Below are 144,179 nucleotides of genomic sequence, written 5' to 3' on the forward strand. Positions count from 1 at the left end.
TCAAGGGTTGTCTTCCTTGTTTGGTTGAGAGTTGAGAGTGCGCGACCACATATGTCAATGTCATGGGTGCCAGGTGTATATCAACGATATGTTAACATAGTCTGTTTTCTTTGTCTTCTCCAGAACAATCACAGATTCTTTGACACAGTTTTGAAGCAGAACGCTTTCCTGACTGAAGCTGGAGATCTTTGATCAGTCCGAGGGTCCAAGTCCAAGTGAATGTAGCCAATGAGAAAACTTTTCTTTTCTGATTGGTCGATACCGGCGAGACTTTGACCAATCACTGCGTCACCGGTTTTTTTTATGCAAAGTAACTCTGTGCGATCAGGTTACTGGTGTGGGTCTAGTTTGCACAAAGCGTCAGACAGGCGTCGTCTTGCCGAGAGGGGACGTCGCACTCTGAAATAGTTACACAAAAAGTAAACTCATGCATGACACTGATGATTAATATTTCTGAAACATATTTTGATATTGGTTGATACTGAAGATGATAGTGGTTGTGGCGACGACGATGGTGGTGGTGAAGATGATGATGATGATGGAGGTGAGGTGAGTTGAGGTGAAATGGGGTTTAACGTCGCGTCCAAGATTATTGCACTTATATAGCGACGTGCATGCACGTGTGTGTATGGCTGCTAATACTAGTCCGGACTGATGCCGATTTATAGTGCTAGCCCACTGAGATACCACGCCGCAGTTTAACATGAATACCCCACTCAGACACAGTATACTGACTCCGAGCCGACCAGTCCTTGTTTTAGCCCCTTAATGCCGAGCACCAGACAGGGTAACAACAAGTACCATCTTTTAACGTCTTTTAGTATGACGCGGCCGGGGATGGAACCCCGGACATTCCGCTCTCCGGACGGATGCTCTACCTCTAGACCACGGAGGCGGTCGATGATGATGATGATGATGATGATGATGATGATGATGATGATGATGATGACGACGACGACGACGACCACCTGCTGCTCATTAGTCGACTCTTACAAGCATGGTATACGAGGTATATTTGGACCAGGAATCCACACGAGACGCTGATGACGATGTCGATAACAACGCGGATAACGAGGTCGTCTTCCACTAAGAGACTCAGGACATTCTCCATAAAATGAAGCTATGTGAAACTTAGAGGAATCGAAACAAGATTATTTGATTTTTCGATCAGGGATTAAATGCTTATGTGGAGTTAATCCGTACCACATGCTTATGTAGGGTTAATCCAAATTGCACGGTTATGTCGATTTAATCCGAATGACAAGCTTATGTCGAGTCACCTCATATTATATGCTTGTAGAGTTATCTTCAATCACAGGCTTATGTCATATCTTAGTTATCTCGAATTATCTTCAAATCAAAATATGTTTTTTTTCTAAAACTGAAACTATCGTTCTGAACCGTTATCTCAGATACTGGCACTCAATCAACTGCGGAAGTACCATTGGGAAGTAATGGTTCATCCGCTGAAACAATATCAACGTCAGACATTTTGGATGTGACTTCCCCGAAGCTTTATCCAAGCTAGATATAATTCATTATTGACTAGTTATATTTTCCTTAGTCTGAAATAACTACCCAAAATAATTGTTAAAAAAATCGGTGAAAAGGAGGAGGTTGTTTCGAAAACAAGTCATCATTGTGTGTAAACATCATCAACACACTCCACAACCCGAGTATCATGCGAAAGTGGTGTTTGGGTCCTGTGCCCCGTGAACCACAGTGACTTCATCATTACATTGTCTTAACAATAACATGTGTTTCCTTCAAACTGAAATAAATATACCCCTAGAGAACTTAACTGTATTATGTAAGTAGAAACAAAATACTTGACAAGACAAAATGACATTGTTTTGAATCTATTTTCCCGTTCCATCTTAAATTTGAAGAGGCCTTGTCATTTTCCCGGCCCCTTGTGTGTTCCCTCCAGTGTTTGGCCAGCTTTGAACGACAGCCCGAGTCATGAAACCTCTTTCAATCCGACCTCGAGTAAACACTCCAGCTGGCTCCACAATGCCAGACCATGACGGGGCCCTTGAGATCCATACGTATTACTTAGGAAAACTAACGATTATACACCTTCTAGTGCCAGTCTCTCGTGCCTCGTTTAATTTCCTCTTTGTACAACAGTTTAAAGAGTAAATAAACTGAAGTTGGGGGAGTCTCAAGTGGATAGTTGATCTGTCGAGAGGAGTTGCGGTCGGAAATAGACGGCCGCCATTTGCAACAAATTTCATCAATACATATTCGATTATAAACTCCGGTCATAAGTACGTGTTGGTTTCGGTTGCCAACCCGTATTGTCTTTCCGTTAGTCTCCCGCTGGATAATGTAAGAGAAATATGGATCAATACAATTGTGGGTGTCAGAAGGCAAGGAACGTCCATATGATAACGATTTCACACGAGGCCGAGAATTGTGTTTCGTGTTATGATTCCTTGAAAGGTTTATGTGTATAATGTCTTGTTAGTCCACGTGGTATTTGGCGGGTTTTCATCTGATGAAGATCAGCTCTCATCATGTAAGATGTTGGATTCTAACACGATCATATACTAGTCAAAAGAAATTAAGGACCAACCGATTCTTTCATATTACTATAGTTAATCTGTCATGGCAGATGTTAATTACAGATTATCTATAGCAATTTTGATAAGTATACATTAGTATACTCTAACCACGAGTTTTTTTAGAACGTTGATGAGAAGGTCTTTTTGCCCTAGGGGTAATTGTTAAAACAATATAACCATTTGTGCAATATAATCAGATCGCCTCCAAGAGTTTTTTTTAATTCTCTTCTATTTAAAAACAACCCATGGCTGCAAATGTCGATGGACCGTTATATTAAGCTCGGATGATGTCACTAGTTTAGTTACCGTGTAAATGGTAAATGTAGATGTATAAGATTGACAGTTTACATACGCCAGATGGGAAGCTGTTCTGTTTTCGATCATTTTGGCTGGCTTAACAGTAGCATTCAACATTTCAATATAACACGAAGAGTATCGACTGTATGGAAATGACTCGATGAAAAATGAAAATATATCACATATTACGCACATAACGTTTTCAGTCTCCAAGCACCGCTACTGTATTCTGTGAATTAAGACATTTTCGGAAACCGATAAGACAAAAAACTGACGATGAAAGCAGGAGACCCCTGAGAGACCTAAAAGCCACATGCGTAATTAGGATTATCGTGCAGATACATTTTCCATTTTTTAATAAAACACATATTGTATTCTTCCCTGTTTTGTAAAAAATAAAAAACTAATCAGAAGAAAAACGAAATATGATTGAGATAAATGTGGTATGTAGAGATAAGTACAAAGGTTCTTTTATATGCTGAATGACACGTCACAGACTATCTATATACTTCGGTTATATAGCTTTTTGAATGTGATTAATATATTGAAGGTTGTTGATAAACTCTAGGCTGCCTTAATGGTGACAAAGGAACGAGCATCCTTACGTAGTTGTGTACTCATATCTTCATGGATGACTTCCGGTGTCAGCCTGTTAAGTACTTAATCACTGCAGGTTCCAAAGTTTGTCAATTCTTCAAGGATCAAAGACCCCTACTTATTTTACTGATTTGTCACAGCGAAACAATTTGCTCAATTGACTCAAGTGTTTGTGGATATACCTCTGTAACGTCTACAATGTCCACGACCAAAGGTTTCACTTTTACGCAAGTCCTACAGTGAGACTCAGCGCTTATCAATCAAAGTTCGTATGTCACCATGAGAGCAAGGAGAGAGGGTGATAACGTTTTTCAATTCCTTTTCACGTGAATAAATAACAAAAGAAAATAATAATAACAATACAACAACGAGGATGCCAAACCAATGTATAGAACAGAAGGGGTGCTACCTTTCAGATGAGATCTTTTCTAAAAGGGTTGTTGAACACAGCTGCCATTCCAAAGGAACGAGGAAGTGTGGTTTGACGTCGCTTTTAGCATACACCCAGAAATGTCTCCAAGAACGGGTTCCACAGATTATTTATACTGACTATACGACGTGACGTGCAAACACTTTTATAACTAGACTACTCCAACTGCCCTTTTCACCTCCACGCTGAGCGAGACTTCTTGGACGTATACCTCACCTAGGCACCACCATATTCGGTTTTGTACACCGAGTTTCAATGTACACTTATGTGTTACATGCTAAATGTTACACCAAAGCTTATTACAGTAAACTACGGTTATAACAAACTCGAAGGGACCACTAATTTTAGTTCGTAATAACCGTAGTTCGTTATAAGCATACATACAGCATATATACAACAAATGGTTGGGATAAAAAATAAGTTCGTTATATCCGTCAGTTCGTTATAAGCGTGTTCGTTATAAACGTAGTTAATTGTGCTACGAACTCATTACTAATCCACCAAATGGAATTTTAGCAATCATACTTCAGTTCTGAAATACAGTTCAACGAACTATTGTTTTTGGTAACTTTAAAGTATTTGAACACATTAACGTTAAACTGTACTACTCCACTTTTGATTGGGATATTTATCTATTCCATGATACAAAGATTGAGTCTCAAAATATGTCAAGTGTGTATGTCTGACATAATAAGTTGTCAACCGATCCCTCTGGGTATATGGTGTGACGTACCCCGTGTGTGAGCCTATGTACCCCAGGCCGTCAGGCTCACACACAGGGTACATCACAACATATACCCCCAGGGATCGATGGACAACGAATGTATCTCACCGACATTCGTTCATACAGACCTGGAATATATGTCCGAAGTTTCGCTGAATAAAAAGGTTTGATTCAGCCATTTTGACAGCTAGCAGACGACACAAACAAACGAGTTACTTCCCTTTACCCAATGCATTCGGATAAACATGGGTTCATTTGAGCTCAGCGATAATTATGCAAGAGAAGCAAGTAACCTCAGGTTTGTTCCGATTGATTTCTCAGCGGGGTACATGAGCGGGCTCCATGGAAAATAATTGCCCGCTCGTTAACCAATCAGATGTTAGTATTTTAATGTAAAGGGAGATAAATCTCTTTATCTCTATCAAACTTTCAGTAGTATATACAAAACGGTCAATTATACAGTATCGTGGCAGGGGAAAAACGAGCCCATCCTCGACTATCCAGGGCAATATATTTCCATTCTCTTGTGTTAAACACCCTGGACCCATTGCTATCATAGCTTCGTCTTGGAAGTTACATCGCTCCTATCGCTAACTCAGCACAGAATTTCCCTCTCTTGTGAGACTAATTAGATTGGATGCAATTTTTAGCGTCTGCTATTGGAATCAAAACGAATCTATGTTAGGGAATTGGTCAAGGGTGCTTATCGTCATAGAATGTACATAACACCTTGGATAACCGAAGATGTATATATACCAAAGAAAGTTAGGAATCATGAATAGTTTTTGAAATATTTGTTTCAAATTGCGTGCTCAGTTTTCACTACAAAGAAATGTCCCCCAAAATGTTCATGATCCCTAACTATTTGTGTAAAGTATATATCGGAGAAATAGGAAGACGTCTACACGGAAGCGGAAGGAGAGAAGCCAGTAGTTGGTTTTGTAAGTGCGCAAAGCAGTCTTTCACAGGCTCATTCCAGCTTGAAGTAGCGTAACTCAGACACGTTAATGTACACCGGGAGTGTCGTAGCGCCCAGGTCGCTCTGTGGTTCGGACTCTGTACATCCTGAGATTGATTCGTGATCATCTTGTTTCTTCCTGATACTGAATCTTGAATCTGTACGATTCAACCGTGTCGTGTATTCTATTTGTCATTCCATACATGTGCACGGTGTATTGTGAAGCTGGTATAACTAAGGCCTGAGACTCAGTTTCTCACATGCAGTGGATCTAATTTGAATTGTTCAATGCCAAAAGCATGCATTTCATATGTCGAATTTAGTAACGATATATGAACGGATACATCTGTTTGGAAGAGGAGACATGCGTTCGGTGACTTGGCAAGTTTCTTTTAGTAATCGAGCTAATTTGTTGAACATATAACACCAAACAGACCCATAGTACGTTTACTTTTAGATCATCTTTAAACCCCCGAATGTATGAATGCTTCGTATGTTACGAAAAATGAGGGGTATGGGGTTGAGTGTGGGGTTGAGTGTGAGGTGGTGTGGGGTGGTGGTGTGTGAATGATTCGAAAGGATGTGAATGTCGTGGTGTGGGGTTGAGAGTGGTGGTGTGTGTTGTTGTGTGGTGTGGTGGTGTGTGGTGTTTTGTGGTAGTGTGTGGTGTTGTGTAGTGGTGTATGGGGTGTTGTGTGGTGTGGGGTGTTGTGTGATGCTATGTGGTGGTGTGTGGTGGCGTGTGTAGGCGTGTGGTGGGGTGGCGTGTGTAGGCGTGTGGTGGTGTGTGGTAGCGTGTGGGGGTGTGGGCAGGTGTGTGGTGGTGTGGGGTGGTTGGGAAAGGGTGTGAGTGTGGTGGTGTCCACTCCACATGGGGAATCGGCGTATGCGATACGACTCAGTATGATTTGTCAGTTTACCAACCTCAAAATAACACCTGACCTATTAACAAAAATGTCCAACTTTAGAGAGTCTTTACCCTTCCAAAATCAGCTTTTCTAGAATATATCCTTGGTGTCTCATTGAAGTTTTACAAGAGTAAACAGATATCAAAGAAATACAAAAGAATTATCAAAATAAGATATCACGTGGTATCAGTAAATAAATTCAGTGTGACAGTGTTAGTGTGGTCAAAGACAGGCACATTCACATATTCACAGCCAAAACGAGTTTATTAAAATACTGTTCAGCCCCAAAACACAAGAATCAGCACAAAACCTATAAAATATAAGACGTACTTCGTCAGCTGCACACACAGTCATCCCTACAGTGGCAGGTCCACAAGCAGGATGGCAAGAAAGAGAGAGAGAGAGAGAGAGGGGAAGAGTCCAATATGCAGTCCACATAGGGTGTGTATCTACAGGATCTACACGAAGCAACAGAGTTAATATAAGCCTGCGTGTTTCATTAGTCAAACTGGTGCTTTTTCGAGCAATCAGAGCAGTCACACTCCTCACACAAGCACGTGCATCGCATGCTGTTGCTGTTATCAGCCTCTGTGATCGTGTAATCACGTGCTGCAGGTGCGCGCTTGTTCCAGATCTTTTTATTCCGGAAGGAGACCATGAACACTACCTCGCTTTGAGACAGGAAGAACGACGATGTCCGGGAGTTGCGTCTACGTGCGCGCACATTCATCGATCGGCTCAACCGGAAACGGTACCACTTCTTCTTTATCACACCACGAACCTGAAAGACAGAGTGCTCATGTGTACTGTGATCAACATGCAGCTAATCTTTTCTAAGCAAGCATTCTAAAGATCTGGCTGTTGGTACAACTTTGATTTCAATTATTTTGAAACCGGAAGTCTAAATTAAACAACTGGGCGACCATGATTTTTTCCCCCCCGGATTGAACTTTTTCAGGTGAACAATTGACTTGGCTTTGCAGGTGTTTGTGACGGGTGCCACCGCTGGGCATCGTGGACATCTGTATCATCACGATTTGATAGTGGTTCACAAACATGGTTATGTCGCCTTCATTTATTAGCAACGTGCCGGAGAAGCCATAGTTTGGTCTATAGTTTAGTCTTACTGCTTCTTAGCCCACAGAGATAACACACCACAGCTTAACATGGCACTCGCGAGGTCTCCGGGTTAGAATAGGTCTTCAGCAACCTATGCTGATCGTAGGCGACCACATGGAAGGTCTGACCAGCCTCAGTGACTTGGTTGATTGCGTGTGTTACCCCGACGGCGTGTATCGTTGCTTACAGTATCATTGGTTGTGTGTTCCTGACTCATCATCATCAAAGAAATTGCAGGGAAGGCATGGAATAGCATCTTACTTCAGAAACAATGGATTAAGACACTTACCTCACTGTTCATGAAGCAGTAGAGGAGAGATATAAAAATACCCTGCAAGAGAAAATTAACAAATTAGTCCAAGTACGTGCATTTTAGGGAATATAATTGTTGATATTAATAAATATGTTGTCAAGAATCTGCTTGCATTTTAGCAAATGAATCCATGTAAATAGACAATTTGACTTCAATATCATCCGATTCAATCAATGGTGAAGGAACACCTCATTCCTCGACCGTAAACCCCGCTTTAAATGCCCTCTGATTTAATCCCTGGTGAGAGAACACCTCATTCCTCGACCGTAAACCCCTGTTTAAATGCCCTCTGATTTAATCCCTGGTGAAGGAACACCTCATTCCTCGACCGTAAACCCCGCTTTAAATGCCCTCTGATTTAATCCCTGGTGAGGGAACACCTCATTCCTCGACCGTTAACCCCTGTTTAAATGCCCTCTGATTTAATCCCTGGTGAAGGAACACCTCATTCCTCAACCGTAAACCCCGCTTTAAATGCACTCTGATTTAATCCCTGGTGAGAGAACACCTCATTCCTCGACCGTAAACCCCTCTTTAAATGCCCTCTGATTTAATCCCTGGTGAAGAAACACCTCATTCCTCGACCGTAAACCCCGCTTTAAATGCCCTCTGATTTAATCCCTGGTGAGGGAACACCTCATTCCTCGACCGTAAACCCCTCTTTAAATGCCCACTGATTTAATCCCTGGTGAAGGAACACCTCATTCCTCGACCGTGAACCTCGCTTTAAATGTCCTCTGATTTAATCCCTATTGAGGGAACACCTCATTCCTCGACCGTTAACCCCTGTTTAAATGCCCTCTGATTTAATCCCTGGTGAAGGAACACCTCATTCCTCAACCGTTAACCCCGCTTTAAATGCCCTCTAATTTAATCCCTGGTGAAGGAACACCTCATTCCTCGACCGTTAACCCCGCTTTAAATGCCCTCTGATTTAATCCCTGGTGAAGGAACACCTATTTCCTCAACCGTAAACCCCTCTTTAAATGCCCACTGATTTAATCCCTGGGGAAGGAACACCTCATTCCTCGACCGTTAACCCCGCTTTAAATGCCCTCTGATTTAATCCCTGGTGAGAGAACACCTCATTCCTCGACCGTTAACCCCGCCTTAAATGCCCCCTAATGTTTCCCTGGTGAAAGAACACCTCATTCCTCGACCATAAACCACTTTTAACTTCAGTTACCAATTTTGGGCGAGCAAGCAGCATGGGACAAGGGGAGTAACTCTTACCTGACAAGCTGGTAGAACGGCGTTTATAACACGATAGGCTTTAGTGAGGGACCCGTTTTCCTCCGGTTTCAGGAGAAATAAAATATTAATGATACCCAACAGGGGGAGGAGCACGGCTGTGGCCTTAATTGCTTTTCTGAAATTAAAAAACAAAACGGTACGTTAAAAATAGGCGTGAGTAGCAGCTGACAAGGTTGTAGTTTTAAAAAAAATCTATAATTGAAGAAGCCCTTTTTTGAGCATGAAAGCTTGTTTTGATTCTCGGGGGCACATGTGCGAGGAATTAGAGTAGCCATATGCGGAAGATAATAAAGAGGTGTGAGGTAACACAACAAAATATTGAGCCTTTCTTCATGTTTTCTACTCCAAGAAAGTTAAGGACCATCCGATTCTTTCATATTAGTATAGCTATTGGAGTGAGTGAGTGAGTGAGTTATGTTTAACGCCGCTTTTAACAGTATTCCAGTTACATCACAGCGTGTCAGCTTAATGTCAGAGGAAAGCACGAAGTGATGAGGGTCCCAGACGTTTACCACTTCCACGAAACCCACGAGCACGGGTATGGTGCTGACAAACTAGAAACATAATCGGGTCGAACCGGGATTCGAACCCACAATCATAGGTGTCTGGCGTGAACAAGGGACGCAACTCTGCACAGCAACCCAGACACAGTATACTGACTCCGAGCCGACCAGTCTTTGTTTTAGCCCCTTAATGCCGAGCGCCAGGGTAACAACAAGTACCATCTTTAACGTCTTTTGGTATGACGCGGCCGGGGATCGAACCCCGGACCTTCCTCTCTCTCCGGGCGGACGCTCTACCTCTAGACCACGGAGGCGGTCCTTTATTACGTGTGTATTTTATACGTGTGAAGTAAATAATTAACATGGGCTGCTGGTTGTTATTGATTAGTAGGGACATACACGTTGGTACTCACATCTAGGCATTTACACACAATCATGAATCATGAACTTCGTTATGAAACAGACCGCCTCCGTGGTCTAGTGGAAGAGCGTCCGCCCGGAGAGCGGAAGGTCCGGGGTTCGATCCCCCGCCGCGTCATACCAAAAGACGTTAAAAGATGGTACTTGTTGTTACCCTGTCTGGCGCTCGGCATTAAGGGGCTAAAACAAGGACTGGTCGGCTCGGAGTCAGTATTCTGTGTGTCTGAGTGGGGTATTCATGTTAAACTGCGGCATGGTATCTCAGTCGGCATCAGTCCGGACTAGTACAAGCAGCCACACACACACAAACACACACACGTACATGCACGTCGCTATATAAGTGCAATAATCTTGGACGCGACGTTAAACCCCATTTCACCTCACCTCGTTATGAAACATCATTAGACTTTGACACGTGAAGACGTGAGGAATTCAGGAGATTTGAGAGAAGTGTTCTTACCTTATCCTAACAGTTTCTATCGTGTTGTTTGCCCGTAGTTTTGTGATGAGGATACGAATGATATTGACAAGGAACGCGCAGTTAATCTGAAAGAAAGCAATTAGGATTTATATAGAAGATCACGAGCCAACAGTACAACATTGCTGCAGAGGTCAAGTGTATTTGGTGCCAGACGTCTAGATGTGATACGTCTACAGCAGGTGCTTTCACAGATGACATTCACGCGGGCCCTATGTGGTGCTCATACTATCGCCCACTGATTTGCTTGCCGCTCGACAGATTATTCCCTGTTGGTAGTTAGGGGTAGAATCGGTCATATGAACCTTTTTATGTGGCCAGGTGCTTGCCGTGTATAGATGTTGGTTTGCCTGACTTGATTGTTAACCGGCTGGGTGATGTGTCTGGAAAATTGCTGACGCTGCGATAGACAACATTTCCCCACTTTTGGTTTAATTGCTACCGTTATAGTGAGTGAGTGAGTGAGTGAGTGAGTGAGTGAGTGGGTGTGTGTGGGTGTGTGGGTGGTTGAGTGAGTGGTTGAGTGAGTGATTTCGCCGCATTTAACAGTATTCCAACACCACGGCGCGGACACCAGAAATGGGATTCACACATTGTATTAACACATTGGAGTGAGTGAGTGAGTTGGGTTTAACGTGGGAGGAAAGCACGAAGTGATGCAGTTCTCAGACGTTTACCACTTCGGTGAAACCCACGAGCACGGGTATGGTGCTGACAAACCTAGAAACATAATCGGGGCGAACTGGGATTCGAACCCACAAAAATAGGTTTCTGGCGTGCCCAAGGGACGCAACTCTGCACAGCGAATCGCGGCGCCTTAGACAACTGGGCCACCCGTGCCCCCTTCACACATTGGAACGGAGCCCGGACGGTAAGCAAAACGATATAATCATTAAGATATGAAATATGATAAACATGGTTGGGTAAAACTGGTCTTTTGACGCCACGCATAGATTTACCCTTCTGTCTTAACTGACGCAACGCATATCTGTACCCTTCTTTCTCAACTGCAAACGCAAAGTCATATATGTGACTTTCCTCTCTTCATCACGACTCGCACTTTAATCTCCCTACGACAATAAAATCCATACAGTTGAGACCTGACTCTCTCCTTTTAATTGGATACAGTAATATGAAGTAGACAGCGCACTAAGATTAATGGAGCGACCAACGATGACCAGTTCAGCATCCAACGGGGAGACTTGTAGTCATCCTGCAGTAATTGATGCCAAGCATGTATCTGTGCAATTACTGCAGAGACTACAAGACCAGGAGCGTGGATGTGAACTTACACCGAGGGTCACCTTAACAGGGGCGTCATGTCTGACTACAGGGTCACTGGAATAGGGACATAGGTGGTCAGTTGTTACTCCAAGGGTCACTAGAGTAGGGGCAGAGCTTGTCAATAATCTCTAAGGGTAACTAAAATAGGCGCGTAGATGATCAATACTAGCCTTGCTCCAAGGTGTACTGAAAGAATAGTCCATGGATTTGTAGTAATTCTATCCTCCTAAAAGGGAATTCTAGATATGTGGACAGTACAAGGACTCCATTCTCTTATAGGGACAACTAGATCTTATTTTTTACATAATCTAGAACTTGGGGACAACTTGGGGTATCTCTGGTCAGTACTTACTACAAGGGTCACTAGAGCTGGGGGGGGGGGGGGCAACTTGGGGTCTCACGGGTCAGTACTTACTACAAGGGTCACTAGAGCTGGGGGGGGGGGCATCTTGGGGTATCTCGGGTCAGTACTTACTACAAGGGTCACTAGATAGAGCTTGGGGGGGGGGGGGGGGGGCAACTTGGGGTATCTCCGGTCAGTACTTACTACAAGGGTCACTAGAATAGGGGCGTAGATGATGAAGATGAGCGTGGACTGGTTGTGGTTGTCCCAGCAGCTGTCGTGGTTGTTGAAGTGCATCAGCAACGCCCACACCAGGGTGATCACCCCCGGGATACCTGTGGATGGAGGACAGGTACTATAGTCACACCTATCCGACATATCGTTTTAATGCACATGTATTACCGTGGTGCTCTATAACGTCTTAGATTGGTCAACTATATTATCATGTATTATCAAGCGGCGGCATGTATTTAGGGATAAAACGTTCGCTCGTTAAGCCGAAGGTCCGGGTTCGAACCCGCCCATACGTACAATGTTAAAAGCTCATCTTTGACGTAAGACTGAACTCATCCATATACGCTTCTATAAGGTACACATTATATTCAGGATATGTTTACTGTGGCCACTGTGTGTAACGTGGTATATTTTCTTGAACAATTGATCACACTACGCTGTGTGATGTAGAAAATAGACACCATTGCAACTTGCCCCATCATATGACGTAGAAGACTGACTCTAGTGCAACTCCCCATCCTGTGACGTGACGTCTGACACAAGCGAAACACAAGGCTTTACACATTGTACCCATTTTAGGAATCAGACCCGGGGCTTCGGCGTGACGAGAGAACGCCTTAACCACTAGGCTACCCCACCACCCCTATTACAGAAGACTGACACCAGTGCAACTCACCCCACCCTATGACGTAGAAGACTGACACCAGTGCAACTCACCCCACCCTATGACGTAGAAGACTGACACCAGTGCAACTCACCCCACCCTATGATGTAGAAGACTGACACCAGTGCAACTCACCCCACCCTATGACGTAGAAGACTGACACCAGTGCAACTCACCCCACCCTATGATGTAGAAGACTGACACAAGTGCAACTCACCCCATCCTATGACGTAGAAGACTGACACCAGTGCAACTCATCCCACCCAATATGTAGAAGACTGACACCAGTGCAACTCACGCCACCCTATGATGTAGAAGACTGACACCAGTGCAACTCACCCCATCCTATGACGTAGAAGAGCGTGAAGGGGGCCTCCGTACTGAAGACAGACACCGCCAGCCTGTTGTGTAGAAACAAGCCCTCCACAAACATCCAGAAGAAATTGGACACGATGGTGTACTTCCTCAACGCCGTGAGCGTCTTACATAGCCAGTCCTGTAACAGTGTAACATTCAGTTAACATATAGTGTCACATACAGTTAACATCTAGTGTAACAGGGTGATATGCAGTTAATATATAGTGTAACAGTGTAACATACAGTTAACATCAAGTGTAACAGGGTGATATACAATTAACATATTGTGTAACACTGTAACATACAGTTAACATCTAGTGTAACAGGGTGATACACAGTTAACATATAGTGTGACACTGTAACATACAGTTAACATCTAGTGTAACGCTGTGATACACAGTTAACATATAGTGTAACACTGTAACGTACAGTTAACACCTAGTGTAACGCTGTGATACACAGTTAGCATGTAGTGTAACAATGTAACATACAGTTAATATATAGTGTAATGCTGTGATAAACAGTTAACATATAGTGTAACAGTGTGACATACAGTTAACATCTAGTGTAACACTGTAACATACAGTTCACATATAGTGTAACACTGTAACATAAGTTAACATATAGTGTAACAGTGTAACATACAGTTAACAATATAGTGTTACATACAGTAAACATTGTAACATACAGTTAACATCTAGTGTAACAGGGTGATATACAGTTCACATATAGTGTAACACTGTAACATAAGTTAACATATAGTGTAACAGTGTAACATACAGTTAACTTATAGTGTAACACTGTAACATAAGTTAACAATATATAGTGTAACATACAGTTAACATTGAAACATACAGTAAACATCTAGGGTAACAGGGTGATATACAGTTAACATATAGTGTAACACTGTAACATACAGTTAACATGTAGTGTAACACTGTAACATACAATTCACATATAGTGTAACACTGTAACATACAGTTCACATATAGTGTAACACTGTAACGTACAGTTAACATATAGTGTAATAGTGTGACATACAATTAACGCACGCGTGTGTGTGTGTGCGTGTGTGCGCGTGAGTGAGTGAGGTATAATGTGGTTTTTAGCATTAGCAAAAAAACAGGGGTCGATAACAGGAACAATCAACGCTGTTTAAACAAGGACACGCGTGGTATCAAGTCGATACCGTTTTCAGTCGGCTCTTTCGAGGTATGACGTACTAATTACCTTGTACTGCCCCTCCCCATCCTCGACCTATAATTGAGGTATACTGCCGAACAACAATGCATACATGAGAGAAATTGCGTATGTTTTTGCTGTTTCAGACAGGTTCTGACTTCGTGTGGTGTATTTTAGGTTTATATAAACATTCGAACGTGTAGAACGTTTTTTTCTGGATTATCTTCTGTTTTTTCTAGATTTTTATCTTGGCGTTTTCGTCAATCATTCCCACTTCAACAGAGAGTTTATTTAGGTATTTCCTCATACGACTGAGATTTGTAACATAAGAACTTAAGAAAGCTGGTTATTTTCACAAAATCCTTTGTATGTGATATCCATTTTTTCAAATTGTAGGGACAAGGTACAAATTGAAACGAGTGAAAAAACTGTTTAATTACTTCAATGGGGTATTGAGAGGATGCCGGGGATGTTGACAGGGATGACTTTAACATAAAGAACTGCTTCAGCATGAGGACACATCGATACAGCGCTCCTCCTATTGTTGACATCTCTCCCACTCTACATAGATTGTATAGTGAGTTTATCTAAATGAAAGTTTTGTAAATTGCGTTACCAGAAATCTGTCCAACCCTGAAGCAGTAAAGTTTGAAACAGTTACTAGCTTTTTTCAGTAAATACAATCTTTACTTCATTCGGGACACAGGAGCGCTGCAATAGTACTGTAAATATTAGCTAACTATGATTATATTCTTGACCGGTCAAAACTATCTCTGCTGAAACTAAAGGAACACCCTTTTTTATATTTTTTGCCAAGCTTTTGCTTGAAGTACTTTCACTAATAACATATGTGTTACAAGTGGAACTATTTTCATGGTGAGTGAGTCGGTGCGGGAGTAGTCCGCCCTGTAGTTTTACGCAGTGATATGGCTTGAATATTGCTATAAGCGGCGTAAATACCTCGTTTCCCGGAACGAGGTTTTGTCATATTGCTATAAGCGGCGTTAATACCTGGTTTCCCTGAACGAGGTTTTGTCATATTGCTATAAGCGGCGTTAATACCTGGTTTCCCTGAACGAGGTTTTGCCATATTGCTATAAGCGACGTAAATATGTTTTTATCCAGAACGAGGTTTTGTAATATTGCTATAAGTGTCGTTAAGAATTAGTTCCCAGAACCAGATTTTGCCACATTGCTGTAAGCGACGTAAATACGTTTTTATCCAGAACGAGGTTTTGAACATTGACCAGCTGTCTTGAAATTAAACAAAAGGGCGCCTACACCACTTACAAAATCCCTGTAGGACGTGTCCCTCTTGGAAATGTAAGGCTCCATCATGATGATGATGAGGATGAACCGGAATATGAAAGACATGACGAGATTCTTGTGGATTGAGATGCGACTACACTGAAGAGACCTGCAAGATAACAGTAAAATATGATTTTTGTTTGTTTGTTTAATGCCGCACTCAGCAATATTCTAGCTATATGGCGGCGGTCTGTAATAATCGAGTCTGGACCAGACAATCCAGAGATAGATATTATGAGCATCGATCCACGCAATTGGGATCGATGACATGCATCAACCAAGTAAGCGAGCCTGACAACCGATCACGTTAGTCGCCTCTTCCGACAAGCATAGTCGCCTTTTAAGGCAAGCATGGGTTGCTGAAGACCTATTCTACCCCGAATCTTACGGGTCAGTAAACTGAACCCCATTTAAATAGAATGGTTCCATAGGAAACCTGCACCTGTCTGCTGATGCATGGGACTGACAATTTGATATTCAGATCAGGGCTTGGATTGTATCGAAAAAACAAACAAACTTATCCCAGAAACTGTTTGAAAAAAATTATTAATAATATGTTTCAGACTTTGAAAAAAAAGAAATTGTCTGCGTAATTTTTTTTGATTTTACTTAGATGTTTTAAAATAAATAAATATTTAGGCTCATAGTTTTAATTGTAAATATATGTGTTGGCAAATGTAGACCCTCCCCTGGCAGAGGGAGACACTTACTTGAAGTAGGAGAATATGAAGAGCGTGAGGATGAGGAAAGCAAGGGAGATAATGCTGGCCACAAAGTAGATGTCCCTCAGGATCTCAGCCAGCCGCACCTGTAACAAGGAGTGAGGGGTTTAACGCAGCTTGGGCCAGTATGTCAGTTATAACACGGTGTGTCAGCTTCACGAGGAGGGAAACCGTAAACTGATGCAGGATTCGAAGCCTTCCACTTTGGTGAAAGCCACACGATGAATAAAAACCAAGGGTCATAATCGGGACAATCCGAGATTCGAACCAGCGGATCCGGATCGGGTGCTCAAAGAGAAGGCAAGCTTCAATTCGTGTCAAGGCAGCTGGGTCACCGGGCTTCAAAGTGATGCGTATATCACATACGAGTGACTGGGCGACTGCAGCCCACGTGGGGAACGAATCCGGTTTTTCAGCATTAGGTCGAACGCTTTATCCATAAGACCACCTTACCGCCCTCGTATTCGGATCTTGGTTTTACTGAATAACACGCACTAGTCTTTTGACTCAGGGACAAGGGGCGGTGGGGTAGCCCGGCAGTCAAACCGTTTAATCGTCACGCCGATGACCGGGCTCCAACATGGGTACAATGTGTGAAGCCTTGTCTGAAGTCCCCCGCTGTGATATTGCTGGAATATTGCTAACAGCGGCGTAAAATTATACTCACTCACTCGCTGTTAGGGTATGATATATATTTATCCAATTACTTGCTATGAACAGATTGCCGAAAGTCCTTCAACACTCGGGGGGACAACCCGACGAAAAAGAAGTCAATCAGTCATAAATTGCTGTCATTCCCAAATCTGTGTGATTATTGGTTTTCCAGGGGGAAAAAGACTTGAGATTGTGATAATTATCTCCACACCAATTTCCAACGCGAGTGACAGACATAGACATATCAGTATATCACACAATACGTCTCTGCAGCTCGCCTAGCACATCGTGAAGGGGACGGGTCTGTGGCTTTGGAGAAATTTTAGAACTGGAAATTCATTTTATTTTTTCTCATTTTTTAAATTCTGCACGTGAATACAGTACCCGATAAAAAAAGACTAGGTGTTGTTGTTATTGATTGTTGATGCCTACCTCCTGGGTGGTCGGTTGGGGGACCTGAAACCGCCCAGCCGACCACCCTGGTTCGAGTCATCATGAGGGTATAATCACTGAGGCCTATCTATGGTGTCCACCCCAGGGTAATGACTGAAATCTTGGGCGGAATCAAGACTGACTCCCGCACTTTACTAATATGTAAACAGTCATAGAGGGAAAACTTTTGAAAAACGAAGTTGCTTAGAGAGATAAATATTAATTCGTCCTCAGGAAAACATTTCCTATTGCTTGGGATGTTGTTTAAAACGGTAGCTCTTGATATGTTGTTCACAGTCACATCTGCCTTTCTGTGAGTGTGTGTGTGAGTGAGTGTGTGTGTGTGTGTGTGTGAGTGTGTGTGTGAGTGTGAGTGTGTGTAAGAGAGAGAGAGAGAGAGAGAGAGAGAGAGTGTGTGTGTGAGAGAGAGAGTGTGTGAGTGTGAGTGTGTGAGAGAGAGAGTGTGTGTGAGTGTGTGTGTGTGTGTGTGTGTGTGTGTGTGTGTGTGTGTGTGTGTGTGTGTGTGAGTATGTTTGTTGATTGACGCCGCACTCGGCACTATTGCAGCTATATGACGGCGGACTGTAAATAATCGAGCCTGGACCAAACAATCCAGTGATCGATAGTGGACAACGATCCACGCCATCGGGGTACGATGACAAGCATCAACCAAGTCACCGCACCTGACCCCCCGATCTTTTAAGTCGCCTTCTTACGACCAGCTCTACCCCGGCATCCCCATGGGCCGGCCCATCAACTAAGGTTTATCCCCGGAGAAGGTGGGACACCAACACCAACAACTATCAACGTGGACTGACCACGGTGCCAATGACGGCGTTGTCGTCTTCCCTGCGCGTGGACTGCCACAGCTCGATACACCCACCATAGTCCGTCCAGTTCCCTTTATCCCATGTGCCATTCTCAGAGCATTTCCGGTGCGCCAAATGAACTGGAAAAAACAGAAACCGTTTTACACTTGGTACAAGTCAAAACAAACGTCGTCGTAATGAGTTGCCGTATTAAGATGCAAAATAATTGGGGATGACAGGTATTTTCCGACTGAACGAACTAACCGAGCCTGAAAAAGTATACACACATGTTTAATAGTGGCTAAAACTGATACAAACAAGAAATGGTTATTCGATGGTGATGTATTTGATACGGGTATCATAGTTGTGTTTTGACCTTAAGATTCGACGGCTTCCTTTTTATAACGTTTGTAATGTTTTGGTCAAATCCAGTTTTCCCGGCAAAAACTTGTTCGCGGGGAACAGAGAGTGAGTGAGTATGGTTTTACGCCGCTTTTAGCAATAATTCAGCAATATCACGGCGGAAATGAGCTTCACACATTGTACCCATGTCGGGAATCGAACCCGGGTTTTCGGCGTGACGAGCGAACGCTTTAACCACTAGGCTACCTGAGCCCCCTTCGCGGGGAACAGTATAGTGGTGAATGAAGAACGAATGTTCTTGAGGCTGACTGTTCATTGTCGACTTTAAGGTCGTATTTTATTTGCTTTAGAATAAACGCAGCACCTGAAAAGAAAACCGTCAACATTTTTCTGTTATAATTTGTCAGTTTAAATTGTTTGATTTTTTATTACTTGTTATTGTTAAATTATTTTTAGGGATAGATGAGTTTAGCAAAATAATGACACAGGCACATTTAACTACTTTTCTTTCAGGGTAGGAATTGTGGCTCAACGTGTGTCATGTCATTCAGTCTGAATAAAGGACTTTGAATAATCATCTTATTTTGCGTTGAATAAAACAGATTATTTTTGCTGTTTTGTTCCGATTTCAAAAACAAAAGCATGCTAATACGGCGCGCAGCAACCAAGCAACGCCTACATTCTACATGCAATGTCATCTGACAAATCATTCATACATCAAGAGCAGTTAGTGTCCTATGAAACCTCGTTGATCAAAACACAACATACAAGTACCGCCTGTCTTCCTTTTAAATTTAAACATATGAAATTAACACTTCTGACACACTTGTCTTCAAACGAAAAATAACTATGGAATTGTTATCATGATATAAAAATACCGCATATGAAATTAATACATTTGATATACACTTTCTCCCCGCGGTGTTTCACCATCGCTTGTTGTTGCTACTGTTAAACGTTGATCATAATTATCCCAGAGTACGCGTGGAGAGAGGGAAGAATGTCTAAACTCGGAAATCATGAATTCATCAAGAAACGCATCACTTATGAGGCACTCCAACTGTGGGTGTTTGTTTCTACAGGGCAACTGATCTGATGGGAAAAGTGTTATGTCTTGCGATCTGTCTGTCTCTTGATAACCCTAAAAATATATGTGTCATCTGAGTTGATATGTGGGTGTGATGTCTCGGGGATACCCATCTGGCGCTCGCAGTGTATCTGGGATGCTGAGGAATGCGCCGATACGGTGTTCTGCCCTGATGCTGCGTGATACGGCATTATAGACAGCCATGCGCACTTTCGGGGGGAGCTCTGTTCTTAGGTGGGTGAGGTGAAATGGGGTTTAACGTCGCGTCCCAGATTATTACACTTATGCATCGACGGGCGTGCATACACGTGTGTGTGTGTGTGTGTGTGTGTGTGTGTGTGTGTGTGTGTGTGTGTGTGTGTGTGTGTGCCTGCTTGTACTATTTCGGACTAATGCCGGTTTTATAGTGCTAGTCCACTGAGATACCATGCCGCAGTTTAACATGAATATCCCTCTCACACACAGCATACTGACTCCGAGCGGACCAGTCTTTATTTTAGCCCCTTAATGCCGAGTACCAGGCAGGGTAACAACAAGCACCATATTTTAAAGTTTTTTGGTATGACGCGGTAGGGGATCGAACCTCGGACCTTCCTCTCTCCGGGTGGACGCTCTACCGCCAGGCCACGGAGGCTGTCTATGTTCTTAAAGAGACTCTCGGTATGAAACACACAGCTTGGCAGGCATATGGAAAATAATACAGTTCTGGTACTCAGGAGAGTTAAAGGGGCATATGGTCCAAGTACCAATTCTCGTCTCCACTATAGGATTCCAGTGCAGGAAACGTCACCAGTAACCTATGGTTGTCTCCCTTTGAATATTCTAAGTCAGGACAGGTCCCCAGTACGACATGCCGGTCTCTTTCTTTTTATTTGTTTGTTTGTTGTTTAACGTCGCACTCATTAATATACCAGCTATATAACGGCGGTCTGTAAATAATCGAGTCTGGACCAGACAATCCAGTGATTGACATCATGAGCATCGATCCACGCAATTGGGATACGATGACGTACATCAACTAAGCCAGGGAGCCTGACCGACGGATCCCGTTAGTCGCCTCTTCCGACAAACATACTCGCCTTTTACGGCAAGCAATGGTTGCTGAAGACCAATTCTACCCCAGATCCTCACGGATGTTACTTCAGAGGGACTCATTACCTGGCCCACTTTGTCGGTAAAATAATTATCCCTTTATTTCGAATCCGACTGAGTGAGTATGGTTTTACGCAGCTTTTAACAATATTCCAGCACCATCACAGCGGGGTCACCAGAAATTGGCTTCATACATTTTAGCCATGTCGGGAATCGAACCCGGGTCTCGGTGTGACGAGCGAACGCTTTACCATTAGGCTACCCGACCGCTCCTAATTCGAATCTCAAGAAAGCTTGGATCATCAGACATCTTTCTTTCAGTGAAACATTCTCCAAGTCAACTATACAATTGGCATACGTTACAATTTCCTGAATTTTTGCCAAATTTTAAAAATCCAGTTGGCCACAAATGAATTGTAACTCTTGACCTTCCTCAAAATGTCACTTTCGTAATTTTGCATCAAGTAAAACACTTTTGTTCTTTATAATTATCAGAAAGTTCTGTGAGGTTTTTAAATGTTTGACAACAGTTCACTTAAATCTCAAAATTCTTTGTTTGTGTGAATTAAATCTTATATTCCCGTGTGACAAAAGTATATATGACGGACAACAGATGGCCTCATTGCGTGTATGAACCCTGTGTTGGACATGTGAGAGTTGATGCTATTTATCTACTTTCTCTCTCTCACCGTTAGGTGGCGGTGGGGTAGCCTAGTGGTTAACGTGTTGGCTCGTCACGTCGACGGCCCGGGTTAGAGTCCCCACATTGGTACGTGTAAAGCCCATTTTCCGGTCTCCCCCGCCTTGATATTGCTGATATATTGCTAAAAGCGGCGTAAAACCATACTCACTCACTCACTCTTACCCCAGGCCAAATAAGCCTTGTGATTCACAGCATTTGGCACGTTTGTACTCTCAGCATGATCTAGGCTTGAGTTTTATTACACACATGGGTAAACTGTCTGATTGACTTACCAGTTGCTTAAGGCAACGTCCACCTATTAATTACCCCACAATACCCCTCCTTCACCCACCCCTACCCTCAACATAGAGGCTGAGGGTGTGACAGATGATGGCAGCCCTCGTGACCGGAAGTGGGACACTGAGACTCTGATGAGCTCTGAATGAGAGTGACTGGCACGTTTGAAATCCCATCCCTGATCTCGGCCTTCGTTGGATGAAGCTTGCCGATTAACTTACTAGTTAGCGGTCCTTAGTGGAAGATACTGACTTAACCTGTCAATCGTGGATAACTAATATCAGGCAACGTATTCGTGTGATTTGCTGAGAAAAAGTGTTTATTACATGGAGTAAAGTGATATCTTATCTCCGACATCTGACGGCTGCTGCCTTTTTGGAAACCGGTACTATCGGACGGGGTATTACTTACTGCTCGTATCGTTCCAGGATATCTTTCTTAGTAAACATATGCATTGCCTTAACTCGCCCCGAAATGAGAACGAATGAAGAAGTATGTAGTATCACATTTTTGTCGAAGTATTGTGACGTCTCGAACCTTTGTTGCGATTTTAGTTTTGAAGAAAGTCATTGAAGCCATATTGTGATGGGCTACATACTTGTTTCATTGAAGCCATATTGTGATGGACAATACACCTGTCATTGAAGTTACATTGTGAAGGGTAACCTACCTGTTTCATTGAAGCCATATTGTGATGGACAACATACCTTTGTTATTGAAGCCATATTGTGATGGGCAACATACCTGTGGTATTGATGCCATATTGTGATGGAGAACATACCAATATCATTGAAGCCATATTGTGATGGACAACAAAACTGTGTCATTGAAGCCATATTGTGATGGACAACATACCTATGTTCTTGAAGCCATATTATGATGGACAACATACTTATGTTCTTGAAGCCATATTGTGATGGACAACAAATCTGTGTCATTGAAGCCATATTGTGATGGACAACATACCTGTGGTATTGAAGCCATACTGTGATGGGCAACTTACCTGTGTCATTGAAACCATTTTGTGATGGAGAACATACCTATGTTCTTGAAGCCATATTGTGATGGACAACATAACTGTGTCATTGAAGCCATATTGTGATGGACAACATACCTATGTAATTGAAGCCATATTGTGATGGGCAACTTACCTGTGTCATTGAAGCCATATTGAGATGGGCAGGGTCCGTATATGGTGGTATTGGCTCTGGTGGCTGGCCAGCACTGGTATCGGTCCCATGTGGGAGGACAGTATTGTGTGCCTGGGAATAAATAATAGGTACATCTTAATTGCCATCTGCATTAAAAGCGGACATTTCAGAACGCGGTGATTGTATACGCAAATCTATGAATAATAACATATCGCAATTGACATATCATTATATCTACGTACGTATATTAACATGAATTGTTCGTATGAAAATATTTCCAAATGAAATAAGATCGTATCTTCACAATCAGTTCAGTAACATTGCGGCTGGATATTTTTTAACATTTTACTAATGAAACAGACCGAGATTGTATCACTACAACCTGTGTGGCAGTAAAGCGATTGAATACAAATGTCTGATATCTCACTTGCAAAAATATGACGCACGACTTTCGGGGTTTGTGCACGTTCCCTTCAGTGGGAAATATAAACGTCCTTTCAAACCAGTTATACATAATGATTATTCCCGTGTTTGCAAGAATGGTGACCCACATTTAATGATAAATTATCCATATGTCTTCAGTTGATGAAGACACTAATAAACGCTAGTCGGGAACCCACAGAGAGCAAAGGATGGTGTTCATGTTTGTGACAACTCTCAAAGTATTATATTCTTTTCTCCTCGAGAAGCATGAAGCCCATTTCAAATGTTCCCCGCTTTAAAATATATTGCTGGAATATCACTCACTCACTCATCCTCACACACTCACTCACACTGGACGGTCGGGTAGCCTAGTAGTTAAAGCGTTCGTTCGTCACGCCCAAGACCCGGGTTCGATTCCCGACATGGGAGCAATGTGTGAAGCCCAATTCTGGTGTCCCCCGTCGTGATCCTGCTGTAATACCATACTCACTCACTCACTCAGCCATTCATCCTTTGCAGCTAACGCTACACTAACATCGATCAGAACGAAATATTTGAGTGATTACGAGTTGTTATTTTGTTTCAGTTTAACGCACGCGATTAGCTTCTGTTGCGCTGCTTCTCACAAGGATAATACAGATTGTTTGTCAAAAAAACAGTGTTAACTAGACAGGTGGCATTGGGCCCATCCCCCATACACTAGCAACGTGTCTTGGTATTCAGAATGCCGGCAACGCTCACGGTATTGTCGCACACTTTGCACTTTCCAGAATAGCAACTGACAACAACACATCACCGACCTGTGTACATAGCATTGTTTCCGGCTGGTGGATATTTCTGAGAGAGGGAGAGAGATAAGAAAGGAAGCGCTGAACCATTATAACCCCGGTAAATGTATCAGTGTGCCCTCGGTTTTCATTCTCAGCTCCCTGGGGAGTATACAACCCAAGGAGCCTGTGAGGCGCTCGGGGGTTAACAGTCACATTACCATCTCATCCTACCGGGTACCCATTCACTGCTGGGTGAACAAAGTACCTTTACTAAGCAGACACCACACGTAACATGCTTTTCAGTAAGGTGGCAAGAACGAAGCTCTAGAAACTCATGAGTCAAGCGCCCGAAAACAGCCACCCATCCACCTGCACCCCACCGCCATGCTGGTACTCGAGGGTAGCCAACAGTTTTGAGGCTAGCATACAACGAACTAAAATATATCGTAGCGCTGAGGTGATCGTTACTCCCATACCTTAACATAGACTTACGACAGTCGTAACGCTAAGGTGATGGTAACTCCCATACCTTAACATGGACTTACGACAGTCGTAACGCCAAGGTGATCGTTACTCCCATACCTTAACATGGACTTACGACAGTCGAAGATAAAGGTTGTTTTGTCCAACGTCACCCAGGTCAAGTGAATAAGATGGACGGTGACGATGCTCGTATCCACATTCCTGTGCAGCAGCCACTGCAACATGACTGGTGTGAGCTAAGGCAGTGTTCTGAAGGAGAACAACAGATCCACGCTTCCCTTTGACAGACTCAAACATTTCAAACTATTATGCATTATGTGTCCCAAAAGAAGGTGTCCATGACCTTTAGTGGATCAGCCTAGGTTAAATTTCTTCATCTTCCCGAGTCAAGGGCGTTAACTGACTATAACAGTCCAGCCGAACTAGGCTGGAATTCCGGAGTTACATTTTGGCTGGACAAACGAGTCTATGCATAATCCAATCAAAATCACTTAACGAAATAGACATCCGGTTCGTTAACAACATGGAGTTCAACGTGCAGATTTCGGTCGACTGCAGGATTTTCAAAGCATGTGTACCGTCAATAAGTCGTCGACAGATATTTTGCAAATCTTTTCATGTTTTAAATCAAGGTGCTCAATTGATTTGATGCACTTCGCGCGGTAAAACCCGTTTTATTACAATATTGATCTTGATGATCTATCAGATCGTCTTGAGAGGGCTCGGCCACTTTGTTTAAAGCCAATGCAAGTGAAATGAGAGATGGAATCTGATTGGTCAATAGGAGGGACATAGAAGGGACATAATTTGTAATAGCCACTGGTGGCGCTACGATCGATCCTGGAATGTCCAGCCTAGTTCGGCAAGGGAACTGGACTTTTATAGTCAGTTAACGCCCGTGCCTCGGGAAGATGACTTTCTTGGGTTTTGGGAGACCCTAAGCGTTTCCACTCCATAGTTTCTTGTTCGCTCTCGGGATCATAGTGATGGATCCAGGTCTCATCACTGTCACAAGCCCAGAAGGAACATCTTCAGAGTTGCGATCACATCTGGTTAACTCGTGTATCAGAGTGAGTGAGTGAGTGAGTTGGGTTTAACGCCACTTTTAACATTATTCCAGTTATATCACGGCGTGTCAGCTTAATGTGGGAGAAAAGCCCGAAGTGATGCAGGTCTTGGACGTTTACCACTTCGGTGAAACCAACGAGCACGGGTATGGTGCTGACAAACCTAGAAACATAATCGGGGCGAACCGGGATTCGAACCCACAATCATAGGTTTCTGGCATGCCAAAGGGACGCAACTCTGCACAGCGAATCGCGGCGTCTTAGATGACTGGGCCACCCGTTTTAATCACAAATCATTCTAGGAACCCACCGTCCATAAACCTTTGGCATGTGTAGATACTCATGAAGGATTGTTTCTGTAGACCCGTGCGAGAAGCTTGTGGTCTCCTCTGAGTCATGGAGTGAAAAGCGCCTATTGTTCAGAGCCAGGTTGTGGATGGCATCAATGTTTTCTTTCGTGGTGCTGGTGGTGGGTCGACCCGAACGGGGCTATCTTCCAAACTATCTCTCCTTCGCCGAACACCCTTTGCCAAACGTTAAATTGTGGCATATGCTGTGTCAGCCTCCCAATAAACAGCATGCATTTGCTCACAGCTTTCGTTGATAATTGGCCCCCTAGGGTAAATAATTCGATGACAATACTCAATTTTGCCCATTTCGATGCGAAAGAGCAGGGTTCCTCAGCGTCGAAGTCATTTATCAACAAGTCACTGGACTGAAGCACTCCAAATTGGGAAAGATGACAAACAAACACGGTCAATACTACCATCTGTCCCATGTAAACATAAGGTGAGGTGAGGTGAAATGGGGTTTAACGTCGCGTCCAAGATTATGCACTTATATAGCGACGTGCATGTACGTGTGTATGTTTGTGTGGCTGCTTGTACTAGTCCGGACAGATGCCGATTTATAGTGCTAGCCCACTGAGATACCATGCCGCAGTTTAACATGAATACCCCACTCAGATACAGTATACTTGTTTTAGCCCCTTAATGCCGAGCGCCAGACAGGGTAACAACAAGTACAATCTTTTAACGTCTTTTGGTATGACGCGGCCGGGGATCGAACCCCGGACCTTCCGCTCTCCGGGCGGGCGGACGTTCTACCACTAGACCACGAAGGCGGTCTGTAAACATAACAACCTTGAAATGCCAAGCTAGGCACCTTCTGATATCCTCCACCTCGTCTAGGGTGAGGTGAGGTGAATTGGCGTTCACCTCGTATGGGGTCCCTCCACAATCTGCAGTCGAATTCGACATCCATAAAATTACATAAAACTTGACACATTTACGTCAGTTACACATATTCGTGAGTGACTTATACCTTTATTGAAGGACATTCTTTTTCGATTATCTAGCAAAATCATTTATACAACATCGCGTTCGTATATACTGGAGGCAATGAGACCTACGCTTACTAGGACGCCATCTCGGACTATTGACGTCATTCTTTAACTTCTTTTCGTGATTAAACGTTTTTGGCAATATATCTTTGTTGACATGATACTGCTCGGTTTATGACTTAACACTTGACCTCAATCAAGAAGCCGGCACTTCCTTTGCTTGCAGCCATTGGTGTTTCATAATCCGACCGATAGACATGCGCAATCACCCGGAAAACAAACCACGGATGAAAGAATGATACACATTTGTTTCATAATTCATAGGTTACCATGACAATCTGAACTATAACGTAGTTCGCTTCACGTGTGAAATAGGATCTTCTACATCCAGTTTCTTATTGCGTTCAATCGACCTACTTTTCAAGATGGCGGATTTCGCGGAAGGTTAGCGTGAATACCTATCATATGTTTCTCCTGCCCTAGAGATACGCACACTATGTAAGCAAATGTCGTCTATAAACAACTCCCCGCTTTGTAAAATGCCCTCGTAGGCTTACATTATGAAGCGATCAGGGATCTGCCACAGCTAATCAACCAGCTCATTGTTGCAGCATTGGCCTGATTCTCGGACGCCCCAACGCCCGTATCCAATCACGATGTTTATCTGTTTTTTCAAAAGTTAACTTTCATGGTCATTGCGACCAGTTCCCTTGATTTGAATAGTATGAGTGAGTGAGTGTGTGAGTGAGTGAATGAGTGTGTGGGTGTGTGGGTGTGTGGGTGTGTGGGTGTGTGGGTGAGTGAGTGCGTGCGTGCGTGCGTGCGTGAGTGAGTGAGTGAGTGAGTGAGTGAGTGAGTAACCGAGTGAGTGAGTGAGTGAATGAGTGAGTTGAAAGGCCCTTTGAACAGTATGAACTTGTTGTGGAAGAAAGCTCGAAGTGATGCATTTCCTTGACGTTTACTATTTTGGTGGATACATCATCAAGGCGAACCGGGACTCGAACCCACGATCATAGGTGTCTGGCATGCCCAAAGGAACGTACCTTTGCAGAGTCCCCTTAGATAATGAGAGAGAGAAAACAGAAGAAGTTTTATTGTACCTGCACTTTGTCGGCCATTTTGATTGATGTTTGCATTGAAAGAGAGTACTGTATATCTTGACCTCAGTATAACTTATTATGAAGGCGGCAATTAACACAAGACAGAATTGATCCGATTCATTATCTTCATCATTGTTATTATCCCCAACGTCCTTGGCCAACGTCATCGGTGGCGTTGTGGTGCCAACGTTCTTCCGTCACGTCGATTCTCCATGTATGCAATATCACTACTCGTCACCGTCACCGTCAGGCTGTCTGTCCCCATCAACGCAGTGTTATCATTGTTATCGTATCAGCAAAGTTAAACAACATTCATTTACCCCCTGTAACTATTCTCATAACGGCGACGCGCCTTTGCACTATAAGGCATTATGGCGGATGACGATCATTCAAACACGTTAAGAACAACCAAATGTTGAAATTTCAAGACGAATGCACCGGCGTCAGTAAACACAACACCTAGAGCAATTCCCGTTGAGACCTGACCTTGAAAGTTCAAGGCCGTAAACAACATGGCTGAAATAATAAATCATGCTTTCACATCCTATTTTGGCTAATTAATTTGCCACCAGCCCGCGGCAGGGTGGGAGGAAAGTACAGGGGGACTAACTCTGGGGATAGGAAACTGCACCCAGAGGAAGCGATGGGCGCCCCGCTATCATTTCCATCTGCATACTGAAACGACATAAACCGACTCTGGTCATCCTCAGACAGGAATCTTCAGAACGTCGACCGAGACATTTCAGTTCTGTCTGCTCCGTTCTGTGTTTGGTCGATGCATGTAACTGAAAGGTTAAATGTACTGCTGGTGTATATCAACGTCATCTGATATACAGTATGTTATGAATATATTACCAACCATTCTATTAGTGAGTGAGTTGAGTTTAACGCCGCTTTGAACAGTATTCCAGCTATATCACGGCGTGTCAACTTAATGTAGGGGAAAGCACGAAGTGATGCAGGTCTCAGACGTTTACCACTTCGGTGAAACCCACGAGCACGGGTATGGTGCTGACAAACCTACAAACATTATCGGGGCGAACTGGGATTCGAACCCACAATCATAGGTTTAAGGCTTGCCCAAGGGACGCAACTCTCCACAGTTGCACTGGTCCCTTCTTTTCTGGTTAAAGCATTTGCCCGTCACGCTGAATGACATAGTTCGATATCGCACGTGGGTACAATGCGAGAAGCCAATTTCTGGCGTCCCCCCAAGTGATATAACTTTAAAGGGATATTGTTTGAAGCGTCGTAAATCCATAATCACTCAGCGACTCCAACTGTGACAGTGACCCCAATTTGTGTGAGACGTGATCCCAACTTGTGTGAGACAGTGACCCCAACTTGTGTGAGACAGTGACCCCAACATGTGTGAGACAGTGATCCCAACTTGTGTGAGACAGTGATCCCAACTTGTGTGAGACATTGGCCCCAACTTGTGTGAGACAGTGACCCCAACTTGTGTGAGACAGTGACCCCCAACTTGTGTGAGACAGTGATCCCAACTTGAGTGAGACAGTGACCCCCAACTTGTGTGAGACAGTGACCCCAACTTGTGTGAGACAGTGATCCCAACTTGTCTGAGACAGTGACCCCAACTTGTGTGAGACAGTGATCCCAACTTGTGTGAGACAGTGGCCCCAATTTGTCTGAGACAGTGATCCCTACTTGTGTGAGACAGTGACCCCAACTTGTGTGAGACAGTGATCCCAACTTGTGTGAGACAGTGACCCCAATTTGTCTGAGACAGTGATCCCAACTTGTGTGAGACAGTGGCCCCAATTTGTATGAGACAGTGATCCCAATTTGTGTGAGACAGTGACCCCAACTTGTCTGAGACAGTGATCCCATCTTGTGTGAGACAGTGATCCCAACTTTTGTGAGACAGTGATCCCAACTTGTGTGAGACAGTGACCCCAACTTGTGTGAGACAGTGATCCCAACTTGTGTGAGACAGTGACCCCAATTTGTCTGAGACAGTGATCCCAACTTGTGTGAGACAGTGGCCCCAATTTGTATGAGACAGTGATCCCAATTTGTGTGAGACAGTGACCCCAACTTGTCTGAGACAGTGATCCCATCTTGTGTGAGACGGTGACCCCAACTTGTGTGAGACAGTGACCCCAACTTGTTTAAGATAGTGACCCCAACTTGTCTGAAACTGTGTCTGTAATCTGTCCACAGTGGCTTTCATTCTTACCTACATGATTATTTAGAGGACATATTTAACAAAGATTTGCCTGCCCGTAGTCAGATTTTTGCCTATCACAATTCACTCCCACGTTAACCGTGCACTTGTATAGAACTGCGCCCAGATGAGGAATAAGATGTTAACTTAATCAGATCAGAGACCGATGGAGCACTGCAGAGCAAAAACAAGATAACGATAAAAAATAATCTGTCTGCGATTGAGATGAAGAAATCTAGATACGTCCGGGGAGCCAAGAGTATTCAATTAATAACCACTGTTACGAAACCAAGCTTAAAATATAACACAAAGGTACAGGGGAAAAAGCTTATCGGTTACAAGGGAGCAATAAACACAACCATGTTCAACACGTTGTAGTGGTGGTGTGTTGCCCCAGATTGCCGCTACAACATTGCCCCTATCCTCTCCTCAATGAAGCCCCCTCCCGTCTCAGCGTTCCATCTGTGTAAACACACAGAATGGGATGGCCAACATATGCCTCGGAAGAGAATTAGTTATTCCGTAAGTAGTCCGCCGCACTTGCTTCACGCGTAGTAACACGAAATGGCATATCAACCGAACATTTGACCGGAAATGGCGAAAAAACGACCACACTCGGGATTATTGAAACAATATACTGAGAGAGCAGTTAATAAAAATGCACACGTGTACTCAATTAATATTGGGGTTAAAAGTGAAGCCTAACATATCCGCTATTTAGAAAACATTTACAAAAAACATTACATTATTACAAAGCAAATGGTGTTTGTTTGGTTGAGTTTTGTTGATCGCAATGGTTTCAGTCTGTGCACGGCCTTTCATCATACAAGGCGTGAAATAAGGTGCAGACTGAAATTGTATGTGAGAGGCGGTGGAATTGGGTATTGACGTCGCGTTAGAGATAATTGCACTTGTGTGTGTGTGTATGCTTGCACTAGGTTGGACTATTGCAGGTTGTATAGCGCAAGCCCAACGAGATAGTACGTCGCAGTTTAACATAGGTACTAGGGCTGGGACGAGTCCAAATTTACTACCCGGGTACCCGACCCCCTATTACCCAAACCTACCCAGGTATCCACTGCAAGTTTCAAAAGTTGGGAAAAAATGTCTGATTGGTAATTGTTTTGCCGCAGCCCTGGCTAAAACTATTTAGATACATGTATCAAACAATCAGATGATGCGTTCACTGAAGTTGACTGAAGCTTTATTTTTACTCAAATATATACAAGTCAAAAGGTATGTGTGCATGGTCAGAAAGAAATGCGAACATTAGCTACTTGTAGTGTAACCACTGCGCTATAGTGAGTTTTTGTCATTAAACAATATATCACGTGACTAACCACGGCTCCGGGTAGTCCTGTGGGTAACGGGTCTTACTCAGGACCCACCCGACCCGGTTACCCGAGTTACCCGTCCCGGCCTTAATGGGTACCCCAATCAGACACTGTATACTGACTCCGAGTCGACCGGCCTATGTTTAGCGCCAGGCAGGGTAACAACAGGTACCATCTTTAACATCTTTTGGTATGACGCGGCCGGGGATCGAACCCCAGACCTTTCGCTCTCCGGGCAGACGCTTTACCCACTACGATCTAGCTGATGATACTGTAATGACAATCCCATGGCCAGGTCCCGTTAGGTGAGGTGGGGTGAAATGCGGTTGAGGTGAGGTGAGGTGAAATGGGGTTTAACGCCGCGTCAAAGATTATTGCACTTATTTAGCGACGTACATGCGCGTGTTTGTACGTGCGTCCGGACTATATCGGTTTAATAGTGCTAACCAGCTGAGATATACTACGGCAGATTAACACGAATACTACATTGAGACAAAGAACAACGACCAATCCTTCTTTTATCCCCTTAATCCCGCCAGTCAGGGTAACAACAAGTACTTAACGTCATTTGGTATGACGCGGCGGGGATCGCACCACCGACCTTCCTCCCCCGGAAGGATGAAAACATATAACTGGCGCGTTATTAATCGGGTACATCTTCGATATTTCACTTCACTTCGAGAAATATAAGTTCTTGCTTAAAACTGAGTAAACTTAAAACTGTTGATCTATTTAGATTTCCGCAGATCACGGCAAGGCAGCCTTGTCCCTAATCGATATTTTCCCCTTCAGTCTGATTTAGAAGCCTCACAATTGCTATTGAAACCAATTGCGCAAACATTGTGTCTAGGTGAAACAAATGGCGGAATGTAAAATCAAGGCCAATTCAAACACACACAACTCTTATGAGGAATAACAGGGTATATGAAACTCGGTAATTCCATGTTGGTGTTTGTGCATGACATCCTTTCCCCGAAACCTTCTTCTCGAACCTGAAGTCTCACTGATCAACACGCACATCTACATCGTCCACTGGTAACTGCAGTTCGGGTCGGGTTGATCAGTAAATTATTGATCAACTTACAGTGCACTGCAGCGGATTCTTCGTAACCCAATCAAACATTATAATCAAGTTTGGTGACGTCATAACCGTCCAAGTTTTACCGGTCTGGCTTTGAACCAGTATTACACCCAAATTGTTATAAACTTTTGGGTTGACTCAAAGATTTAAGAAGTGCTGATACGATATACTTCTAGCGGGACTTATACCGAGGACTGGTGCCCCGTCTAGCGGGATTTATACCGAGTATTGGTATCCCGTCTAGCGGGACTTATACCGAGTACTGGTGCCCCGTCTAGTGGTATTTATACTGAGTACTGGTGCCCCGTCTAGTGGTATTTATACTGAGTACTGGTGCCCCGTCTAGTGGTATTTATACTGAGTATTGGTGCCCCGTCAAGCGGAACTTATACCGAGTATTGGTATCCCGTCTAGAGGGACTTATACCGAGTACTGGTGCCCCGTCTAGCGGAACTTATACCAAGTACGGGTGCCCCGTCTAGCGGAACTTATACCGAGTATTGGTATCCCGTCTAGCGGGACTTATACCGAGTACTGGTGCCCCGTCTAGCGGAACTTATACCGAGTACTGGTGACCCGTCTAGCGGAACTTATACCGAGTATTGGTATGCCGTCTAGCGGGACTTATACCGAGTACTGGTGCCCCGTCTAGTGGAACTTATACCGAGTACTGGTGCCCCGTCTAGCGGAACTTATACCGAGTATTGGTATCCCGTCTAGCGGGACTTATACCGAGTACTGGTGCCCCGTTTAGCGGGACTTATACCGAGTATTGGTGCCCCGTCTAGCGGAACTTATACCGAGTATTGGTATCCCGTCTAGCGGGACTTATACCGAGTACTGGTGCCCCGTCTAGCGGAATTTATACCGAGTACTGGTGCCCCGTCTAGCGGGACTTATACCGAGTACTGGTGCCCCGTCTAGCGGAACTTATACTGAGTATTGGTATCCCGTCTAGCGGGACTTGTGCCGAGTATTGGTATCCCGTCTAGCGGGACTTATACCGAGTACTCTTGCCCCGCCTAGCGGGACTTATACTGAGTACTAGTGCCCTGTCTAGCGGTATTTATACTGAGTACTAGTTCACCGTCTAGCGGTATTTATACTGAGTACTAGTTCACCGTCTAGCGGTATTTATACTGAGTACTAGTTCACCGTCTAGCGGGATTATACCGAGTACTGGTGCCCCGTCTAGAGGGACTTATACTGAGTACTGGTGCCCTGTCTAGCGGTACTTATACTGAGTACTGGTGCTCCGTCTAGCGGTATTTATACTGAGTACTGGTGCCCCGTCTAGAGGGACTTATACCGAGTATTGGAATCCCGTCTAGCGGGACTTCTACTGAGTACTGGTATCCCGTCTAGCGGTATTAATACTGAGTACTAGTTCACCGTCTAGCGGTATTTATACTGAGTACTAGTTCACCGTCTAGCGGGACTTATACCGAGTACTGGCACCTTCACCAACGTCTCACCTGACACATACAGTCACATCAGAATAGACAGATGCTGGGTCGGGTCCATATATGAAATTAAAATGCACATTTAAATGCATGTCAAAGAAACAAATCCTCTGTCGCGGCACAACCGGACCTAAAGTACAACCGACTGAATATAACTCATTTTACGTATTGCAAATCAATAACGAAACCCCCAAGCCAGGATGTAACTGTATTACTGCTGTGATATTTTTGTCAAAATGGAAAAATACAAATAATATCTTTTCTGAGAAATTAGATTATTATCTGTCATAACCGACGAACATGTCTAATAAAACTGGTCGTTCAGTCAGTCTCTTGGGGCATCCGATCGGACATTAGAAATGATGTAACGAAGAGCCATGGCATATACATGTATTACAGAGATTTGTAAAATAAGTGTAAAAAATAATAATTTGTAAAAAAAGTGTCTCGGGAAAAATAGGCCCGAATCGTGGAGAAAAAAGAAGACATTTTCGAAGTATAATCTTGAGGGTAGTGTTGCCTGGTAATTCAAGCGGTAACTCGTGGCCGTGGTCACGCTAAAATCCGGGTGCTGTTCCCGACACAGGTGCAGTGTGTGAATAAAAGCAACCAAACCCTTTACACAGTCAGAACAAATGTCTGCTAAAACCAGTGTCGACTGTACGAAACCAACATTATCATGGGCATGTTCTTTTGTATCACTATCAAAGCGCCGCCGCGATATTGCTAGACTGCTATTTCTAAATGCGGCGTAAAACCCTATTCACTGATGAGTTAAAACTATAATTAACGGTGATAATAACTTAATGAGGATGATTCCAGTGAGACCAAATCATTCAAAATATTTTTGTCGGCTCGTTTAAGAGTAGAATATCTGTCATTTTGATTGCTGTTTAAACGTCTAACTAATTTATCATCAGCAGCTAAATGGATGGTGTAAATCCAGCTGGGGTGCCATCTACCTAGCAGAAGTACCTCAAGTCTCTATGGTCCCCTGTTCACACCGCTTTTTATAAACTGAGAAGCACAAGAAACTATACCTCTCAGTTGATTTTATTATATATTCGATATTCAATTGAAATTGAGTTAGCGATATTATTTCCCCCCAAAAAATAACAGTACTGGCGCTTTGTCAGCATTCAAAGAATACTTCTACACGGTTTTATTTTTTAAAATATATTTTTATTTGAAACTTAAAAATTAAAAAAAAGTTTTTTTTCCGCACATAAAATCGACATTTCAAACTTGATCCCAGTACTCGATGAACCAATTTAATTTTACACAAAATTACCGAGCCACGGATTACTTTTTTCAATAGGTTGCAGGAATGAGTGATGGACATAATCAAGTTTAAGAATAGTTCTTTCAATTTCCAATTACATACAAAACAAACTCGGTATACTTTCTTTAACCCCTCAGTTTAGTCATCACTTGTGTAAGGCTCCACGTTTAGGTCTAAATACAAATCTTTGATAATCTGGTGACATTGTCAAAGGTCGGCAGGCTTTTATATAGTATCACTGGTTAACCAGGGCTAGTCAATATGGCCGATTCCCTATGTTTGTGTTCCCAGAGTGGTGATGGGGAGGGGGGGGGGGGGGGGGGGGGGGGGGGGGGGGGGGTGAGGCAATTGCTGGTGTACATCACACCCATCAATGGTTCGTCGTAAAACCCAGAATCAAACCTGAACCAACTACGATTTGAGTATGAGTGAGTGAGTGAGTGAGTGAGTGAGTGAGTGAGTGAGTGGGTGGTTTGGTCTTTTAGGGTGCGGGTGGCCAGGTAGGTGGTTGAGTGAGTGGTTGAGTGGTTGAGTGAATGAGTGAGTCAGTTTTATGTACTTTTTCAAAAATTTGTAATTTTTCATGGTCATTACGGCCAGTCGGATTTGAATATTGAGAGTGAGTGAGCGAGTGAATTAAAGGGCGCTTTGAACAGTGTTCTAGTTATACGGCGTATCAGCTTGCTATTGGAGGAAAACCCGAAGTGTTAGTGAGTGAGTTGGGTTTTAACGCCGTTTTTAACAGTATTCCAGTTATATCACGGCGTGTCAGCTTAATTTGGGAGGAAATCCCGAAGTGATGCAGGTCTCAGACGTTTACCACTTCGGTGAAACCCACTAGCACGGTTATGGTGCTGACATGGGGCGAACCGGGATTCGAACCCACAATCATAGGTATCTGGCGCGTCCAGGGGACGCAACTCTGCACAGCGAATAGCGGCGCCTTAGACGACTGGTCCACCCGTGCCCCCCTAAAACCTGAAGTGAAGCCAATCTTGGACATTTACCCCGTTGATGCAACCCACGAGATTCTACGTTATGGACCTATCTCTGACCCGCCAACTATACCAATGATGAGACTGTATACACCATGTGTCACACTTGATCAATAACGAACACTACACATCTTCAATACTTTAAACAGTGAGACGAAGCTCCTGACAGCAGCGATTCAAAGTAGTGACCACTTGAACAAACTGACCAATCAAACACTCACAGACTCAAAATAGCATCTCCTTGTCTACAACGCTCTGAACAGGGATTAGCAATCTCCGTCACATGATTAATCACCTCGAGGGTCAGCCTGTTCAATGTCGGATATGAATGTAACCGGTAATTGAATCGATCTGTGGTCCGGACCCCACCCTCCATAATCAGCGGGGGCACGGGTGGCCCAGTCGTCTAAGGCGCTAAGGCACTTCAGTGAAACCCACGAGCACGGGCAGTGTGCTAACAAACCTACAAACATAATCGGGACGAACCGGGATTCAAACCCACAATCATAGGTTTCTGGCGTGCCCAAGGGACGCAACTCTGCACAGCGAATCGCGGCGCCGAAGACGACTGGGAATCCCCGTGTCGTCAGTAGTACTACTACAAGTACTAGTAGTGGTAGTTGTTGTGGTTGTGGTAGTAGTAGTATCAGCAGCTGTAGTAGAAGCATTAGTTAAAGCAGCAGTTGGTCAGCTCTATCACGTCGGTCTAGAAACTGGACCAGACAAACCAGTGATTGTTTCTACTGGTAGCAGAGCGGATTGCCAGACGGGCACACAGACCATGCATCTGAGCAGGCAGGCAGATGCCACCGTGTGTTTAGGACTTGGCAGCTGTCTACACCCATCCCTGGGCAGCACGTGCAGCACGTGCTCTGGTAAATGTGGACCACACCCATGTATGTTGAGGTCAAGAAACCTACAGACGTAATGTTTTTCGTATTTTGGTTTCAGGTAAATATTTCAGTTTATCGTGTAGTCTATTTAGGGATGAGGCTAGGGCTGGGACAGGTAAATCGGTTACTCGGGTTGGGTGGGTCCTGAGTAAATACCCGGGTACCCACAGGACTACCCGGACCCGTGGTTAGTCACGTGATATATTGTTTAATGACAAAAACTCACTATAGCTCAGTGGTTACACTACAAGTCGCTTATGTTCGCATTTCTTTCTGACGATGCACACATTCCTTTTGACTTGTATATGTTTTAGTAAAGAAAAAGCTTCAGTCAACTTCAGTGAACGCATGATCTGATTGTTTGATACATGTATCTAAATAGTTTTAGCCAGGGCTGCGGTAAAACAATTACCAATCAGACATTTTGTTCCCAACTCTTGGGACTTACAGCAGGTACCCGGGTAAGTTCGGGTAATAGGGGGTCGGGTACCCGGGTAGTAAATTTGGACTCATCCCAGCTCTAGATGAGGCACTGTCTGTCTGAAAATTGAAATCGATATCTCATTACAGTGTAATAAGACTTTATGCTGGAATTACTTTCCGACTGACTCAATGACTCTTTGGTTCACACTCCGTCTGGTTGCATTGAACTCTGGGTATTGGTGATTATGGTTTTCAGAGAAAGATCGTGAAGATCGGATAGAAAAACACATTATGATAAATACACCATGTTTATATCCTCCACGAGGGTTCGTAAAATATACCCAATAACATGCGTAATAACCGTATCCAATAACTGATGACGTGAACAATAGTAATGACGTCATAAGAGGATGACGTCACATTTTTAGGGTCTCTACATGGTGTTCAATATAGAAAAACCTTCTTATTCGAAAAAGCTTTTCAAGTGTGGATAGTAAATATAGTCCTTCGTGTCTTTATCCTACTGATTATATATAAATATTTTTCAGAATTCATGAATTTTCATCCCTCTCAAGCTCGAGAAACACAATCATTGATACACACGTTTCGTAAGATCAGTATATGACACGTGTATGTACAAATCTCGTTACACGTGTATTCCCCCTTTACTGTTCCCGACAACACTTGGCACAGGGGAGATGGAAATAGAATGCGAGAAAAAATAGAATAGAAAACCTAACATTGGTCCCCAGCTACCTATGATTGTTGTAATGAGGCCACTAAATGGATCGGGTGGGCAGGCTCGTTGACCTGGTTGATGCATGTCAACGTATCACAATTGTATGGATGATCGACTTGGATCGAAATTGTTTGGTCCAGGATCGATTGATCACTTAATTATTATCATGATTATTATTGCTGAATGCACGCGGCATTAAAACAAAAGCCATCAAAAAGAAAAAGTGATCCCCTTGATCAGATTCGCAGGTCTACCTATAGTGGCGTTTCAGAATGAGTTGAATTTTTAGCCGGTGGCACTGTCTCTTTAAGGCAAACATACGGGGTCGGGAGAATCCTGCCTCGAGTTATGTATCCTAGCACTCATCTTGTAAACTCTTGCTCTGACATTTCAACACACTGGCAACAAACTCCCCATCCCAAAGTTCACAATGAAAAAAAAGTGCATTGAAAATAATGAGATAAAACCGATACCGCTTTGAGACGAAACACGGCGATGGGATTGTCGGCGTAGACGTAGGTTAAACACACCGGAGTCGATCATTGTTCCTTCTTAAATTACGCCGTAGGAAAATAGAAGATTTGTAGATTGCCTGTATCCGCGGAGCTTCCTGATAAATCAGCGTTAGCGATTACTGTTCCAGTCGTAAACTTTTTGTTTTAAAGGGCGGTGGGGTAGCCTGGTGGTTAAAGTGTTCGCTCGTCACGCCGGAAACACAGGTTTGGTTCCAATGTGTGATGCCTGGTGTCCTACGTTGTGTTTGTTTGTTTTTGTTGTTGTTGTTTAACGCAGCACTCAGTAATATTCCAGCTATAAGACGGCGGTCTGTAAATAATCGAGTCTGGACCAGACAATCCAGTGATTGACATCTTGATCATCGATCCACACAGTTTGGATCGATGACATACATCAACCAAGTCAGCGAGCTTGACCTCCCGATCCCGTTAGTCGCCTCTTACGACAAGCATAGTCACCTTTTACGGCAAGCATGGGTTGTTGAAGACCTATTCTACCCCGGATATTCACGGGTCTCCTCCGTTGGGATTTTGCTGGTATATTACTAAAAGCAGCATAAACAAAATTCAGTTATAGTTTTCTTAAATTTAATTCCATCAGCTAAATATTTTTATAGGCTTGCCATTTACTGTGGACCGCGTTTAATAGGAAAATACGTCATCACACATAAAGATATGAGAATTTTATTTTCGTGAATTCAAACCAACCGTCTTCTTTAATTCACACACAGTACCTTAGTTGCCTTCCCCAACACTAGTATTATAAAGACCTGTCGCACTACATGAGCAGCATGGACCATCAATAAGCACTCATTTTTACAGACCGCCTCCGTGGTCTAGTGGTAGAGAGTCCACCCGGAGAGCGGAAGGTCCGGGGTTCCATCCCCGGCCGCGTCATACCCAAAGACGTTAAAAGATGGTACATGTTGTTACCCTGTCTGTCAGCATTAAGGGGCTCAAACAAGGACTGGTCGGCACGGAGTCAGTATACTGTGTATGAGTGGGGTATTTATGTTAAACTGCGGCATGGTATCTCAGTGTGCTAGCACTATAAATCGGCATCAGTCCGTAAAACAAACACACACGTGCATGGACGTCGCCATATAAGTTCAATAATCTTGGACGCGACGTTAAACCCAATTTCAGCTCACCTCATTTCTATAGAGCTGAGAGCTGAAGATTGTATGTCAGGCGTTCTGGCAAATAAAGGTACGGATTGTCTTGCAACTGTAACTCCACACAGCGCCAGTGCGATCCCCTTTAGGGTCTAACTCTATACACCTGCTATTTATTCACTGTTGTGATCTTTCACCTGTTGGATGTCGGAATTCCTCATTTCGGGTTCCGGATTCTATCAAGGCTGCGTTTTCGCGAGCATGTCCGAAATCTACGTTTGTGGATATACGTTTGCGTTTCTTTTCTTCATTTGTTAACAATTCTCCGCTTCAACCCTAGAAGGGATGTTTAATTAGGATACAGTTTTTACTAAGATAATATTTAAAATAATTATTACTGAATGTATTTGAGAGATGGGAAACTCGGAACCTTTTCTGAAACGCCCAGATTATTTGATCTCCAAAACGCAACCAGAGCACTGATCGAAAGATGCTGAAGACAAGGAGTTTTCATCAACACAGAAACGCATAGTTGACCAAACATGTCAGACCTGGAGCTTCGATGTTCTGTGATAATGCCCCTAGTACATCTAGATGTAGGGATGGGTTGATAAATAAATAGAATGCTAAACTGTTCCTAATTGATGCTTCAGTTTGCTTGAAAAGCACTCAAAGACCCTGGTACAGTTGAACTTCACCTGATTAAGGAGTAAGCATGTACTCCGAAACGTTGTGTTTCCTCATAATAAAAAAGTTGTCATCCATAAATTCGCTTCCTTAATGAAAATTATGGCAGCTTTTATTTCATTTAGTCGCATGATATTGTTTACGTTGATTTTGAGTTATTATACGTAACATTACGTCATACAATAAAAGCGACAAAACCTTTCCATATTCATAAGAGTCCAAAGTACGATATGGACATGGAGCTAAACAGGTTCCACTCTTTGTCTGCGCAGCAATCTTAGCGCTTTTAGCTTTTATTCGTTTTCAGTAGACAGGAGCCCAGTCAAACACAGATAACTATTTCAGTTGGGGGCAAGCCTCGTTCCGGAAATGTACGAAGATGACCGAAGTATTCTCGGCGTTCGATGGAGTCTTCAATCAGAGGGACAAAGCAAACACACCATGAACGTTTTAGCAGGGTTATTTCGTCAAGAGTATGAACGATTTCTGATTGACGTGTTCAGGTTAAACTGTCGGCATTGCCTTGTCAATAAAACCTAATTATGGGCCGAGGTTTTGCGCCCCTTATTGAATTATACTGAAGGAAAAGACCAAAAAATAGATCGATTGTTGCAATTAAGTCAATCACAGAAATACTCGTCCTTAGACGGAACGAGCTGCCGTCGGTGAAAGAAATCAAGTACGACGAACCATAAAGGGCCGTGCATTGTGTTGTGCGCATGTCATGAAGGGAGCTGTCTGTTTTGCGTCTCAATATATAAAAATCGCGTCATTGACTGTTCGTCAATACTGACTATCTTAGCTCTCCACACGGTCCACTGGACGTGGAGTTGACAGCAACGTCTTGTACAGTGTATCAGTGCTGGAACTTGAGGGAAATCAATGATGCAGTTGTACATCGTCGAGAAAGAATTAGAAGAAAATTGTTTGGTTAATCGTGATGACTTAAGATAAGTGCCATTAACTGGATATTGATGACTGGGATCAATGTGTGGACGTGTTTCGTTGGGCCGCATATTTTCGCACTGGGCTGAACTTGCGCTAGTCTTGGTAGGTTTCGGCTGGCGCTGGCGTATTTGAGTGTACGACCTATACTACCACGTGAGAATAATATTCCAATACGTAGAGTCTTATGTGAGAATACTATTCCAATACGTAAAGGTTTAGGTAAAAATAATATTCCTATACGTAACGTATGATGTAAGAATAATATTCCTATATGTAAAGTCTTATGTGAGAATAATGTTCCTATACGTAAAGTCTTTTAATTTCATTTTGGGAACTGTATATTCCCAAATGGCGTAATGCTGTAAAATTTATATTCCCCAGACCTTGGGTTAATCACATTCGTATCTCTCACAATCACAAACGTAAGAAATGTAATGAAAAGCGAGCGGAGCTTAAACGTGCAATTAACAGTTTATTATATATAACTTAAGACATACACTCTAACACATATGAATACGCTCCTGGGCGTAAAAGTATATTCTAGTAGACACAAAAACTGTGTATTTGACTGTATAAAACCATTACGTTTTCCCCGATTTTCTGTCTATTCTATCCCACTCTCAAATTTGGTTCCACATGAAAACGACCAAAATCACTGCACTCGCGGTGTTGGGAGTAAGTGATCCACTACTTCAGAGAACAGTCAATACAGCACACTAAAAGTTCCTTGCAGGGTATTGACACTTCCCGTTTCGAGGGAGGCTTCCCTATGTTGCATACTCGAACATACTGCTAGACCGAGAGGAATATTGACACAAACGGAAAAGAATGTATTTGTGAGAAAAGGTTATTGTTGTATGATTTCAGGGTTCCAGATGGCAGTTTACCGAGGGCGTTGAGATGAACCAACAACATGGGAAATGTATTAGATGTTACTCATGAAAGTATAAATATCTTCTCTGTACGGCTGAGGTGCTATTCCGTTCTATATTCGAGTATTTGCAGGCTGTGATCGAACTAGACTCACGCTCAGTCGCTGAAAATATATAATTTTGATAGAAACAAGCAGTTGCATTTAAATTGAGAAGGAGCCTCAGTCAGTTGGTAGAACCCAGGACAATCTAGACTTGCTTCATTTAGGACTAGAATTACAATAAGGGCTGGGTTGAAGGGAAATACCGGTTCAGGGAATACTGACACAAACTATGATCGGCGGAGGTTGATGGTATGGTTTCTACCATTATTGTAAGTTGGTAATAGAGGTTTGCCTTAATCAGCAATATATATGTGGCAACAACGTATGGCGATGGGTTTCGAGTCTGCTCGAATCTGGAGCAGAAAAAAACAGTTGGTCGATGACACTTAATTAGTCAGGCAATCACAGTTAGTAGTCACTGAGAGGTTGGTGCGTATCCTATCAATGACGTCAAGACCACCTCCTTGGTTTAGTGGTTGACGGTCCGCCCGGAGAGCGGAAGGTCGGGATTCGATCCCCGGCTGCGTCATACCAAGAGACGTTAAAAGATGGTACTTGTTGTTACCCTGTCTGGCGCTCGGCATTAAGGTGCTAAAACAAGGACTGGTCGGCTCGGAGTCAGTATACTGTGTATGAGTGGGGTATTTATGTTAAATTGCGGCATAGTATCTCAGTGATAGTACAAGCAGCCTCTCTCTCTCTCTCTCTTACACACACACACACACACAAACACGCAGGCACGCACGCACGAACGCACGCACACACACACGTCGCTATACAAGTGAACGCGACGTTAAACCCCATTTGCCCTAACCTAACCTCACCTAATTTCTGCCAATGGACATTCGTCTATCGAATTTGGGTTAGAAAAAAATTGTTCAGGGTAGAATAGATTTCCGTTGAATGTGATATGGGTGGATCTGGGTTGCTATGGGTAGAATGGGTTTGAAATGAGAGTGATAGGAGTGGAACTGGATTTTTAAGGGTGAAATGGGTTTTAGTTGGACTGTATGAGTGAGTGAGTATTGTTTTACGCCGCTTTTAGCAATATTCCAGCAATACCACGGCGGGGCACACCAGAAATGGGCTTCACACAATGTACCCATGAGGGGAATCGAACCCGGGTCTTCGGCGTGACGAGCGACCACTTTAACCACTTGGCTACCCGACCCCTGGACTGTATGAGAAGAACTGAACCGTAATTGAATGTTCATTATAATTTTGCGTGAGTTAATCACCTTTGAGCGGACCTTGCGATGACGTAGTGGATGCTATCCGACAGACTGGGCCAGACGGAACATTACCAGATGATGACTGACACTTATACCACCACATTAACACCTTACATAGCACACCTGTGTCATTCCTGGAAGAGGCATTTAAGAAAACATCAGGTTATTATGTGATATTCTGTTTGAAAAACCAGAACTGCTTACTGATTGACTTTGAAAGGGCATTTGAAAAGTTTCAAAACAGTTCATTTCACCAGTCTAAGAAAACGTTTGGCTAAATATGATATAAAGTAAATAAATTACAAACTATATAACGTGAACGCTAGAGAATAACCATTCTCGAGGCAAAACAATGGTGAAAAGTATATGAATGGATCACTGAATCAGGTGTTCGGGTCATAACTGGGGCGTATCTGTGCTTAGAACCAACGACCAGCGGATCCCGAGACGACTAAGGGACGCAACTGTGAGAGGTGACATACCTAGATGCATAAAAACAAGATCAGATACAGTAACAATTGGAGATATCAACATCTATATCGCAATAAATACTTTGTTTTAATAAATATTCGAGTTGAATTCGTTCAGATTCATCTGTGAGATAATTAAAAGGTTCACCCAGTTCGAGGCCGTCTCGAGTACAGTGTTACCTGGCGTAACGGGGATAAGGTGTGGTTGTATCTCTCTCATTACCACGTCGCCATCGGCCCCGTCACGCCTTGTGTCTCACCTGCTGAATACCCAGGCTCAAATCACGGAACTTCAAAGCAAGCCGACAGGTGCGAGGGCTTTACACCTGAATGTAATGCCCGGATGCAAATACTTAGCTCACGTGACAGGTTATACAAGGTCATAACACGGACATAACGTAAACCTATGGCGGCCACAGTTGACGTTCGATTGCGTTTTGTTTAAGTCTTACAAGCAGCTTGGGGTAGCCTCGTGGTTAAAGCGTTCGCTCGTCACGCCGAAGACCCGGGTTCGATTCCCGACATGCGTACAATGTGTGAAGCCCATTTCCGGTGTCCTCCGCCGTGATATTGCTTGGATGTTGCTAAAAACGGCGTAAAACCATACTCACTCACTTAAAAGCAACATATAAATGGATTTGAAGACACATTTTCTAAATGATCATTTAGCAAATACAGGTGGTCATTCTGTGAGATTTTCGGTTATCTGAATAAAGGAAAAATAGGAACAATTTATAAATACCGTCAATATAACATTTCAGGCACAGACCAGAAAAAAAAGATGTTCTGATAATTTGCTACACGCATGCTAGAACTCGTTTGAAACTAACAATCATTGACGCAGTATCATATTTAACTTCTGAATGCTTTGCATAGAGATTAAGTTAAAGAACCTTTTGTTAGAACAGCTGGAAAATATCAAACATGTCAAACAACTTGTTTTAATTGTCATGTCGAGAACCAGCGTTTGAAAGATAAACAATGCTCTTTGCTAAACAGGAAGTCAATTATATATTTTAATAACACATTCTGGCAATGTTATTGATATCAAGGTAGACAATCAGCTGTGGTTATTAACGTTATCGTGATGACAAAGATATACCATTCTATATGGTAATAGAAAAATTGTCATTCAGAAGAATGGACAAACATTTAATGACAAAGTGAAACCTGCCTCAGACAATTGAATAATTTCGGGACTGTTTATGGAGCTGATAAATATTTTGTAAACTATAATATGAGTATGCGCAAGTTATGTTTAATATCGGACTTTTGGTTTGTTTGTTGTTCAAGGGCGCACTCAGCGATATTCCAGCTATATAACGGCGACCTGTCAATAATCAAGTTTGAACCGGACAATCCAGTGACTGATAACATGAGCATCGATCCACGCAACTGAGACGCGATTACATGCACCAACCAAGTCAGTGAGCCTGACCATCCGATCCCGTTAGTCGCCCCTTACGACAAGCATAGTCGCCTTGTACGACAAGCAGTCAAAACACATATAAAGCTTTCTGACCCTAAACCTTTCGATTTCCTCTTCAATATTTTTATTGCTGGGACTGCCAGATTCGCGTGTTGGGTAGTGAGCTGTGTTTTACGCCGCAGTAATTCAGCTGTAGCACAACATGTCAGGGGATGTAGGGGGAATCCTTAAGTAGGGATAAACCCGCCCAATGGTGTTGAAGAAGACAAACCAAGGATCGTAATCAGTGCAAAACTAGGAATCGAACCAGACCTTTCCGTATTCTGACAGTGACCATCGTGACCACCGACGCCCATATTAGTTGGCATCCAATAATGTGTCGCAGTTTTCGACAGTTTCGTTCAACTGAGTGAGTGAGTGTGTGAGTTGGTTTTAACGCTGCTTTTAACAGTATTCCAGTCATATCATGGCGAGTCAGCTAATGTGGGAGGGAAGCCTGAAGTGATGCAGGTCTCAGACGCTTACCACTTCGGTGAAACCCACGAGCACGGGTATGGTGCTGACAAACCTAGAAACTAAAGGGGGACGAAGCGGGATTCGAACCCAAAATCATAGGTTTCTGGCGTGCCCAAGGGACGCAACTCTACACAGCGAATCGCGGCGCCTTAGACGACTGGGCCCCCCCTCGTTCAACTGAGATCTTTAACCCCGATATGACACCTCTTTGCATGAACACCTGACAACCCCTTCATGGGTGGTTTCGTCATGTGAACTTTCTAATCAGGAAATCGAAAACGAACATAACCCGGGGGTTCCGAATGCATAATACTAAAGGCAAAGCTGACGATATCATATACGGGAGGAAAAGATGTACGTTTCAATGAGATTGCCATCGTGACGACATAATTCCAGTTTCAGTCGGTTTAAGCACCTGATAATGAAGACCACAGTGATGATTGGATGGCTGAACTGTTCGTTATTGAATTGAGAGGGTATCCTTGCGTAATTTCTCCATTTATAAAAGAAACACATCTGTGCCTGTCACACCATTTACTCCAACCTAGGCTAGGCGGCCGGGGTAGCCAAGTAGTAGAATCACCTGCTCGTCACGCCGAAGGCCCAGGTTCTATTCCCCACATTGGTGCAATATATGAAGCATATTTCTGCTGATATTACTGCAAACACATGCCACACGTTAGTTGTTCCAACGTAGGATCCTGTGCCTTCTCAGACCTCATTTTGAGGGCACGAGTTGCGTCCCTTGGCTTTACCAGGATCCTATAATCGTGGGTACGAATCCCAGATTCTCTCTGATTATGAATCTTGGTTTGTCAGAGCAAACATGGTCGGGCTCATTGGTTTCACCAAAATTTGTAAACGTCTAAGACCTGCATCATGATCACTTCGGGTTTTCCTCCCACATGAAACAGACACGCTGTGATACAATCTAAATATAGCGCCGGAATCACCAGATCACTTGCTCCACGTGCAGGCATGTTGGCAGAAGTATTATCATACTTCAGGATCCCCGATTATGTTTCCAGGTTTTTCAGCACTTTACTCGTGGGTATTTACCTGCACTAAGTCAGGCTTCCCTCCCACATCAAGCTGACAAGCCGCGCTGAAACTGTAATGCTGTCCAAAGCGGCGTCAAACCCAACCCACTCATGCTTCAAGCCCGTGCTTCACGTGTGTCACGTTATTGCCTGTGCGTGAAGCTATTGCGCAGGGAATCGACATGAGTTCGGAATAATGGCCTTGTTGAATCATATACGCTGGATTCAGCCTATGCTGGACTCCATATCGAAATAATTGTAATCAAACGAACATAAAAATTCTTTCTCGTACAATTACTTTCTGCTGAGTACTACCAGTTTAGAACCTTTCATCACGACGCGTGACACATTCTTAACTGTTTACTTGTAGTTGAAAGTTTGTAACAGTTAAACCGCTGACTCTGTTCCTAAGAAAATAATTAACTTCTAAAAGAGGCCCTAACTGCCTGTCCCTGACATTTCCAAAGTTTAAGTACAATAAAACAACCTCCTCTCTCAATCTAGCTATTACATGCGTAGGCATGCCTTTTATCTTCACACGCCCCCTCTAGCCGTTCAGAAAATAGCATGTGAAATGTTTCCTAATAAAGTAAGAGTAGTCGCTTTAGGGGTGGTCTCAACATTTTCTAGGTTGCTTTTCCCACTCTGAGACGTTGTGGCCTAGTTTCAGCCTTAATTGAATTAGTAGAAATAGATAATCTGACCTGCGTGTATTGTGATATCAAATATATCAACACACCGTTAAAAGTTTAAAAACTCCGAATCTTGCGAGTTTTTAATTTTTTTTTTATTGACATGTGTTGATCATATATTTGATATCAAACGAGATGAGGGTATTTATCATCCAAAATCAATCTTCAAATTTTTCAGTTTGTCAACGTTATTGAGTAGTGATGAGTCACGGTAAAAGTTACGAAATGTATAATCTAAAATGGGAACTGGCTATGTGTGGGATAATCAGTGTATTGGTAGTATTCAATCATTTTTATCAGAATTTAATGAACATAACACTCAAGAACATAATGTATTTATCAGCAAGAATGGCATGCATCCTTGTCACATTCAATAACTCTATGTATAAATTTGTCGTGTGGCAAGAGTATTATATTAAGTATATTTCTATCCATAATTTCGTGTAGCTTTAGCCAAGGTTAGATGTAGTTCTGACCAACTAAAACTTGAGACTGACAGATATGCACATGTTGAGGATAAGTATCATTTCTTGTTTGCACGCACGATGTATGCCGAACTGCGTGAACAGTATAGTCTTTGTAACGCCTTTGCATTTCCCACATTACATAAATTCAATGTCTTGATGTAAAGTAATAAAATTAAATATCATAAGAAATTTGGCTATGTATATTTATAAGTCTGTGAAATTAAGGACCAAACTGCTGAATTTAACTGTAAATTTCAATTACAGTAAACTACGGTTATAACGAACTCAAAGGGACTACTAATTTTAGTTCGTTATAACCGTAGTTCGTTATAAGTACATATACAGCATGACTACAGCAAGTAGTCGGGACCAAAAAGTAAGTTCGTTATATCCGTCAGTTCGTTATAAGCGTGTTCGTTATAACCGTAGTTTACTGTACAATAATGGCTGCTGTACAACTGATGTAACATGGGTCGATGTCCTTCGTAATCTTGCTGAAAAAACAACAACAACAACAACAACAGCCACTGTCGCCGCTAGTTGAATATGTAGTATCATCACTGACTTTTCCTATCACCACTGTATTTCTGTATTTGATACTGACCACTGCCATCATATTATTTATTGCCATTGAAAATTGAACCACCTGTTTACTGAGTGAGTGAGTTGGGTTTAACGCCGCTTTTAACATTATTCCAGTTATATCGCGGCGTGTCAGCTTAATGTGGGAGGAAAGCCCGAAGTGATGCAGGTCTCAGACGTTTACCACTTCGGTGAAACCCACGGGCACAGGAATGGTGCTGACAAACCTAGAAACATTATCGGGTTGAACCGGGATTCGAACCTACAATCATAGGTTTCTGGCGTGTCCAGGGGACGCAACTCTGCACAGCGAATCAGACGACTGGGCCACCCGTGCCCCCACCTGCCATTGTAATTGCTGTGCAGTAATTTGTAATGGTTTGCATGCTTAGTGAATATTTGTAATACATTTGTTGATTGTATACCCCATGTTGGTTGTTTGTTGGTTTCACGCTAAATTCCTTTACGTACAGATTTCTAACATATTTTTTCAATATGGGAATCGACACGTAACACAAACGTGACCATAATCATGAAATATAACGTCAACGACAGAGAATTACCAGTCTCGGTTATTCGTCGATTCCTTTTGGCGTTAAAGGCAAATTCTAAATGGAATTGGTAAATACTCTATTAGGATTGGTCAGTCAGAGGTATCAAATTACATCAAACCCCCTCTGATTGAGACAGCCAAGTAAATGGCCGCATCACCGGGAAAGCTAATATGTTTAGAACAGTACTTCTTTCACAGTCATTGTCGGAAGGCATATTTAAAACAATTATATCTACATTTATAGGCTACAAAAAGTTGCGATATTCAATATTCAAACGGTGTGGGGCAATACATTTCGTGCAGAAAACACAATAGAAATAGGCAAAGAGAATGTATTTCAAAATTCGAGGACAACTGGGAGCTTCCTAATTAGCGCTTATCGATATACGACTGTGACGTCATATCTTTCGCGTCACAATGAGCGATATGACGTCATAATTGTGACATACGGTGTAGAATGAAACCTCTGCAAGGCTTGCTTTGTTTACTTTAGGGGTGCCCACCTCATGATATCTTACCAAGTTGCCGTGCTGCATGCTTTCGGTGCCTGACATACGTTCGAGTAAAGTATTACGATGTGAACAAACTGATTGAGTATATACAGCGCCATATTTTGTTTTAAGGCTGTCCGTAAATTCAGATCTATAACCCACTCAAAACACTGGACTCAACCCATGCCGCTTCACTTACTGTATTTGCCAACACCAAAGTGTTCGCGTTTTATTCAGTCATGGTAGATTGGAGATAAACATACTGTGTTTTCAGTGTAGGTTCAATAGATCAGTGAAAATAAGCCATGACTCAGCGTAAAGGGACAAGCATGTCCTGCCCTACCCGTTAGAACCCACTGCTAACGTTTTCAATGAAAAGGTACACGTGTGTGCCAGAAAACGCCAGTTTAAAATCATTGAAACGATTTGCCAAGAGTTACCAACGATGCCAAAAATGGCTGGCAAACCAACAAAATGCAATGGGACAACATCGATTCTATAATCATTAAAAATATATGTTAGATACAGAGACCATAGTACGATTCTGACTATATCATAAGCACGAGCAAGGACCCACTTGCACAAAGCGATCTTAGCCCTAAGATGATCGTAACGCCCATATTTTAACATAGGCTTACAATAGTCTTAGCGCTAAGATCGTTTTGTGCAAGTGAGCCCTGGTGAGCATAGCCTGCCCCATGGGTTGCAACCGTCACAAACACCTGCAAAGGCAAGTCAATTGTTCCCCTACAAATACACGGAAACATATGGTTCAAGTCAAAATGGAGAATCACTCTGACATCATTTTGTCGCTGATGCCAAAATGCCGGATGAAATGCTTGGGTGCGGTGGCGTGAAATTTGGTTTAACGTCGCGTCCAAGATTATTGCTCTTATATAGCGACGTGCATGCACGTGTGTGTGTGTGTGTGTGTGTGTGTGTGTGGCTGCTTGTACTAGTCCGGACTGATGCCGATTTATAATGCTAGCACACTGAGATACCATGCCGCAGTTTAACATGAATGCCCCACTCAGACATAGGATACTGACTCCGAGCCGACCAGTTCTTGTTTTAGCCCCTCAATACCGAGCGCCAGACAGGGTAACGACATGTACCATCTTTTAGCGTCTTTTGGTATGACGCGGCCGGGGATGGAACCCCGGACCTTCCGCTCTCCGGGCGGACGCTCTACCACTAGACCACGGAGGCGGTCTTGAAATGTTTGGGAATTGTGGTTATAGATGCGATAGATGAGATATAGAAATAAAAAGAAAACAACGTCAAGGAACACCCGAGTCTTCCATAAGTCTATGGTTAGTCAGTCATAGATAATTTGAAGGTAGGTACACCCTACATCAAGAAAGCTGCCCGTCTAAAGGTATATATGTTTTAACGATGTTTTCACCGTGTTCAATAACTTATATTTCAAGAATTATGTTTTCGTTGCTGACCCGAGACCATCCTTAATGTAACTAAAGCCTTGTTTCCACGTGACGTCAGAAAACACTGCAAAAATAGTATAGAGTTTCCCCGAGCATTGCCAGAAATAACGTTATTGCATGTAGATTGGCGCTGGTATTGTTTTGTCGCTTACCGAGACACGTTCCCACAACACCCTATACTTCCGGTGTCAAGGACATTGTGGCAGGCTCGGTGACGGCGTCAGGAGGAATAATCAACGCACTTTCACTCGCCTGGATGATGGCAGATCAATAATTGTTGACACAGACTTAACATCATCAGGTGAAGGTGGTTTGAGTTACATGAGATACAAGACTGTCACAAATTTAGTGTCGGTTATCGACACAAGGTGAGAACACAACAGATTGTGTTCGCACAAAGCTTTTATTGTTTCACAACAACCCAGCCAATCGTTGAGGCGCGCACACATATTCATGGATTAATTTGATGTTTTATATTATTGTTGCACGCGCGTAGTCATTGATAATGTTATACATTTATTAGGTTTGATGGTAGAAATGACTATTAAAAACTAAAAGATGATCAATATGATATAAAAGAGAAATCGGCATTGTCAGATTTCACTGGTACAATACCTAGGTTGTTGGCAAAATGCGTATACATACACGTCCGTAAAAAATAAGAGTAAGCAAACAATAGGCTTTTAAGACCTAATGTAAAACCACTCTTCGTCAGGAAAAACTCCTTGAGTATGAAGGCAGTCATTGATGAAACCTCAATTATGAAACCTTATCAATACTAATACAGACAACGCCATTCAGAACGTGATTGAAAGGTATTGTTTGTTACATTTAGGATCACACTTTCTTACTTAAGTACAAATTCTAGTACTTACTGGGTGGAGTCTCACACTGTTATATATGAATAAAGCTTTCATTCACAAAATGAACATCAGTCGTTAAAACCAGATTTACTTTGGCCGCCATTTCGATTTCTGAGGTACGCCCCACCAGATAGAGGATGCCTCCAAGGCTAAGAGGAAATGTGATTTAACGTGAACCTGCTAGGATAAAAAATAAACAAATAAGATATTCATTGCAAATGTCGTCTCAGAGCCCTTTTATAATATCTACTAATTACGTACTTCAGAAATACCTAAGCTTCACATTCACGGTGAGTTTTCATAATTTCTTCATTCATATAGGAAACACGTCTTCGACTCTCTCGCCATTCCCTTCCACGGGGCCTAGGGTGGTTGGGAATCCGAGTGGGTAAAGTAAACTGCCGGACAAAAGAAAGTATACACCTGAAAATGGGTTTGAACCAAAAAGTTACAAACGTTATGAAAAGTAACGTTATTAGGCTGAAAACAGTCGGCTGAAAACATTAGGTCCAAAGCACAACTGTGATAGCCGTATCAAATACACCACCGTCGATAACCATTTCTTGTTTAAGGAAGACAATTTATGGATGTCAACTTCTTTATTATGAGGAACACAACATTTCGGAGTATTTACTTTCGTCAGGTGGATGTTGTCTTCCTCATAATAAAGAAGTTGACATCTATTGAAATTCTCTTTCTTACGCCAGGTTCACACAGTGTCGATTATGGCTCCCGTTTGAGATCAGACACAGCGCTATGACACGAAAAGTGAAAAAGTCGGAGTACTATCCTCAATGATCTGGAATGTCCTATCACTGTCTGAACGCAGTCGTATACGTTCGTTACAGAGTCCTACGGATCGGGAAAGGTCCAGAGAGGTCGGCCTAGCACTCCCGTCAGTATGGTGCGTCCCGAAACATTCAGGAAACTCATCCGATTTTGTCTAGTCGGATTACAATCGTGACCATTTCATAACAGATTCTGCTGTATCGGATCAAAATCGTAACAAAGTCCTGTGTTGCCTGGACGGTGTCTTGTGGATCAGGACGCTGTCGTGTTGAACGGGCATGAATTGCCGTTTCTTGTCGAGTGAGTCCAGGTTGCGTCCAGATCTTGCCGAATGCGAACCGTCTTTGTCGGTTCACTGTCCGGTCACTGTCTGATCCCTGTCGGATCGCATTCGGGAGAATCGGGATGCTGTCGGACAGATTCGGTCTTTTTTTACCATGCAGAAGACACAAATCGGATCAGATTCGGACTGAGAAGGGCAGAATCGGGCCGAATTCGGCTGGAATCTGGACGCTTCCTGAACAATATATGTTTGTTTGTGAATTTCCCGCCACGAATCACAGGATCTTGATCACCGACAGACTTTTGACAAATTTTAATCGGGAATGGTCCTATCAAGGACGGCAATAAAAAATCCTGAATGTGTGACTGAGCCCTTTCATTCTAAATACCATTCAAAGACGTCATTTCCAGTTTGTGTAATTTTAAGCCGCCATCAAACATTAATGTATACTTTCCTTTACTGGCAGTTTATTTATAGACTCTGTGCTTGTAAAATTTAAGAAATATACATTTTATCACTTTTGTTAGGTACTAAATAATTCTATAAACGTATACCCCGTGACAAGTCGCCTGTTAACCTAAGTGTCATACGTTTCCGTTTTGTTCATCCATGTGAAACATTGAGAAGTGCAGTTTTTGCCTGAATTCATATGAGCTATTGACCCAAGGAAGCCGCTATCAGATAGCGCTACCAAACCGTGCTCAAATTTAATCATATCATCGACAACGGGGAGAAAGTGTGCCCGCCGGCTATAACCACAAACTGTATGCTGTGATTGTTTCATTTTATGCTCGACTTGAAACAAAGACTGTTAGCTGTTCGCGTAATCTAATCTAATCGTCTTATCCCTTACCCATCATCTTGAACATGAATAACATCGGTGGTCCTCGAAGCCTGAGCGCCACCTATCGGGGGTTAAGGGGGCTCAATGGGCTTCCATAACGGGATAATGGGGAGATAATTGCGGCATAATCGACCAACGGTTACTGTTGAGAACTGGCGCGTGGAAGATTGTGGGGGAGATGTTGACTTGACTGATGTACGGCGTACTTGCCCACAGGGCGTATACTGACGACTCTTTCATCTGTCACATTGCTATACTTGTCGGCCCTCTCAACACATTTAAAGAGCTCAATGCTCCAATTGGGTATTGATGTGGGCCAATTTGCCGGCCGATGAACCTTTGTTTGTATGGAGTGATTGAGAGAGAACATGGTTATACGTTGAATTTGGAATGTACAATACTCCTAAAACGTCAAGGCCAGACAGTAACCAGACTCGATTATCCCGATTCCATTGGGCGTAACAAACAAAATAGAGGTAACACGTCCCAGTTTAATTCTGGAAACCCAATAGTCCAGAAACTCTACGGTCTTTGTCCAGTCTCGGTCAAAGGTATTTACAAAATTAAACATGCTGTTTTCATGGGATTATACCAAGGAAGAAAATATGAAACAAAATTGTTCAAGAACTCAATATTTACACTATGTCGCCCATGGGCCTGTCCATGGGTGAAGTGTGGCCCATGGGTGAGAATATGTTCCTTTACTTAAAACTCATAATACAAAATTGTATTTCTTTCAAGTATCATGACACAAAATGTAACTCATCTGAATATAATTCAACGATTTTGTAGCGTTATTGAAATATTTCGCCCATAGGCGAGAATTTGGTATAAATATATGAAGGAATTAGTGAAAATAGGTAATGGCACAAGTGTTCGCGAAAAAAACATTAAAGCAATGGGTTCCACACATTCAGGGTTTTACCAGACACAAACTATTGCGTTCTGTACACATAAACATTCATAACTGGCGCAAATTTGAAATGCGAGGTCCTCGAAATGCAAAAAACGTTTGTTTGTTTGAATAAATAAAACTCACAAATAGAAAGGATGGAACCAAGTCTTCAGCGTGACGAGAAAGCACCTTACCCACTGGGCTACCCCTGTCTGTGTTTGTATTGGAGTTACAGCTGACCAGGGGGCACGGGTGGCCCAGTCGTCTAAGGCGCCGCGATTCGCTGTGCAGAGTTGCGTCCCTTGGTCGCGCCAGAAACCTATGATTGTGGGTTCGAATCCCGGTTCGCCCCGATTATGCTTCTAGGTTTGTCAGCACCATACCCGTGCTCGTGGGTTTCACCGAAGTGGTAAACATCTGAGACCTGCATCACTTCGGGCTTTCCTCCCACATTAAGCTGACACGCCGTGATATAACTGGAATACTGTTAAAAGCGGCGTTAAACCCAACTCACTCACTCACTACAGCTGACCAACACATGCTTCCTTATCAAACTTAGAGAAACTTATACTGGCAGTAATCAAGAGCCGCGGTATCCATAATGAGAGGGTTGTGTTGTGCGACGGTCTGAACGTTATTTCAGTTATACTACCTGATACAGGTCTTAACGTGAAATCAACGAGCAAGGGTACATGCCGAGAGAACAAGGATCACAATCAGGGCGAATTTGGGATTCGAAACAACAAGACGCGCACCCAAGCCGACACGGGACTCGAACCTGGGCGCCTTGGACCGCTGTGCCACTCGTGTCCCATGTTATTTAACGGTTAGGCTCAGGCTGAGTTGCAGTACTGGGTAGTTTGAATTGGATCTTCCACAACACTGACCGAAATTAATTAATTGATAACTGATATTTAAGGCCGCACTCACATATTCTAGCTATAAGACGGCGGTCTGGAAATGATCGATCCTGGACCAGGCAATCCAGTGATTGACATCATGAGTATCGATACGATGCCATCCAATCAACCAAGACAGGAAGACTGAGCACCGGCTCCTTCACGTTGCCACTGTGACAAGCATGGGTTGCTGGGGACCGAAGTATGTCTGAGGGACTGACTCGGGAACTAGGCGTTATGACCACTATACTACCACGCCACAAATCACGGGGCTGTAATGAAATTTCAAAAGCTGTTCGACCCGTGAAGATCTTGTCGTAAGAGGGGACTAACGAGATCGGGTGGTCAGGCTCGCTGACTTGGTTGATGCATGTCATCGTATCCAAATTGCGTGAAACGATGCTCATGATGTCAATCACTGGATTGTCTGGTCCAGACTCCATTATTTACAGACCGCCGCCATATAGCTGGAATATTTCTGAGTGCGGCGTTAAACAACAAACAAAAAACAAACAAACAGAAGCTGTTCGAGGCGCTGCTCCAGCTCGGTTGTTAAAAAAGGACTGTCGCCCGATCTGTATCCCATGACAACAGCAGAACATTTCTTTGCAAGTACCACATCACTGGTCTGAGTATGTATTAGTAGCTGGTAAAGCAAATGCGATAAATCATCTCAAATGGACCTCGGACGTTTTTGGAAGCATCACAAGAAGGACAACTCCAGAGGGATTTGTTTTGGCAGTCAGAACACATCGACAATTTCCGAACATTTCCGGAATGTGTTTTCGAAATGAATAATCTTTAGGTTTAGAATGATAATGATCTGCTATTGTAAAACCAACATTACAGTTATTGGGGGTGTATAGGCAGTGTGGGCACGTTCCATTTCTAGATCGTGGTAAAAAATAGAATCGGTTCAGTGCAATACACCTAAAACACAGGCTTTTTTTGTGGTTTTCTGTACAATCGATATCCGTCACACACTTATAAATCAATCTCGGGTGAATGTAATAAGATTATTACAATAAAAACGAAATAAGAATCAGTTTAACTCTGATGTTATGCTGGAGATAATATTGTTTGGGCAGACAACATGAATCCGTAATTAGCGATGTCAAAAAAGGAAACACAGAAAAGACGGATTGAGACAACAAAATTAGAACGATCCAGGAGTATCCGAAACGAAAAAATGGGAATAGAGATGAGGAATATAAAAGAGGAGATCTAATCATGTTTGGGGTCGGTTTTTCCAGAATTCTGCGCTTATGCCGATATAAGCACGTATTCAAACGTTGGCACAAGTGATTTATCACACAAAAGTAGACTAAATAACCACCAACTACGCCGGGTTTAATCGCCAGCAACAGCCGTATTTGTTTAGACAGATAAATGTGGCATCAAAACCAATTTTATGGAAAGATGAACTTAATGTGTTGCATGTCTCAAAACGTTGCCGATACAATCTGGATCAAATTTGCCAGTTTTAATTCCGTCGGTAAAAACAATCCCACGTATCCTATGCCTCTCGAAAAAAGGCGCCATACTTTGGAACTGGTCAGTCACAAGATTCTGAGTGACTATAGGCGGTCAACATGTTGGCTCATCTAGTGATGTATAGTGTCTTCTGACAGATCATGGTGAACACAGAGTGCAATATTTTGAATTAGTTTAGCCGCCTCCGAGGTCTAGTTGTAGAGCGTCCGCCCGGAGAGCGGAAGGTCCGGGGTTCGATCCCCGCCGCGTCATACCAAAAGACGTTAAAAGATGGTACTTGTTGTTAACCTGACTGGCGTTCGACATTAAGGGGCTAAAACAAGGACTGGTCGGCTCGAAGTCAGTATACTGTGTCTGAGTGGGGTATTCATGTTAAACTGCGGCATGGTATCTCAGTGAGCTAGCACTATAAATCGGCATCAGTCCGGACTAGTACAAGCAGCCACACACACACACACACACACACGTGCATGCACGTCGCTATATAAGTGCAATAATCTTGGACGCGACGTTAAACCCAATTTCACCTCACCTTGGAGTAGTTTACAATTTCTTGTAGCGTATAAATTGTGGAATAAGGACGTGAGACTTTTGCGGATAAAATTTCCATATTTTTAATATACATAAGTTGTTATCCCAAAAAAGATTCATGTCTCCCTATCCTTCCAAGTTTTAAATGTGTATCAATGACCTGAATATTGATGTTCGGTGGGTAATCCCAAGGAAAAATATACTTTTCTCAAATCACAGTATTGTTTCATCAAGGCATGAAGTGAATTTAATCTTCAAACAATACGACCGCCTCCGTAGAGCGTCCACCTGTAGAGCGGTTCGGTTGGAGGTTCGATCTCCGGCCGCGTCATAGAAAAGGCTGTACTTGTTGTTACCCTGCCTGCCGTTCGGTTTAAGGGGTTAAATTGTTTGTTCGTTTGTTTCTCTGTTGTTTAACGCTTCACTCATCAATATTCTAGCTATATGACGGCGGTCTGTACATAATCGAGACAATCATAATCCAGTGATTGACATCATGAGCATCGATCCACGCAATTGGGATCGATGACATGCATCAACCAAATCAGCGAGCCTGACCGCCCGATCCCTTTAGTCGCCTCTTACGACAAGCATCGTCGCCTCTTACGACAATCTTATGTCAATCACTGGATTGTTTGGTCTAGACTAAGGTATTTACAGACCGCTGTCATATAGCTGGAATATTGCTGAGTGCGGCGTTAAACAATACACAAACAAACAAACAAGCAAACAAACAGTTCGAGGCGCTGCTCCAGCTCGGTTGTTAAAGAAGGACTGTCGGGCGATCTGTATCCCATGACAACAGGAGAACATTTCTTTGCAAGTACCACATCACTGGTATGAATATGACTGTGTTAGTAGCTGGTAAACAAAATGCAATATATTTGAAATCAAATTGACGTTTTTGAAAGCATCACAAGAATGACAACGCCAGAGGGATTTCCGTAAATTTCCGGAATGTTTTCCGAAATGAATAATCTTTAGGTTTAGAATGAAGTTGCGCGTGAAGTTATATTCCCACAAGTGCATATACGATTGTTCATTTCTAACCAATAACTATATTGTATGTTGGAATTACGTCAGTCATACGGCGAATGGACTCAACGGCGTTCTTTCAAACAGAGAATCGAACATGCGATTCTCAACGTCTTCATACAACATGTTTGTTTATTTGTTCTTTTGTTGCTTAACGCCCAACTCAAATATATTCCAGCCATATGACGGTGATCTGTAAATAATCGAATCTGGACCAGACAATCCGGTGATTGACATCACTGACATTCATCAACGCAATTGGGATACGAGGACACGCATCAACCAAGTCAGGGAGCCTGAGCACCAGATCCCGTCAGTTGCCTCTTACGACAAGCATGGCTTGCTGAAGACCAGTTCCGACCCGGACCATACACACGGACATAGAGTGAGGTCTCCTTTAACCTCAATCATGAGAGAGCCTTACCTTCATCTAACTCTGCAGGCCAGTCGCACGGGGGCAGTGTGATGACGGACACGTTGTTGAGGACGTAGAGGCTGGTGACGTCAGGGACTATGGAATCGGTGGATGACGTCATAACGCGGTTGAGACGAGACTACACGAGAGTTGGTGCAACGTCCAGTAAATCACAATATATGTCCACGGGCGTCATTTTGAGATGGGTAAACTCCAAACAAATCTGCAAACAAGAAATTCCGAAAATTGAACAGAGCACTTGTAGGTCGAAAGCTAGCTGTCTAAAATATTAAAAGCATTTTTTTCTCAAAATATAAGCAAGCTTAATAGAAAACGACCAAAGGCATTTCAACATTAAATACAACACAGTCTCTCAGTGAAAATAAGGTACACACACTGTAGCTAGTTTAACAACTGGTCGAGTCTCCATGGGTCGGGCACGTGCATAATCCATATGCAGGAACAAGGCGCCCCAATCACTGCCCATGCACGGAGATGAAGTTCTTCGTTAGCGTGGACATGCTATTGACCGGTGGAATCTGATTACGACGGCACATTGCTGTACACTGAACACTGTGTAAATATTCCACGTTACATACTGTTGAACAGTTCTGTTGAATATTCCACGTCAAATACTTTTGAACAGCTATAACTATGTGTGAATATTCCACGTTAATACTATTGAACAGTTAGGTGTGAATACCTTAATGAACCGAATAAAATACACAGTCAATCCTTATGATTAAATTCGACAACGAAGACATGTGCTATCTACTATAGTTCAATCAATAGCAGCTACAGAAATCAAAGCAGACAAAAATGACGAGATTGATTAACATTCCAAGCGTAGGGATACATACCGTGGCGTGACACGAATCAGGTGATTGTTTAATTTATGCAAAGAACTTTGACATGCCCACTACATCAGTAGCCAATCAACGGAGAGAAGGATCAAAACAAACTTTTATAGGACCTGTCAATCAAGGCAAGAAGCGAGAAGAACAGCAACAGTCAGTCTGTAACAAACCGGAACAAATATGTCCGGGAGAAGGCGGCTGTTTCAAAGGACATGGTGCGTTACCGCCAGATTCAAACATTAGTTGCCCGAGAAAGGGAAGACATAGTTGGAAAAATGCGGGTTAAAAATGAAACCCGAAGACATGAAAATTTGTGAACCCAGGTGAGTGAAAAACAACAACTGGCGAGCCAGGCACGTTCGGCCTCAAAGGGTTTTTTGGGCAATGGATATGCATGAATTTCGCTAAAAAGTCCAGTGCATCACGATCAGAATGCAGGAATTACAATGAACACAAGGAAAATTGAATTATACATGTATACAGTTGAATAGCGCTGCGTAAAATATTCCACGTCGAAAACTGTTGAACAGCTATGTGTGAATATTCCACATCGAATACTGTTGAATCGCGCGGTGTGAATATTCCAGGTCGAATACTGTTGAACAGCTATGTGTGAATATTCCACGTTGAATACGGTTGAACAGCTATGTGTGAATATTCCATATCGAATACTGTTGAATCGCGCTGTGTGAACATTCCAGGCCGAATACTGTTGAATCGCGCTGTGTGAATATTCCAGGTCGAATACTGTTGAACAGCTATGTGTGAATATTCCACGTTGAATACGGTTGAACAGCTATGTGTGAATATTCCATATCGAATACTGTTGAACAGCTATGTGTGAATATTCCACATCGAATACGGTTGAATCGCGCTGTGTGAATATTCCACGTCGCGATCGAATACCGTTGAACAGCTGTGTGTGAGTATTCCACGTCGAATACGGTTGAATCGCACTGTGTGAATATTCCACGTTAAATACGGTTGAACAGCTGTGTGTGAATATTCCACGTCGAATACGGTTGAATCGCGCTGTGTGAATATTCCACTTGAAATACGGTTGAACAGCTGTGTGTGAATATTCCACGTCGAATACGGTTGAATAGCGCTGTGTGAATATTCCACGTTAAATACGGTTGAACAGCTGTGTGTGAATATTCCACGTCGAATACGGTTGAATCGCGCTGTGTGAATATTCCACGTTAAATACGGTTGAACAGCTATATGTGCAGATCGACAATCGGGCGGGAGAGAGTTTTCGTAGACATGTAGGGAGACCCGTGTGAACCAGTGTTTAGAAGGAAGAAAGCACGTAAGACTACAGCGACAACCATTTAGATTTGAAACAAATTCCATCAATACCGTGGCTGGAGATGTAACCAAAATAGATGGAGATGACAATTATCTGACCAGATAGCGTGATTTGGCAGACCCCGAGAAGGGAGGGGGTAAGGAATAAGTCTCATAAAACACAGTGTTCATTGTCCATAGGTATCTATTGATAGCCAAGATGCAGTCTCCGGAACCGAAACGTCAGTGGTTAACAAATTCAATTTCCCGATGTAAGGTCAGATGTTCTAGGCCATACACTAGTGTGTATTTATGATACTTAATGGATTATCCCTGCTGAACAAGAACCTGTGTTTCATCTGAATATTTCATAAGAATGAAATAAACCACATTCCTGTAGCTACTCTTTAAATGATGAAGCACTGGACAGGAACAAGAATTTCCATATTATCCAACCATTGGTCAATATTCTATCGTCGCAAATCATTTTATGTGGTTAATTACAATACAGCTATCTAACTTTGATCACTGCGTTTGTAGAAACCGTTCACATATATGTATGCGAGGTGAGGTGAAATAATATTTAAAGGCGCGTTCAAGATTATTGCACTTATATTCATGCGCGCGAGCGTGCGTGCGTGCGTGCGTGCGTGTGTGTGTGCGTGCGTGCGTGTCTGTGTGTGGCTGCTTGTACTAGTAAGTACTAATTTTATAGTGCTAGCCCACTGAGATACCATGCCGCAGTTTAACATGAATACCTCACTCAGACACAGTATACTGGCTCCAAGCCGACCAGTCCTTGTTTTAGCCCTTTAATGCCCAGCACCAGACAGGGTAACAACAAGTACCATTTTTTAACATCTTTTGGTATGACGCGGCCGGGAACCCCCCCCACCCCCCCCCCCCCCCACCCCCCCCCCCCCCCCCCACCCCCCCCCCACACGGACATTACGCTCTCCGGATGGAGGCTCTACCTCCAATCCACGGAGGCGGTCCTGTATGTATTCGACAACACGTGAACTCTGTCAAGGTCGGTGTTTATTGCTCCTGGTTGATCAGTCTGGATTAAAGAGTTTACGCCGTTCACTGAGTGAGTGAGTGAGTGAGTGAGTGAGTGAGTGGGCAATATTCAACCCGGGCCTTCGGCGTGACGAGCGAACGTTTTAACCACCAGACTCCCCCACTGCCCCTTGTGACTCTGGTTAATCCGGGATATATATTTACTTATTCTGTCTCTATTTGAATGAATCATTACATACACGTCCATCGCTTGGTATTGGGAAGAAGAACTCACGATAACTTTCAGGTCACACGAGAAGGTGGAGAAGCCGTGTTCCAGTTTTACCGTTTAGAGTTACCTGCACCTTATGACACGTGATCGCAGTCATGACAACACGTAAACAAGAGCAATCGGATTTCCAAGCCGAGATCGTTTGTCGATAGACCATATTGTTTATTTACGTCCTACGCTTGTGATTTCAAGAACGTGTCAAATATGTTCTCATCCAAGACTGTACCACAGTTGAAATTGTATTTAAAGGATCGCGGTGTGACTTTAATAGGGTCACGTGATTCTGCAAGGGACGTCACTCTGAACGGACTTATTTCGCGAAAACGGAAAATGGCTAATTCACGTTCGAGTAAGTGGGTTGGTTTAGCGCCGATATCAACAGTATTTCAGTTCGCGTCAGAATGCCGTTGGGAGAAAGCCGAACGTGATGCGGATTTTACAAGTTTACCAGTCGAAGAAAGGATGACGTCATCCAAATGAGTTTCTATGACGATATGTAATAGGCTGAACAACAAATCGCCGGCCCCTATGGATGAAACATGTATTAAAGTCGATGTTGTTTTAAATGCAACGAACTTCGTATTCATATGATCACTCTAAACCGAAGTTTAGAAATAATTTCAGTTGCCATAAAGTAAAACTAACTTTGTAACTTGAAAAACAAAACGTAACTTTAATACAGTTCGACGTTCCTGCCATAGAGGTTACGTTTCGCGTCATGGAGAGCAACGCGTTGGTTTAAGCCTGACGGCATTAATTCCACCGTGATACGCTCTGACGTTACTGCATCACGTCTGAAGTGTCGCGTGATACCACCTGACGTCGAGAATCTGCTAATTTGTAACAAATAAAAAGTATGTGTCTCCCGATTCAGAAACTGGTGACACTCGATCAATCCCGTAATTTATCGGAAGCATTTAAATGATAACCTTGATTTAGAGTTGTCAGAGAATACATTTTATATGACTCTACGACAACAGTCAACAAAGATTTTCGTTTCTTGGATGTCAAGACAAGGAATGGTAAATCCAATTGTAAGCCAGGGTGATTGCCATCGCAGCGTGTTCCATATTTAGAGCAGCCTGGGTAGCTTAGTGCTAACACGATTCGCTCATCATGCCAAACACTTTGGGTAAAACAATTATTGGTCCTTCACTTACTCACTCACCCACTCACTTCAAACAGCAACCCACCCACACACACACCAAAATCACTCTTACTTACACACGCACTCACTCACCCACACTACATATTTAACATATTGATTCAGTGTACAAGACACCAATAAAATAGATAAAAGTGACAAAAAAGTTTCATGAGAAATCTCCGTGTCCTGAACATGTGTTTATGAAATGATGATCATGATCAAATAGTGATGCTAGAACCAGGTGCCCAGATAGATAAAAGAAATCTGGAAGAAGTGAAAGAAATCGATTAAGAAATATGTAATAGAATATAATTTCTTTATGCCTAACACTTAAAGTGCATTCACGACACAAAGCCATTGTAAAGGTTCTGCGGCTATTAATAACACCATACCGACGGTCGATATACCATTTCTTTCTGTATGTGCGTTCGGCTATTAAAACACCATCTTAACAAATAATCGTAACCTTTTTATGTTATTCGTTGTGTGTGAACATGACGCTGATATTGAATGGAGCCCGAATCTGAATCTTATATGAAAGCCGAACCCTAAATCAATACGATAGCCCGAATACTGCCACATCTGTACAGATTCTATTGAAATAATTACTGTCCGTGTTTCATGAAACAATCAGGGATGGTGAAGCGTGGGAAGTAGGTCATAAAGCGTTGTCCAGGTGACTTCTATTCCGAACACAGTCTACAAGTGTTTCCTTGTTTGTATCCGTGAACAAAACTCTCAGACTCTTGTCTTCGGCTGGCCGATTGTGAGACTGAGAAAAACTTCCAAATCAAGTTAAAGGCATAGATTCTTATTCACAAGCCGACATAATCCTGCGCCATAACTGTGGAATGTATCTATATTTATATCTATCGATATATATAGAGGTATTCACGCGAGTGTGTTTGGGGATGGTAAATATCCTGCAAGACTCGCTAAATACAATGTTTATTCCTAATACAGGATATTTACCATCCCCAAACACACACGCGTGATAACATCTTTATCATATAATGTCTTTCTTTAATTCTGTGCTTCAAAATCGCTTTCCCTCTCTCACAAATATTACTGAAACATTGAGAGTTTTCCTGGAATGCGCGCATTAATATTTATTACGTCACAGGGTAAGTGATGTGTCAGTCGGACAGTGACATTATCCAATATAGTTCCAACTGAAATCTGTTTCTTATACAGTGGCGAAGCAACATATACGCAAAACAACAATTGTTTTTAATTGCCTTTCGCGGCAATCTATCGGTCTGTCCGCTAGAGTAACTGCCCTTTGTCAAAGGGAAGTTACTTTAACTCTAGTCTATGAGACGTCACGACAACGGTCAGACGTTGTTGACAGTCGGTCTGTCCTGTCATAACGTTCAGAAGTGAAGGTTTCAAGCCGCAGAGGTCTACAAGCACAGATATGGCTGTTGATCCCGCTTGGCTAGGCCTCGTGCCCTCGCAAAATTCTTTCGAAATTTATATCTCCAAAGTTGCCAAAACTTATAAAATGCCTTAGCTACGTCACAGTTAGACACAGATTTTAAGTATATTAGACTGTTCTTTTGATACTATTCGCAATTATCCCTGTAGTTTATCCAGATTCCCGATGGTTAATTCTGACTCGATTGCCGAATGACAAGGGCGACGCCTTGTTTGTTTATATACACTGAAAGTAGTCCCTACTTGACCTTTGCTATTTGCATCTCTATCCGCATATGACCCCAAATGATATCGTTTTTATCCGTTGGCTATATCCTGCCGAGAAACCCTCCCATTATATGATAAATCTATATATCAATATTAATATAAAAAACAAAAGATGTATGTATGTATGTATGTATGTATGTATGTATGTATGTATGTATGTATGTATGTATGTATGTATCTACTTACAACCAGCTTAAACTAACTGACAAACAAGAGAGAGAGAGGAGAGAGAGAGAGAGAGAGAGAGAGAGAGAGAGAGAGAGAGAGAGAGAGAGAGAGAGAGAGAGAGAGAGTGTGTGTGTGTGTGTGTGTTTACGAATTGGATCAGGATCAGAATAACACATAATTAATAAACGTTTTCCTTTATAATTATCATATTCACTCATCGGACTTTCGAGGTGAACGTACACTACCGGGAAAAACAAAAGACAGCATACACTCATGTTTGACACAAACAAAAAATGTTATTCAATGGTGATGGATTTGAAACAGGTATCATAGTTGTGTTTTCTGTGTTTCGGCGACTATTTTCAGCCAAGAAGCAGCGTAAAACAATACTCACAAACTTGGGCATGCGCGCAAGCCAACGTGGACGTCCAACTGGAGGACGGTCGCTGTGAGGTCGCGGACAGGTACCTTGGTTTCAGTGATTCTGACAAGGAAGTCAAGATGGATGACCTGTCGGACTGGGAGGGCAATGACCGCGCAGCCGGTCATCCCTTGTTCTATTGACAAATATCCACAAGTCATCTGTTTACTGTCTACATGACATACAGACATTTTGTTCTTTATAGTCTTGGCTTACCGACGTCAGGTGAAATGGGGTTTAACGTCGCGTTCAAGATTATTACACTTATATAGCCACGTGCATGCACATGTGTGTATGTGTGTGGCTGCTTGTACTAGTCCGGACTGATGCTGATTTTCTAGTGCTATCCCAGCAATATTTTAGCTATATGACGGCGATCTGTAAATAATCGAATCTGGACCAGACAATCCAGTGATTGACATCATAAGCATCGATCCACGAAATTAGGATACCATAACATCTATCAACCAAGTCAGCGGGCCTGACCACCGCTTAGTCGCCGCTTACGACAAGCATAGTCACCTGTTATGGCAAGCATGGGTTGCTGAAGACCTATACTACCCCGGATCTTCACGGGTCTGACTTGCCTCTGTGATCGGTAGGTTGTGTTGGGGGCGGGTATACTACCACATCTTATGCAGCTGTTACCAGTGTCGAAAGTAATAATTCTAAACTTACCCTACAACTGATAACTGTCGACATTAGCCATGGTAAGACATATTCTATTTCAACCTATTTTTTTTAAAAGCGTCAAAGAAAATAGTTTTAAGGTTAAACAACACGACAAATAATGCTGTGTTTTTTCGAAAGAAAAAAGTATCCTGCAGACACTGACTGAATAACGACTTGGTGACAGACCTGCTTGCTTTGCATTGCTGACCCAATAGAATTTTACTCATCATTATCAAACGAAAAGCTGGCAATGAAGAGCAAACAGATTTAACCTACACGATGATTTGATGTGATGAGGAGAATGGTTGTACATGCTGTAGAGAATCAATCTCATTAAAAACAGATCTTAGTTCTCGCTACCGCTCAACAAAAATCTGAGGACATCCCATTACGAGTCCCGTGAAAACAACCTTTCATCAGACCAATCAGAGCGTTGCTTACCAGATCATGAAAGTGACAGTCGGAATGTGTTTTCAGATGTTGCAACCTCGATAAAATTTAACACGGGGTATTCCGAACGACAGTTACGGACTTTACGACTGACTCCTTACAATCTTGGCCATCTATAAGCCATTCAAGGAATTTTCTTTTGTTCATTTTTCAAAATTTTAATCGAGAATTTGTCAAAATATTTGTCCATGAGTTGTCGCCAGTTTGAAACTAGTGCCGTAAACGCGAGAAAGCTGCCTTCTGATTGGTTAATATCGACCGCTTGTCAGCCGTTCCATTGGTCGGTCAAAGTTTGCGAAAGGTCGGTATTGCGTGATCCGTAATGGGATGTCCCCAGATCTTTGTTCAGCGGTAACGGGAACTATGATCTGATTTTAATATGAGATTTTGTACAGAATTTTCCTCTCCATAAACTCCATACTTGACCTTGACATTGGGTTCGAGGTCATCTGAAGGCTATCTCGTGGTTAACATGTCCTTCATCTGAACGTTTTATCATAATTGTCATAGCATGTTTGTATGTTTATGCCCGATACGGATATATATGATTAACAGGTATACGTATAAGTAACGCCCTTTAGAGGGTTCTCTTGAAACGAACAGCCATAGTATGCCAAAGGCATTTCCGAGTTTGGTAAGAACAATGTTGTTCTCTTATGGGAAAGCAGATAGTAATTTAACTTCGGGACCGACTACTAAGAGTGTATGGCAGTAATTCCCACGGGCTATGCAAAGTCGCTTCCGTTCAAATGTTTATCCCAAGGAAGCGAGAGCTTGACGATGATTTGGAGGGATTCAGTCGTAAAGCCCGTAATTGTCGTTCGGAAAACCTTTTGAAAGTTGCATGATCTGGTAAGCGACGCTCTGATTGGTCGGATGAAGGGTCCTTCAGATGCGACCTGTAATGGGATGTCCTCAGATCTTTGCTTTGCGGTAGTGAGTACTAAGAATTGATTTATTCAAAGACGTATATAGAATATATACGTCCGTGATTTATTCAAATACGATTGACAAGCACTTTTCCTTGTCAGGTATTTTCCCCGAAAACCTTACTTCTTAAAATATATGAAACATATATAAAAGCAGTTGGAGCATTGTCTGCAAACAGTTAACAAGAAGTCAATTCTCAAAGCACAAATTTCCATGTTTAACTGCTGTATGGTACACGTGCATTCAGGGGGCTATATAACAAATTTATCTCGAAGACGTTGAACCCCAATTTCACCTCACCTCAAGCAATGCATTTATCTAATTTATAACACCAGATACTAATAGATATTGAACACACTCGCCCCATTTCTCACAGAAAAAGACCTTTTCTAACAGAAATGTATTATTCTCATTGAAATAGCCTTGATCCTCCCAATATGGCGGCGCTTCCGGTCAGACATTGCTTCCTCCGCCTGGGGAGAGTTCTTCCTGTTCTACTTCTATTTCTGTCACTTTCAGGGGGTTACACAACGTACGCGGCAGTGTGCACACGTGGAACTACAGTCTGCGCACCAGATGTCCCGCCAACGACATGCGAGACAAAGAGAGTACGGGATTATACAACACCGTCAGGTCAAGATAAATATAGATTTTGGAGCTATTTAGGAAATGAGGACAAATTGCCGAGGACCATATGGCACGTGCACTCACTCGGCTCACATTTGGATCATATAAATGTAGTTATTTATGGCCAATTGAATTTGAAAACATGAAAATATATGTAGATGAAAAAAGCCTATTGGTTTATGCCGAAACTGAAGTAGCTTCAGCGGTGCGGTGTGAAGCGCACTCTTTGAGAACCGTTATCTAGTAATCCGATAGGATAGATATTAAACATTTTGAAACTCAAATATACATAGAGGTTATTATACGGCTGAGTGTTATACTGTCTTTTGAAACTCATTGTTCATCTACGATGACTGTTATAAACATTACGTCAGTACTGCAATACCTCAATAATGTTACTAAGAGCGTGAGGGGCGGTCGGGTAGCCTAGTGGTTAAAGCGTTCGTTCGTCACGCCGAAGACCCGGGTTCGATTCCCGACATGGGAACAATGTCTGAAGCCAATTTCTAGTGTCCCCCGCCGTGATATTGCTGGAATATTGCTAAAAGCGGCGTTATTCACAATATCAATCACTGGATTATCAGGTTTAGGCTCGATTATTTACAGACCGCTTTGATATAACTGGAATATTGCTGTGTGCGGTGTTAAACAACAAATAAACAAACAAACACGTTTCACGTTCTCTAAACAGTATCGGTCTGGGTGATTGTCTCAGCTCGGGACAAGATAAGTTCCTCATTGGGGTGAGTGAGTGAGTGACTTTGGTTTTACTCTGCTTTTAGCAATATTCCACCAATATCACGGCGGGGGACACCAGAAATGGGCTTCACATAGTGAACCTACATGTATGTAGAGAACCGAATCCGTGTCTTCGGCGTGCCGGGCTAACGCTTTATGCACTAGGCTACCCCACCGCCCCAAGTCATCAAATAAATTGGATGCAGATTAAGTCCTGAATCATCTATAAATGATACAATATGATCTCCACTCCCCATATGACCAGATCTACAACCAGCAATTATTGGTCGTTGATATCACAGTCAAACAACAGAAACCGGGTTTCAAATAGGTTTTGGCGACCCAATCAACGATGAGTACATTCATATACAGTAAACTACGGTTATTACGAACTAAAAGGGACCACTTATTTTAGTTCGTTATAACCGTAGTTCGTTTTATAAGTATATACACAGCATATCTACAGTAGTTGGCCGGGACCAAAAGATAAGTTCGTTACATCGGACAGTTCGTTATAAGCGTGTTCGTTATAAACGTAGTTTACTGTACGTATTCGACTCGGTGGTGTAGTGGATAGAGCGTCTGTCGGAGAGGGGATGACCATACCGAGGGAGGCCGCGTCACACTAAAAGACGTGTAAAGATAGTATTTAGGGGAGTTACGGCATTAAGGGGATAAAACAAGGACTGGTCCCCTCTGGGTCATCTTCCCGAGGCAAGAGCGTCCACTAGCCTTTTTATCAAAGTCTTGCTTCCACCCTTGCCACGTCAAGCCCACTTTCCTGTGCTAAATATGATTGGACTATCGCACATATCGATAGTCCAATCAGAGAACGTTTCACAAAATCAACTTCCACGACTGTACACTTCGTAAGAAAGTGATTTACCGCTGCCTGTCTTTGTTTCCACGAATATGTCTTTTTCGTCTTTTAAACCCCCAACGATTGCCTATGTTTTTTGTGTCGGGGATGAAATTGCGATGTTTTCGTTATCTGATCGTCGCCTATGGTAGTCGCCATTTTTGTGAAGCTATACAAGACAAGAACAACGATTTGATTGGGTATCGCGTTTTCATTACAAAGGTCCGAACTTGTGATCTATGCGAGGTGGTGCCAGGGTGAAGCCAAGAAAAGTAGCCTTGATGTGGCAAGGGTGGACACGCTTGCCTCGGGAAGATGCCTCCGATTATGCAGGGGAGAAGACCTCAATAGTGCCTCGTGTCTGTCTACCCTCCGGAGTATGCAGGGCAGAGGACGTCACTAGTGCTCCGTGTCTGTCTACCCTCCGGAGTATGCAGGGCAGAGGACGTCACTAGTGCTCCGTGCATGTCTACCCTCCGGAGTATGCAGGGCAGAGGACGTCACTAGTGCTCCGTGCATGTCTACCCTCCGGGGTATGCAGGGCATAGGACGTCACTAGTGCTCCGTGTCTGTCTACCCTCCGGGGTATGCAGGGCAGAGGGCGTCACTAGTGCCCCGTGCCTGTCTATCCTCCGGGATATGCAGGGCAGAGGACATCACTAGTGCTCCGTGCCTGTCTACCCTCCGGGATATGCAGGGCCGAGGACGTCACTAGTGCTCAGTGAGTATGCAGGGCAGAGGACATCACTAGTGCTCCGTGCCTGTCTACCCTCCGGAGTATGCAGGGCAGAGGACGTCTTCAGTATTCAGTTCAGAATGTAGGTAACCCGTGCTTGTCGTAGCATCGATGCTAATGATGTCAATTACTGTCGATTACTTACAGACCGCCGTCATACAGGAATATTACCGAGTGCGGCGTTAAAAAACAAAACGAAGGGAAACATGTTGTGATTCTCATAACAAGGTTAAAGACATCAAGACTTGTCGGGTGCCTCGTGCAGATGATCAGGAAATTATAAGGATACATAATAACTTAAATACATAATAAGGACAAATATTACAGTTTAAACATTATTTTAATTGACCAGTCACATCCGACCTTTGTTACAGAAGTATAACCTTGACAATTACATCCACTGGTTACCAGACGGTTACACTTCGGCCATGGCGGGGATCACAGTCATATAGTTGGAATATTGCTGAATTCGGCTTTAACAAGAAACACACAAAACCTCTACCCTGGAATTTACAAGAGAAGCGAATGGTTTCAATGTATGACCCTGTTTAGAAAATGTATGTGTTATCGTACCCCAGGGCGAGGACAGTTGGGACAATCCTTTGAATTCACAATTTTTTAATAAAACTTGAACTCGGCATTTCTATTTGCCAGTCGGGGGGAGTGTCATGTTGCAGGATATAGAAAGAGTTTGTGTACATACTCGGAGATCATGTGCACATCGCACCGAACAAAGCGGCTATTCAGTTATCTCCCTTTGGGCGGTGTTACAGTTCGAATGTTCAGAGTGATTTAAATGAAAACACACACATGGTTATTGTGAACACCGTGCAGTAAAACCTGTCAAAATATAATCTCATTTGTCAGCGGTCACACATCCATACATTTAAGGTGAATCAATAATAAAAGAACAAATATTGACAAAAAGGTATGCACTTAAGTTTGAGAATGTCACAAAGCACGTCTTGAATACTTCAACTTTATAGTTAAAAACTTTTTGTAGAAATATTTGGCACTTTTGCTACAAACATATAAAACAGCTACACCGTGAAAGAAGACAAGATTTGAAATACAAAAAAGTGAGTTCATAAGTGTTTGATAAAAAAATGTTTTGTTCTCCGATCTAGGTTCCCCAGCACTCAATGCCCAATGACATTCCTTCGTAAAGCTACCTGGAGCTTCCCCGTGGTCTAACGTACCTGTGTAGGTGTGTGTTTACACGAACATTCTCAGGACGTATTGAGTTTAAGATGCAATCAACGTACTTAACAATGTGGTATTTAAAAACTATTTTACCACAGCAAACTGACGGCCTCTGCATTTTCTATATTTTTTCAGAAATTGTTGTCAATAAAAGTATCATGTCTCCATATCCTTTCAACTCATTAATGTCTATCGAAGACCCGATAATTGATGTAGGGTGGGCGCTCTGTTTAGTTGCTGGGAATATATCTATTTTCTCAAATCACAGTATTGTTTCATCAACGCAGGAAGTGGATTTAATCTTCAAACTATACGACCGCCTCCGTGGTCTAGTGGTATAGCGTCCGCCCGGAGAGCGGAAGGTTGGGGGTTCGATCCCCAGTCGCGTCATACCAAAAGACGTGAAAAGATGGTACTTGCTGTTACCCTGTCTGGCGCTCGGCATTAAGGGGCTCAAACAAGGACTGGTCGGCTCGGAGTATGTATACTGTGTCTGGGTGGGGTATTCATGTTAAACAACGACATGGTATCTCAGTAGGCTAGCACTATAAAACCTATTAGTCTAGACCAGTAAGGGTAGCCACACGACAACGTACATACACGTCGCTATGTAAGGTTAATAATCTTGACTCGTCACGATATGGCTGAAATATTGCCGATGTGACGTAAAGCATTAACTCACTCACTCACTTATAATCTTAAACGCGACGTAAAACCCGATTTGTCACCTGTGACGTTCCGGGTTAGAATTGGGTTTCCGCAACCCATACTAACTTGGTTGATGCATGTCATCGTATCCCAATTGCGTAGATAGATGCTCATGATGCCAATCACTCGATTTTCTGGTCGGCGTTAAACAACAAATACAGAAACATAACCTCATATCTTCCCTGGGCCGGTGGGGTAGCGTAGTGGTTAAAGCTCATTACGCTAAACACTTTGCTTCAATTGCAGTCTTTGGTGCAATGTTTGAAGCCGAGTCGTGTGTGCCCCGCCGTGATACGGCTGGTATACTAGTATTTGTACAAGCGGGTTAAAACCATATTCACTCACCCACTGTTTGCATATATGTTTGGTTTCTTGTCTCGTTAATCCAGACAAGTGGTATTCTCCCAAACGTTCGGGGTAGTGGTTTTGGACAAGGTGTTATAATCCAACTATAATCCAACATTTATTAATTTCATACTTTCATGCATTTTTTCTTGAAGACCCATAAGAGTTAATGTGTAAAAGATATTTTAAGTTTCGGGCAGTGGGGTAGTCTACTGGTTAAAGCGTTCGCTCGTCATGCCGTAGGCCTGAGTTCTTTTCCCGACATGGGTACAATGTATGAAGCCCATTTGTGGTGTCCCCCGCCGTGATATTGCTGGAATATTGCTAAAAGCGGCGTAAAACCATATTCACTCACTATTGTATCTAGTTTGGGATCATTGTTGGACAAAGTGTTTATTTCACTACGGGTAACGGGAAGGCTCTTAAGTAAGCAGGCCATAAACTAGATTACATCTGATTCCGTCTGGGTTGAGGTGGACTCACGTTTCTCTCCATGGATTTGGGATATCTCTGGTTTGTGTGGACGTTTTCTCAGCCTGGTTCCCTGGGTATGCTGCGCTGGCGCTTACACTGTAGCGCCAGCGCAGCATACCCATGGAACCAGGCTGACTTTTTCTTATTTCGGGTTGCTATGGAGACGGGTCACGTTGATTAACGTGAATCACGGCGTGTTAATTTCGAGGATTAGTTTATCGAAATCATTAATACAACACGCATTGTCAATCAAATGTCACATGGGATCACATTCACTTGAAGGGTCATCATTGAAAATCTTGAATTAGTATTGTTTTTGTAAGTGCGAACGTTCTGTGGGAAAAGATATTCCGCAAATATGGCATTTTTAAACAACTATAGTTCGAAAGTAATGGCGTTCAACAAAATCGCTATCCAGAAAGGGACAGAGGCTTTGACAGGTTCATCGAAGGCTTCCTTTTAAAAATTCGTGTTATGAATCCGCCGACTTGACAAATTGAAATGTGAAAAAATAAAATTAAATGCGGTGTCTTTTAAATTCCGCCGACTAGAAATAAGTACATAATAAAAAAACTCATTAACTGTCGCTATCAATATAAAATAGTTTTCAAAATACTATAATTAAAACGTGTAATGTCGGAAATTCTTGCAATTGGATTTTTTCATTCTTTCGACCTGCCAACCTGCATTATTGTGCCTTAAATCTGTACAATGTCTGGCCAAATCGTCTTTCTATGTCAGCAGTGTAAACCACAGGCCCTGGGAAAATGAGTGATAAGCGCTTCATGTCAGAAACTAAAATTCTACATGAGACTACTGGTTTGGAACAAAATATTCACGTGCGGAACTTGCTCAAACAAAAATAACCACTTTGGCAAGTCTAGATTTCTCCAGTTTCAGGCTGAAAATTAAGCGATTCTCTGTGATCCTCTATATCATATATCAACAGATATTTTATAAACCAATGTCAACTTAATAATATTTAAAATTTAGAGATTAAACATTTGCCAAGGTAGCCCGTGTTCTCATAAAACTGTGGCTTGTTATCAGTAGCGCGTGAATAAATAAGTGCCCGTATTAAGTGTTACCTAACATATCTTTACTAATACACAATATGTCAGTATCTGTATATGCAAATATACACAAACTGTGAATAGCCTCCATCCACACCCCGAGTCGCAAATAAGCTTGTACGTTTCAGTTCATATTGAAATGTCTTATTTAAACACAATATATGAATCAACAGATAAATCATACACACAAAACTGTTTACAATGAGACAATCGGACATGGCGAGTGTAAACAGACACAACTATGCACGGAAGTAGCACGATTACAAGCCCGGGCGTCTCATCAGTTTGGGGGGCGGTCGGGTAACCTAGTGGTTAAAGCGTTCGCTCGTCACGTCGAAGACCCGGGTTCGATTCCCGACAATGGGTACAATGTGTGAAGCCCATTTCTGGTGTCCCCCGCCGTGATATTGCTGGAATGTTGCTAAAAGCGGCGTAAAATCATACTCACTCACTCACTCATCTATTTGGGAGAGACACTCGATGGGCAGAGACTGTCACACCGAGATCCGAGACACGTGTATCCTGCCGTGCACTGTAGCCACAGACACAATAAAGTTTCTGGGTTGAATAATTGTGACAGTATCATGATTGTGATGATAAGTGCAGCATAATATTTGTTCGCAAGCTTTTCACATATAAGTGCTAAGATAGATAAATAGACTGCCAGAGTAACAAACAAAGATTCACTAAACTTTGGCATTGCGATTCTCGACTACAATATGCATATATGAACACACAATGCCATTTAGATATTGATCAAACGTAACAAATGTTATATTTGGGATAAAACCTTTTCAATACGGATTCTCGTGCTTTTGGGGGGTTGAGTCCCGTCTGGGAATATTCACAGCCTAAACCTTCTTTTTAATTCTCCAACGGAGAAAAAAATATTTTATATGGCTAGTTATACCCCTTTACACTAATATGTTTATGCTTTATATTCTGTGACATATTTTAAGTCTCTCGTAACCCTTACGGGTGGATTCACTTATATGTCCTGTTATATGTATCTATGCAAATATTTTTGTGAGGTGATAATCAAATAAACAATCTGTCTGTCTGTCTGTCTGTCTGTCTGCGTATATGATTGAGGGTAAGCATCCGCCATTCACACAATTTTCACACATGTGTACTCGTATATTGCCTTGTCGCACGCTAATAAAATAACAGGTAACATTCATTCACACTGGTCGCGTTAACAGATTCGTGACAATACCTGAACGACCTCAAAGCAGTAATCAACTGTCATTATAAATTCGGAATATATACAGGTGTGGTCGTGAGATTCGGTCTGAACCACGCCACACTGATACATGAGATGGGATTACCGCAGTATGTTTACAAACTGCCTGGGAATAGCTCACCTGTGCAGTGACCAGGTGCAGGAGGGTCCCACGGCGTTACCTGTAATTCACCTGTTCATTGTTTACCTGTACATATACCTACACGTCAGTCTATATGACTATAAAGGTGATATATTTAATGAAGCACCTGCTTTGTAGTATAATCGCTACTGTCAGTGAGACATTTAGGGTTATACATAGACTTGACATCGAGCATAGATGTGAAAAATGGAGGTCATCTGGTGCCATCACTATATAATTTTGTAATTTGAAGTTTACACGATACACGACTTTTCCATTGGACGAGAGGTCGGTCACATGACCACTAATATGACGTTCGTATGTGTATGAACGACACATATGACGTTCATACGTTTTTCACCAGACCATGATTTCTTGAAATCACGTAAATCACTTCCACATTCTTGGGGAAAATCCTGGGAATTCCCCAGCACGAACGCAAACAGAAGCGTTCTCTCTGATCATTTATACCCTTTAATCTTGAACTCAGCATTTTAGTACACATTGAGAAACGTCGGAGAGTTTGACTGCATGATCGTTCACAAATATCCTCTCTACTATCGCTCCTTGTGAATAAAACGAAGAAATGCAAAACCAAAGTATCGTAGTATCGACTCGACTCCATGCAGACAGTGATAGTCTACAGCAATCCACGAATTTACCTCTTTAATTACCTTTCTATGATCATCTAATTGATCAATGATCACTATAACTTGCAACTCTATGAAGGTTCATACTCCACAACTCACACAAAGTGAAAGTCAATTCATAATTGATAGTGATTCATAAACATATGCTTATGATATACATTGTAGTCAGAATCGTGCAATTTACTTTTTTTCTTGAAATTTCAAGATACTAACTTGACATTTTAAGATGTTATATTAAAATTTCAAGCTACTAACTTGAAATTTCAAATAAGTATCTTGAAATGTCAAGATACTAAGTTAAAATTTCAAGATACATAAGTTGAAATTTGAAGAAAATAAGTTGAAATTCAAGATACTGAGTTGAAATTTCAAGAAAATAAGTTGAAATTCAAGATACTGAGTTGAAATTTCAAGAAAATAAGTTGAAATTCCAAGATGCTAAGTTGAAATTTCAAGATAATCATCATTTCAAGTTAGTATCTTAAAATGGCCCTAAATGCTTCCGTATCATGAGACTGTTTCTCTGTGGGGATTCCGAGTTAGCATGGCACCCAGCTACCTAGTATGTCTGTCGTAACGTGACTTGGCTGATAGTGTGTCATCGTACGCCGATGTGTGGATCTAATATCAATCACAAGTTTGTTGTTAATGGCCGTTATGATGTAGCTAGAACATTGCTGAAAGCAGTAAACAAGAAACAAATATAAACAAAGACGAGACTGGGGGTATTATTGTCAAACTGTGGAAATAGACATTTCAATGAAGTCATGAAACAATGCATAGAATTGTCTGTACTGTCAAGAAGGATTGGTCTCGGCAATCACCACACGTCTTTGAAGGCATCAGGGTAGACTTGCACAAGTCTTTATGGCACAGATTATAAGTTTAAATCACAATTTCTAGATTATATAAATAATATGAACAAGTTGTCCCAATACGAGTCTGGCGCTTGTCTAGAATTGCCTATTATAAGGATAGAATTACTATATACCCATGGACTAATTCAGTACAGCCTTGGAGCAAGGCTAGTTCTATACAGTGGTCTACCTTCGTATCAATGACAATATTAGCCAGTGAAACAGATCACAAATGCCCCCCAGGAGAACTCGGCTTGAAGAAATACCGTTACTCTTTCTCTTGCACTGCCTCACAATCGAGATATTTCCAACAGCCGAGCTTAGCACGGCTAGCTAGATATTAGTGGCGAATCTGATATTGAAACTTCACGAATCAGCATGGCCACCTGAACAGTTGTTGGTGACTCTTATATAAGTAAACAATTAGTATTCTCTTACTATTCGTCCATACAGTCTACTCCTTATGTTACGAAGTCTGATAAACCGAAGTGGATATGACGAACTTGTTTCTAAACCCCGAAGTTGTTGGCGTAGTTGTAGCCTGGTGCTTAAGACACTCACTCACTCACTCACTCACGATATCATAATGTCTGTAAAATGTAACTCGTCCTTCTACCCAGAAGAGTACCGAGTACGCGGTATGATATCCGGTCAAGCGTTGGCGTAAGAATGATCGGTTTGGGTTATTTAATTATAAACAGATTAGTCTGATGCGATAGCATTTGTTATTTGTATGCAACATGCTTTGTTATCGTCGTGCGAAAATATGTTCTGACAGCATGTTCCGACCTTTCTGTGGCATTGTCCTTCTGAAGGTCAGGGTCACGCTGAGTCAACGCTTCCACGATGACAGGATAATCTGTATATTTGTTTAGATGCTGTTTTTCATTCAACAGGAAATTCGGACGTTTTCACATCCTATTGTCGCGATGTTCATATCGTCACGTACATACGCCTCACACCTTTTACCCTAACTCCTTAACATCGTGACGTACATACGCCTCACACCTTTCATCCTAACGCCATAACGTCGCGACGTATATACGCATCACACCTATCATCCTAACGCCATAACGTCGTGACGTATTTACGCCCCACACCTGCCATCTTATATAACTCCCTTACGTCGCGACGTACATATGCCTCACACCTTTCATCCTAACCCCTTAACGTCGTGACGTATATACGCCTTACACCTTTCATCCTAACGCCATAACGTCTTGACGTATTTACGCCTCACACCTTTCATCCGAACTGCCTCACGTCGTGACGCACATACGCCTTTCATCCTAACTCCCTAACGTCTTGACGTACATACGCCTTACACCTTTCATCCTAACGCCATAACGTCTTGACGTATTTACGCCTCACACCTTTCATCCTAACTCCCTAACGTCTTGACGTACATACGCCTTACACCTTTCATCCTAACGCCATAACGTCGTGACGTATTTACGCCTCACACCTTTCATACTTACTGCCTAACGTCGTGACGTACATACGCATCACACCTTTCATCCTAACTCCCTAACGTTGCACGGATGTCATTCCTAAACAGATCCTGTGTTACAATTTCTGAGAAGATGCCTCGCTTGACTTAAAAAACCCATTTGTGAATAAATCTAACAAATATTTACACGCAACCATTTCCATACGCCTTTAAATAAACATTCTATGAATAATCCTTCGGAACCGTTCTTGTTTTAACGTCGTTCCCTGTCAATGCCCCTGAGTATGCAGACACAACAGGATAATACAACCTGATATCGGTGAGCAAAACACTACGTCATCAAGCACCTGCCCCGTGATGCCGCTGCGGACAGAATTCATGCCAGTTCTAGAACCGTGGGAGATGGAGATGTCTAAAATTTGAATATCTAATTGGAGTGTCATTGCCGTTTACCCATACTGGGGTGATAGTATAGCGTGTCAGCTAAATGGTCGTCGTCTTTTATCAACGACCACGGACATTCCGCTGTCACAAGAGGATCATAATCATAATTCGAATTCACGACCCGCGGATCATTGCAAGGCCGAGGGACGCAACTCTGCACAGTGAATCACAGCACCGTAGATCACCCAGGCCGACACAAATCCCATATCGCAGCGCAATGCACATCAACGTCAACCTTTCATTTTTGGTTCTTTGTTGTTCTACGCCGCATTCAGCAATATTTCAACTATATGACGGCGTTCTGTAATTAATCAAGTCTGTGTTAGATAATCCGTCAACTTTTAATCCGTCTACTAAATTTAATATCCTCTTCGTAGTGAAATAAACTGCCGGACAAAAGAAAGTATACAACCATGTTTGATGGGGCGGTCGGGTAGCCTAGTGGTTAAAGCGTTCGCTCGTCACGCAGAAGACCCGGGTTCGAATCCCGACATGGGTACAATGTGTGAAGCCCATTTCTGGTGTCCTCCGCCGTGATATTGCTGGGATATTGCTAAAAGCGGCGTAAAACAAGAACTCACTCACTCACACCCCATGTTTGATGGTAACTTAAAATGAAACAAACAAGAATTGGTTATTCGATGGTGATGTACTCTATACGGGTATAACAGCGTGTTAGACCTTGCGTTTTTAGTTTTTCAGCCACTGTGTTCAGCTAGGTAACGTTTTGAAACTTTCTTTTGCCCGGCAGGTTACACCATGAATCAATCAGCACGGCTAAGTATTTCGTGCAGATGAATTACATTACATATTTATTTGAATATGTCACATCAAAAGAATTAATATATTGGTATTCAATGTCACATCGGGAACCACTTACGTCGGTTCATAAACAAACCACATTCCTGCATATGAACGTCCGGGGTATTTGCCCGAGGTAAACATATCTACTTGAATGACAAATCTGAAGACCAGTGACACGTTACAATGTGGCAGATCTTGACGACAACGGGCTAGGGGCCTGTGCCAATAGAGAGGGACCAAGGCAGAACCATGAAATCTATTGTTAGTGAAAGGGATTGTATGTAATGAATTTTCACGGCGATAGCCCAGTTGTGTTGAAGCTACCACAGCCGTCCGGCGACAGCTGTGGGTGAAGTGAGGCTGAAGCGCTTCCTTTACGATCGAATTGCAATACACCTGGCCAGGGGCGGGGGAACTGTACTGCCTGGGTACCATCAGCGTGTGCATGTAGTGTGAGAAAGTCGACGTGCGAGAGATAGTGACAGGTAAGAGAGTGTGTGTGTGTGTGTGTGTGTGAGAGAGAGAGAGAGAGAGAGAGAGAGAGAGAGAGAGACATACACACACACACACACACAGAGGGACACAGAGAGAGACACAGAGAGAGAAAGAGAGAGAAAGAGAGAGAGAAAGAGCGAGAGAAAGAGAGAGAAAGAGAGAGAGTATGTATGTATGTATGTATGTGTGTGTGTATGTATGTATGTGTGTGTATGTATGTATGTGTGTGTGTGTGTATGTATGTATGTATGTATGTGTGTGTGTGTGTGTGTATGTATGTATGTGTGTGTGTGTGTGTGTGTGTGTGTGTGTGTGTGTGTGTATGTATATATGTATGTATGTATGTGTGTGTGTGTATGTATGTATGTGTGTGTGTGTATGTATGTTTGTATGTATGTGTGTGTGTGCGTAGGAGAGAGGGAGGGAGAGAGAGAGGGGAGAGAGAGAGTATGTGTGTGTGCGTGTGTGTGTGTGTCTGTGTGTGTCTGTGTGTGTGTCTGTGTATGTGTGTATGTATGTATGTATGTATGTATGTATGAGTGTGTGTGTGCCTAGGAGAGAGGGAGAGAGAGAGGGAGAGAGAGGGAGAGAGAGAGGAGATAGAGTATATATATATGTGTGTGTGTGTGTGTGTGTGTGTGTGTGTGAAGTGTTTCAATGTAAACTCAGCGGCAACTGGGTAAGGCTCTTATGTGGTTACACCTGTTGAACGTATTTCAGTGGAGTTTAAGTTCTACTGTACGAGCGGGTATTCATCTATACATATGTAAACAGCTAAGTTCTATAAATACTCCTTCTTGCTTAAAGTAGGCCTTGTGTACCAAGTACCTAAAATAAACAAACACTTTGATAACACGCTGACTTGAATATGTTGAATCCAACACTTGAACGCACTGCGAAACGAGGGTATCAGTCGACAGAAGTCCGCACTTCGAAACCCGGAAATTCCTAAACGACATATCTAGGTTAGATATGAATTAAACCAATGACTAGTTGTGAAACATATCTGGAAGTTAATGAAACATAAATAAAAATGACCTACATTTGAATCAGTACACCTTACTCCTGATATAACGAAGTAGGATGTACTCCATACTCCTGATATAACGAAGTAGGATGTACACCTTACTCCTGATATAACGAAGTAGGATGTAATCCTTACTCCTGATATAACGAAGTAGGATGTACACCTAACTCCTGATATAACGAATTAGGATGTACTCCATACTCTGATATAACGAAGTAGGATGTACTCTATACCCTGATATAACGAAGTAGGATGTACTCCATACTCTGATATAACGAAGAAGGATGTACTCCATACTCTGATATTACGAAGTAGGATGTACTCCATACTCTGATATAACGAAGTAGGATGTACTCCATACTCTGATATTACGAAGTAGGATGTACTCCATACTCTGATATTACGGAGTAGGATGTACTCCATACTCTGATATAACGAAGTAGGATGTACTCCATACTCTGATATAACGAAGTAGGATGTACTCCATACTCTGATATTACGAAATGGGATGTGTTGAAATGTCGCTTTTCACGAACAGCAGTCCAATATCCGTGTAATTGAACTTCATATCATTTTAAACAAGAATGATACAAGAAACTTACCTATGTAATATTTTTAAATATATGACTTACAATATCTACTCTAATATTAACTTGTTGAACTGAAGAGTTAATTTGGAAATAACATAAAGGGTTTTAGAGTTAGTGAGTAAATGTGTATGCCGTTTTAAGCTATATGTCATTGAGGGGGGCGCAGGCATCACATTGTACCCATGTGGGGAATCAATCCTGGATCTTCCTGACATGTGAACCACTAGACTACACCACCGCCCCAATTTGAGAGCATGGTCACTTTGAATTTCCTTCATGTTCTGCTTGTCTGCGATACTTCCAAACAATACAAATGCACATCTCTCCCTGTGATATGACAACAAATAATGAACATATCCATCCTAAACTATCAATGGACGTAAACCTATCTGTGTTGCTAGGCCGAAAGCGTGTCCCCATTTTGAATTGTACCATAAGTTCCCGTGTTTTTTTCATGTCAACAATTTGACTTGTCTTTGCATGTGTTTGTGACGGGTAACAACATTGGGGCACGAGACGCTCACCTGTTCACGAACACCTGGTATCATCACTATTTGATAGTGATTCATAAACGCATGCTCATGATATAGTCGGAATCGTACAATGGACACTGCCTTTCGCAGAGATTACTTATGAATATGGAAGGGGTTTTGTCGCTTTTACTTAATGTTATCAACCAACAATGTACTGTTACACGTATCATTTATCCATATTTATATATTTTTACACGATTATGTTTAGAAGCAAATGTCAAATCTATTCACTGTTTATCTTTGATTCTGGACCCAAGCCCTTGAATTCCGTCATAACTACAACCAGAACTGATGTCATGACGTATCCCAGATTACGTCACTTCCTGTTAAAAGGGGGTTGAGTGAATAATGCATTTAACGCCTCTTTGAACAGTATTTAAGTTATATCACGGCGTGTCAGCTAATCGTGGAAGATGAACAAGAATAATGAAAATTGTGGACACTAAAATTTACATCTCTGTGAAACCCAGGAGCATTGAAGTGGTCCGAACAAGGATAATAAATAGAGCCAATCTGGGATTCGAACTTACAACCTCCAAACTATTCTTTCCTCTTACATTAAGCTGACGCGCAGACCATACAGCTGGAATTCTGTTCGATCAACTCCCGCATCAATTCCTGCATCAATTCACGCACCGCAGTTTTTTCCTTTACGATAACCAACATATTTTTAGAAATTTATGATAAAGTATAAAACCACATGAACGGAATTATATCAACGTACATGTTAACATAAAATAAAATAAATCTATCAAAACATTTATGCATCGGATTTTCATAAAAATACCGAACACCAATCTAATATCTTAGTATATATGTAGCCAGGGTTGCGTAAATCGATAATAAACACTCTCGATGTTTATGGACCATAAACGTTAGGTAAACATATATCTTACATTATGAGGAATAAGGCTTCAATAACCAGAGTCAAAAGACTAGGGTTGTGGAACCTTAAGGACATATAATCCGGGCAAATATTCAATTTCCTGTTAATTACGTTTCCAAAAGTGTTGATATAGAACGCTGATCGTCTAAATTTTATAAGAAAATATCCACAAACTGATTAAACGCTTAATGTAGCTTGAAATAAACTTGATGGTTCTTGTATAGTTAACAAGTTGACTAGAGCTACACAGTACATGCGTATACGCTTGACCAGCTTTGAATAAGAATGATTTGAATCTCGGGACCCAATTTGACTTTCAGTCTGAGCATGTGAATGGTGTCTGGAGAGAGTTGAACCTTGGCTCAAATAACTCCATAGTGAAATTTTAAGGGATTGATTTGAAACTGCTGAACCGGTCGAGTTGGGGGTGACCTTTGAGGTTTGTGACTTTCTGACATGGAATTAAATGTACGGTACAGGACTGAACGCAGTAGACACTGAATATAAGCTGCCGGACAAAAGAAAGTACACACACATGTTTAATGGTGGCTATTGAAACAAACAAGAAATGGTAATTTCGATGGTGATGTATTTGATGCGGGTAGCATTGTGTTGGACTTTAAGTTTGCAGTGTCTCGGCCACTGTTTTCAGCCTAGCAACGATTTGATAACGTTTGTAATGTTCTGGTCTAAGCCAGTGTTCAAGAGTATACTTTCTTTTGCCCTGCAGTTTACAACAACACCCTCGTTGCTCGAGAAAAGTTAAATCATTTGAACAGAAATGCAATTTGACTCAACATGGTTTGCATTTCAGGCAATGATGTATGTACAAATGAGCTCATTGTGTCGCTATTTACAGCTTTCAACAACAATACAAATGAACATAAAATGCATTGTTGTGTAAAACGACCTACTTTGTCTTCTTTTAAAAAGAAATGAAGTTTCAATAAAGGAGCCTTTGATAAAATGCATCTGAATGGTATATATTATATGGTATCCGTTGTGTGTGCATATTGAATGTTTGGTGAATGTTGTATGCATTGTGTGTGCATATTGAAAGTTTGGTGAATGTTGGATGCATCGTGTGTGCATATTGAATGTTTGGTGAATGTTATATGCATTGTGTGTATATATTGAATGTTTGGTGAATGTTGTATGCATTGTGTGTGCATATTGAATGTTTGGTGAATGTTGTATGCATTGTGTGAGCATATTGAACGTTTGGTGAATGTTGTATGCATTGTGTGTATATATTGAATGTTTGGTGAATGTTGTATGCATCGTGTGTGCATTTTGAACGTTTGGTGAATGTTGTATGCATCGTGTGTGCATATTGAATGTTTGGTGAATGTTGTATGCATCGTGTGTACATATTGGATGTTTGGTGAATGTTGTATGCATCGTGTGTGCATATTGAATGTTTGGTGAATGTTGTATGCATCGTGTGTGCATATTGAACGTTTTGGTGAATGTTGTATGCATCGTGTGTACATATTGAATGTTTGGTGAATCAGTAGGGGTAATTGGGGTCCTTGGCAGCAATGCTCTAGATTGATTATGTGTACAAATTCATTAAGATGAATTTCGAGCACTATTGTGAGTATCCAGATTTGATCAAGATGTATGACTGCAACCCAGTCCTATGATCTAGTGGGACGATTTCTGGATGACCCTTAGGCAAACGAGGAGGACGTTATCATTTCCACGTAACGCTGGACACTAGAATCTATAAAGAAGCCTGATTTATGTGGCGTTGCAGTGAAGTAGAAACGACAGAACCATTTCCATAATCATAAGAAATCTCTACTAAAATCAGTGTCTAGTGTCCGCTTCCGACTACATCACAAGCGCGTGTTTATCAATCACTATCAAATAGTGATGATACCAGGTGTTCGCAAGAACAGGGGTAATAAAAGTATGAATGTGTCGAACATACTTTAAAACTAAAACCTCAAAATCAAACCTCAAAATTAAGGAAAAGGACAACTTTGAAACTGGTAAGGCTATGTTTGATATTGTGATCACATTTATACAACTACTGTGTGTTTATATTAAAAATAAGCGTCACAATCATTTTCATATTCATAAGAAATTTCCACAACAAAACATGGAATGATTTCGACTCTCTTATAAGCTTATGTTTATGAATCACTGCACTGATTTTAAATTTCTATCTGCCTATGAAGGATATTTATTTCAAAGAAAAATTATTATGCCTTTATCTGGTATCAATATGCATTTAGGAAAGTGCTGATGGTACACATACATCACTGTGATAACAGTATTCCTGTATAAAAGTGATAATATTATTTGCTTTGATCACAGAGCGATGATCGTGCGTCTCTCACAATGTTAATGATAATACACATGTGTCAAATAGCACAAATGCACATGTCATAAATATATGGTTTATGAAAGTGATGACCGTATACTTCAATTTATCAATATGCCATGGCCGTATGTTCCCTTGTCACAGTCTGCACAAAGCCAGTGCTCCAACAAAGCTATACTAGCTTATGTCAAAGATGAAGTACATCCTTGTCACAGTCTGAAAAAAGTAATGTTCCAACAAAGCCATACTAGCTTATGTCAAAGATGAAGAACATCCTTGTCACAGTCTGAACAAAGCCATACTAGCTTATGTCAAAGCTGAAGTACATCCTTGTCACAGTCTGAACAAAGCCATACTAGCTTATGTCAAAGCTGAAGTACATCCTTGTCATAGTCTGAAAAAAGTAATGTTCCAACAAAGCCATACTAGCTTATGTCAAAGATGAAGTACATCCTTGTCATAGTCTGAACAAAGCCATACTAGCTTATGTCAAAGATGAAGTACATCCTTGTCACAGTCTGAACAAAGTAATGTTCCAACAATGTTACAGCATGATTGGGTTGACTTGGATAGGGCATGAGGCCACGAGGCCATTAGGACATTGGTTCCTTCTGAAAGCTTCTACTGAAACAGGACTTTTTCTTCGTGGCTTTGAATTCAGTTGTGATTTCCGTGGTTTTAGAACGTTTCTGTTGGTCAATATTGGAATAGAACTTTTTAGTTGGTTGATTGAAGGCAGAAGTTATGGGTAGCTAGTGGTGATTTACACTCGACAGGCTAATGTTTGGCAAATGAGTTCGAAATCTGAAACTTACTCACAATGAAAACAGTTTCATGCAATCGACAGTTTGTGATACAAAATACGAACATTGTTATCTCGAATTCGTGTTGTCGGATTCGACTCATTCTCTAGGGGCGGGGGTAGCCTAGTTGTAAAGGCGTTGGGTTGACACGCCAAATGTCCGGGTTCGATTCCCCAGTGATCAATTAATGAAGGGCTTGTCTGGTGTTTTCCCACCGTGACATCTCAAAAGCGGCGTAAAACAACACACTACTCGCTCGTCGAAGGTGGAAAGCTTACCTGTGAATGTGTGTGTTCCGCTATAACTGTCCGTGATGTGTCCAGTGAGGGGTCAGTCCAGTAATCCGTGCACGGAAGCTGACAGATGAATGACACTCCGCAAGCTTAAAGCAATCTACACAAGTTCCGACTGTGACGGACTCTCATAGTTACTGTATTTAAACAACTGGATAACACTGACACCGACAGACTAGCTACTGTGTGTAATCAAGGATGATAATGTCAACACACCGTTTCTAAATAAAACAAGATAAGCATTTCTCGGTCTATAAACAGATTGAGATTTCAGAGTTGCCAGAGCCGACTCCAATATGAAACCGATATAACTCATTCATTAACGAAACTATTAAAATCTGCTCAAACCGTTCAGTACGGGCCCCTTTCTGACTGTCAATTGGCAGTCCCGGGAGAGTGTTAAACACAAGGGTATATTCGTCCAATTACGACTGTGTTAATCCCCAGTTGTCGTCACTGTGACTATCGAACGCTGCGGTCCACACAGTACTGGCTGAGGCTACCGACTGCTCGCTGTATACGCTGAGAGAGCGAGTACCACTGGCGTATGTATGTGAAGGGAGACTCGGCGAGGCGGGCCGAGTTAGGATCGCTTACAACATAGTATTGTTGCTCTACACTCCGAGGCTCCACGCCTTATTCACAGATTTGGGCCCGTAGACAGTCTCCTGTCTGTCTGCCCGAGGGGTGGCTTATATACCTCGATATGGGTGTCAACTCTCCGTGAATAGCCTACTTCTCGTTGTTTGAGGAAAACTTTGTCACGAGTGAAATACAATCATGAAACAGATACTAGTATCTATATGAACTAAAACAAATATGTATATGAACTAAAACAGATATATGTATATGAACTAAAACAGATACATGTATATGAACTAAAACATATATTTAAATGGACTAATGAAATACATATCACAATGAAACATATATGTTTATGAACTAGAACAGATATTTTAATGAACTAGAACAGATACCTATATTAACTAAAACAGATATATATCTGTGTGTGTGTGTGTGAATATAGATAGATGTTTATGAACTATATATATATATATATATATATATATATATATATATATATATATATATATATATATATATATATACATACATATCTATATATATATATATGAACTAAAACATATCTATATACATATCTATATATATATATGAACTAAATCAGATATCTATATGAACTAAAACAGATATATATGAACTAAAATAGATGTATATGAAGTCAAACATAGCTATATGAACTGAAACCGACATTTAGACAAACTAAAACCGATATCTAGATGAACTTAAACGATTTATGTCAAAATCTCGAGAATATATAGAGGTTATCACGCTTGTGAGTTTGGATATGGTAAAAATGTATCCTATATTAGGAACAAATATTCATCTGCGAGCTTTGGCAATCTATATACATAGCGTTTATTCCTTATACACACAGCAACAAAATGAAATGTAAATACTTCGGACAAATCCAACAGTTTCCAACCTTTAAAATCCGGGTTAGGGCTCCAAATCGTAGAGGCCAACAAGCACAGATTAGGAAACTGATCCGCTAGCGGTCGCAATTTATATATTCAGTGCCTACACTTGCAACAGACCTAAGTTAGACACTGGTTATCGGTTTTCGACTATTATTTTGATAAAAATTGAATACTTTTACATGGGTTTATTTTGAAAAATATAATTTTGATTTAAAAATTTTACAAATGAAAAAGAAATGTGCTTTACACACAACTGCCGATGGGTATCTAAGACAAATAGCTATCTTTGAATATTAATAAATATGCCTTTTTTCGGCACAAAATTTACAATATTTCAAACATGATAGGGGGCAAGTGGTCGCAAATTCATTTCTTAACACAGTCTCCATTGAACTAACTTATTATTGCACAAAATAACCTAACCATAGATTATGTCTTTTACAAACTGTTGCAGGAATGACAACAGTTCTTTCAATTTTCAATTACATAAAAAACGAAATCGTTAATATTCTTTCCTCTGCCCCTCAGTTCTGCTGAAACGCCCCCAATAGCTATTATTAATCATGTGATGAAAATAACATCTTAAAAGTATTTATTGTAACTGACTAAATTTCAATAGTTATTCATCTTGGACATGTGATGCCCATGTTTGGTGTTCTCCGCCGTGATACTGCTGGAATATTGTTAAAAGCGGTGCAAAACCATACTTACCCACTCGCACATCTACCTATTGATGGATTTAATATTTAACGCCGCACCGGCAATATTCCGTGCCATAAAGCAACGCTTCACCTCGATACCGTATAAATTCATCTAACCGATCCATTTCCATATATCCATTCAGTTCCAGTGTAAATCCATCGCTCTGAATTTCTATCCATTTTCGGGGGCACGGGTGGCCTAGTCGTCTAAGGCGCCGCAATTCGCTGTGCAGAGTTGCGTCCCTTGGGCACGCCAGAAACCTATGATTGTGGGTTCGAATCCCGGTTCGCCCCGATTATGTTTCTAGGTTCGTCAGCACCATACCCGTGCTCGTGGGTTTCCCCGAAGTGGTAAACGTCTGAGACCTGTATCACTTTCCTCCCACATTAAGCTGACACGCCGTGATATAACTTGAATACTGTTAAAAGCAGCATTAAACCCAAATCACTCACTCACTCTATCCATCTTCCAGTACATCCAGCATCAATCTATCGACCGTGCGTCGACACCGTACCCCTCCCTCTATCAATCTATTCCATTAATGTACAGCATTTATTCATTTATATGTCATCTATCAATCCGAATGTTATATAGAGATTTTGAGTTCGCGTGGCTCAGTCGTACAAGGCGCCGCAATTCCCTTTGCAGGGTTGCGTCCCTTAGTTGTGTCATGATCCCAATCTCCATGTTTAAATTAAAAATTCGATCCGATTAAGTTCCTTGGTTTTCAGAAAATTGGTGAACGTTTACACATACATCACTTCGGGCTTCTTTGCCACATTGAATTGACACGTGATATAACTGGAATAATGCTCTAAGTGGGACTAAACCCATCTTATAAAACCCTCGCAATGCACTGTTGCAAGTCAATATCCTTTAAGCCGTATTGCGACCAGGAGAAAAGTTACAGAAATCCGATGTAATCAATCAACAAATATCTAAAATTGTGGTTAATTATTTGTTGACTGCCTACCTCATTATAACACACTAATCATGGCCTTACTAATATAACTACCTCATTATAACACACTAATCATGGCCTTACTAATATAACTACCTCGTGCCTTCTAGGATAATCTTGTTTTTCATGGAAATTTGAAGGTCGAAAGCATTCGGCACCATTCGTTACTTTCCGTGTGACAAAGTGATGACGTCAAACAGTACAGCCGTAAAGAATACTTTCGTGACCAACTCGTGTTATTCCGGGACAAGACGAATAGCGACTCGTGCCCCTCTCATGGCCATTTTAGCGACAGGGTTCCGTCTTAACGGAATCTTTCTCGTATATTTCCCCATATATTATATCTATTTCAGATGCAATTTAAAGCACATCGGGACGTGCGGAATTATACAGTATGATTGAAAACATTTAACTGTGTCTTGGGTATATTTCAATACCCCTTTCAATACCCCAATATATATATTTCAATACCCCTTTATTTTTTTATTTCGACCGCCTCCGTGATCTAGTGAATAGAGCGTCCCTCCCGGAGAGCGGATGGTCACTGGTTCGATCACTGACCGGGTTATTCCAAAAGCCGCTCAAAGAGGTACTTGTTGTTAACCTGCTTCTCGCTCGATATAAAGGGAACAAGACAAGGATAGGTCGGCCCGTGTCTGAGTGGGGTATCAATGTGGGCGCCATGATTTGTCAGTGGGCTAGCACTAAAAAACTGGTCTGACAGAAGGTGGAAGTAAAAACAACAGGTCAGCAGATATTTCGCATGAGTTAACTTGTTCCAGACAATGCTATTTGGCTATTTGGACTCAGGTTTCAGAAATAAGATTGAAGATATATACATGCAATAATCTTGAACGCAACTTTAAACCCAAATCTCACCTCATTTCTATCTATTGAATATATTACCCGCCTTACGTGCACCCCGTGTCACAGCTCAGGTCAATACGTGGCACTAAGTAATTCAAAACCTTGATTAAAATAGGGTACTACACCATGCAGTGTGCGTTTAGTGAGTGAGTATAGTTTTACGCCGCTTTTAACAATATTCCAGCAATATCACAGGGGGAGGGCACCAGAAATGGGCTTCACATGTTGTACCCATGTCGGGAATCGAACCCGGGTCTTCGGCGTGACGAGCGACCGCTTTAACCACTAGGCTACCCGACCGCGCCAAGTGTGCGTTTAAGTATACGAAGCACCTTGTGTTACAGACGGAAATATATAAACAGACAAAAATTATGTTTACTTGAACACAACCAATGCGATACAATTATCCCACGTTCCGATTCTAAATGACACATTCTTTCTGACCTTGCTCTCTACCCACCTTCGCCTAACGTGAACGGAATAAAGAAGTACTTTTTATAAGGAGCGGCTGATGTCTCAGAATTCTGTCCGTTTACGTGGGAGGTGTGTGTCGCTTCAGCTGCATCTCATATCAACATCATCCCTAATACACCATACTCAATATTCAACTCGGGGGTCGTTAGAGGTACTTGCTTATGAACGCAAACTGCATATAAACTACCAATAGCTACCTAAGAACGGTGCTGTGGCTTGTTGAGCGAACCCTCAGGTTGTAATGGATACAAGCGATGCATCATCGACGTCGCCGTCTGGCCCTGTCGTTGACGTGGGAAGGATGGTAGTTTCCTGCAGATGGGTGGGTGGTACCGAAAACCGTTAAGGCGGCTTGGACTGCAGCGTTATGCCATTCTGAAAATCTTGAATATTCTTTCGTAAAACAAAAGGCCATCGCTTGTAATTGATGTCTTGTCTTATTGCCGTGTATCGGTAAGAAAATACTTTTGCATCTTGACAGAACTGCTGTCAACCGAGAAACATACACTTGTATGATTTCATGTTTGAATGCGGTTTGAAATAGTTTTAGATCTGACTTGTATTCGAAAGTTAATATTCAACGCAAACAACGGAATAAAATCTACGGAGATGATATCGTGTTCTGACAACCTAATATTTCTTATTGAACATGAATATCGAAATGATGATGTATGGTGTATATTTAACTTTACTTATTACCAAGGCAACATACTCTGAGAGACCGGCGAGGTGACAGTGCTAAGAACCTTAATGATATTGATGGTGATGATGGTGATAATAACACTACTACTATTACTACTAGCACTAAAGGGCGGTAGAGTAGCCTAGTGGTTAAAGCGTTCGCTCCTCACGCCGAAAACCCGGGTTCGATTCCACACATGGGTACAATATGTGAAGCCTATTTCTGGTGTCCACCGTGATATTGCTGCAATTTTGCTAAAAGCGGCGTAATACCACATTCACTCACTACTACTAATAGAGATAGAAATAGATAGTGTGAGAGTGAGAGAGTGAAAGAGAGAAAGAGAGAAAGAGTGAGAGTAAAACAGAGAAATTCGATTCAAGATTCATCGTTTTAAAGAGACACTCAGAAATACTATACACATAAACGAATATCTGACATTCTTCCATTCATTCTCTCCTTGCGTTGAGTAGCCCCATCTCATCTTACACAAGGATGTGTTTGTAGGGAGAAATGGGAGTGTTTACAATAAACATATGTAGCCGCATACATAAAATATACAAGAGATGATGTCAAGGCCTACACAGGAGAAGTGGTCTATATGCAGGAAGCCAGCACCGTGCAGGATGCCGGGGAGACTGTCGAGTTCCAGGACACAGATACAACCAGACAGTTGTATTACATACCCACCTGGGCCATTGGAGATGTTGAAATGTTCGGTGAATATTTGCTTTGTCTGCCCTGTTTATTCTCCATACTTGTATAGTTTAGTCTGAAGTTATTTTTCCGTCGTCTACTCATTATCATGGCAGTTTGTACAGCCGTCAACGCGTGCTCGGACGCGTAATTTATTCGAGTGAGTGAGTGTTTGGTTTTACGCCGCTTTCAGCAATATTCCAGCAATATCACGGCGGGGGACACCAGAAATGGGCTTCACATATTGTACCTATGACCGGAATCGATCCCGGGTCTTCGAACGCTTTAACCAATAGCCTACCCGACCGTCCACATATGATAATAATATTAAGATAATCACGATAATGATGGTGACATGATGAAGAAGAATAAGAATATGATGATGATATGATGAAAAAGAAGATGGCGATGGTGACGATGATGAAGATGATGAAGAAGATGAGGATGTGATGATGATGACGATGTTGATGTTGATGATGATGATGATGATGAGGATATGATGATGAAAAAGATGACGATGTTGTTGATGATGATGATGATGAAGAAGATGACGATGGTGATGATGATGAAGATGAGAATGTGATGACGATAATGATGACTACGACGACGAAAATTATATGATGATGAAGAAGAAGATGACGATGATGATAATGATGATGATGATGAGGTCGACGACGATGATGATGAAATCTCATAATATGTTACACTTTCTACCTACTCTTGGGTCTCCTGTCTGTAAATATGCCTGACGAAAAGTATCTCTGTATATCTGCCGAACTGTCAGTCTTCTTGTCCGCCTATATGCCTACCTGTCTGCCAACTTGCCTACCTGTGTCATAACCTAAATATAAATGGCCATCTCATCGCGCATACCCATTCATCCTGGTTGCCTAGGTATGCAGCGTCAGCGCAGCATACCCAGGGAACCAAGTTGATACGCATTACTGTATCAGTCTACCTCGGTTCGTGCCGACCTGTCTAATAATCAGTCTACCGAGGGCCGGGAAAACAGCCTTCTCCGCGTGGGGCCTCTCCCTCGAGACAGAAGAGACTTATCTGTCTTATTAAATGTTGACCTGCCCTTTGAGTAAGTATGGTTTTATGCCGCTTTGAGTAATATTCCAACAATATCACGGCGGGGGACACCCAGAATGGGCTTCACATATTGTACCCATGTTGGGAATCGAACCCGGGGCTTCAGTGTGACGAGCGAACGCTTTAACCACTAGGCTACCCGACCGCCCCCTGATGAAACGGTTTGGCAATACAAACAAGCGCTCACAGATAGCAGTCTGAAAGAGTGAGCTTTTAGCAATATTCCAGCAATATCACGGCGGGGAACAGCTAAAATGGGCTTCACACATTGTACCCATGTCGGGATTCGAACCCGGGTCTTTAACGCTTTAACCACTAGGCTACCCGACAGCCTCAGTCTGAAAGAACTCCTGATGCAGCTAAAGTAGATAAACGTTTATACTGCCAAACGATATACCGTATTCGACGTAATATGCGCCAAGGGCGCTTTCAAAATTAGAAATAGGGGCCTCTAATTAGAATATTATTTTGGTAAAAAAAGCAGAAATCAAAGATAATTTTCGTGGTTTATGCTGACAGCCTGAAATGTTTATATACTACAGAATATATTTTTCCAGAATTTTATTGCCATAATTAAGGGTGCATATAACACTGGAGTGCGTATTATACGCGAATAAATAAGTCTTGTGAACATTGATCAATCGGAAGGGGTACTAATTGGGATTGTTCACTAGCCAATATATTAGCAAATATCGCCGTGGGCGATTATTAGAGCGGGGCGCTTATTACGTCGAATACGGTAACCAAAAACGTCAAAGCACGGAAACTTCTGAAGGAATGTGATCAAAGTAGTGACACGGAAGGTATTTGCTTCCTCTTTGGTGAATACTTTAGAGATTTATCAAATCCCTAACATGGAAGGGGCGGTCGGGTAGCCTAGTGGTTAAAGCGTTCGCTCGTCACGCCGAAGACCCGGGTTCGATTCCCGACATGGGTACAATGTGTGAAGCCCATTTCTGGTGTCCCCCTCCGTGATATTGTTGGAATATTGCAAAAAGCGGCGTAAAACCAAACTCATTCACTCACTCACCTAACATGGAAAGTAATTTTGGCTGTTATTTTGCTGATGAAGCAGAATGCTCAGTCACAAATATTGAAGATAACGGATCTCCTGACGCGCATAACGAAGTAACCGTTAACTATCCATTGAAGAAAATAAAACCGACAGAACCCTTCCCCTATTCATAAGAAATTTCTTCATAAAGAAGAGTCGATTGTACAATTCCGACTACATCATGAGCTGCATGTGTTTATGAACCACTGTCGAATAGCGTAGATACGTGGGGGTCGCGAAAAGGTTAGCGTATCCTGCCCCACAGGTGGCACCCGTTACAAACACATGCAAAGTCACAGTAACATATGGGGAATTGCATTGGAAATCATTTATGTCGCTGATGCGTCAAATTTGGAAATGCCCTCCTCCCGAAATGTCTTCCGTAAAACGTTTTGAAAGCTTTACTGATTCCATGAATTTTGTAGCCTTGATCAAAAACGCCTGAGCAAGAGTGGCATGAAGCTCTTTGAAATCTTGATACAAAGTACATGCTCGAATGTACCTCATAGAGACACCAAGGGCTGGAACTGCAGGAATAGTGTCCAACATGAAGGGAAAGTTGACTAATGGACAGTTGAAGTCATTCCTCTTGCCGAAAATCTTCCACAGAGGTATTACATACAACGATAGGGTTTAAAAACGTTAAATCTCCAGCATGTTTGAAGATCTTTATTTAAGCATATTGCGTTACTATTCAATGATATTATAAAGCACGAATACATTCTAAAGAAGTACAATATTGGCGAAACCTTAAGCCCCCTTTACACAAGGTTGCGACCTTTGTGCCACCTTTGAGCGATCAACCCCCTCGGCGACCTTTGTGTGACTGTTTTGAACATGTTCAAAACTTGACGGCTACCATGGCGTTCATGACGATGCCTGAACCTCCTGTGTACTACATTTGGACGACCTAGGCAACCATTCTGTCTCCTTTGAGCCTCCAACGACGAACTGGCAAATGTTATGGTCGCACACGGGAGGCACAAAGGTCGCCATCCTCTGTAAAGGCCCCGTTACCAATACATAAGGGACGAGGACAATTTAAAAGCGAGCCACTATTGAGGCACTAATTCAGTTCTGAGTATTTTTTTCAAAGACTCAGTGAGTGAGTGAGCTAAGTTTAACGTCACATCCACAATGTTTCAGCCATATCGTGACGAGACCAAAGAATGCTTCCTGACAGAATCGAAAAATGGACACGCCATAATGTAGCTGGATGTAGGAAATCTGGTGCTGAACCGGGGGCTCTCTCACGTCTTGAAAGTACAGTAAAGTACGGTTATAACGAACTCAAAGGGACTACTAATTTTAGTTCGTTATAACCGTAGTTCGTTATAAGCATATATACAGCATAACTACAGCAAATAGTCGGGACCAAAAAAGTAAGTTCGTTATATCCGTCAGTTCGTTATAAGCGTGTTCGTTATAACCGTAGTTGTATTGCATCACCAATCGCCTCCCTCGATAACGAGAAAACCCTTGATCGTGTATCGCTTGACGTTCTTGTCTTATTAATTACGTACGTTTGGTAGCACTGGTAAATTATGCTTTGCTGGCTTCATATCTGATTAAACAGGATGTAGGACAGGGTCGTGTCATATCAGCATGGCTCTTTACTCTTAATATCAACGATTTACTTCATCAACTAGGCAATTCCGGTTGTGGACTATGTCTCCCATGGGGACGATGCCCAGGAATACTGTTAGCAGATGACCCGGCCTTGCTCAGCTGTATCCGACTCATCTACAAGTTCTCCCACAAGACTATGCTAAGTGGCAGCTAACATACAATGTCATCAGGAATGCTGTCCAAACGCCGGATCTGCTACATTGGTAACATAAATGTGCCTCTTCAAAAGGCAACTGTTGATACTAGGGTGTGCATGAGTATCTTCTGTAGAAATAACGAGTTTTTTTAGTTTGTGAAAAATGAGAAACGTTTTCAATGTTAATCATGATTGTGGTTAGTATTTTTTGTGGATTTACTCCTTTATCGGACATGGGCTGTCGGGTAGCCTAGTGGTTAAAGCGTTCGCTGGTCACGCCAAAAGACCCGGGTTCGAATCCCGACGTGGGTACAATGTGTGAAGCCCATTTCTGGTGTCCCCCGCCGTGATATTGCTGGAATATTGCTAAAAGCGGCGTCAAACCAAACTCACTCACTCACCTATATCGGACAACGACTGTTGTTACTGTGTGACTTATATGGCTGTAATATACGGGGAAGTTGTCTTTAAAGGAAGATTATATGCTAGAAACTAATCAAAGGTATTTTTGTAAGAACACCCAGGTTTTACTATGTCAAATGAAATAGTGTGAGATACAATTGGTGTAAAAAGATAATTGACCTACAAAACCTGTTGCCCCTTGGAAAACTATGTACACATGACGCATATAATTCAAAGTCTATTTTCAAGCAGATGTTTCTAGACCGCCTTGGACAGTTTAGGTATAAAACAACACTAGTTACTCAGTACAGTAAACTACGGTGATAACGAACACGCTTATAACGAACTGACGGATATAACGAACTTACCTTTTTGGTCCCGACTATTTGCTGTAGTTATGCTGTATATATGCTGATAACGAACTACGGTTATAACGAACTAAAATTAGTAGTCCCTTTGAGTTCGTTATAATCGTACTTTACTGTACAAGTATGACATGAAATCACCTATTTTAGCATGTTTCTTCTTATCTCCAAATATGATTTGCCTGACGAAGTTTCTCCATTTATGGACGTGTTCCCTGTCGGTGTTCCCTGGCCCCTGTTATGTCGTAAGGAACAACACCCGACAACACCGGGCAGGAAAGTAAATGGATACCTTTAAAGCGAATCTCTCGATAACAGGTCTGGACAATTACCTCCCAGACCTTCTGTCAACATAACAGCCGCAGGTCGTGCCTCCAAATTCAATCCAGGGGTTTTCTGGTGTTAAGTAAAGCAATGGTGCCAAAAGCGCAGACAATGGCAGGAATATGTTCAAAGTGTTTCCAAGATTCTGTGAGGGCGATATTGGAGAGCTAAAATGGGGTTTAACGTCGCGTCTTTTGGTGTGAGTGAGTGAGTGAGTGAGTGAGTGAGTGAGTGAGTGAGTGATAATCTCACTCTGTCATACACGGTACACTCTCTGTGAAGTACACATTCCCCATATACATGCGTTAGTATACGCTTATCCGATATACATGCACTGTGATATAGATGCACACAGATTTTCATGTGTTTGCACTCTGACATGCATGCTCCCATATACTTGCACTCTGACGTGCATGCTCCCATATACTTGCACTCTGACGTGCATGCTCCCATATACTTGCACTCTGACGTGCGTGCTCCCATATACTTGCACTCTGACGTGCGTGCTCCCATATACTTGCACTCTGACATGCATGCTCCCATATACTTGCACTCTGACGTGCATGCTCCCATATACTTGCACTCTGACATGCATGCTCCCATTTACTTGCACTCTGACGTGCATGCTCCCATATACTTGCACTCTGACGTGCATGCTCCCATATACTTGCACTCTGACGTGCATGCTCCCATATACTTGCACTCTGACGAGCATGCTCCCATATACTTGCACTCTGACGTACATGCGCCCATATACTTGCACTCTGACGTACATGCTCCCATATACTTGCACTCTGACGTGCGTGCTCCCATATACTTGCAATCTGACGTACATGCTCCCATATACTTGCACTCTGACGTGCGTGCTCCCATATACTTGCACTCTGACGTGCGTGCTCCCATATACTTGCACTCTGACGTGCGTGCTCCCATATACTTGCACTCTGACGTACATGCTCCCATATACTTGCACTCTGACGTACATGCGCCCATATACTTGCACTCTGACGTACATGCTCCCATATACTTGCACTCTGACGTACATGCTCCCATATACTTGCACTCTGGCGTGCATGTTCCCATATACTTGCACTCTGACGTACATGCTCCCATATACTTGCACTCTGACGTACATGCTCCCATATACTTGCACTCTGACGTGCATGTTCCCATATACTTGCACTCTGACGTACATGTTCCCATATACTTGCACTCTGACGTGCATGCTCCCATATACTTGCACTCTGACGTGCATGTTCCCATATACTTGCACTCTGACATGCATGTTCCCATATACTTGCACTCTGATGTACATGCTCCCATATACTTGCACTGTGACGTACATGCTCCCATATACTTGCACTCTAACATGCATGTTCCCATATAATTGCACTCTGACATACATGTTCCCATATACTTGCACTCTGACGTATATGCTCCCATATACTTGCACTCTGACGTACATGCTCCCATATACTTGAACTCTGACATGCATGTTCCCATATACTTGCACTCTGACATGCATGTTCCCATATACTTGCACTCTGACGTACATGCTCCTATATACTTGCACTCTGACGTGCATGCTCCCATATACTTGCACTCTGACGTGCATGTTCCCATATACTTGCACTCTGACGTGCATGCTCCCATATACTTGCACTCTGACGTACATGCTCCCATATACTTGCACTCTGACGTGCATGCTCCCATATACTTGCACTCTGACGTACATGCTCCCATATACTTGCACTCTGATATACATATACACGCTCTCTAACGAAAAAGATATACATTTTAACACAGCTTCGGATTTCACGTTAAAGAATATACAGATATGAATACATGAATCCCTCGCATAGGAGAGGGAGGGTTGTGTGGGGTTCTATGACGACCAAAGGGTTACAACAAAATGATACCGACATGCATTGCACATACATATGACCTGTATCGTCCGCCATACAGTTAGTGTCAGAATATGCACAGTGCATGGCGCGTGGGGATAATATAATCTTCAATGTTTATTCTTCACGGACAGCTTAAACGTCAAATAAAACACATTTCGTACACATTAATGTGCAATATGACAAAATACAAATCAAATTATAAAGATGCTGGGTTCACAAACACAGTATTATTCAGAAGTCTGACGACGTTCAACGTACCAGTTCCGTGGAATCGGAAATATTCAGATTTAAATAATTACCATGGAGGTTTCAAGGGAGTTGCGGGGGCACGGGTGGCCCAGTCGTCTAAGGCGCCGCGATTCGCTGTGCAGAGTTGCGTCCCTTAGGCACGCCAGAAACCTATGATTGTGGGTTCGAATCCCGGTTCGCCCCGATTATGTTTCTAGGTTTGTCAGCACCATACCCGTGCTCGTGGGTTTCACCGAAGTGGTAAACGTCTGAGACCTGCATCACTTCGGGCTTTCCTCCCACATTAAGCTGACACGCCGTGATATAACTGGAATACTGTTAAAAGCGGCGTTAAACCAAACTCACTCACTCACTCACTCAAGGGAGTTGCAAATGTTTCATGCACTCGCATGTCCAGTGTGGTCACTCTAAACACTGATGGTCAGTCTGGCAGGCATAGTAGGAGCGGTGTGCTAGCCAAGCGGTCATTGAACCCTAAAACGTCACCTTCCCCTTATGTTCTTCTCAGACATGGATCTTCAGCTGTTTGACATGCGCACAGTTCCACAAAAAAATTGAAGCAATTGTCCAGATACCTGTAAACTGAAACAGTTGTTGAAAGCAGACAATGATGGCCACCGCAGCACTGATATCAGGGAGAGTAGGATAGCCAAGTGGTTAAAGTGTTCGCTCCTCGCAGCAAAGTCCCTGGTTCTATTACCCACAGGGCCACAAAGCGTAATGTCCATTTCTTCTGTTCTTCATCATGATAGTGAAGGATTATTGCTGAAGACCACATCCATCTGAATGTCAACTCTTCATCATCACTGACATCTAACCACTGCATGTTTATCATGACGACGACGATGATGATGATGATGATGATGATGATGAATGATGATGATGATGTCACTCTACAAATGATAATGTTCATCGTAAAGGCCGTCGGCAGCTTCGAATTCATAAATTAATGCGTTTGTTCCATGCTCTGCGACGGATATGTGACATGGCACCTAGCTGTCTGAGGCATTCTAGAGTGAGTGAGTTAATTAGGTTTGACGCCGCTTTGAACAATATTCCAGTTATATCCATATATATATATATATATATATATATATATATATATATATATATATATATATATATATATATATATATATATATATATATATATATATACGTTTATAACGAACACGCTTATAACGAACAAGCTTATAACGAACTGGCCGTTATAACGAACTTATTTTTTAGTCTCGACCATTTGTTGTATAAATGCTGTACACATGCTTAGAACGAAATATGGTTATTACGAACTAAAATTAGTGGTCCCTTCGAGTTCGTTACAAACGTAGTTTACTGTATATAGGGGTGGGGTTGGGTTAGGTGGGGCCCTGATACCATTTGTTGTGTGAAGGGACTTGTAATTTACCAACAAGAAAGAATCTTGCAGTATTTTCAGACATTCCAACAGAGACACGTAAACACCTCAGGCTGAAACACCCCCTCTTCACTTGATGTTATTCTGAGACAGGAAACTTTCTTTGTTTGACATGCGCACAATTCTACACAAGCAATTTTTCATACTCTTGTAAACTGACTGACGTCAATAATCGATATATTTGTGAGAAAACAATATCAAACACAAAAAAAACTATAAAGCAAAAATTTCTATTTGACAAAACCTTCTGCGCTAAAAGGAGTTTATGAAACCTTCACATACAATCTACAAAAATGGATATGTCTTCAACATTATATACATCGGTACCCGTGCGTGTCCACAGGCAAGTTTCCGCAATCAACAAAACCGACTTTTTACCAGATCAAACGGTAAGCGACATACATATTCAAAAACTCCTCGCAGATGAAATATTGCAGAACGTGATGTTTGGACTTGGCTTTCCCTAAGAGGAACACTTGTCTGCTGCCTAGTCTCTCCGCAACACAAGCAGTCTCCTAACGGTCCACGATGTCAGTTTCTACGCGGTAAATGCTCTCTGTAGAATGTTTTAATGGGATGCAGCAAACTACTTCTAGTGTCCTTAAAGACTCGTTTTAGAAATACCTCGAGAACTTTATGTCAATGTCCACGCTTTATAAACATGTTTAGACGCGAGTTAGTAAGGTATTAAGCGCCATCTTCAGATCTGAATCAGAGATAAGACGTTTTTAACGGTTCTATTTGTTTTAACAACTAACCACTAATGTCATTACCAGAATAATTAATCATTAAACGTTACGATGACAAGTACCTGATGTTTTGCTCGCTTGAGAAAGTGTTATTGTGTTTGAACAAACTCATAAATATGTTTTATTCAAGTAAGTAGTACAAACTAGAAAAAGACAACCAAACAAAGACCTATAAATCTTTATAATTATTTTTATAGTTCAGTGCTACTGAAGTCTCTCATACATTATGACGTTTCTACAGGGACTCCGGGCAGTAAATAATAATTTTCTCTGTTTGTTTGATTGTAACATATGTGATCATGCACCCTCGTGTGACAGGGATGCTTGCAAAGGAATGAGTCATGAATGTATGGTTATGAGGGAGGTGAAATGGGGTTTAACGTCGCGTTCAAGATTATTGCTCTTATATAGCGACGTGCAATTTACGTGTGTGTGTGTGTGTGTGTGTGTGTGTGTGTGTGTGTGTGTGTGTGTGTGTGTGTGTGTGTGTGTGTACTGGTTCGGACTAATGCTGGTGTTATAGTGCTCGTCCACCGAGATACCATGCCGCTGTTTAACATTGATACACAGTATACTGACTCCGACACGATCAGTTCTTGTTTTAGCCCCTTTATGTCGAACACCAGGCAGGGTAAAACAATTACCATCTTTAACGTCTTTTGGTATGACGCGGCCGGGGATCGAACCACTATATGATCAGGACTATCCTGAGGCAGGGGTTTCTTGGGGGAGTTCTGAGATCATTGATCTCTGATTGATATTATTCATTTTCCTATTTAATAATCCTTAATTATGATACAAAACATCAGCGTCAGGGAAAATCAGTCTCGATTATCAGCCGAAACAGAGCAGAATCCGCTGGGTGTAAAAGACAAAATAGCGGTCAAACACTCAAAACCAGTGACGACAACTCGGGACCAACTCGTGTTATTCCGGGACAAGCCGAATAGCGACTCGACCCTCTCGTGGCCATTTTTGAGACCGGGTTCCGTCTAAGCGCAAACGGGCATACCTAAACCAATTGTCAACTCGTTGCGTAATGGTTCACATATAGTTTACCCATGCATTATATGTCTTACAAATGCAATTTAAAGCACATCGTGACATGCGGAAATATACAGTATGATTGAACACATTTAACTGGTCTTGGGTATATTTTTAGATGCAAGACATATGTAAAATACAATAATATTTCTGAGAGATTCTTTGACGAAGAACTTATAATTATCCGCGCATTCTGATTGGTTTGTCGTATTTTCGCACATAACATTCAACGATAGGGGGACGAGTCTTCTTGCAGCTTAAGGAAAGGGGCGAGTGGTGACGAATGGACACCAGGTGTTCGGCCTTTGCATGTTAAACCGGAAGTGACTCTATGATCTCGTGTAAGACATACAAAGTGATCGAGATTTGAAGGAGTTCATGAGAGGTGCATTCATTTATTCGGGAATGGATATAACAGCATTGGTCATATTCCCAAACACATCAAACACTGTTTACATAACATACACTAAACACCTGGTTCTCATCAACAACATGAAGGAGTTGATTGTATATTCTATCTCCTTTCCAAGTGTTCAATATCTCCGTCTGTTGAAACTAATCGGTTCTGACACAACATATCGGAAAAGCGTCTTATTCGTGTTAACAATAACAATACAGTTTACACCAAGGAGGCAGGTTTATCTGTCTTCTGAAAGCTAAGTATATTTAGAGGACACTTGTAAACAGAGGTATCAGCATGTCCCAGTGCTATAGACCAATATGCTAGATAGCCAACACGGGTGTCATGCCGGACCTTAGGCAGTTGGGTAGCTTAGTGGTAAGAGCGTTCGTTCGTCACTCAAAGTCCAAGGGTTCGATTCTAAACATGGTATGCCATCCGCCAAATCACAAACCATCTACCCAACCACCCAAAGACCCCAAAACAACCCACTCATCAAGTCACCAACTCACTCAATCATCCACCAAAACCCCACCCACTCACTCATTAAAACCCTATACGCATTGATTCACTCACTCATCCGAAACACATCTACCAACCGACCCACCCACTTACTCAGTAACTCACTGACACTCACTCACACACGCGCGCGCACACACACACACACACACACACGCACGCACGCACGCACGCACGCAAGCACGCACGCACACACGCACACGCACGCACACACACACGCACGCACACACACACAAACACATCCACACACACACACATCCACACACACACAAAACACACACACACACACACACACACACACACACACACACACACACACACACACACACACTATTACTCACTAACTAACGCAATCCATCACTCGCCATGTTTCAAACTCAGGTCCCGGTGTCCCCCGCCGTGATATTGCTGGAATATTGCTAAAAGCGGCGTAAAACCATACTCGTTCACTCATTCAAACTCAGGGCCTTTTAAACACAGTTACACCTACTTGTAAACACGCATATAACCTGAATTTGTAAAACTGGCCATTATTCAAATGCTGACCCTATATTATCTTGGTAGGTAAGCCCCCTGAAGTGTTACATCCGAGACGTCATCGCGTGCGGCGACAGTCAGTAGGCAGGGACGCCGACTGGTCGCACCAACAGTAACGGCAACAACAGTTATTGAATACAATCTTCATACCGTAAGACGTGGTCCTTCAAACGTTGCTTCTGTTGCATAAACATAGGAGTATTCCAACGTGTTACACGTGATAACATACGACACATACTTCAACGTGCTTGACTAGCTTTTAAGCACATTCGTTTGTTGTTCAAACGTTGTTGATGAGGTATTATGAGTAGAGTTAGTATATGAACGACGGGTATGCTGCCCCAGTCTGTATATAACTATAGGTCAACGATTGCATCGACACTTATAAAGCATCACTTCCCGGTAAAGAGTGTACAATGGAACTCACGTGGACGTTCTGTCGTGTTTAGTCTGTCCGCACCGTGCCCGTTCAAGTGGGTTTCGCGAAGCCGTGAATGCCTACGACACGCGCTACTTCAGGCTTTCCCCTTACATTGTGCCGTACGCAGGTGAAGGTGAAAAAGACGAAGCAGCGTTAAAACGCTAATAACTGGTTATAATCTCGACCACCTTTCTCTTTCTTAGCGCCCTGTGACGAAAGTAGGAGATTAATTGAGTATGTCTTGTTTTGGACAGTTTTCATTCCAAAATTATCATGGCGGGGGACACAAGGAACAGGATTCGCACATATACCAATGTGGGGAATCGAACTCGGCCTTCGTCGTGACGACGAACGCTTTAACCCCAAGGCTATCCCACGGCCCAAGTTCATCATTGGATGCAGATTACGATTATCTATGCAAGACAGGATCGGACTGAAATACCCCCAACGCTCCCATATGACCAGGGCCCGCTTGCACAAAGCGATCTTAGCGCTGAGACTATCGTATGCCTTTTTAAAGTATGGGAGTTACGATCATGTTAGCGCTAAGATCGCTTTGCGCAAGTGGGCCCAGATTTACAACCAGCAATTATTGGTCGTGGATATCACAATCGAACAACAGAAAGAGGTTGTCATACTAGGGAGTGAGTGAGATGGGTTTAACGCCGCTTTTAACATTATTCCAGTTATATCACTGCGTGTCAGCTTAATGTGGGAGGAAAGCCCGAAGTGATGCAGGTCTCAGACGTTTACCACTTCGATGAAACCTACGAGCACGGTTATGGTGCTGACACACCTAAAAACATAATCGGGGCGAATCAGGATTCGAACAAACGACCACAGATTTGTGTAGTGCCCAAGGGACGAAACTCTGCACAGCGTATTGCGGCGCCTGAGACGACAGGGCCACTTCGTACCAAAAGACGTTAAAAGATGGTACTTATTGTTACCCTGCCTGCCGCTCCGCATTAAGGGGCTAGAACAAGTATTGGTCGCCTGGGAGTTCAGTGTAATGTGTCTGAGAGTTTGTTTGTTGTTAAAAAAAACCCGTCGCCCTGAGCAATATTCCAGCTATATGACGGCGGCCTGTAAATAATCGAGTCTGGACCAGACAATCAAGTGACTGATATCCAATTCTGAAGACCAATTCTAACCCCGACCTTAACTGGTATTATTCAACTTGGATCAATGTCATATGCAGATATTTCAAAACAAATGTGGATATATGAAAATAAGGTGATGCGTATCCCTTGTCCAGCTGTATGTATACACACGTCGTTAAGTAACGCTACACGCCCACATATAGTGATACGCAGAAACTATGGTGAAGTCACAGCCACACTCATTAATGCCATTGAAATCACCATTGAAGTGGTTCAACCTAACCGGCCAACAAAGATCTGGTGATTACTGCTATGAAAGCTTTTAAGCCTGTCCTAATACTTTCCTAGGTTACGTGGACACGTGGGATACTGTTGTTCTAAGCTCCAAATCGCTTTAGCGTTACACGATATTCAGGTGCGAAATTCCATCAAATTATGTTCAGTAAGCTGGCACATAGCTCTTAAAGTCAGCAATTGTTAATAATGCAAATTGCTTTATATTATATAAACGAACAAATAAATGCAACAAAGCCATTTCCATAACGTAGTCAATTGTTCGTTCAACTGATAAAACACAAGGTACAAGTCAAAAGTTGTTCATAAAAATGTAAAACATCAACGCAGGTAATAACCTGTCTCGATTTTCCGCGAAGGGAGTAAGCATGCCCTGCCCTGCCGGTAGCACCCGCCAACGGAAATTCTTTCATGCAGAGAAACGCAGCCAGATTATTGTGTGGTTAAATGGGGTTTAACGTCGCGTTCAAGATTATTGCACTTACATAGCGACGTGCATGCTTGTTTTGTTTGTTTGTTTGTTGCTTAACGCCGCACCCAGCAATATTCCAGCTATATGACGGCGGTCTGTAAATAATCGAGTCTTGACCATACAATCCAGTGATTGATATCATGAACATCGATCCACGCAATTGGGATCGATGACATGCATCAACCAAGTCAGCGAGCCTGATCACCCGATCCCGTTAGTCGCCTTTTACGACAAGCATAGTCGCCTTTTACGGCAAGTATGGGTTGTTGAAGATCTATTCTACCCCGGATCTTCACGGGTCGTGTCTGCTTGTACTAGTCCGGACTAATGCAGATTTTATAGTGCTAGCCCACTCGGACACAGTTTACAAACTCCGAGCCGAGCAGCGCTTGTTTTAGTCTCTAAATGCCGAGCACCAGATAGCTGGTGACCGGGGATTGAACCCCGGCCCTTTCCGGGCTGACGCTCTACCACTAGACCACGGAGGAGGTCCCCTGATTATGGGAAGACGGAACTGTAAAACAGTTGGCACTTGCCTCATTCCTCTTTCACGATCACCCCATCATTCGGCACCTCTCGTGTGTTTCCGTGACGCTCCCGGTATCACACGAATAATCACGTATTGGTCTAAATTGAGTGTCAGTAAAGGGTTGAAGTAAAATGGGATTTAATTTTGCGTTCAAAATTGTTTCACTTACAAAGCGACCCACTGAGATACCATGCCCCAGTTTAACATGGATACCCCACGCAGAATCCCGGCCATCCAGTTCTTGTTTTATACCCCTTTTTCAAAGACAAACGAAACATAGAAGAAATCCCCTAGTGATGACTTATATCACTGAGGTCAACTCTATAATTGACATAGTTTGTGTGAGTAGCTAAGTGACTAATTTAACGTAAATGTGGCGTTTCATTTCCCCTGGCGCATCCTATGTAATGTGAGTACCCTGGAGGTCATTCTGTCTTCTAAATGCAGGTCATAGAACTTAACCACTTTTGAGAAACCCACGGGTATGGTGCTGACAACCCTCGAAACTATTCTGGGCAAATATGCGATTCCAGTTCATGATAATAGGGGTCAGGCACGCCTCAGAGACGCAACTCAACACGTCGGCGACGTCGCTCTAACGCGTAGTGATACAGGGCGCTACACCAATGTCCCCTTGCGGACACCATATCTATCCGTTACTAGATCATCATCATCATCATCATCATCATCATCATCATCATCATCATCATCGTCGTCATCGTCATCATCATCATCATCGTCGCCGCCGCCGCCGCCGTCATTGTCGTCATCGTCGTCGTCATCATCGTCGTCGTCATCATCATCATCATCATCATCATCATCATCATCATCGTCCTCAGGATCATCGTCGTCGACATAGTCGTCGTCGTCATCAGCAGCATCTGCTTGATCGTCGTCATCATCATCATCATCTTCATCATCGCCGTCGTCGTCATAGTCGTCATCGTCGTCATCATCATCATTATCATCATCATCAGCAGCATGATCGTTATCATCGTGTTGACCAATGTCTCTGCGCTGTATCAGTAGAACATGCACTCGGCGACACATCAGTGTATACTATGTACACTCGTTGCTTTCCAAATGGTTCATTGACAGCATGTAAACGAATGAAAACACTAATTATCAGTGGAGTCTCAGCTGGCTCCTTGCCATAACACTGCGATTATTACGCTCGTTTCCAGAACACCTGAGGACATCTATCAAACAGACTATGTGAAGTAAAATGTGATTCGTGAGCGCAAACTCTTGAACCGATCTCTCATCCGGTGTGCCTCGACTCTTTTCTTTGTCCGTCATTTCAGAAACAAGGCTTTGAAAATGAATACTGTAATGATCTGACGTGATAACTCCATTAGGTAGACGATCGAATAACTGCCGCAACTGAATAAGTCCCAACTAAAATTGGTTAATGTGGCGAAGAATATGAGAGTCCATACTGATAATGGGTACACGCGACCTCAGCTGTCACATACATGGTATTAATGTGTCTTAATTAAGTGAAGCCATCTTTCAGTCTATTTTGTCATTTATGTATGATCTCCATCACCGTTGTCATTTTACTTCTTCAGCAACGTCACCGTCGACCTATTTCAGTCGTTGTCATCGTAGTCGGCGTATGAATTCTAAATATCATTGTCGCCAGTTAATCAGTGTCGGCAATTATGCCCAATCCATGTCTGTGTATCACGCTGTGATATTGCTAGAATATTGTTAAAAGTGGCGTAAAAAAATACTCACTCACTTATAATGATGCTAGGTTGGTTCGTCAATGTTCCATCACCATCACCACCATCATCATCGCAATCACTATCATAATCATCATCGTCCTCCTCCCCCTCCTCCTCCTATTATTACTACTACTACTACTACGACTGCTGCTGCTGCTGCTACTGCTACTACTACTGCTGCTGCTGCTGCTGCTACTACTACTACTAATACTGCTGCTACTGCTACTACTACTGCTGCTGCTGCTGCTGCTGCTGCTGCTACTACTACTACTACTACTGCTACTGCTACTACTACTGCTACTACTACTGCTGCTACTGCTACTACTACTACTGCTGCTGCTGCTGCTGCTACTACTACTACTAGGCTATTTATATTGCGCATATTTCCACACCACACGGGGGCATGCTCAAAGCACAATCAAATCAATGTGCACTCAAGAATCATTCTCTGCTCCCTGGGGAGTATATAACCCGTGCTACCTGTGAGGCGCTAGAAGGTAAACAGCCACATTGCCATCTCATCCTACCGTGTACCAATGCACTGCTGGGTGAACAGAGGCACATCATCATCATCATCATCATCATCATCATCATCATCATCATCATCATCATCACCACCATCATCATCATCATCATCATCCTCACCATCATCATCATCATTATCAGCAGCAGCAGCAGCAACACACTCGATGCTTTCCAAATTGTTCATTAACAGCATGTAAACGAATAAAAGAACTAATTGAACTAATTGACGGTGTTATCGCAACGGGCGCCTCATTGTTGGCAAGATGTTTCACCGTCGACGATGTTCCTCACAGGAGCACCTGCATGTAAATGCCGCGGGCACTAGAGGTTGTTTATGTTCATGTTATTTATATTATTCCTAGCAGATCGGAGCATGTGATCTGCATAATATATAATAATCATTCAAGCGTTCTCGGGATAGGACAAAATCATTTAAATCATTTTGTTTTCGTGAGGAGCTGAAAATGTTTTTGGTGTAAGGTCGCTTTGAATGAAATTATTGTATATCATGGTATTGGAAAAGGCCAAAATTAGGCAGGTCGTTCACGACTTTAGTAGACTATAACAGGAGGACCATTATAGATTCTCCACCGAAACAGATTCTATTGGGCGTGCTAGGCAAAATAGCGGTGAAAATATTACATGAATGGATCACTGAAAATCAGTGATGACACCAGGTGTTCGCGAAAAAGGTTAGCATGTCCTGCCCTTCCGGTTGAACCTAATTTGCATAAATTTGCATGCGTTGTGTGCTGCCTAACGCCACACAGGAGTGCCTCTGCTACGCGACAGCCACCGAGACAATGAGGCGATGAAGCAGAAAATCCAGTGACACGATAGCGCATTTACTGATGGGGAGGCTGGGAGGGAGGAAAGGTGTGGAGTGGGATTGGATGATGTCGGTGGGACACCAATGACTTCAACTTGTTTTGAATAAGAGTGACATGTTTTGTATAAAAGTGACACGTTTTGTAAAAGAGTGAGTGTTTGTATGTTTTACGCCGCTTTTGAGCAAAATTCCAGTGAGGCAGGTGACACAAGAAACGGGCTTCTGACAAGTGACTGTACCAGTTTGAGGAATGAGGCGTGACGAGCGAACGCTTTCACCACTGGGCTGCCCCAAAGCCTCTGTAATGGAGCGAACTGAGTCCGTCAACGAATGACCTGCCTCATTCCCCGTTGGCGTAATACGCTGGTTCCTCTTGATCCATGGGTTGATTATGTCTAAATAACGACATCCTCACTTGGCAGGTGTTTATACAGCCCAGAAACATCCATTGTTTCTCTGCTGATGTTCCTGTTGTAGGGGAGATGAAATTGGGTTTAACATCGCGTCCAATATTATTGCACTTATATAGCGACGTGCATGCACGTGTGTGTGTGTGTGTGGCTGCTTGTACTAGTCCGGACTGATGCCGATTTTTAGTGCTAGCACACTGAGATACCATGCCGCAGTTTAACATGAATACCCCACTCAGACACAGTATACTGACTCCGAGCCGACCAGTCCTTGTTTTATCCCCTCAATGCCGAGCGCCAGACAGGGTAACAACAAGTACCATCTTTTAACGGTATGACGTGGCCGGGGATCGAACCCCGGACCTTCCGCTCTCCGGGCGGACGCTCTACCTCTAGACCACGGAGGCGGTCTGTTCCTGTTGAAACTTCAGCTGAACAGATGCAAGACTTGTGACATCACTGCAACGGGGACATTCTGTTTCTAATAACATATGGTCCATTTACATTTCTATTCACATGAAATTAGTAATTAGAAATAAGTTTATGTAGGTTTGGTTCAAGCCCGTTGGAGGGTCAGCGGTGTCCTTCTTGGAATAAACTTAAACGTGTCACGCAAAACGAGTGAGTGGGTGAGTATGGTTTTACGCAGCTTTTAGCAATATTCCAGCAATATCACGGCGGGGGACACCAGAAATGGGCTTCACACATTGTACCCATGTCGGGAATCGAACCCGAGTCTTCGGCGTGATGAGCGAACGCTTTAACCACTAGGCTACCCGACCGCCCCCACGCAAAACGGTCCCATGAAACATAGCTACCCAAACATGGCTCTGACTCTACATGGTATGTGCAAACATGCAATGCATCACGGCAGAAATTAACAGTATAAATATGACCTCACAACATATTTATTTCAAGGGGCGGTTGGGTAGCCATCTGTTCATCACGCCGACGACCCGGGTTCGATTCCCAACAATGTGTGAAGCCTATTTCTGGTGTCCCCCGACGTGATATTGCTGGAATACTACTAAAGCGGCGTAGAAGAACATTCACTCACATTTATTTCAGAACATCCAGAATGGCCAGGAAACACATATTGGGGGTCAAAAAAAAGTTTTCACAAAACATCAGCGACTGTTTTCAAACAACGTCTTGACAACGTCTGTAATTTGTCCCAAATCCCAAGTGTATACTTTTTTTTGCCCTTCAGTGTATATCGGAAGGTCAAATAAAGATGGTGATGTGGATCCTGGGGCATGAGAACTCCCTTGGAGGGATTACTTTAACGCACAAGTGCACGCACCTTAAAATACATTGAACATGTAGTCTTATATCTGAGTATGTTTCGTAAACCGGATATGAAAGGAAGATGATATATGGGCTATCACAGCGTTTTTGACACGCGCATACAAAATAATTATCCAGCGCTCCCACAAGTTCCGTCTGGGTATTATCCGAACGAAACCGCCACGGCACGACAGAAAATATAAGTCTGGGTGATACGGTATATAACAAAGCTAGGAAAGAAATATAATTGAGTAGAACGTGGCCTTGTCGTCCCTGTTTGAATCTGCATCAGATAATCAGCAGGAGGGCACATCATTCCATGTCGCTACAGCCAACATCAGCCATTTACAACCCAGGCAATAACCACGCAAGATACTTACACCAACTCCAGAATGAGTGAGTATGCTTTTACGCCGCTTTTAGCAATATTCCAGCAATATCACGGCGGGGGACTTCAGAAAAAGGATCGGGGTGGCCCAGTCGTCTAAGGAGCCGCAATTCGCTATGCAGAGTTGCATCCTTTGGGCACGTCAGAAACCTATGATTGTGGGTTCGAATCCCGGTTCACCCCGATTATGTTTCTAGGTTTGTCAGCACCATACCCTAGCTCGTGGGTTTCACCGAAGTGGTAAACGTCTGAGACCTGCATCATTTCGGGCTTTCCTCCCACATTAAGCTGACACGCCGTGATATAACTGGGTCGGGTCAAAGCTGATCGCGAACTATTGTGAACTGAAGTTTTGTTATTGTTCGATAAATACTAGGACAGGTAGCAGCCGGTGTTTTACTTTTTCATATCAATTCACTTATAAATTTGAAACACGATTCTGGTACAATATCGACATTAGATACAGGCGCGAGCGACATTAATGTAATGAAACCCATGCTATTGTGGATTTAGCCTGGAGGTGTGTGCGTGCGTGCGTGCGTGCGTGCGTGCGTGCGTGCGTGCGTGCGTGCGTGCGTGTGTGTGTGTGTGTGTGTGTGTGGAACAAGGCTGCCGGGTACAATATGGTGAAGACAACTGTATCAGTGTTTGAACAAGGATGCGAAAATATCCACATCAATTGCCTCTGTAACCTCTTTGTAATGTATAATCCGCTGGAGATTACGGGTGATAACAGGTTTTCGGCACATCACACTTGTCACGCTTAGCTCTGTAATTTGACTGGCTTTTGCTTCACCATGCTCCGACGGCGCTGAAAGTTGATAATGCTATCAGAAACTGGTTTGTCTGACCTGGACTCCATAGCCATAAAGCTTACCAGATTATACAACCTGCCGACATCTCGGAGTGATCATTAAAACTAGGGGAAATAAAAATAGGGAATTTGAAAATTTTTTTATATTAAAATAAAGCTTACTACAGCGCAGAACAACGCAAATCAATGTATTTTATTGATGCAGTTATTCGCCGCATTCACTGTTTCCGAAAACAGATAACATATACGAGTATCGGAAGGCATTTTTTCTGCTAACAAATATCTTAAATAGAATAAGGTGTTTCGTTGATTTGCCGCTCAAAACATGTCTTGTATTATATTTTACTGTCATGAAAGACAATAGGTCATCAACGAGTCTGTATTAATTGCAGGTGAGCTTCGTTAACAAACTTACATATCATTACAAACTACACTGCCGGGCAAAAGAAGGTATTCTCTTGAAAACTGGATTTGATACACTGCAAAAGTAAGATCCAAGACACAATTGTGATACCCATATCAAATACATCACCATCGAATTATCGTTTCTTGTTTCTTTAATTTTAGCAACCATCAAAATATACTTTCTTTTGCCCAGCGGTGTAGTGTTGTCGCTTGTATTTTAGAGACCTTCCGTGCAGAAAGCGGGTCTCCCTACTTTAAGCGGGGTCCGGACTATCGGGGTTCAGAGTTAGTGAGTTAACGAGTGAGTGAGGGAGGTTGATTTAACACCGCTTTGAACAATATGTCTGCTATATTACGACGTATTAGCTTGATGTGGATGACAGCCCGACGTGTTGCAGGTCTTAGACGTGTAAAACCCATGGGCACGGGTATGGTGCTGACAAACTAAGAAACATATTCGGGGTGAACCGGGGTTCGTGCCCACAATCATAGGTTTCTCTTCACATCGAATTGCCCACTTTAGACGACTGGGACACAAAATTGCCCCCTAACGACATCCGATCTAACGGGATCTTAACAAACGGGATCCGGACTAACGAGATCTGGATTAACGAGATATGGACTAACGGAATCTGCACTAACGGGATCAGGACTAACGGGATCCGCAATAACCGGATCAGGACTAACGGAATCCGCACTAACGGGATCAGGACTAACGGGATCCGCACTTACGGGATCAGGACTAACGGGATCCGCACTAACGGGATCAGGACTAACGGAATCCGCACTAACAGGATCTGGACCAACGGGATCCGCACTAACGGGATCTGGACTAACGGGATCCGCACTAACGGGATCAGGACTAACGGGATCCGCAATAACGGGATCAGGACTAACGGGATCCGCATTAACGGGATCAGGACTAACGGGATCCGCAATAACGGGATCCGCACAAACGGGATCAGGACTAACGGAATCCGGACTTACGGGATCAGGGCTAACGGAAACCGCACTAACGGGATCAGGACTAACGGAATCCGCACTAACGGGATCCGCAATAACGGGATCAGGACTAACGGGATCCGCATTAACGGGATCAGGACTAACGGGATCCGCAATAACGGGATCCGCACAAACGGGATCAGGACTAACGGAATCCGGACTTACGGGATCAGGGCTAACGGAAACCGCACTAACGGGATCAGGACTAACGGAATCCGCACTAACGGGATCAGGACTAACGGGATCCGCAATGACGGGATCCAGACTCACGGGATCCGCACTAACGGGACCAGGACTTACGGGCTCCGCAATAACGGGATCAGGACTAACGGGATCTGCAATAACGGGATCAGGACTAACGAGTTCTGGACTAACGGGGTCCGCAATAACATGATCTGGAGTAACGAGATCTAGTTAAACCCGGACATACATATTACCTATTGATTAATGTCAAATTTCATGGACTTGCTGGTTTGAAGAACATTTGTCCCGATTATTTTGTGATGGTATCAGCGAGTTTCTGCATTAAAATTCACATTCAACATGTGTATGTATATCACACGTAAATCAGTCATTGCAATTTTATCAACAGATGACAGATCACAATTTACCGAGGGCCCAGGTTGACTTCTTGTGTCCCCAACTTATGTTACCGTGATATTGCAGGAATACTGCTAAAAGCGACGTAAAACAATACTCATTCACTCTGAAATTTTTCCCCAATTCAAATTTGAATTTCCATAGCACGACTGGATGAGAGTAGATATGAGAGCGCTTACGGAATTGTTAACACACTGTCTATATCATAAGTAATATATATTTTGGCTTTTGTCTCCCGCTTGCATACAAAATATGCACTGCTAGTCAGATTGTTATTAAACATGGTTTTAAATGTTAAATTTCAACCATCACTGACAAATAGAGTCTGCCTTATAAAACGAAAGGAATATTGAATCTACAAGCACTTACCTTTTCCAGTTGTGAAATCTCTAATTTCAGTGCATGCCCACGATATCTTCCAAACTTATTATAGTGAAATCACTTTTCGGTTATTGTGTTGTCATATAATCCATGTCCGTTTCAGATCATAATTCCTCTTTTCATTTGAGACCCTTCCACGTGATTCACTGTCCGTCTCCGCATCAATGAAGTCGATTTTGTCTGGCAATGAAACTGTTTCCGTAACTGCTAGTTATTAGTTCTCGACTCTGATGAGACCTTTGAAAGTATTATGTTGCTACTTTAGGCAAATAGGCGCACACGTTCCATGGTCTAAAGAGAGGTGAACTTGATGTGATGTGACGCAGGGTTAACGGTACACGACCACAATGCTCGTCATGTACATGGATAGCATGACTCAGACACGCATAGTAGTTGTCTATATATGTATATTCACATCATTAGACCGTTATCATAACTCAATGGTCCCCAGACACGGTCCTCCAGTCAGGAATGGCCTCACCGGTCACCTGGCCCATGCTGCGTTTTTTCAACCAATCAAACCCACACATTATCAAAAGTCAACAGTTGTAACCCCTTTCAAAAGCCACCATACACATAGAGGCAGACAGCTAAACATTTTGCTGTCTGTATCTGTAATATAACATACCTAACGGAACGAGCCAAAAGCATGTCGCCGGCTCCATTGCAATAATTAACCATAGCGGGCGGTCATCAAACGCACACACGATCTGGCTTCTGGCTGCAGGATTAAGGCCGAATTATATTTTTTATTTGTGGTTCGGGCCTTTTTTCTGGTTATGCATAATTATTCATTTGACTTCAATTTGTAGGTTTCTCTTGTTATACATAATAAACGTTAATGTATTTGATTTGATAATATTTTCACACTTTGAAGATCCGGGTTAGAATAGGTCTACAGCAACCAATGCTTGTCGTGAGAGGCGACTAACGGGTTCGGGTGGTCAGGCTCGATGACTTGGTTGATAGCGTGTCATCATATTCCAATTGCGTAGATCGATGCTCATGTTGTCAATCACTGGGTTGTCGGCTCCAGACTCAATTATTTACAGACAACCGTCATATAGTTGGAATATTGCTGAGTGCGGAGTTAATGGCAAACAAACAAACAATTAAAAGTTTCTTATCGATCCAAAGGATCAAGTCAGATTGTATATTGGCTCGCTTTATTGTTATATTTAGTCGTGATCGTGGTATAGAGTTTCGTTTTGTCCTTGTTAAACAATTCAAATACACTTGATAACTGTTCAGCCCAGTGCGCCACGGTGAGTACAAGGCAACACACGAGATGATGCATGTCATCAGTAGACTTCTTCCTATTTGTTAACATTACAGTTCTGAAAGTATTTCAAATGGAGTTAGACGAAGAACCATGTCGTAGAACAAGATGCTTCAAAATGTTTTATGACAAAACAACCCGCAAGTGACAACTCACGCACCCTGGTCAAAGTCATGGACATTTATGCAACCAGGCGGTACTGACTGAGACATACGGGCGGGTTGCTATTGTGATCTAAGAGACATTAAGGATTAAAAACATAATCTGTAATATACACCCGGGCGTATTTAAGAACACCAAAAAGCTCTCCGAATGAGGGAATCAGCTTGATATAACAATTTAAGGTGAGATAAAAGGGGGTTTAAGGTCGCGACATGCGTGCGTTTGTGTGTGTGTGTGTGTGAGAGAGTGAGTGAGTGAGTGTGTGTGTGTGTGTGTGTGTGTGGCTGCACTAGTTTAATGTTGATTTTATAGTGCAAGCCAACTGAGATACCATGCTGCAGTTTAACATGAATACCACACTAAGACACAGTATACTGACTGCGAGCCGACCAGTCCTTGTTTTAGGGTAACAACAAGTACCATCTTTGAACGTCTTTTGGTATAACGCGGTCGGGGATCGAACCCCGGATCTTCCACTCTCCGGGCGGACGCTCTACAACTAAACCACGGAGGCGGTAATTTCGGTTTAGAAAAATAGACAAGTGTCAGACGAGTTTAATTTGGGATATAGCCCAAGTTTAGGCGTGTGTACGCTGCAGCGAATGCAACAAACACAGACATGGTTGATGGATCATAATTAAGACGAAGTCGTCATTCTAAACCGGGAACTCCAGATTCTGACTTCACAAAGTATTAGCCCTACACTACTGGGCCAACCCTACCCTTCAACGTGCGTAGTGTTATTGGAAGTGAACATCCAGCAGTGCATCAGGTATAGGTTTGCACCGCTAGCTATTAATCCAGCTGACGACTCCTTGCACGAATGTGTTAGGACCACGTTCTTATCTTCTCTTTAAATGTTTATTAAGACATGCACCTTTTATGAACAACAACTGATAGTGACGATGGTGCTGGTCTACTTCTCTCCACTTCACAGGTCTTAAGATAACTGATATGGTTAAGCAGGTGCTTGTTGTGGGAGGTATTTTCAGGCAATGTTGACACAAATGGTTGCTGATAATTCTGTGGGTGTTGTCGATATTAGAATGTTTTCTCAGTACATTTACACAATTTTGCCCAGCCTTGGGACCAAGGAGACCTAAGTTTTCTTCACGTTCCAACTAAATATCCTGGACTACAGGGCACTTTGCAAAGATTCATAGGCATTATATACAAAACTATCTCGTACACTTGACAATTATGTCCCTTGTGGTAGTGGTGGTGGTAGTAGTAGTAGTAGTAGTAGTAGTAGTAGTAGTAGTAGTAGTGATAACATTTCAACAGCGCCAAAACGCGCAAAAACACCAATGGATCAGCGTGCTCATGCATTTTATTCTCAGCTCCCTGGGGAGTATACAGCCTGCTTCAGACACAAACAAAGCCTTTTTAGAATAGATTAAGGTGGTGGTTCTCGAATGCCACCCCCTATGCTGGGAAAGGAATATCTGTTTGTTTGTGCCTAACGATGACATCACCTCTCTGCAGGCAGAGTCCCGCTGACCGCTTGACATACCTGTAGCGACTAATCCAGACCTCGTTAAACATTCACATATCGCCGTAATTACCTGGCCGCGCTGCGTTCTTCCTACAGCTGACACTGCCGCCTTGAGATCGTTGGGGCCGATACTCGACATTGAGCGGAACTGGGGTACTGAGGCGATCATACCCAGGTGATATGGTCATTCATTATTACCAGGGTTAATGCCCTAATCAACCATTGGGTATACAAACTTGTTTGCATTGCATCTTACGTTTTGTTTTATTAATGTCGTCAGTCAAATTGTCTTACGAGTATACTTACATAAACAGGACAATGTATGATAAGAGCAATTTTGGGGCAGAATCTATACATAATTAAAAAAAATATATATAAACTTGTCATGAAGGTTATCTTGTTTGTTATCGGCCTTTTTCATTTCAACAATCGTTGCACTCAAACACTAAATGCTTACAGTAAGCTCAAATATGTCAAAAAGGCTGATTCGTGAGTATTCAAAATATTTTTTAACGATGAACAAGTCTGTGACTAAAGCTGCTTTCTTTTGGAGGTAAAGACAATAAAAACAGATGTTGAAAAAAAATCTGCGATTCCCCTCATTTTAGCCATTCTGATGTTAACTGTCGCGCCGAACCGATACATATAGATCAAAAGTGGAAAGGCACTGTAGCTTACCTGGATATACGTACTAAATACAGTAAACTACGGTTATAACGAACACGCTTATAACGAACTGACGGATAAAACGAACATACTTTTTAGTCCCGACTATTTGCTGTAGTTATGCTGTATATATGCTTATAACGAACTACGGTTATAACGAACTAAAATTAGTAGTCCCTTTGAGTTCGTTATAACCGTAGTTCACTGTAGTTGGAAATGTCAACAGAGACAACCCACTAAACAAAGTTGTTGTCATCGTGATATAAAAATAAACTGCCGGGCAAATGAAAGAATACAATTAAAATTGGATTTGACCAAAATATTACACAGGTTATCCAAACGTTACTAGGATGAAAACAGTCGCCGAAACACTGAAGACTTAAGGTCCAAATCAAATCAAGACGAATAACCATTTCTTGTTTGTTCCATCTTTTAATCATCATCAAACAATGGTGTATACTATCTTTTGTCCCGCAGTTTGGATGAAGACGTCAGAAGTAAAAAACAAGTATGGAACGTACAACTTTATGCATAACAACTTCTAGTTCATCGCACAAAGCGACGTTTCCATGTCGATTCCTACACCCTTATCAAGCTGGAGAAACTCACCAACTTCTAGAATGCCAATCAAAAAGTCTTTAGTGTAAGAAAATAAAACAGTACCTGCCAACCATTTGAACATGTCTGATCATTTTCATTTCTTTATTACAAAGTTGTCCTTAACTTTAAAACAAGTTGACAATTCCAGTGGGCGAAAAAGTGACAATGCCCTGTGAAGACATGTGTCAGTTTTGAGATCAAGTGTGTATTAACGCCGAAGGCAGGGGCTCCACAGTCCTACTGGAACAGGCCTAGACAGAAGAAGTAATTCCACGTGCAAAAGTAGGACGATTATTTTTTTAGTTAGCAAGTGATTTTCAGATTTAATGAGTTTGTTCTACTTGGGTTGTGACGAGCAATGAATGAATGAATATTGCTTTACGCCGCATCGACAATTTTCCAGCTTTTAGTTACGATATAACGAGGCTAATGTTTGGATAAATCAGAACCTTACAGTCCCGGTCTAATTGGCACAATCTGAATTACAGGGATGTAATGTGAACGGTCTGGTGGGTTCTGTGTGTCTACTGGTGTCTAGACGGTCTATCATAGGCATAGGGGCGTAATCAGGCCGGAGTGAACTATAGAGATTATCTACCTAGATCTATAGGTGTGGAATTTTCAAAGGGGGGGGGGGGGGGGGGTAAAAATAATCGCCCCAGAGTGTCCTTTGATAACAAATATATCACCACGAGCCAATACATGTTTGACACTCCGAGGCTTGATATATCATATATCAAAGATACGAGTGTGAAATTTCATGCAATATAGCTTTTAATAATTAAAACACAAGAAAAACCTGACTTGACGATCAGTTACTTTTAAGGCCGTGTTTGGCGTATTAATACATCGCCTGTTGAACGGTTAATAAGTAGTACCAAGAACTACCATAAGTTTGCATACTTTCATCAAAAAGAAGTAGTTCAATCTTATTTATTGAAGTTACGTATTATGTGTTTTACCATGAACGTTAGGGAGAAGCAAATCGTTCTGATTTCAAGTTAAACTCTAACAACGAAATTAGCGACAATAATTATGCGCACGTGCTCAAGCTCAGCTTGAACGCCGAGGTCATGCAGCGAATGTCGACAGTCTATTCAGTCACTGTTATTGCTGATATTGGTCTCGGTGTTTGTGGGAAAGTTTGTGCAAAGTTATTTACATTTTTGGGAAAGACCAACCAGAAGTTTTGGGCTCTGTCGCTGGCAAGGCAGGCATGGGCACTAAGGACAGGTTACCCCGACCTCTATGGCACTACCAGTCTAGCAGTGCAAGGAATTGATTACATCCTCAAAAATGGCCTCGATGTGACACGGAGCAAGTGACTAGACTAAACGTGCCTGACAAACTGATGATTTGCTCTGAGCTGGTTATTCTTGAGGACCTGACTGGTTACAAGCATTGATTTTGTGAGCGTTTTGTTCTGTGTAAAATCGGCTTCAACAGTCTAATTAAAATCAGATCTTTTATTCTGATACGATACAAGGGGTGGCTGAAATGTCCTGAGCCTAACTACGATGGACTTTGTAGATGGAGTTGGTTTAAAATTGTGTTTCAACATAATCCCCTCCCAGGTCCACACACTAATGTCAACGATGCTGGAGTGCTTGGATTCCACTGGTGTAGAAGGCTTCCTCCTGTTGATGTAAAAAGTCCCCTGCATCAGAAATGACGTCATCATCATTTGCATAATGCCTGTCAGGCATTTTATTCTTCAAGATTGGGAAGAGTTGAGATCTGACGGTGCCAAATCTGTTGAACACGGAGGATGTTAAATGAGTACAAAGTCGCAGTCATGCATTGCAGCCATGGCAACAGACTTGTACACGGGAGCATTATCCTGGTGCAACAACACCCATTCAGTGAGTTTTCCATGACATTTAAACTTGTATTCTCACGCAGCTGCCTCAGCAAATTAGCATAATGTTGTCCAATAATAGCCTGACGTTTCGGTAGGTACTCATTATATAGGATTCCTTTAGAATCCGAGAAAACCCAAGTCATCATTTGCCAGTTGAACAGACTTTGAACAGACTTTGGATTCTTCGGAGGAAGAGACGTTACATGTTTCCACTGCTGTAACTGTTGCTTGTCTCTGATAGTGGTGAGCCCAAGATCAATACCTGGTAACATATCGCTCACCAAAATCAGCTAGGTCTTCTTCAAACGACAAACATTCCCAAGAGAGATGATGAATCTTGAAAATTTCGGATCATGAGTCGGAAGCCTTGGAACTCAGCGTACTAAAACCTTTGCCATGCCCAGTTCGTTCGCCAAAATGTTCCCAACCCCCTCATGAAGAGGCCTACTACAATAGCTGTGTAACGTGGTGGGCCGTCGATCATCCAATCATATAATGTCTTTTATCAACACTTGTTCCTCAGCGTGGTGCCAGTTGAAGGTCTTGGATCATCGTCGAGGCTCTCTCTTCTCTGATCTCCGCTGCCCTCGGCTCTGCAATGAAAAAGGAAGAAACATTGTCCCCTAAAGGTGACACCATGTTTGCGGGAATGGCTCAGTTGAAGTTACTGAAAGACAGCTCGGTAACCAATGTTGCCCATTTTTATTAACAGAGAATACCTAGTCACTTTGATGTCAGTAGAAGTATGCTGTCTGTTTGTGTTTATGGTTCAAATGCTGCCTGTAAGCATGGGACGTATTAAGTAAGGATAAGAATTAAAGACGCACAACTTCTTTATTACAATTAGGAGCGACGTTTCGGTGTAGGTTCTAAAGCCGTTATCAAGCAAGAGATGTATAGGGTATGTTTGACAAGTATATATACAGGTAGGAGGCAGTGTTTATACAGTAGAGTAGATATCAGATGTAGTTACACTGGAGTGGAGAAGGATAGGAAACATATTGACCGGCGAAGTCAGTAATTATAAACAAAAGGGTGAAGTCAGTAATATAAACAAAAGGGTGAAGTCAGTAATTAAGTATGTAAGTATGTGTACTTTTGTTTATATTACTGACTTCACCCTTTTGTTTGTATTACTGACTTCACCCTTTTGTTTGTATTACTGACTTCACCCTTTTGTTCATATTACTGACTTTAACCCTTTTGTTTATATTACTAACTTCACCTTCTGTTTATATTACTGACTTCACCCTTTTGATTATATTACTGACTTCACCCTTTTATTTGTATTACTGGTTTCACCCTTTTTGTTTATATTACTGACTTCACCCTTTTGTTTATATTACTGGTTTCACCCTTTTTGTTTATATTACTGACTTCACCCTTTTGTGTATATTACTGGCTTCACCCTTTTGTTTATATTACTGACTTCACCCTTTTGTTTATATTACTGGCTTCACCCTTTGTTTATATTACTGACTTCACCCTTTTGTTCATATTACTGACTTCCCCCTTTTGTTTATATTACTGGTTTCACCCTTTTTGTTTATATTACTGACTTCACCCTTTTGTGTATATTACTGGCTTCACCCTTTTGTTTATATTACTGACTTCACCCTTTTGTTTATATTACTGACTTCACCCTTTGTTAATATTACTGACTTCACCCTTTTGTTCATATTACTGACTTCACCCTTTTGTTTATATTACTGGCTTCACCCTTTGTTTATATTACTGGCTTCACCCTTTGTTTATATTACTGGCTTCACCCTTTTGTTTATATTACTGGCTTCATCTTTTTGTTTATATTACTGGCATCATCCTTTGTTTATATTACTGACTTCACCCTTTTGTTTATATTACTGACTTCACCCTTTGGTTTATAATTACTGACTTCACCCTTTTGTTTATATTACTGACTTCACCCTTTTGTTTATAATTACTGACTTCGCCGGTCAATATGTTTCCTATCCTTCTCCACTCCAGTGTAACTACATCTGATATCTACTCTACTGTATAAACACTGCCTCCTACCTGTATATATACTTGTCAAACATACTCTGTACATCACTTGCTTGGCAACGGTGTTAGAACCTTCACCGACTCGTCACTCCTAATTGTAGTAAAGAAGTTGTTCATCCATAAATCTTATCCTTACTTAGTACTCCAACTTCTAAATGCCCCTCAAAGAAGTTATGGGAAGTACTCGACACATACAAAGTGTTATGGGTGTACTATACACTCGTCATAGTTAGGTTTGGATTTTTCAGGGTCACCTCGTACCTTCCTTGTTAAGATCAAAGGACACTTCCACAGAAGGTCGCGTCAGGGTATCCATACCGAACTTGCGTGGGTTCTTGAGTGCCAATCAGTTGCCAGCTTTCTAAAAGATTCGGCTACATTTATTACCAATTATGATTCGAATGCGCTAAGCCTTGAATTCTAAGATCTGGGTTAGAATTGATCTTCAGTTGTCGTTAGAGAGAACTAATGGAGTCGGTTGGTTAGGCTCCCTGACTTGGTTGATGCATGCCATCCTATCTCAATTGCGTAGATCGGTGTTCATGATGTCAATCACTCCATTGTCTGGTCCAGACTCAATTAATTACAAACTGCCGTCATATAGCTGGAATATTGATATATGCTATATGCGGCGTTATACAACAAGCATGCAAAGAAACAAACAAATAAACAAACCAGCTTATCTGATTTCAATATCTCAAAAACGACAAGTTTCGAAAGTAGAAAGTATATGTAGCAGCGCCATTATTTTGTTCTTGATATGTTATACACTATCGTCTTTGAGTGATCTGTCACCTTTCAATGCAGGGAGTACAAGGATCATTTGTGTTCAGTCTGGGTTTTCATTGTACAAATCGAAATTTTCGAATCGAGCGGTAAATAAAAGCGACAATAACATTTTCATAATGAAAAGAAATTTCTGATGAAAGCAGAGCTCATTGTACAAGTCCCACTATGTTATTTGCATGTGTTTCCGAATCATTATCAAATAGACATGATACCTGGTGTTACCACTAGTGGCACTCATCACAAACACATGCAAAGGCAAGTCAATTGTTCACCTGAAAAAACCACGGGAACATATGGTCAAAAATGGGAATTGCCTCGGACATCATTTTGTCACTGATGCGTGCAACTTTCATCAAAACACTTTTGAACAACAGTTGTGTTACGTTCTTATGAATAGTGCTCGATTGTACCTCAGAAGGTTGTTGAAAGTTGAAATCACCCCTTTTGTCAGACAGTCTTGTGGAAGTTATTTTGCCAAATTCCCCCGTTTGATTAAGCCAGTTCATTCAGAAATTCCCATTCATATGCATAAAGAAACGTGAATGGGGGCACAGATGATGCCCATGGGATGCCTACGTTCTGTCTAAATGTCTTATCCTTAAATTCCACATGGATGTTATCAATGAGGAAGTCCAGCATTTCACATTTTGTTTTCTCAGTAAACTTCAAATTGCATTTACCTTTATTTTTGAGAAATTGTCCTGAATCTCTGAAGACAGATATGTAACTCTATTACGTCACCACGTTTGGTAATAAATGCCTCGTGGATCAAGGAATGAAGTTTTTCTTTCAGGTCTGTAATGTGGGATAGTGGTGTACAAATCTGAAAAATCAAATGTTCTGACAGAATTGGACTTGGTTCTTTTCTGAGATTGCAAAAATTCAAGCAAATCCTTTGAATCGTTGTGGAAAGCTGACATCTAATTGGATCAAAATTAGTCAAAACAATCTCGTGGGAAATATTGCTTGATCTCGCACATTGAATATCTCCGGTGGGAGCCAGTATTGGATGGTAAAAATAGTTCACCAGCAATACCGTTTCCATTACATTAATAAGACTATTTTATTTTGAATCTAATTCATTTTAAATTTCTAGAAATGTTTTTAATTAAATCATGCACAGCAACACTTTTTCTACCACCATTTGCAGGATATATTCATATGTGTATGTGTGTGGGTTTAGATGTGTGTATGTGTGTGTGGATGTGTGTTTGTGTGTGTGTTTTGTGTGTGTGTGTTTTGTGTGTGTGTGGATGTGTGTGTGTGGATGTGTTTGTGTGTGTGTGTGTGTGTGTGTGTGTGTGTGTGTGTGTGTGTGTGTGTGTGTGTGTGTGTGTGTGTGTGTGTGTGGATGTGTGGATGTGTGTGTGGATGTGTGGATGGGTGTGTGTGTGGATGGGTGTGTATGTGTTTGTGTGGATGTGTGTGTGTGTGGATGTGTGTGTGTTTGTGTGTGTGGATGTGTGTGTGTTTGTGTGTGTGTGTGTGGATGTGTGTGTGTATGGATGGGTGTGTGGGTGATGTCGGTTTGCGGCAGGGTGGTAGGGTGATGGTTGTGGGTCAGATGTGCCGACGGGGGGTGATCTGTCAGAGGTGATACGGTTGAGTAGTGGAGGTGGTGGTGGGTGGTAGCAGATCAGCCTCATGGATATGTAGGTCAGCAGTCCTGGTTAAAGCCGCTCGGTGCCACACTGCAAGTCACGCTGCCCTCCCGCCAACACAAGTCCCTCCTCAAAGAGAGCCGGCCTCCCTGATTACTGCCGCACTACAGGTGCTGGCCGACGTGTCGCTGGCCACAGTTGAACGGTCTGGTAACCAGCTAATGCTATTGTTCGGGTTATACTACTGTAATAATGGTCTGATATAACCGGTACACCGCTAAGTATGCTTAAACTGTTGCCCTTTCATCACGTCGCCTAGTCTAATAATCTACACTTGACACGGGAACCAGGCAATGAAACTACCTGCAGATTTGTTTAATAATGTGTTGAGAATCACGTTTTTCAGCATTGAATTGTCTTCAGTTCCATATACAAGATATCTGTAGTTTCTATATATGATTTATGTTAGAAGCGGCATCAAACTCACTCACTCACTCACTTTCTCACTCAGAGCCATTACCCCTTATGAAAACTCGGGGTCTCACGCCTGGCGCCCCGCTGGTATGCCTCTGCTACGTGCACCTGTGTGTAACTGGTACACTGTCCGCAAGTGAATCAGAGAACCACGTGTTGCTAAACTGCCAGGCAAAAGAAAGACTAGTATTTACTTGAAAACTGGGTTTGATTAAAACGTTACAAACATTATCAAATTGTCACTTGGCTGAAATCCGAAACACTACAAACCTATTGCCCAAAACACAACTATGATACCCGTATCAAATACCTCACGATCGAATAACCAGTTTTAGCCACCAGCAAACACAGGTGTATAGTTTCTTTTGCGCAACAGTTTTTATTGATATTGGTTTGTCTTATATATGTCTTTACAAAAAAAGTAGATTATAATTGTCTCGGAGTCCACGATTTTACCACTCCAGCTAATCGCTGCGCAGAGCTACGTCCATCAGTCGTTTCTAGTTCCGGTGGCCTTGATATTATCAAGCTTTGTCAGCATCATAACTAAGGCAGCTGGTTATGTCAATAAATTGCAAGTGTTTCCGTGGCATTTAATTGACGTTCAAACTGAACTGAACCTTATTACTTTCAGGTCATGGTTCATAGCATAAGAAAAACACATACAAATACACAGTATAAGTACAAACTGCGATTGCATTCACAGGACAGGCAGTGTTGCAACATAACAAAAACTAGTTCACACAAGATATTAACACGTTATCTGAATGTTTGCATAATAATTTTACAAAAGTTACTTAATTTGTTTAACAATCCTTTTTAAGTAGAAAATAACAAGTCAAAATTCGGATGGTTGAGATGTTAATACTTCAGTCTTCTTTAAAAGATGAACAGATTAATAGGTAATGAAATTCATTACCGATGTCACTTGTATTACAGAATCTATTGTTGATGGTGTTTTCTTCCATGTGCCTTTATGCCATGTCCATTAACGAACTACTGTTTTCTTTTGGCTGATAAAAAAATGGGCGTGGCTTGTGTTGCACTGATCTGAACGACGTCACGGATTTGACACCGTTGTCTGTAGCATTTTTGTGTTAAAGATTAAGTATGCATTCTGTGGAGTTATTGTTGTTGACGTGTTTATCTATAAGAATTTATTTCAATACGTTTTTGCGTTTATGGAACTATAAGGTGATAACCGATGTGTACACATTGGGTTCCATTACGCAGAACGTATTGAAGGCAATTCTATGGTAAACGTCCGTGAACAGCGTTGCTGTGGTTTTCCGCCCTAATTTTGCTGATACATGATATGACTGAATGCTATTCAAATAAATACAAATTGAACTTACTCAAATACGGATCAAAACGTTTCGAGACCCAGTTCCTAGTTTGCTCTACATCACCCGTAGTTGCAGGAGCTCCGATTAACGGTATATCGGATCCGTATAAGGTTTCTGTATGGAATACTGTAAGGGACATTCTCGCGATCTCGACCTTTGGAAACGAGGTAACTATGCCCCAAACACGAGAATGCGAGATCGCGAGAACACGAGATTTTGGCCAAATCTCGCGTTCTCGTGTTTTGGGCATATTTACCTCGTTTACAAAGGTCGAGATCGCGAGAATGCGAGATCGCGAGAATGTCCCTTACAGTATTCCATATCTGGTTTACACAACTGATAATTAAGAACAATATTTGGACGCGTCCAAGTTACGGAGCATCAAGGAGTGTATTCAATCATCAAGACCCGGCCATCTGTGTTCATGGCTGAAGTTGGCTTAACGTTTGTTGCTTTGTTTACACACGGGTGTATTTATACATCACCTCGGGGGATAATTTACGTCTAAGTGAGTGCGGTTATCTTGGTTCGAATATCTAGAGACATCTACAACAACCGCAAACTGCACCTCTGGCGTCAAATCACTCGTCAGGTAAACACGAGACTGGATTTTCCACAGCCGGGAATCAGTCAGCGTAAAGCAAGAGGGATGTATTATTAATGGCCAAGAAGTCATTGGTGTTTAACCTAAATGTCATCAGCAATAAGGGGCGGTCGGGTAGCCTGGTGGTTAAAGCGTTCGCTCGTCACGCCGAAGACCCGGGTTCGATTCCCGACATGGGTACAATGTGTGAAGCCCATTTCTGGTGTCCCCCACCGTGATATTGCTGGAATATTTTGCTAAAAGCGGCGTAAAACCATACTCACTCACTCACTCATCAACAATAGAATTTAATTTTATATTGCTATTACTCTGTTCCTCATTGTCTTTTTTTTGGCACCCGCAATTCGGTGACCCTGTGGCTGAAGCGTTCACCCCTTACGCGGGTTCGATTATAGAAATGTGTGCAAGTGTTTGTGAGATGTCCATTCTTCGTGCCAGACATGATGTGATTGGAATATTGTTCAAATCTCAAACGGGTAGCCCAGTCGCAATTCGCATGTGAAGAGTTGCGTCCCTTGGCCGCGCCAGACACCTATCGAATCCCGGTTTTCCCTGATTATATTTCTAGGTTTGTCAGCACCATGGGTTTCACCGAAGTGGTAAACGTCTGAGACCTGCATCACTCCGGGCTTTCCTCTCACAGTAAGCTGACACGCCGTGATATAGTTGACTGGAATACTCTTAAACGGTGTATTTTAACTCAGGTACATACACACATTACCTGGCGTTGAGGTTTTATTTGTACATATATATAGAAAAGATGTTGTATCCATGTGCAAGGTTCACCCATTTAATGTCCTTTGGCGATTTGCATAGCAAAAGTTCATTTCTCATACAGAGCCTATGCAAATCTACAATACTTTGGCAAGTCTTGGTTGAAAATGAGGAGATAAATTTGGTATCTTTATGAAACAATTTCACCCCCCACCCCCCAAAAAAAATAAAAATAGATAAATAAAAAATAATAATAAAAAATCATAATTCTATTATAATTTTTGACCTGAAGGTTGGACGAAGTACCCTCTATTATAATCATGATATATAGGCTCCTTGTGTGTATAATCATTTGCCGCTTCAAACTAAACTAGAAATTCCGATCTAGCCTTGCTTCCTGTTCCCGTCTCTCTGGCACCGTGTAGGCGTCTGACACCCAACATATAAACACTAAAATAACAAATACATTGTGCGGAGTCCCTGCTCGACATCGCAAACACAGCGACTTGTGGAGTACATGGGGGACTAATGTAAGCATAACAACACAATGAGGACGACCCTATTGACGTTAAGTTGGATTATAGCTAAAATTAATAGAATTATCACTAAAACGCCCGCATGCTATCAGAAATCTGCGGGCCACTGTAACTTGATAAAGCCCTCACATTGCTTGACGACGGGCCATTATCAAGCCCGTTGTTAGGTGACGTCATAGGGTAGGGATAGGTGACGTCACGTTCAATAGTGACATCATCTGGTTTGTTCTATGAAGATTCCATAATTGTAAAAGTGGGTCAGTGGAATTCCTGTTGATTGCAGTATATGTTTCAAAACCGATATTGTTGTTTCTTTTTATTTGAAAACAAATTCCATCCCTTTTAGCTAATAGTATAATAACTGTAACGCTCATTTTTATGGCATTATCATTTGCAGAATCCCTATGTCTTTTCAGTTAATGGAAGACCTCGGGTTCTGCAAATGATAATGCCCTGAAAAAGTAGCGTTACCCTTATAATAGGATCATGAGGGGTACAAGGGGTTTATGCGTCCCAGGTTATAAGGTTTTATCCACGAGCCGGATCCTGATACAACTAATTACCTTACCGAATTATCTTACCAACATGTTTTAATATAATATTGTAAAAGAATAAGAACAAAATATATATTTATAGAAATCAGCTGTTCGATTGGGCTGAGTGAGGTTAACTTGTGCTATGTCACGTGACTTCCATTGACTCGGGGTGGGGGGCGGGGGGCGTGAGGCTTTTTACTTCGAAAATGAGCGTCCGCGAGCCATTGGCATGCTTGAAGCAGGATCGAGTTAACGTGATGTTGCAAGATAATTTAACGTCCACAGAAACACCATTTGGTGTTTATGGCAACGTTGGCAACAGACGAATGCAGTCAGAGACCATCCTCGGAGTGGCAGGCCACGCGTAACCAATAATCGACAAGGCAACTGGATTCGAACAACACACCTACAAAATCGATCCCAGCCAGCAACAGTGACTGCAAGAAGAATCCCTGGCCTTCGACGAATATCTTCACAAACCGTACGTCGCCGCCTCAGATGTGCAGGGATTGTCGACAGAAGACCCGCCAGACGTCCCATTTTGACAGGAAACCACCATCAAGCACGTCTTCAGTGGTGCAGACAGTGTCTACGCTCGAAGGCCATGCAGTGGGGACAAGTTCTATTCACTGACGAGTCTCGATTTCACCTCAGCCACAGCGATGGACGGATTCGAGCGTATCGCCGTAGAGGTGAACGTTCCGTCAATCATTGTGTCACGGAAGAAGATCGGTTCGGGGGCGGCAGCGTTATGGTATGGGGTGGGATTACAGCAAGACAGAGGACCCGTTTGATAGTGGTAGAGGGAAATCTCAATGGACAATGATACCCCGACGAGATCATCAGCCCTGTTGTTCTACCGTTTTTGGGTCGTCATGGCCCAGGCATTACCTTTCAACATGACAACGCCCAGCTTCATAATGATCGACTTGTTCAGGACTGTCTTCAACAAAACAACGTGAATGCCATTCCCTGGCCGGCTCGCTCCCCTGATCTCTAACCAATCGAGCACATGTATGAGATGGATCGGCGCCTTCGACGTCAACCACGTGTTCCACAGACACTCCAGGAACTTCGAAACATGTTCCAGCAGATATGGATTGATATCCCACAGGACTTTGTGCGACGCCTGGTCCTTTCCATGAGACGAAGATTTGTTGCTTGCATCGCAAACAGAGGTGGACACACACGCTATTGATTTGTAAATTGACATTTGGCATGTTCATGTTTTTTTAGTAATTTTTTTTTATGAAATCACGCATTTTCTGAAGTCAGTGTGGCAAATTAAACCATTTGAACACTTACAGGAGTCTTTTATCTGTTGCAAACCGAAATTGTTTCAGAATTGGTAAAATCATAACTTATTAAATCATTAAATCTTATTCAATGTCACAGGAACTTTTGTTGTTCGGTATAGGTTTCAAAGTACTTTTATACACATTTGCCGCATACCCACGCGTCCACTCATTGATATTTTGGACATTAGATTTAAAATTAATTAAATATATTAACACTCATGCCCAATTTACTCTGATATTATCTATTATGATAAATATTTTAAAGATAGATGACAAAAATAGCCATTGACACTGCGTGCCTATCCATGAGATCTTTATATCGAGAAACTCAAAATCCATTCTTCACCCATAAAAACACCCATTAATGTAATATCGGAAAGTCAGATCACCACGCTTCAAAGTGTGCTATTTGAACTGATAATATTAGCAGATAGAAAGGAAATAATTCCAGGCACTCTGGAATATTTAGGGAAATTATGTTGCTCTGGTACTTTGCAAATTGAAAATCCTTGTATTCATAAGATTTACCCGGGTGAGTGAGTGAGTTGGGTTTAACGCCGCTTTTAACATTATTCCAGTTATATCACAGCGTGCCAGCTTAATGTGAGAGGAAAGTCCGAAGTGATGCAGGTCTCAGAGTTTACCACTTCGCTGAAACCCACGAGCACGGGTATGGTGCTGACAAATCTAGAAAGATATTATCGAGGCGAACCGGAATTCAAACCCACAATCATAGGTTTCTGGCGTGCCCAAGGGACGCAACTCTGCACAGCGAATTGCAGGTTATAGAAATAACTCGTGGGGAATTCCGGGTTAGACTTGATCCCAAGCAACCTATTCTGTGGCGACTAAATGGATCGTGTGGTCAGACTTGGTGATTGGTTGAAAGCGTGTCGACGTACCTCAACGGCTTAAATTGTTGCTCATAATATCAATCACAGCCCAGGCTCGGTTATTCACAGGCTACGATTAAACAGTCGGAACACAACAACTCCCGGTGTTTAGTGGAGTACACCTGTGCAGTTATATACGGTAGTTATGGGGAAGGGTGTGACAAGGTGTTATGGAGGAAGGGTGTGACATGGTGTTATGGAGGAAGGGTGTGACATGGTGTTATGGAGGAAGGGTGTGACCTGGTGTTACGGAGGAAGGGAGTGACATGGTGTTATGGAGGAAGGGTTTGACATTGTGTTATGGAGAAAGGGTGTGACATGGTGTTACGGAGGAAGGGAGTGACGTGGTGTTATGGGGGAAGGATGTGACATGGTGTTATGGAGGAAGGGTGTGACATGGTGTTACGGAGGAAGGGTGTGACATGGTGTTATGGAGGAAGGGTTTGACATGGTGTTATGGAGGAAGGGTGTGACAATGTGTTATGGAGGAAGGGTGTGACATGATGTTATGGAGGAAGGGTGTGACATGGTGTTATGGAGGAAGGGTGTGACATGGTGTTACGGAGGAAGGGAGTGACATGGTGTTATGGAGGAAGGGTGTGACATTGTGTTATGGAGAAAGGGTGTGACATGGTGTTACGGAGGAAGGGAGTGACGTGGTGTTATGGGGGAAGGATGTGACATGGTGTTATGGAGGAAGGGTTTGACAAGGTGTTATGGAGGAAGGGTGTGTCATGGTGTTATGGAGGAAGGGTGTGACATGGTGTTACGGAGGAAGGGTGTGACATGGTGTTATGGAGGAAGGGTTTGACATGGTGTTATGGAGGAAGGGTGTGACAATGTGTTATGGAGGAAGGGTGTGACATGGTGTTATGGAGGAAGGGTGTGACATGGTGTTATGGAGGAAGGGTTTGACATGGTGTTACGGAGGAAGGGTGGGACATGGTGTTATGGAGGAAGGGTGTGACAATGTGTTATGGAGGAAGGTTGTATCATGGTGTTATGGAGGAAGGGTGTGACAATGTGTTATGGAGGAAGGGTGTGTCATGGTGTTATGGAGGAAGTGTGTGTGTCATGGTGTTATGGAGGAAGGGTGTGACATGGTGTTATGGAGGAAGGGTGTGACATGGTGTTATGGAGGAAGGGTGTGACATGGTGTTATGGAGGAAGGGTGTGACATGGTGTTATGGAGGAAGGGTGTGACATGGTGTTACAGAGGAAGGATGTGACATTGTGTTACGGAGGAAGTGCGCTGTGGAGAGTTGTGCCCCTTAGTCGCGCCAGGATCCGTTTACAGTAGGTTCGCATTCAAAATTGGGACTTAAGGGTTTCACCCTCTGTGAACTTTTCCCTAGTGTCACTCACTCAATCACGCTCAGAATAACGATATAATTTGCCCCCCCCCCCCCCCCCCCCCCCTCGATAAGGCGGGCATTTTCTACAGATTCCTCTGCTACCTCTTCATTCGGTTCTGAATAGAATCGATCAATTAACTTGAACATCTAACGCTAATGTCACCATGGGGGCGGGCATAATTGAGTGTCGCAAGCTAGAATCTCTACTTATGTGCCTTTGTGAATACACTCAGCAAGTCCGGAACAAAAAAAATACCGTTTGCTGTTCAGTGGCATCTATCCTTGAGATCCATCCAAATCCAGCTACGTACGTGCAGAAAGTTCGAGGCCCACGCTCAGCAATATTCCAGCTGAATCGATCTGTAAATACTCGACACACAGGAACAACAATATCACTGCAATATCTTGGTCTAAAACTTCAACCTTAATATTAGAGAAAAAATATAAACAGCTATGTAACAGGTATTAAAAGAAAAAAACCCATAAAACATATGATAGAATCCGTCACCCCTCACAGCTGTAGAAACGCAAAGATGGATACATCGATAGATGAAGATGCGGTATTAACTGTAGGCCCATCCCTCGGGGAAAACGGTTTGATGTACCTATTGTGTGGTTGTATACCCAAGGCCGAGAGGCGAATTTATGTATCATGACCAATGAAAGGCAAGTATTCTATAGCAAGGTACGATAAAGATACTTTCATACCCTACAGCGTACGCTGAATGGGATATATATTTTGATATATTTCAGAATATTTGAATACTCAACACTTTTTGGGCGGTCGGGTAGCTGAGTGGTTAAAGCGTTCCCTCGTCACGCCTCAGACCCTGGTTCGATTCCCGGCATGGGTACAATGTGTGAAGCCAATTTCTGGTGTCCCCTGCCGTGATATTGCTGGAATATTGCATAAAGCGGCGTTTCTCACTCACTCACTCACTCACTCACTCACTCACTCACTCAACACGTTTGGAAGATGCGTCCAAAAGAGGTGCATATATTGTTTTGAAAGCATGGATGGGATCGTATTCCATGGATAAAACGACTGTAGTGTTTTGTGTCGAATATAAAAAGTCAACGCCAAAGCAAATCAAGTCGCGATTTTCCACCGATCAGATTCCATTGGGCTTAGAAAGATGGATGATGCAAAGTATAAAGTCAGGCGTAAGGCACCTATTCACCCTGATTATAAGCCTTAATTTGGCATCACCAGATACAATGTTCCCCTGGTTTTCACAAAATAATGATTTCTATGATCGTCACCTTTTAGGATTTTCTCCCAAATTAAATTTGCTTTGTGTGAGGGGGTTTCGGGACTACGTTTTTTTTCGGTTTTTTTTTGTGTTACGCCGCAATATTCCAGCAATATAACGGTGGTCTATGATTAATCGAGTCTTAACCAGACAATTCAGTGATTGATATTGTAAGCAACACTCCATAGTTCGGGTACAATGACGTGTAATCAGCGCAACGACCGAGCCTGACCCCCCGATTCATTAGGTCGCCTCTTACATGAATAATACGACAATCGCCTCGCACGACAAGCACAGGTTGCTGGCGAACAACTCTAATCTGGAATTCCCACGGGCTTTAAGAGTTTTGTTTGATTGTTTGTTTGTTGTTTAACGTCACACCCAGCAATATTCCAGCTATATGACGGCGGTCTGTAAATAATCAAGTTTGGACCAGGCAGTCCAGTGATTGACATCATGAGCATCGATCCACGCACTTGGGATACGATGAAATTCAACCAAGTCAGCGAGCCTGACAACCCGATCCCGTTAGTCGCCTCTTACGACAAGCATAGTCGCCCTTTACGGCAAGCATGGATTGCTAAAGACCAATTCTACCCCGGATCCTCACGGGTCAGCCTCAAGACTAGCTTAGATCAGGTGAAATGGAGTTTAACGTCGCGTTCAAGATTATTGTACTCATATAGCGACGTACATGGACGTGTGTCAAACTCAGACTCCGAACCGACCAGTCCTTGTTCTATCCCCTTAATTCCGAACGCCCGGCAGGGTAACAACAAGTACCATCTTTTAACGTCTTTTGGTATGACGCCAAACGGGATCGAACCACCGACCTTCCGCTATCCAGGCAAACGGTCCATCCACTAGACCAGGCAGGCGATATGTTAACTGTAAGACAAATAACACATCCCCAGTTCAAAAGACTACAAACAACAGAACACCAACTAACAACATAACAATCTCAACAAGATGTTGGTGGGGTAGCCTTCTGGTTAAAGTGTTCACTCACCACGCCGAAAGCACGGGTTCGATTCCCCACCTGGGCGCGACGTGTGAAGCTCATTTCTGGTGGTCCCAGGACCGAGGGGTGTGTGTGTGTGTGTGTGTTCGCGTGTGCGTGCATGTATGAAAGTGTGTATGTGCGTGGTTGGGGGGTTGGAGTTACAAGCTTTGGGGGGGGGGGGGGGGGGGGGGAGGGGTGACTTAAGAGCGGTGTTCATACATTCATGACCAACTCGTGTTATTCCGGGACAAGCCGAATAGCGACTCGTGCCCCTCTCATGGCCATTTTTGCGACCGGCTTCCGACTAAGCGCAAACGGGCATACCTTAAAAAATTGTCAACTCATTGTGTAATAGTTCACATATATTTCCCCATATATTATTTATTTTAGATGTAATTTAAAGCACATCGGGACGTGCGGAATTATACAGTATGATTGAACACATTCTGCTGTATCCTCGGTATATTTTTAGATGCAAGACATATGTAAAATCTAAAGTTATTTCTGAGGGATTCTTTGACGAAGAATCATACGCGCATTTTGATTGGTTTGTCGTATTTTCGCACATAATATTCATCGATAGGGGGACGAGTCGTCTTACAAGTTATGGAAAGGGGCGAGTTGTGACGAATGGGGTTAATATTTACAGAAACAACCGAACGTGAAGATGAAGCTGCAAGCCGCGGTGATGGAGTGTAGTGGCGTTGCGTCTATTCTGGAACCACCACCTGTCTGTATGTCATGGACGATCGTCGAAAGCAGCAGTGTTTCCAGCAAAACTATGGTCACGTGATCGGGTTAAGCCAACAACGAAGCTGATGGCCATGAAGACAAGGGAGATAAATCTTCATCTCTACACTCTTCTCTTCAGTTATCTATGTCCAGGCAAGCCATCTTACGCCAATAGGAAGTGAGTTCGATTTTTAACATGTGACCTCATCGAGGTCAACCGAGGTTATCAGACTTCTAACAACCAGGGTTGACTGGAAGCAACTTATGTCAGAGTTAATCAAGAATAACTTTGAGGAATGCCCAAAATAGAACGCATATATGCAACATTTAGATGCAATTCAAAATGGCTTCCATGAGAAGGAGAAACACAGCAGCTATGCGTAATGCTACAACACACAAGTATGAGAGGTTAACAATTGTTTCATTGCTTGACAAAGCAGCCATTGTACCTGTTGAACTTAATGCATGTGAAACGACACCAAAGTTCAAAATAACGCGTAGAACATCAAACTCTCATTGCAAAATCATTAGCAATTTTGCATTATTGATTCCAAAGTATTTGTATCAACAATCGGAAGTTAAAATACCCTGATGCATTCCAGAAAATATTATATTTATATCTATATATTATCAAACGTTGAAGCATTCGCTCGTTACAACGATTCCGGTTCGATTCCCCACATGGGTACAATGTGTAAAATCCATTTGTCCCCCGCTGTGAAATTGGTGGAATTTTGTTAAAAGCGGCATAAACCATACTAACTACCCCTCTAACATAGGTCAACAAGGATTCACCGCGGATTCAAAGGAAAGCAATAACAACTAGAAGTGCTTCCGATTGATTGTCTACTTTAGACCATTGATACAATCTGATTTATCTTCTTAGTGATGCGAAATTGTTCTGTAACACGAAACAAGCCCATTTTTCACGTGTGACAGATAGTAGCGTATGATTTCACCACCTACGATGTGACAAATTTAGATACATACTTCCTGTGTTCCGGTTACAAGACAGTAGTTGTACGACATATATCGTGTGCGTGACGTCATCGGACTTCGGGCCAAATTAGGGTAATTTGGGTAATTGTGGGTCGCCATTAAAGCTTCGGGTGTTTTGATGTGTGTTTAATTTCATTAGTCGTAAACCGAAATACACCACACCCTTAGGCATCCGAATACCACTTGATTTGTCTTTGCATCCAATGTAAGAAGTCTTGAGTCCTACAGCATACATGGCTGTAAATAAGGGAAAAAGTAAGTAAGACTGTGAGTTTCCTAGTGATGCATAATTATGCGTGCTCGTCAGCTTAGGGATAAATATTTCATTAATTTGTCACTCTTTTTAAGAACAAAAAGACGAAAGATAAGTTCAACATTGAAATATTGGCATCTTCGTGTCGGACAAACATGCATTTCAATGTGCTGCTGCATCCAGGGTGCCACTTAACAGGCTCGGCATCCAGGGTGCCACTTAACAGGCTCGGCATCCGGGGTGCCACTTAACAGGTTCGGCATCCAGGGTGCCACTTAACAGGCTCGGCATCCAGGGTGCCACTTAACAGGCTCGGCATCCAGGGTACCACTTAACAGGCTCGGCATCCAGGGTGCCACTTAACAGGCTCGGCATCCAGGGTGCCACTTAACAGGTTCGGCATCCAGGGTGCCACTTAACAGGTTCGGCATCCAGGGTGCCACTTAACAGGTTCGGCATCCAGGGTGCCACTTAACAGGTTCGGCATCCAGGGTGCCACTTAACAGGTTCAGCATCCAGGGTGCCACTTAACAGGTTCGGCATCCAGGGTGCCACTTAACAGGTTCGGCATCCGGGGTACCACTTAACAGGGCTCGGCATCCGGGGTGCCACTTAACAGGGTTCGGCATCCAGGGTGCCACTTAACAGGTTCGGCATCCAGGGTGCCACTTAACAGGGTTCGGCATCCAGGGTGCCACTTAACAGGGCTCGGCATCCAGGGTGCCCCGTAGCAGGGCTCGGCATCCAGGGTACCACTTAACAGGGTTCGGCATCCAGGGTGCCACTTAACAGGTTCGGCATCCGGGGTACAACTTAACAGGCTCGGCATCCGGGGTGCCACTTAACAGGGTTCGGCATCCAGGGTACAACTTAACAGGCTCGGCATCCGGGGTGCCACTTAACAGGTTCGGCATCCAGGGTGCCACTTAACAGGGTTCGGCATCCAGGGTGCCACTTAACAGGGCTCGGCATCCAGGGTGCCCCGTAGCAGGGTTCGGCATCCAGGGTGCCAATTAACAGGTTCGGCATCCAGGGTGCCACTTAACAGGTTCGGCATCCAGGGTGACACTTAACAGGTTCGGCATCCAGGGTGCCACTTAACAGGTTCGGCATCCAGGGTACCACTTAACAGGGCTCGGCATCCGGGGTGCCACTTAACAGGGTTCGGCATCCGGGGTGCCACTTAACAGGTTCGGCATCCAGGGTGCCACTTAACAGGGCTCGGCATCCAGGGTGCCCCGTAGCAGGGCTCGGCATCCAGGGTACCACTTAACAGGGTTCGGCATCCAGGGTGCCACTTAACAGGTTCGGCATCCAGGGTGCCACTTAACAGGGTTCGGCATCCAGGATGCCACTTAACAGGGCTCGGCATCCAGGGTGCCCCGTAGCAGGGCTCGGCATCCAGGGTACCACTTAACAGGGTTCGGCATCCAGGGTGCCACTTAACAGGTTCGGCATCCAGGGTGCCACGTAACAGGGTTCGGCATCCAGGGTACAACTTAACAGGCTCGGCATCCGGGGTGCCACTTAACAGGCTAGGCATCCGGGGTGCCACTTAACAGGTTCGGCATCCAGGGTGCCACTTAACAGGGTTCGGCATCCAGGGTGCCACTTAACAGGGCTCGGCATCCAGGGTGCCCCGTAGCAGGGCTCGGCATCAAGGGTACCACTTAACAGGGTTCGGCATCCAGGGTGCCACTTAACAGGTACGGCATCCAGGGTGCCACGTAACAGGGTTCGGCATCCAGGGTGCCACTTAACAGGCTCGGCATCCGGGGTGCCACTTAACAGGGTTCGGCATCCAGGGTGCCACTTAACAGGTTCGGCATCCAGGGTGCCACGTAACAGGGTTCGGCATCCAGGGTACCACTTAACAGGCTCGGCATCCGGGGTGCCACTTAACAGGCTCGGCATCCAGGGTGCCACTTAACAGGTTCGGCATCCAGGGTGCCACTTAACAGGTTCGGCATCCAGGGTGCCACTTAACAGGTTCGGCATCCAGGGTGCCACTTAACAGGGCTTGGCATCCGGGGTGCCCCGTAACAGGTTCGGCATCCAGGGTGCCACTTAACAGGCTCGGCATCCGGGGTGCCACTTAACAGGGTTCGGCATCCAGGGTGCCACTTAACAGGCTCGGCATCCAGGGTGCCACTTAACAGGTTCGGCATCCAGGGTGCCACTTAACAGGTTCGGCATCCGGGGTGCCACTTAACAGGGCTTGGCATCCAGGGTGCCACCTAACAGGGCTTGGCATCCGGGGTGCCACCTAACAGGGCTTGGCATCCGGGATGCCACTTAACAGGGCTTGGCATCCAGGGTGCCACTTAACAGGGCTTGGCATCCAGGGTGCCACTTAACAGGTTCGGCATCTGGGATGCCACTCAACAGGTTCGGCATCCGGGGTGCCAATTAACAGGTTCGGCATCTGGGATGCCAATTAACAGGGCTTGGCATTCGGGGTGCCACGTTACAGGGTTTGGCAGCTGGGATGCCACTTAACAGGTTCGGCATCCGGGGTGCCCCGTAACAGGGTTCGGCATCCGGGGTGCCACTTAACAGGGCTCGGCATTCCGTGTACAAGAATGGGGTTGGCCCTCCCCTTATATTATTAGAGAGTCAGAAGAGGCAAGTATCATTTCCAGTGAATGATATGTTTACGGGTACATGCTTTTAACCAACAAATACAGAAACATGGATGGGCCCGTTACACAAGGTCCTTTAGTTGATCGTTATTTAGTGTTTGTACTGAAATGGATTAGATATTTTCTGTCGAGGTTTTTTCTTTTACTTTTGATCTTTTGATGAACTGTTTGTTAAATCTTACATTTTGCTCTTTCATAATTTTCAAATATTTTCGCTAATTTTTTTCATTTTCTGCGACACCGAAATTAATCAAACAATCTCTCTCTCTCTCTCTCTCTCTCTCTCTCTGTGTGTGTGTGTGTCTGTCTGTCATTCTCTCCCTTCTCTCTCAGACTGTCGGTCTCTCTCTCGTCTCTCAGACGCAGAAAGACTTCACTCTCTCTCTCTCTCTGTAGAGTGGTAATTCACACTAGAGACAAGCCCCTGTTAAGCTGATATAACTGAAATGCTCTTCAAAGCTGCAATAAACTCACTGACACACACTAACCACACATTGTAGGTTGTATCAGAATGTACTGTGTTGAAACTGTTGCATTGGTGACTATCAGCGCTATCATGTAGAGGCGTTTCTTTCGTTGTCAAGGAAAACGTAGGATTTCAATCAGGAGATTGTGCCCTTCAGTAATTGAGAAGATACGGTGTCGTTTTATGTAAACATTGCTCATACAAAATCGATGCTATAATTAAAAAAAACCCGGGAAATTAATTGATTTTGTTTCGGAAGCATCTCCGTGTAAGCTGTCTGGTGGCGATGTTGGTCCGATGCCTATTACTGGGGGACAAATGTATGACTTGGTGCCTAGTGTGTGAGTAGGACAGGTTTAACGCAGCTTTGAGTGAGTGAGTGAGTGAGTGAGTGAGTTGGGTTTAAACCCACGTTGAACTGTATCCATGACGTGTCTGCTTGATGTGAAAGGAAAGCCTGAAGTTGTCAATTTGGTGAAACCCACGAGCACAGGTGTGGTGCTGATTAACCTTGAATAATAATTGGAGCGAACCGGGATTCGAACCCACGATCATAGGTTTCTGGCGTGTCCAAGGGACGCAACCTCAGACAACTAGGCCACCCGTGCCCCCAACACGGCTTTGAACAGTATTTTCGCTGCAACGTCGGCTGAGTGAGACCCCAGTGACCCCATGTCGCATGTCATCATATTGGCTAAAAACAAAAAGAATTGTTTTTTTTGACATCGGTGTTTCACTTAAATCCTGTCATTTTCAATGCCGATAAAAAATTATTGTTTTAAATTTAACTTCCTGCGTCATATAAATCAAACACTGATATCCATAAAGCGGCATGCTTGACAACTGATATTATATAAAAAAAGCCGAGTTCAATGTGTGCCCTGCTGTGTTTGGTAGTATTTAAAAACAAAAATGCAATCACGATTGTTTTCAATAACACAACTTAATGGTTAGCCTAGGAGCTAAAAAATGTGTTTTAAAATAACGTTTTTTTCAAACCCTTAAAACGACTGTCGGTTGGTCAGGCTCGGTGCTTCTTTTTCAATCACTGGTTTGCACCGATACGCCCACCGTGATAAAGCTGGTGCATTGCTGACTGCGGCGGGAAACGAGATAATGGGTAAGATTTCGAAACTCGGAATGTCGGATCAACAGGTGTCTCGCGTTACTCTTAATGGCTTCGAGGGGCCACAGTTGGTCAAGTCGCCAAAGGCGCCGTTATGTGATGTGGAGAGTTGCCTCCTTTAGGCGTGCAGGAAAACGTCGATCGTGGGTTCAATATTTTTATGTTTCCCATCTCCAGTCCCAACCAGCAAGAGAGCGGGGGGTGGGGGCGAAATATAATTTGAAAAAAAGCCTAAATATTTTTTTTCACGAATTTTTTTATTATTCTATGACATTTTAAAGTTTATAGCACTTGGTCCCAGTCATTATATCAATTTATGACGTAGATAGGAAACGAATTT

General features: G+C 42.6%; 3 protein-coding genes across 3 annotated transcripts; all 3 read right to left on the minus strand.

Moving 5' to 3' along the window:
* Nucleotides 1-6,769: 6,769 nt before the first annotated feature.
* LOC139464345 (corticotropin-releasing factor receptor 2-like) lies at nucleotides 6,770-88,839 on the minus strand. Its single transcript, XM_071245873.1, has 12 exons — nucleotides 88,222-88,839; nucleotides 60,025-60,238; nucleotides 23,230-23,340; nucleotides 18,567-18,697; nucleotides 16,651-16,748; nucleotides 15,923-16,049; nucleotides 13,433-13,589; nucleotides 12,400-12,530; nucleotides 10,551-10,636; nucleotides 9,147-9,282; nucleotides 7,890-7,931; nucleotides 6,770-7,262 (listed from the first exon to the last, which is right to left on the minus strand). Exons 2-12 carry the CDS (start codon nucleotides 60,134-60,136, stop codon nucleotides 6,981-6,983), a joined length of 1,413 nt encoding a protein of 470 aa, XP_071101974.1. The 5' UTR covers nucleotides 60,137-60,238; nucleotides 88,222-88,839; the 3' UTR covers nucleotides 6,770-6,980.
* Nucleotides 88,840-99,725: 10,886 nt separating this feature from the next.
* Nucleotides 99,726-100,865, minus strand: LOC139465161 (keratin-associated protein 5-1-like). The gene has a single exon (XM_071246851.1). It carries the CDS (start codon nucleotides 100,863-100,865, stop codon nucleotides 99,726-99,728), a length of 1,140 nt encoding a protein of 379 aa, XP_071102952.1.
* Nucleotides 100,866-109,381: 8,516 nt separating this feature from the next.
* LOC139465162 (nucleolin-like) lies at nucleotides 109,382-111,202 on the minus strand. Its single transcript, XM_071246852.1, has 2 exons — nucleotides 111,021-111,202; nucleotides 109,382-109,775 (listed from the first exon to the last, which is right to left on the minus strand). Exons 1-2 carry the CDS (start codon nucleotides 111,200-111,202, stop codon nucleotides 109,382-109,384), a joined length of 576 nt encoding a protein of 191 aa, XP_071102953.1.
* Nucleotides 111,203-144,179: the final 32,977 nt, after the last annotated feature.

Source organism: Haliotis cracherodii, unplaced genomic scaffold (genome assembly GCF_022045235.1).
Source record: "Haliotis cracherodii isolate W230 unplaced genomic scaffold, xgHalCrac1.p SCAF_17, whole genome shotgun sequence".
In the NCBI taxonomy this organism is placed as follows: Eukaryota; Metazoa; Mollusca; class Gastropoda; order Lepetellida; family Haliotidae; genus Haliotis; species Haliotis cracherodii.

Excerpts from the sequence above, each read along its gene's own strand:
- LOC139464345 (XM_071245873.1), bottom strand. The coding sequence starts at position 60,136 with ATGACGTCATCCACCGATTCCATAGTCCCTGACGTCACCAGCCTCTAC. Across the intron at positions 16,749-18,566 it reads ACGCCGTCATTGGCACCGTG|GTGCGGCTGGCTGAGATCCT; the intron begins GTCAGTCCACGT and ends TCCTTGTTACAG. Across the intron at positions 9,283-10,550 it reads ATAGAAACTGTTAGGATAAG|AAAAGCAATTAAGGCCACAG; the intron begins GTAAGAACACTT and ends TTTTAATTTCAG.
- LOC139465161 (XM_071246851.1), bottom strand. The coding sequence starts at position 100,865 with ATGGGAGCATGTACGTCAGAGTGCAAGTATATGGGAGCATGCACGTCA.
- LOC139465162 (XM_071246852.1), bottom strand. The coding sequence starts at position 111,202 with ATGAACAATTTGGAAAGCATCGAGTGTGTTGCTGCTGCTGCTGCTGAT. Across the intron at positions 109,776-111,020 it reads CAGCAGTGCATTGGTACACG|AGACATTGGTCAACACGATG; the intron begins GTAGGATGAGAT and ends GATACAGCGCAG.